Consider the following 144,179-nt stretch of genomic DNA (forward strand, 5'->3'; position numbering starts at 1 on the left):
GGTAACACAATTGCTCCTTTGTAAGAACGCTCTGCATCATCATAGGCTTTTATGGTTATCTTTTTGTTGGGGTCTACTGATTCAACTACATATCCCAATGCTATGACCAACTGTAAGGTACATATATTTAGGCCTTCTCCATTGTCAATCAAGACTCGCTTGATTTTGTGTTGGTTGACAAATCCTTCAATGTGGAGTGAGGCATTATGAGGTTGTTGGAGGGATGTATTGTCGCTTTTAGAAAAAGTGAGACATGGTGATGACCTCAGATTACCAACCACATCTTGAAATTGATCTGTATTAATATTGGCAGGGACTGACGCTTCTTGGAGAGCTTGATCCAAGATTGTTTTATGAGATGGGGATAGGCGTAAGAGCTCTAGTATGGAGATGAGTGCAGGCATTTTGCCCAAATGTTCCACAAGGTTATACTACTTTGGGATGGATGTTGTGCCTTGTGGAGCTGCTTTAATATTGACCTTGCTATAACGCGTAACAACATTGCAGGCAGGGTTTAGATATTTGATGGTGAGGGTTGCAATTTGTTCATTGGCATCATAAAGGTGATTCACAGTGTAACTATAGGCAGGTCGTGTATAATTAGTTGTATCTGTGTTTTGTCTTGAGGTGGAAGGACCCCTTTGATCTTGTGATGGAAGCGGATTCTTGAACATGAGATGATCATTATTTGAGGTTTTTGGGTCGTGTCCTTCGATTTCAATTTCTCCTTAGTCAATAAGATCTTGAACAAGATCTTTTAGTCTATGACAGTTACTTGTTTATGCCCTTTCCCTTGGTGTAATTCACAATGTTCATTATCTCTCCACCATGGAGGTTTGACCCGAGGTTCATAGTTAGATGTCTTTGGTAAGGTTACCAGATTTGAAGAGACCAATTGACGCAATAACGTTTCAATGGGTTTCCCTAAGGGTGTGTATGTATGTTTTGGTTTATAATTTTGTTGTCATTGTCTTGGTTCCTCTTGCGGTGCATTGCAACCTTGATTTTGTGGAGGAGCAATGGTATTGTTTTTAGGAGGGGGATTTTGCACTGCAAATCTGACCACTGGTTGTGCATTTTTTATGGTCCTTGTATCTACAACCACGTCATTGGGGATGTTTTTGTTCTTTTTCCAGAAGTTGGGTTTATCACTGTTAAAATGTGGGCGAGGGCCATCTTTTGGTTCATTGTATATATTTACAAGTCCCTTTTTTATAAGGGCCCATTCATATTTTAATCCCTAAGTGATCATGTCTTCAAAGGACTCTGTGCCCTTCATGTCTAGGTGGAATTCCATTTCATCGTTCAAGTTGGAAATAAATATTTCCACTAGCTCTCGTTTAGGTAGATGAAGAGAACGTCTACTAGAAAGTTGCCTCCACTGTTGTAGGAAAGCTGAAAATAGCTCCCCTGGCTTTTGTTTGGTATTGCATAGATCTTCCATGGTAACATCATGTTCTGTGTTGTGTGAATAATGCGCGATGAACTTTTGGACTAGTTCTTCGAATGTCCTAATGTCATCTAGTAATCGGGAAAACCATTGCATGGTTGTTCCCCCCAAACTATGAGGAAAGAGGCGCATTAGATACGTGTCTTCATATGGTACTTCTAGGCAAGCTGAGTGAAATTCCCTGACATGATCTCTAGGGTCTCCTTTTCCCCGATACTTTTCAAACTTAGGTGTTTCAAACCCTCGCAGAAAAGGTGGCATATGTAGGTTCCTATCAAAGGGATAGGGACAAATATCATTAAGTGAAAATCGGGTAGTCTTCACACCACTGTGGAGTTGTTGGGCGAGATTCTTCACTTGTTGCCTCAACAGGCATGTTTCGTTAGGAGGAGGAGAATGGGGGGTTTCCTTGATTAAGGTCATATCTGAAGTAATCTCTACCTCTTCCACCCTCATTACGACTATTATTTTCTGATGTTTGTCGTATTTGTGCGGTATCAAAATCAGAGGGTAGTTTAGCTCCCTCTTGAGCAAGTCTCAAAAAATGAGCATCTGCATTGTTTTTAAGGATTTCATCGAAGTCGATTGAAGAGGGGGTTGTGTTGTGCTCTTTCTATTTCTTTGGGAGTGGGAGTACTAGGATCTTCATCATTTGTACCTCCTCCAATAGCTTCTTCAAAGTCATTGAGATTTTCGTCCTCCTCTTCTTCGATCTCTATTTGTCTAGTTTTCAATCTTGTGTGAGCCATTTTGTTTGAAAGTTGTTTTTGAAGTTTGGTGAAAGTGATTATGAGTTGGTGATGGAATGAGAGATAAATGTTTTGTGAAGTGTTTAGAAGATGGATCTCTTACATTGAAGGTTTTATGTTACCAAAGTTCTTTTGTGAATTGCTTTTTGTGTTGTCAACAATGTTGATGTGATAAGGTATAGCAAGGTTTGAAATGTGTTACAAACCAAGCTAACTAGCAATGAGAGGATGCACTCATAGAATAGTTTTAACCTGCGTAGAAATGCCTCTTAGGATGAGTTTATCCTAGATGTAGAGACACTCTAAAAAGTGATGTGTTGTTTTTTATTTAAGCAATATCTAAAAAGAACTTAGGACAAGCCCTTTTTATATTTCGAGAGTTGAATGAATGGATGATGTATGAATGTGAAAATGGATAGAATGTGAACCTCAATAAAAACTTTGTGTCACAAAGGGGACAAATTCTTCCTCTTCTATCTCAGGGGTTGGTGGTTCTTTTTGAGCTATGTTATATGTAATGCAGATGTTTGGAAATAAAGCAGGGTTGATTTTGCCTCCTTTATTTTTGTGATAACTCAAAGCTCTATACTGAGTAAAAGCTTTGTTGTTCAAAGGCTCTTTATCAAACTTGTTGGATTTTCTTTGAAGATATAGACGTATATAACGCAAGAAGGCTCTGTGTGAGATAAAAAAATGTCTATTGAGATAGAAAAATTTCCTTCTTTTGATGAAAGCCTTTGAACTCAATGGTCTTCTCTTCAGATTGACATGTTGATGAAGATTCTTTTTTCTCAAGATTTGAAGGATGGTCATATAATTTGATATCTTGTTTTCACTTTATTTGATGTTTGTTTGTTGGTCAAATATTTGATGGAAATTTGTGTTGGATGAATACTTGGTTTGAATTGGTTTTGAAGTTCTTTTGACAAGAAAACAGAGAAAGCACACAAGCACAATAATGTTGCCTCAAAAGGCACAAATAGGTGTGGGTCTAAATCAACCCAATCTTTGAACTTTTTGACCCCTTTTCAATTTTTTTTGTATGTTTTTTCAAAAGCCTAAAGTCGGCTCAATTTACCACTGGTTTGACACAAAACAAAGACACTTCAAACACACTTGATCCCTAAGGTCAAATGGTCAGTTGCGATAATTTCAGCCCACATCTTGATATTTATTCAACTTTGGTACTACATACCTTATGAATTCCAGTGTAGAAGGTAAGGATGTGATATACTAAGTCTTGTGCGAGCATAACAGATAGATGATCCCTATGATGTGGGAGTCACCACTTTTATCAAGCTACAAGTAGCCTTTCAAAAAGCCATGTTTCTACTCAAGGAAATATGTATGTGAGTATCTTGGGAGCAAAACCATCTATGCTTTTGCACTGAACTTCTCACAAATATCCTCAATCAATAGAACGGGTGGGTTTCTATATAAAAATGTGTCTAGTAATGTTCGATGTTTTTGGACATAAGTTCATTTTGCAGTGACACACTTAAGAGCCTTGTAACTTGTGGTGGGGCCCATATGTCCTTATGGCAAGTTACACTGTAGGAACAACTATACCCAAGGCTACAGCTTTCGCTCACATCTGATTTCTATAGCGGCTTAAAGGATTTACTGTGCGAGGTCATTCCCAAGAGTGATGTGTCTCTTGGCAGGCCTCTCTTAAAAAGATAAATTTTTTGAATGTTACTAACACTTTTCTCTTGCACCTATGACCATGAAAGCCAAGGGAGAGGATAGTGTATGTTAGAAGTAGGACCACTCCACAAACTTTGCACAAGTGTGTCAATCACCAAAAACACTTGTTCTTTTTAACCAAGTTATAGCAATGTGATCTAACTATTTGGAGATGTTGCTCCAACAAAAATGGTGTTCTTTTTAAATTCAAGGCAAAATGTTATGTAATCTAGGAACTTGAAATTCTGGTCAACTAAATTTGAAACGCGTTTTTCTTTGAAGTAAATCGCTTTGAAAACAAAACTTTGACAAATTGGGGGTTCTTTTTAACTTGCACAAATGAAGTGTTGATTGTGGATTTTAGTTTGATACAAGAAATATAAGTTGTTTTGTATTGTTTTAAAACCCAAAATGAAATGAATCCTAACTTGCAAAAAAACAAATTTGTTGGGTTTGAGTTTGTGGTTCTTTTTATTTTGACAAGTGAGATTCTTTTTAAACCCAAATTTAAAAGATGTGATTCATTTAAGCGAAAATGAAATGTGAAGTTAATTTTTTTTGAGGCAAAATAGAAAGTGAATTCGTTTTAAACCCAATTTTAAAGACAAAGTTAGCAAAAAAAAACAAATTTACTTCCTAATCTAACTCTTGAAAATCTTGCAAAGGAGGTTAGTCAAAAACCTGCACAAAAAAGTAAACAGTTAGTAAAACAAGAATTTTTGGTGGGCTTCTACAAGCCTAATTTTTTAATTTTATTTTTAGTTACAAAAAAGTTTTTACAACCCTTTGTTACAATAGCGCTACTCTGTGTGAAAACAAAAGCGCTATTTAACACGAAAGTGCTATATTAATGACAGAAGCGCTAAACTAACTACAACCACGCTACAAGAATGACAACCACGCTAAAAGACTTTGTTAAATAGAATAAATTTTGTCAAACAAAGAGCGCTAAAAAAGATACAATAGCGCTATAAGAAGGACAATAGCGCCAATTGGAAGACAATAGCGCTATTATGGTGAACAATAACGCTAAATCACCAACTTTTGAAGGTGCTAGAGCGTGATCCATGTGTAAATTAAAACAAGCAAAAATGTTAGTAGTTTCAAAAATTTGATCAGAAGGTTGCGTTTTTTATTCACGTCGGGTTCACCAAATGATGCTTTGCAAAAAGGATGTTAGAATATGTTTAGGAAGACAAACACAAACACACAAGAAACAATCCAAGTGTTAGTGTTAGAAATCACAAATCAAAGACTATCCTAAGCAAGCATATCAAGAGAGATACCAAACATAAAATAGAAAGCTTAACAAAAATAAAGAATGCAATAAAACATCTCCAAATGCCCTCCACCACGTTTGTAGTTACTCCTCCCTTGTTCCTCTCCTCTCTAAGTGCCAAATGAGTGTAGCTCTCAATAGCTTTTTGCACTATTATGGATGTCTTATGGAGATTCAAGATTGAAATGATTAATTGTGCCAATGCAAATGTAAAAAAAACTAAATATGAGATGTTATTTAATTAACTATTGTTAATTTTAGCCAAAAGACAATATGGATTATGCTAAAATGCTCTCTAAAATTCACTATATCTTAGATGCATACAATATTTCTGGATTTGGATTATGAAGAAATGAGCTCAATTTATAAGTAAAATGGAACAATGGAGTGTTGTGATTGAGTAATCTCAACAAGGGTCAGGATTGATGGGTTTATGATCCATGTAGGGGATTTCAACCCAATCCCAGAATGACAAATGTCATCATGAGATGGGTTGAGAGGAGAGGGAAGAAGCATTAAATGCTTGACATGACTTGAAGGTTAACTTGGGAGGTAAGGTTAATGTTGAGTTGAATGAACAAAGTCATTATCCAATAAATAATGCCTTTATCCAATGGATAAACTCTTGTGCAAGAGTTAGTGAAGATAACCATGGTCAAAGCAATAAATGCTTGAAGAGACCCATGAGTCAAATGAAGGTTGAGTTAGAGGGAAAGTCTCTAACCATGTGGGTGAGTTGAGTTAACCATAAATGATTATGCAAGAGCTATTAGTGGTCATGTAAGAGCCATTAGTGGTTTGGAAGACTTTAGGGGTTAGCTTGTTGAACACATAAAGCATTAAATGCTTTTCAAAGACTTTGAGGCTTTGAGAAGTGAATTCAAGTTGCTTAGGAATGTGACAATATTTAAGAGATGGATTAAGCTAACTAGGAGGGATTAGAAGAATTTAGAAAGTGGTTAGAAGAGTCTAGAAGGGGAATTAGGATTGCAAGTGGGTTTGGTGGGCGAGGGAAAATAGGATTTTAATTAAAATAAAATTAATTTATTTCAATTGTGGTTGCAACTTGCATTTGTAGGAGAATGCAAGTGGGGGAGGGGAGTTTAGAGATTTAAATAAATATTTTATTATTTATTTAAAAGAGGAAAGGGGGTTTAAATTAAATAAATATGATTTATTTATTTAATTGATTTAGAGATGTGGTTTAGTGAATTAATTTAAATAAATTGAATAATTTATTTGATTAATAGGAGAAGGGGTTGAGGATGAATTAATTAACTAATTACTGATGGTTTATTAATCAAAGAAATAGTAAATATTCATTTAATTAAATGGACATGTGACTACGGAGAGTTTGTGTGGACTATAGGGAGCTCAACACTGCTACAAAAAATGATCACTTCCCACTTCCATTCATAGATCAAGTGTTAGATTCTTTAGCAGGCAAGCAATACTTTTCATTCTTGGATGGGTTTAGTGGTTATAATCAGATCAAAATAGCTTCGGAAGATCAGGAAAAGACCACCCTTACCTACCCCTGGGGCACATATGCCTATTCGGTTCTTCTTTTTGGTTTATGTAATGCTTCTGCAACCTTTCAAAGGGTCGTCCTCAATATATTCTCAGATATATCCCACGATTGTATGAAAATTTACATGGATGATTTTACTACTTATGGGGCCACCTTTAAGGAAGCATTACAAAATCTTGCCAAAGTGTTGCAGTGGTGTGAGGATCACAATTTATCCCTAAACAATGAAAAATGTTTTATGATGATGCAAGAAGGAATAGTGTTGGGGCATCGTATTTCTCAATTAGGTATTCAAGTAGATCTAGCCAAAATTGAGGTAATACTTGTTCTTCCTTCTCCTACAAAACAAAAAGATGTAAGAAGTTTTTTAGGCCATGCAGGGTACTATAGGAGATTTATCAAGGACTTTAGTAAAATACCAGGACATTTGTATTCCCTATTAACGAAAGATGTTGAGTTTGAAAGGACAACTATATGTGAAAAGGCATTTTCTAAACTAAAAGGAGTCTTAACTCAGGCCCCTGTGCTTAAAGGACCTTATTGGTCTATTCCTTTTCACATTCATATAGATGCATCCAATTTTGCAATAGGAGCAGTTTTGGGGCAGAAGCAAGGTGTTTTGGAAAATGCAATTTATTATATCAGTAAAAATTTGTAAGGACCAGAGCTGAATTATACTGTCACTGAAAAGGAAATGTTAGCTTCCATCTATGCCCTCAGTAAGTTTAGGCACTATATAACTAGTTATCAAATCTTTGTGCATATTGATCATGTAGCCATCAGGTACCTCATGAACAAAAGTTCCATTACAGGTAGGTTGGCAAGATGGTTGTTCAGATTGATTGAAAAACAGGTTTCAAGGACCCGAAACCATTACAACATAGTTAGAAATAAAGCTGAGAAAATAAGAGTCCATGTACAAAGCGACTGGTCAAAAGACCAGCGAATAGAAAGAACAACTAAACAACAAAAAACAGCAAAGAAACCAAGGAGACACTACATAGTAATTTTCTTTAGCAGATCCTCTACCTTTGTCACCAACTCATCATAGGTCACCCCAACTGCTTTTAGCTCCTCTAGGTCCTTATTCACTTTCTTTTCCTTCCTCTTCCCATGGGTGCGGGTTCTGGGACCTTGGGCTTCCCCTGTTCCTTCAGCATCCAGGTCAATTTCCTGGATTTCCTTTTCGTCATCAAACTTGCTGATGAGGGTATGGGTGTTATTGGTCGAGATTTTCAGAATGTTGAGGCTCTGCTCCGCAATGTTCTTAAGGCACTCCTCTATCTTTTCCACTTTGGCGACTGTGTCCGAGAGCGTTTTTTCACTAGTTTCCGCCAGGGTTTTTCTGTCCTGTATCTCCTTTTCAATTTTCTCAAACCGGGGATTAAAGGCATCTCTGATGTCTTCCGCTTTAGCAATAGTGTTCTTCAGATCCTCGATATAATTGGCCATAGTGTTCCCCTCTCCAATGTTAATGGTCTCCAGGATCAGAACTCTATTGCAGAGTTTTTTGTACTCATCCGCAGTTTTCTTATTCCCATCAATAAGCCATTCTATGGTTTTCATAAAACCATTCAAGGCCTCGGGAGGAGAGCCAGAAGAGGGAGTCTCTTTTCCAAGGGTTATCTGTTCATTTTTAGAGATATGGAGGGCGGAAATAGTGTCGGCGGCCCTGAGAGTCTCCTCCATTGTCTCCATATCCAGGCTGTGCTCAGCTTCCAAGGTCCTTGTTTGCTTGTCATCTTCCGGTTCCTTGCTAGTCTCCTTCGGGTCTTTGCCAGTCTCCTCTTTTTTCTTTTGCTTCTTCCTGGTCTGGGCTTGGTTCTTACTTTTTTTCTTCAGCAACCCCTTAGGGTTCTTCTTCTCTTCAGGGAAATTAGAATACTCTTCTTCCGAAGAGATACTAATCAAGGGTTTGCTTTGAGGTTTTTTGCTCTTAGAAGAAGAGGGTCTTGATTTCCTCTTCTTACTACTCTCATACTCTGAGTCATCAGAGCTTTCCTCATTATCAGTCGAGGAATCATTGTCTGATTCCTCCTCCTCTGAGAAATCAGAATCAGACATTTCTTCTTCTGAGTCCATAGAGAGCTGCATCTGGTTGATTTTACTGGCCTTTAAATGGTCATAGATGAGGACCATAAGTCCCTGGTGCTTGCAGTATCACCCCAGGATTTTCTTTGTAGGCTTTTAGGGAGGCATTCATAGAGCAGAGCAAGAAGTAAGGGAAATTCACCTTATCATTATGCCTAAAATGGTTGGCAAGATGGTTGTTGTTAATGCAAGAATTTGACATTACTATCATAGATAAACCAGGTAAATCAAATGTAGTGGCAGATTTTTTGTCTGGAATTCAAACACCAGACAATCCTGAAGCCATTGATGATTCTTTTCCAGATGAGCATTTGTTTTCAATTAATTTGAACAGTCCATGATATGCTGACATAGCTAACTACTTAGCAGCTAACAAGATACCTCCTCATTTCTCGCCAAAATAAAAAAGATTGTTGGTAGAAAAGAGTTTCAACTTCTCATGGATAGCAGATTGCTTATTTTATATAGGACCGGATCAAGTTATGAGGCGTTGTGTTAGAGAAGATGAGACATATGATATACTTCACGCCTGTCATGATGAGCCTTGTGGAGGTCACTTTGCTGCCAAAAGAACAACTCTCAAGATATTGACTACAGAGTATTATTGGCCAACCTTGCACAAGGATGCAGTCAAATATACCACGAAATGTGACAGATGTCAGAGAATGGGAAGACCAACTTGGTTTGATGAAATTCCTTTACACCCACAGGTGGTTGTTACACCATTTGACAAATGGGCTTAGACTTTGTTGGGCCAATTGATCCATCATCAAATGGTCGGTCATACATTCTTGTTTGTACCGACTATGTCACAAAGTGGGTAGAGGTCAAAGCATTCAAGCATGTTAGGGATAATAAGGTAGCAAATTTTTTATATGAAGAGATCTTCACTCGGTATGGAGTTCCTAGAGAAATTGTAACAGATCAAGGGGCACAATTCACTTCCACTTTGATTACCGCCCTGGTTAATGAATACAATGTAAGACATAGAAAATCCACTCCCTATCATCCTCAGGCTAATGGACAAGCAGAGATCACTAATAGGGACCTTGAATCAATATTGACCAAAACAGTAGCTCTTAACCGCAAGGATTGGTCTAGCAGGTTATTTGGAGTAGTATGGGCTTATAGAACCACTTGGAAAACCACAACACGGTTTACACCCTTTGAAATGGTATATGGGAAAAAATCAATGATGTCTGTAGAATCTGAGCACAAAACCTTGAGAATGATCATTGCCTTAGATATGACTCTTTCTACAACACAAGAGGAAAGGCTCCTGCAACTTAATGCCTTAGATGAGATAAGAAAGTCAGTGTTGCAGCACATCGAATCAGTTCAAAATCAGCACATCAAGTGGCATGATCGCTATATCAAAGATAAATCATTCAAGCCAGGTGATTGTGCCCTTCTCTATGATTCAATGTATAAAGATAACTTGGGAAAATTACAGACACGATGGTTAGGACCTTATGAGATAGTTGAAAAATTCTCTAATGGTGTCGTCTGATTATCCACAATTGATCCTATCAAATTTAAATTGTTAGTCAATGGTCATCGTCTGCGGCTGTAGCAAAAGCCTCTTAGCAAGGACGAATTTCTACAGCAGTTCTCCACGGTTGAAAAATGTCAAGATTCCTACAACAACTGGCAACGACTTTGTCATTACCTCTCCATCCTAAATCTTTGTTGCATGCTCATAATAAATACTTCCTTATCTAGAGGAAGTACATTTTTGCACAATAAATATTCCATTTTGTATTCACTCATTTCTTTCCACTCTCTTCATCCATTTCCACCTCGTTTTCCATGCATGATGGCTCAATGTCTTCAACTGCAGTCATTATCGCGTGATGTTAGATACTCTTGTGTGTATTTATTTTTGTTACATGTATATAATTAAACCATATTAACTATCATTATGATATTTTACATAGTGTCCTTTTTCAATCCTCCTCCACATGTGTGGACACTTGTTAAAATTTAGGTTGGGGGGAAGTACACTAATAATTACTCTAGCAAATAATTCTTATGTCATCCCAGATTGCGTTTTAATTTTTCAATTTTTTTTAGTTTGAGGTGATATTTTGTACTCTGTCCTTCTGTCTGCCTAGAGTTATTTTAGGATTGCAACTGGGTTCCGACCAAGAAAGAGCACATTGAGTATATTTCAGTTGCAGAAATTGGACAAATTTGTGCCATTAGAGAGTAGAAAGTGTTATCACTGCAATGGGTGGTCCATTTGTTCGTCATGAGCTGACAGTTCATGAAGTCCTTCTTCAATACCAAGATTGTGAGCCAATATTCCGCAATAGTGGTTGGCTAGATTGTTTTCTGAAGCTGATTGAGTTTAATGAGGAAATTGCAAGGAAATTTACTCGCACACTTTTAGACGGAGAAGTCCAGTTAAAAGGTTTGAGAGTTGTGGTGATAGAGGAACGGATTGCAAAAGTAACTAGGTTGCCAACAGATGGACAAAAGTACCCAGAATCTAAGGATGCACGTAGTGTAAGAGCAGAGTTTACACGACAGGGAGATCCACCCTTAGTAATAGATAAACAGGGATCTAGGCGAGAATCTCTTCCGCCTGAATGGAGAGCAGTAGCATTATATGTTTTGAAGTATTTAACTTGTGAAGGAAGGTTCTCGTGTCTGCATTCCCATCATTTCAAGCTTTTGAGTCATCTACGCCATGAGAGAAGGATGAATGTTCCAAACATATTGTACAACCTTCTTTCTATAAGCACAACAAAAACCTAGAGAGGTGGGCCTCACTTTGTTTCTCATCATTGCCTAATTAAGCTATTGGTCGAAAGATCTTTAAGAGATGTCTCTCCAATGTCTTGGTATGAATTTGTTGAAACTAGAAGGTTTAGGGTAGAAAATGTGGGTTCAAAGGAACCACTTCCATCTCAAGAAAATAAAATTTAGAAAATCTTGAAAAAACTGGTTCCCCTATTGAACCCTCATCCCCTAGAATATCATTAGAACAAAATGTTCCTACAATAGAGGAACCCTTACAAGAAAAGCTACAATAGGGGTTCCTTCTCAAAGTCTAATAAAAACTAGTGTTGTCGTACGAAAGGAAAAAGACAAAGAAAAACAGGTTGACATAGAAAAGAAGAGAAAAGTAAAAGTGAGAATTTACCCTCTCTTGTGGCCAAGAAAAGGAAATTTATAAAAATAATTTCTCGTATGACCACTGAAGTGGTTGAGGAGTTAGCTACAGGAAGTAGTCCTTCAACTGCTAAAGGGAAATCTCGAAGAAGCAACGGTAGGCTCTAGAAAAAGTCTAAAAATCAAGACCAATCAGCGGAGCCAAATGTCACCATTCTGGTTGATTCTCCAGAACAAGAGCCACACAGTCCACCCCACAATGATGTTCCTCCTTCTCCACCTAGGGAACTCCAAAGGGAACAAGAAAAAGATGAAGAGGAAGAACTGCAGCTGCATGAAGAGGAAGAACTGTAGAACATTGAGCAACCGTAGGGAGAAGTAGGTTTTGATAGGCTCAATAGTTTAGCATCCATTGTAGAAAAAGTTATTGAAGCAGGGAGCAAAGTTAAAAAAATGAAACCTAGGGCAACTATTCATAGACCACCTACTTCCCTTACCGGTCATGTTGTGGCACTTGCCCTTTACTAGGAATGAGAATTGGAAAAGATAGAAATGCAGATGATAATCAACCAGCAGAAGAAGATTATTGAACAAAAAGACAAGGAAATTGCTCAACTTAAAACTAGGGTGGAAACGGTAGCCACTATGGTACCATAGCTAATGCAATGTCAAGCACCTCCTCGTGTTTCCTCTCTGTATTTAAAAGAATAACATATATGTTTCCGGATGATGAGAATTGTCAAGGATTTAAGTCCCTCATTGCAGACACTTGAGGAATTCTACAATATTTATCAGACATCTCCTACAACCATTAAGAATCTACTCCGTGAATTTTATTTACATAACTATGTTGTTCCTGATGATGTCGATTGGAACCCTCTCTTCTACATTGGAGATATCCAATTGAGAGCTCTCATGTCATGGATGCATAATGAAATAGCAAGAGGAGAGCAGTTTCAGGTACATAGAAAGGAAGAACTTACCTTTCACTACAATTAAGGGCTAAATCAAGAGAGCCTATAAGACTTTATTTTGACTGGCAAAAGATTGTATATTAGCCAGATTATGCAAAAGATATTCTACCCTTAAGAGAGGAGGTGTATACAGATTATGAACAAATGGCTACAAGGGAAGGACAAGTAGCAATAGGGCATTTGTTCTAATGTTGGAATAATCTGCCAGATGAGTTGAGCCAATTTGAGCTACACTCCGTACAAAACTACCATGCAACACTAAAGAGAGCACCCAAATATATGCACTTGGGAAAAACAAAGGGAAGACATTGGTGGCGTCTCACTTTTTAGCCTCCAATCCTCCTATGGCCACTAATGGGATGCAGGGATAATGATCCACCATACAGTGAAGCAACAAAACGTACCAGGTGGACGAGATTGGAGAAAATGAAAGGATTCTACTGGAGTTTGTCTACAAAAGGTTCTGGGTAAGTTACTCCTGGCAATTTCAGAATCAATGCCAGAATTCAGAATTTTCCTGTTGTCGGAGGATCAACAAGAAGTTAGGTTAGGGGGAGATGATGAGCCTAAATAATGTCTCTATTTTGAAAGATTTTTGTTATAATAATCCTACCTAGGTCTTATGATTAGATGATATTTGGATCAGGATACTCTCCTAGTTGATACATTTTAAGTATTTTTGAAACTGATTTGACTTATACTTAAGGTTGTCATGTAATGGTTTTTAAATGATTTATCTATGCAAATATCTAAACTCAATCTTAAGTATGGTTTAAATTATATCATGTTAGCATTAGTATATACACATGTTTGTTGTGCATGTTAACATCACGATGCAGGGTCGACAAAGGAGAAGGAAAGACTAAGTGGCGGTTTAAAGAAGCACCAAGTATGTAGCCACAATGGAGACCCAGTCAAAGAAAAGTAGTATTAGGGGAGATCAAAGCCACTAGACCGATTCTTTAGCAGAATGATTTATGAGACATTTATAACTATTCTTAGTGGAGCTTAGATCCAGGAAGCAAGTCATGCTATATTTTCTCAGCTGTAGGACATATGTTGTTCTGTTTTCCTGCGCTAACTTCTTCTTCTTTTGTTTAATGAATCTTGTTCGCTTATTCCGTAGGAATGTGGTTGATCAATTAGGAATTTGTTATAAGTTTCCATATCAATAAAGGGGTCTCTGTCTCCTCTCAGGGATAGAAGAAAATGACATAATATTTGTAATACTCAGTCTTCTGGTATTTATGTATTTTCACAGTCAAAATGGAATAAAGAGATCAATGTGATTTTAAAAGCTTAACAATTTTAATCTAAAATTTTTGGATATGCTCACTCAAGGGGCCCACTTGGTGAGTAATCCTTCGTGTTTACCAGTTAGTTTCCATTTTTCAGTAATAGTTGTTTCAACAATTGTCTGTTCCTGCAACCACTGGAAACAGTTCCTGTGTCTGTTCCTGCAGCCACAGTAGCAGAGTAGTTCCTATTCGCTTGCCAGAACATTATCATTTAGCAGTAGTTGTTTGAGTGATTTCCAGTTTTGAATTCGGATTAAATATTATTTCATTGAGATTTTGCATGTTTACTTCAAATAATTTCTTTTCCTACAGTAATATAGAATGGTTGCAATTTGAACCTGGTGCACATATAGTGTTGGCCCATTTTAAGTTTGCATCCCTGGTCGATAAGTAAATGAGCCTTTGCTACAGGAAAACTAAAGATATCCAATCTTTGAATTGTGTTTTATTACCTAGTTGTCATCCTAGTTGTGAGGACCAACAATTGGTTTGGGCATACTAAAAAAAATCAACTAAGCAACAAATAATGCGCCCAAAATAGAAGTCTTCACTCAAGGGATCAATTTACGTAAAACAAAAGGAATTGATAAAATCAACTTTGAGGGTGACTCTCAAATCACAATAAACACAGTAATAGAAAGGAGATCTCAAATTGGAAACTTAAAGGATGCTTGTAAAGAAGAGGAAGATTGTAAAGAATATGGGAAGATTTGGAGGATTTCAAAGACTTTTTAGTCAAGCATGTATAAAGAGTCAAACAAGGCCGCAAATTTATTAGCAAATATAGGAGTTACTCAAAACATGATAGAAGTATTGGATAGTCAATCAATGCTATGGTTTAGATTAAAGGATTAGATAAATACCGATTAGCCTCCATGAAATATAAATTAATTTAAAATATTTTGAAAAGATAGGATATAATTGTTTCTAATTTTTAAAATATATTAATATAAATATTTAGTTTCTATTTTCTTATACCAATTTAGAAACTTAGTTATTTTAATTTTAAAAATATTTTTAACAATATTGTCTTTGTTAGAGTTATCTTTTATTAGCTAATAATTATTTATTTAATTATTAGTCTATTATACACCATACTTAAGCTTAACTTAGGAATCTTATAATTCTTTAGGGTTTTCACCTTTAGGGTTTCGAGTATCCTTTTATAAGGACACCCTCTTTGTAATTTCACAACAATTACAACTTCATAACAACTGTAATTATTGAATTGCATTCTTGTTGTACAATCGATATGACTCCTCTTTTCTGGATCTCTGAATTCTGGCCTCCATAGTTTTTTTGCTTCTCTCCTTCTGTGACAGGTTTGCATGCAGGTGATCTTTGGGAGTTGTAGAGTTGATTTTTCTTTGAACTTGGTGCACATACAGTGTTGACCCATTTTAAGTTTATGTCCCTGGTCAATAAGTAAATGAGCCTTTGCTACAGGAAAACTATCTATCCAAAGATATCCAATCTTTGAATTGTGTTTTATTACCTAGTTGCCATTCTAGTTGTGAGGACCAACAATTGGTTTGGGCATACTAAAAAAAATCAACTAAGCAACAAATAATGAGGCCAAAATAGAAGTCTTCACTCAAGGGATCAATTTATGTAAAACAAAAGGAATTGATAAAATCGACTTTGAGGGTGACTCTCAAATCATAATAAACACAGTAATAGAAAGGAGATCTCAAATTGGAAACTTAGAGGATGATTGCAAAGAAGAGAATGATTGTAAAGAATATGGGAAGATTTGGAGGATTTTAAAGACATTTTAGTCAAGCATGTATAAAGAGTCAAACAAGGCCGCAAATTTATTAGCAAATATAGGAGTTACTCAAAACATTATATAAGTATTGGGCAGTCAAACAATGCTATGATTTAGATTAAAGGAGTAGATAAATATTGATTAGCCTCCATGAAATATAAATTGATTTAGAATATTTTGAAAAGATAGGATATAATTGTTCTAGTTTTTAAAATATATTAATATAAATATTTAGTTTCTATTTTCTTATACCAATTTAGAAACTTAGTTATTTTAATTTTAAAAATATTTTTAACAATATTGTCTTTGTTAGAGTTATCTTTTATTAGCTAATAATTATTTATTTAATTATTAGTCTATTATACACCATACTTAAACTTAACTTAGGAATCTTATAATTCTTTAGGGTTTTCACCTTTAGGGTTTCGAGTATCCTTTTATAAGGACACCCTCTTTGTAATTTCACAACAATTACAACTTCATAACAACTGTAATTATTGAATTGCATTCTTGTTGTACAATCGATATGACTCCTCTTTTCTGGATCTCTGAATTCTGGCCTCCATAGTTTTTTTGCTTCTCTCCTTCTGTGACAGGTTTGCATGCAGGTGATCTTTGGGAGTTGTAGAGTTGATTTTTCTTTGAACTTGGTGCACATACAGTGCTGACCCATTTTAAGTTTATGTCCCTGGTCAATAAGTAAATGAGCCTTTGCTACAGGAAAACTATCTATCCAAAGATATCCAATCTTTGAATTGTGTTTTATTACCTAGTTGCCATTCTAGTTGTGAGGACCAACAATTGGTTTGGGCATACTAAAAAAAATCAACTAAGCAACAAATAATGAGGCCAAAATAGAAGTTTTCACTCAAGGGATCAATTTATGTAAAACAAAAGGAATTGATAAAATCGACTTTGAGGGTGACTCTCAAATCATAATAAACACAATAATAGAAAGGAGATCTCAAATTGGAAACTTAGAGGATGATTGCAAAGAAGAGAATGATTGTAAAGAATATGGGAAGATTTGGAGGATTTTAAAGACATTTTAGTCAAGCATGTATAAAGAGTCAAACAAGGCTGCAAATTTATTAGCAAATATAGGAGTTACTCAAAACATTATATAAGTATTGGGCAGTCAAACAATGCTATGATTTAGATTAAAGGAGTAGATAAATATTGATTAGCCTCCATGAAATATAAATTGATTTAGAATATTTTGAAAAGATAGGATATAATTGTTCTAGTTTTTAAAATATATTAATATAAATATTTAGTTTCTATTTTCTTATACCAATTTAGAAACTTAGTTATTTTAATTTTAAAAATATTTTTAACAATATTGTCTTTGTTAGAGTTATATTTTATTAGCTAATAATTATTTATTTAATTATCAGTCTATTATACTCCATACTTAAGCTTAACTTAGGAATTTTATAATTCTTTAGGGTTTCAAGTATCCTTTTATAAGGATACTCTCTGTTATCGGAAAATATGTATAGTTTAGGAATGTGAATTGTTGATAGTCAGTTAGCCGACGGGTAGGTAGTTGGAGTCGCGACGGTTGTGTCGTACCCCTTCGACTGTTATATATCGTACCACCTCCGGGTGTTGGAGGACATGTAATGTTGACAACAGATTATAATATGAACATCTTTTGACATTAATGGAAAGCTTATTCTGGTACTTCCTTTGTAATTGCATTGTGCATTGCTGTTCAGTTTCTGTATTCTTCCTGTTTACCCAGTGAGGTAAACATTTGGTGCCGTTGCCGAAATTATTTCGGGAGGGACGGGAATATACTACATGGCACAGGGATAATGGGACAACCATTGCCCGAGGGGACAAGCAGTAACCCTGACGAAGATCACCAAGAACTGTTCGAAGGAGAACGAGCACTCACAAAAGATTTCGCTTGCATCCTTCAGGCAGCCATCGAAACACACGTACGGAGGGAAGCCACCATTGAGGCTGTTCCAGAGGATGCTGTGTGGAGCGCGCTTGGTGTAAGCCCGACGGTGAATCAGTTGATGAGCAATTTGCCTAACCTTCTGGCTCAAGCATTTTTGGCTCTTCAAAACTGCAGAGAAGACACCTACCGTGAGAACCGACGACAACAAATCTTACGAGAATTTCATGAGCGTCAGGATGACGGACGACCGACGAAGGACAAATAATCCTTAAATTGTGAAGGGAGAGAAATAAAGAACACTGTTAGAAGCAGAAGAATTATGTTGATTGTATACAAAAGAATGAATTAATAAAGACGTGTTGTGTTTTGGTTTATGTGTTGTGAAACATGAAATTGTACCACAATTAATGCCCAATTTATTGAATAAAGACAGAAATAAGAAATTAGAAACCAACGAGTGGGAGGCTGCGCAGAAGGCTTTGATTCTGGAACAACGTGTAGAACGTAGACGGAGGCTGAGGCAACTTGCCGAAGGATGACCTGCCGAAGGGTTTCCCGAAGGGAACCAAGGAGGTGTCACGGAAGGTGCAGAAGCCGAGGGGAATTTCTACGCGTTGCCAGACTACTGTAGAGCCAGAAGCCTCGAAGAGTTTCTGGAGGAAACTAGGTTACGGAGAGAACTAGTTGAAGAGACTCGAAATCGGTTCATAGACTTATCTCTCACGCCACAAAGGGAGGATCACCGAAGGGAGCCGAGCACAGGTAATGACAAAGGGGAAGCTAACCGCACGGTAGGTACAAGGCAGAACACCGTACCTTCGGTCACCACCACAGGAGACATCAACGACATTGGAGGGAGCAGCGCCGGAGGGCAGACATAGCCACAACCACCTCCAAGTGGACGACTTCCATCAATGGCGAGCAAACAGAAGTTGCCCAAATTCAACGGGGATAACACAGATGATCCCGCACGACATTGCCGTACATGCGAAACCATCTGGACAGCCAACGAGGTGACTGACCAAGATGAATGGATGAAGCAGTTCCCTGCCACACTGAGAGGAGTGGCTATTGATTGGTATTCAGACTTGGATAAAACCGGGGTAACTACGTGGGATGAACTGAAGAAAGCATTCGAGAAGGAATTTCGGCTTCTTCGAGATGATAATGAGATAGTCTCCGAAATCTATGGAACAAAGCAAGGAAAGAAGGAGATCGTATGGGCGTATGGCCGCCGGCTGAAGGAATTAGTCAAAAAGATGGAAAGCCAACCGGCTGATGGCTTAAAGAAGCGGTGGTTTGTTGAGGGTTTGAACCCTAAGCTACGACGAAAGATGAAAATCGTGCCTCCGACATCCTACGATGATGCATACAACCGGGCCATGGACTTGGAAAGTGAAAATAAGACGGCCAAAAAGAAGAAGAATAGATCTTCGTCATCCTCTGAAGATGATACGTCGGAAGAAGAGAGTAGCAGTGATGAGAAGCCGAAGAAGAAAGTCACGACCCTTCGGAAGGATATGGAACGGATGTTAAAAGAGTTTAAGACAATGAAGGGGACCACAAGCAAGGATGATGAACTGTGGTGCACGGATTGTAAGGAGAGCGGCCACACAAAGGGTGCCTATCCCAAGAAGGCATTCTGTGACATCTGCCAGATCATGGGACATTCTACGAAGGAATGCCCATACAATCTGAAGGCACGTAACCAGCAAGTGCTCTTTGTACATGAGCAGCCCTCCACATCGGATTCAAACAATAATGCATCTTCCGGAGGCTATTGAGGAAACCGACGAGGCGGACGGGGGAATAATAATAATTCCACCAGAAACAGGGTCCAATACAATGCGAAGGGATGCTCGATGATTCAATGTCGGGCTTGCAATCAATGGGGTCATTACGCACGAGAGTGTAATAACAATGACACCGCTCAAAAGCCATGTTGGTGGTGTGGCCCCGGTGACCATGAAGATGCCGATTGTCCGAAGTCTGGCATAGGGGCCAATCTAATTGATATCGAAGGCAACACACGGGGTAAAGAAGCCATCCTTGCTCTTACCTGAGGGCAGGCAAAGGAAGCCCGATACCCCATCCCCGCACGGAGAAGCAGAGAATGACGGAGGCAAGGGAGGAAATAGAAAGGGCCATGAAAGCCCAACGGGGAGAGACACACGAGTCATCTGGACCCTACTGCACAGATGCGGAGAGGAACATTGTACGACAGATGCTCCAAATGGAGGTACCTGTGAAACTGGAAGATCTCCTACACACCATACCGCAATTGGGGACAGTGTTGTTGGGCACAAAGGTTGATAAACCCAAACCGAGAGACATGGACGCTCCCATACTAGGAAGCTCGGCAACAAATCCAGTTGTACTTACCGTCAACAATGGCCGACACCCAGCCGTGGTGGAGATGGGCATCCTGGGCACCATCCTGACGGATACTATAGTAGACGGCGGTTCCGGAGTAAATGTCCTTCCGGAGGACACATGGAAAAAGCTAGGAAAGCCCACTCTGTGGCCACCTACGTTTAATCTGCTAGGTGCATACCAGCACGGGATTAAACCCCTCGGCATGTTGATGGCACAGCAAGTCACCGTGGGTGCACAACCTTTTGTACTCGACTTCGTGGTCATTCCATTGAAACAGAAAGGGTATGACGCCATACTTGGAAGAGGATGGTTGGTGGCAGCGAAAGCAAACCACAACTGGAAACGAAATACACTCTCGATGGAGAGCGGAGGCAAGAAATTCACTATTGATCTCTGGACGCAGTTGGTAAGTGAGGAACTTGCCTCTTCCTCGGGATCTGAATCCGAGAGGGAAAATGACCCACGAGACGAAGGGAGAGAGGGGATGGACCCAGATGCCGAAGGCATATTAAAAATTGGAGGTTGTTGTTCGGAGGATGACACAGATTCACTAAATGGATTGTTCCATTGGCAGCAGGAGGACTATGAGATGTTCTCACCCTCCTGTAACGTATTAAGCGTCGAAGGAGAGAAGCCAGATCAATATCCTCCAGAATACGGGGAGTATAAGGAAGGAGAAGCTACAATGGACACCGTACCCACACATCAATTTAGAAACAAGGAGGCCATGAAGTATGAAGAACCGACGATGAAACCTTTGAATCTAGGTACGGAGACGGATAAGAAAATCATTCTGGTAGGAGATGACTGGAACCCAGTGTTGAAAACGACCGCATTCAAGATTTTCACCAAGTACAAAGGTGTATTCGCATGGACTTATAAGGATTTGAAGGGAGTCCCACCGGAGTTATGTGTTCACCGTATTCTGTTGGTACCACGTGCAGTACCAGTACGACAGCGGCCGTACAGGATGAATAAAAACTATGCTGCAAAAGTACAAAAAGAGATTGAACGAATGTTGGAGGCCAAGATTATCTTTAGGGTGCAGAATAGCGAATGGGTATCCCCCATCGTAATATCTCTGAAAAAGGATGGTAACGAGATCCGGATTTGTGTCTACTTCCAGCGACTCAATGCAGTTACCATCAAAGATCCATTTCCCATACCGTTCACGGACTCTATTCTTGAAGAGGTGGCCGGCCATGAAATCTATTCATTTATGGATGGATTTTCTGGCTATAATCAGATATCAATAGCGGAGGAAGATACGCTGAAGACGACATTTGTGGTGGAGGACGGAGTATATGCTTACAACCGGATGCCCTTCGGTCTCTGCAATGCTCCGGCAACGTTCCAACGAATAATTCTCCACATTTTTGATAAGATGTCCGTGGGTAACTTCAGGGCGTTCCTAGATGATTGGTCCATCTACAGCGGGGAGGAAACGCATCTGAAGGCACTCGGAGAATGTATGGACAGGTGCCGGAGGGCACGACTCGCACTGAACCCTAAGAAATGCAGATTCATGGTACCTTAGGGTAGACTACTTGGACACATAGTGTGTAAAGCGGGACTTAAAACAGACCCGGATAAAGTCCGGGTGATTATGGAGATGGAACCCCCACAGGATGTCTCAGGGGTAAAATTTTATTTGGGACACATCGGATATTACCGAAGGTTTATAAAAAATTTCTCCCAGATATCTTACCCCCTGGATAACCTCACAAGAAAAGGGGAACCATACGTATGGGGAACAACGCAGTCGGAATCCTTCGAGGAATTGAAATCACGACTGTTGGCGGCACCAATATTGGCCTACCCAAACTGGGACAGAGAATTTCATGTGCATGTCGATGCCTCCAACTATGCAATAGGTGCAACATTAGCACAAGTTGGGGATCATGGGTTGGATCACCCGGTCTACTTCGCCAGTAGACTACTCTCGAAAGCTGAGAGGAATTACAGTACAACTGAATGGGAAGCGCTCGGCATGGTTTACGCAGTACAGAAGTTCTGACATTATTTGTTGGCGACACCCTTCACCTTCTATGTAGACCACCAAGCTTTGATGTACTTGGTGAATAAACTTATTATTCAAGGACGGGTGAGTCGGTGGTTGTTATTACTGCAAGAATTCACATTCAACATTATAGTACGGTCAGGGAAGAGCCATGTGATCGCTGACCAACTGTCACGAATCAAGTCGGGAGAACGAGTGGAGGGGGTGAATGATGATTTTCCGGATGCGCACTTATTTCGGATTGCGATTTTACCATCATGGTACACTCGTATTGGCGAGTACCTATCGACGTCCCAGTTCCCTCGGGACATGCCACCAGGGGAACGACGCAAACTGGTTCTGAGGAGCCGAACGTTCCAACTGATCAATGGACTCCTTTACAAAATGGGGACAGATCAAGTACTCCGCCGATGCATGATGGAGGAAGAGATACCGGGGATTTTGAAGGAAGCACACGAAGGACCCGCAGGAGGTCATATGGGGCCGGACACGACGGCCAGGAAAGTACTGTTAGCCGGACTATGGTGGCCGACGCTACACAGCAACACCAGAGAATGGGTCGGAAGCTGTGATACATGCCAGAGGGCTGAAAAACCACTAAAACGAGACTTCATGCCATTAAACCCTTCAGCGGCACAAGAGTTATTCGAACATTGGGGGCTTGATTTTGTGGGGCCTTTAAAAGTTAGCAGACCGCGGCGATGTACATACATTGTGGTAGCTACGGAATACTTGACAAAATGGGTCGAAGCACGGGCCCTACCCGATAACACCGCGGTGAGTACAGCCAGATTTATTTATGAACAAATTATCACGAGATATGGAATTTCGCTTCAAATAACCAGTGACAGAGGAGGCCATTTTGTGAACCATGTGGTGAGACTCCTTACGACGGAGTTCAAAATTTTTCACTCCTCGTCCAGTCCGTATTACCCGAGGGCCAATGGTCAAGCGGAGGCGACCAACAAGATTCTGGTTTCGGTCATCTATAAGTCATGCGGGGTAGAAAAGGCAGATTGGGAGGAGCGACTACCGTCGGTGTTATGGGCATACCGCACCACCTACAAAGTAACGACGGGCCAGACACCATTCCAATTAATGTACGGACAGGAAGCGGTAGTACCGATGGAGTTCATGGTGCCAAGTCTCCGAATTGCTATTGAGAATAAACTTGGCGATATGGAGAGCCCGAGGGAGCGCCTGTATGCCCTAAACAAACTCGATGAACGAAGGCTGATGGCACAATGGGTGACAGATGTGGCCCAGCAACGAAGGAAACATTGGCACGACCAACACATTCGGCGGACGAGGTTCACCTCGGGGCAGTTAGTCTTGAAATATAATGGACGAAACGAGATTAAGCCTGGCAAGTTCAAGGTCAAGTGGTTAGGCCCGTACAGGGTCTGAGAGGTCGTAGCAAACGGGTCCGTCAAACTCTGGACCCTCAACGGACAAGAAATTCTGGAGGTTGTCAATGGCTCAAAACTTAAAGTATATCATCAGAGGCTGGAGGCGAGCAGGCAACTCGACAATTGAAAAAAATAAAAATAAAATAAAATAAAAATAAAATAAAATAAAATAAAAATAAAAAAAATAAAAATAAAAAAATAATAAAAAAAAAACTTTGGGTCCACCGTGCGGGGACCACCACACGGTGGAACCACCGTGCGGTGACCACCACGCGGGGACCACCACGCGGTGGAACCACCACGCAGTGACCACCACGCGGTGGAACCACCGTGCGGTGACCACCACGCGGGGACCACCACGCGGTGGAACCACCACGCAGTGACCACCACGCGGTGGAACCACCGTGCGGTGTCCACCGCACCACCTATAACCCTCACCGAACAACGCGAAAGGAGATTAAAAAAAAGAAAACACTGTGCGGTCAATAAAACACAAAAACGCACCGCACATACCCCACAGACAACAGCGCGAAGCCACGAACAAAGTCTACCGTGCGGTGGGCACGTAGACATAAAACAAGTTCAAAGTGCGGTGGAAAATAACGGATGCGAAAAAGGAACGCACGGGGACAACAGCGACAAGTTTGGGTTGGCTCCTCCCAGTGTTTACCGCACGCCCAACGCACAGGCACATACAAGGGATCACCTCCGCAGTCTTAGCTGCCCGGAGGTAGTTAGCGGCTTTTGCAACGACACGGCTAAAATCAAGAATCAATTAGAGGAGGAAATTAATGGAGTCTGCAGGAAAAAGGAATTGGAAAAAACAGTTGCAGGATAGCAGCCATAGGAATAAGGATACGCGAGTTCTTCCTTCGGGTGTTCGCATAGCCGGTAGCACAATGCACGCCAGGTAGAAGAGAAAGACACCACAGCAACATGCCGCACGAGGGAAGAACGCATTGACCCCACAACATATCACCTTCGAGGGATTGAATGGGTCCGAATGCAGAAAATGGTGGCAAGATGTACCAGATGATGATTTGGTGAAGAAGAGCTTCCGTAAAGCAAGAGTGGAGTGGGCCATCCGAATGCCTGTCTTTGCTATCCGTGAGTATGAGGGAGCATTACAGTTCATGGTAGACACTTTTGATAGCCATTCACGGACGAGTACTTTTGAGTACCTTGGGAAGGATATCACGATATCCTTCAAATCGGCAGATTTCACGAGAGTGTTTGGCATTCCAGGAGTACATGGCAAGAAAGTGGAATTGAAAGCTAAGAAGATGACGCGGGAGGAAAAAGAATATTGGATTAAACGAGTATCCCGAGACTTGACCACAGCAGAATTGGAGAGCATTGTTGATGCCACGAAGAGCCGTGGGATGCGTAGGTCTTTTGTTGCAGAGGGCCATTGGCGGTGCATAATGGACGTCATCAAGAGCAGGTTGACGGGGTCTGGTAGGGCATCGGATATTGCTCTACCGCAGATCATATTGATGAATGAACTTCTGAATGGCGTTGTGTATGATTGGGCTACATTGTTATCAGAGCGGATGTGTGAGTTCTTGAGGATGGAGTAGCGCACGTTTTACATGCCCCACTATGCCATCGGATTGTTTCTAGAGGCCACGCGAGAAGTAGTACCGGAGGCAGAATTGGAGATACAGCCGCAGAGACCATTGGCTGTAGGTGAGCCTCCTATCATGCATTGGAGACACCTTGACATTGGCCATTCTTCGGTGAAACGGAAAAGGATAGTAGAGACCCCCTCGGTAGAACCTGATAGTGGAAGAGAGACTTCCAGCAGCGAAGAGGTTTCGGAGGAGGAGGATTCGACGGAGGATAGTAGCAGTAGGGCGACAGAAGAGGGGAGGATGGAGCCTGTGGGGGAGCGAGTCTTGTTTGCACCACCCTCACTACCACTTGGCACACTTGTGAGGTCATCCGCGGGAGTGGGAGGCACGTCAATTCCAGCTTTTGGGGAGGGCCGCACGCTCGTTGCACTTGGGCCCATGCAGCAGGTGGCATCACCTTCCATCGTACCACCTCCGCAGGCTAGTGCGCCACCCGCGGGACCGCCTCCGGCCATAGAGGCACGTACAGAAGGCATGGCGGAGTCGTGTGGATCACCGCAGCAAGTAGTGGCAGAGGAGGAGCACAGGGAGGTGGTCGATGCAGAGCCTCAGGTGCGGTTGGACGTTGTGGGATCCGAGGCAGTAGCGACTGTGTCTACCTCCTTGTTGGAGGAGCCCATGGATAGACACACTTTAGAGGTGGAGAGAGGTCCGGAGGTGTTGAGTATGGATCCATCGGTGGTGGCTATGGGGAGTTGGCTAACCCGGCGATTTCAGATGACGGTGATGCCACCAGTGGGAGCTGTTGTGATCTCACCTCGGCGAGAGCCTTTGACGGAGGTGGTAGACTTGGAAGATTCATCGGGTGAGACACCGGTACCAGCAGTAGGGCATGAGATAGGAGAAGTCATCCCTGCTATCCAGGAGCAGGCGGGGGTAGAGGAGACACCTTTGTGCCAGCAGGATGCAACAGTTTTGGTCCCACTTGAGCCTTCTGCACCTATATCAGGGTCCCAGCCTTCGGGGCAGGATGGGGAGGACATTGAGGCTTACTTAGCAGACATGGTGACGAGGGGTCGGCGAGTGGTGGCCACGGCTAAGACATGAGCTTTGCAGCAGGTTGTGGAGGAATTAGAACAGGTCCTCAAGTTTATGCGGGTAGGCTGTTCGACAGCTTTTGCTACATGCTTTGAGTCACAGGGGTGGCCAGCTATTCAGACAGATGCGATGCTCGAAGCTTGGAGTGTGCCTCAGCTCGTCGTGGAGAGTAGGGTGACGACTCTCGTCCGACAGATTGCGCAGGTTTACAGGGATGCCTACTATGCATTATGGCAGACGCAGCATGAGTCCGCGGTCCGCGAGGCTGCTCGTGTAGAGATAGAGAGAGATCTCACCAGACAGCAGGCTTCGTGGGTAGCCGAGAGGACACAGTTGTTAGCATAGCTTGAGACAGCCAGTGCAGAGAAGGTTGCGGTTGACATCCGCCTGTCGGAGGAGCAGAGTGCGCGGAGCCTTGTGTAGCAGGAGTTGGATGCTGTTACTGCAGAGCGGGGTTTGTTGCAGACTCAGTTGGTTGGTATGACAGAGTCCGCGGATACCAAGGAGAAGGAGTTGCTGGAAGATGCGCATATGGTGAAGACGACTTTAGAGAAGGTGTTGGTGGTGGAGCGGGATGTGGTAGCACGCACTCAGCAGGTTTATGACCTCCGCGCCCGCCTAGCGGCCCAGACACTGGCATCCCAGCCTTCGACTTCAGGGACGCTTCCTCAGCCCCCTCCTTGACTTTGTTTTGGGTGTATATATGCATTGTCTCCATTTTGTTGTTAGTCGTCGGAGACAACTTCTTTTTTTGGGGGGATGATGTTATCGGAAAATATGTATAGTTTAGGAATGTGAATTGTTGATAGTCAGTTAGCCGATGGGTAGGTAGTTGGAGTCGCGACGGTTGTGTCGCACCCCTTCGGCTGTTATATATCGTACCACCTCCGGGTGTTGGAGGACATGTAATGTTGATGACAGATTATAATATGAACATCTTTTGACATTAATGGAAAGCTTATTCTGGTACTTCCTTTGTAATTACATTGTGCATTGCTGTTCAGTTTCTGTATTCTTCCTGTTTACCCAGTGAGGTAAACACTCTCTTTGTAATTTTATAACAATTGTAATTTCATAACAACTGTAATTATTGAATTGCATTCTTGTTGCACAATCAATATGACTCCTCTTTTCTGGATTTTTGAATTCTGGTCTCCATAGATTTTTTGCTTCTCTCCTTCTGTGACAGGTTTGCATGTAGGTAATCTTAGGGAGCTGTAGAGTTGATTTTTCCTCAACTCTTATATGGTATTAGAGCTCTAGATTTGCATGCCCATGTTCTCTTCATGAGAGATTTTTGGCCTTGTTCTTCATATCTGTGTATTTGGGGGTCTATGCAATTGCTTTTTTCCACTTATAGGGCTAGCTAATTTTTTTGGTACCTTTTTGTGCCAAAAGGACCTCACAGTTGGATTCAAGAGGCCGATTCCACCAATTTTGATATATAATTCGATATATTTTGGTGAAAATGTACTCTGAGGCACAATTTTTTAGGCCTAGGGTCGTACGACCTCAGGCACGCAGATTGAGGCAGATTTTTTTAATGGGGATTCAAATTTTTTTTAAACAAAAATTTGGCTTTGATTTAAAAAAAACGATAAAAGGGCAGGAGGCGACATATTTTTTAAAGAGGGGAGCATATTTTTTTTAAAAAGGGGGGCGATTAATTTAGGGTACTTGCTGGTACCTGCTTACGCAGGCCTGTGGGTCCTGTACCCACCGTGGCAGGCCTTGTCCCCTACCTCACTGACGTTTGCAAACCGGTTGCTGCCCCTCTCGGCTGTCTCTCGCCCACCTTGGTCCCTCCGCCCGACCAATGTAACCTCTACCCAGATCTACCTCAGGATCTACGCTTCGGCCTAGGATTTGCATTCTTTGGCAGCCAGCTTTTGTTTGTGACCACCGCCTCCTTTTTCCAGTTGTCGACTCAATTTCCCGACCGACACCCTTGTTTTCCACATCGATTTTTTTCGCAAGTGACCAGATTATTTTTTTAAGGGATTTTCCTGCGCAAACTATGTTTTTTGGCTGTGATGGCCATACGACCGTCAAATTTAGGCTCATCGACTGCTGACGTCAGCACTGTGTAGGCAGTTTTCAAGCCCCTTCTGGGCCCATTCGGAGCACCTTCAGTCTTTTGGCCATATCTTGGGCACACAGAGGAATTTTTCGACAAACCTTATATCGTCGGAAAGCTCTTTCTGAGCTCTATCCAAATCTAGAGGTTTTAATTTTTAATTTTTCTTTTTTGATGGTGTTTGTTGCTGTCAAAGCTAGAGGTTCATTTTTGCACTTCGGGAGACATAACTTGAGCATCCGAACTCCATTTTTTGAAAACTTTATATCGTTGGAAAGATTGTTCTGTGCACTTTCCAGTCATATGAGTTTTCTTTCTAGATTCTTCTCTAGGTACATTTTATTCAGAGTTTTTCTTTTCAGCACTCTAGTGAATATCTTCGATGTTTCAGGTCATGGGATCTCTTTCTTTTGGTAGGATGTCTTGTCTTTGGCTATTCTTTCTGTGTTTTCAGCCTTATGTTTCTTCTGATCTTTGTAGACATCATTTTGTAAGCATTTCCTTTTTTGCAAACACACTAAAATAAAGTGCCACTATGCATTGTATACTTGGGATCTTGCACATCTTGTGCCTTATTGTACATGCACTACATTATAAAGTGCCATGGGGGGGTTGATGTTTGCCTTTATTTTCCATCTACCTTTTGTCAAGTTAGTGTTCCTTCTACAACATTAACCTCATGATGTGTGTCAAGTGAGTGTTCCTTCCACGACACTATGTACTTTCTCTGCACCTTCGATGTTTCTGGTTCTTCGTCATGCTGTTCTTGTTGGCCATCCTTTTCAGTGTACCTATCCATCACCCTTGTCCTCATTATGGGTGGGTTTCTCCTATTGTTCTAATGTTTCCTTGGTTCATTGGATCAACTCTTCAAGCTTTGGTGTTTTATGCCATCTGTATCTTCGAGTTCAGTTGTTTGCCTTTGTTTTCTATCTGATTCGACTAGTGTTATTTGAGGGCACTCATACAGATTACAGTCTTCTCTACTTGATCATCTTCTATTTCAGAGGAGGTTCTTTAGATCGACAGTGTTTGCAGGTTCTTCACACGTCAGTGATTCTTCTACTCTTCTTTTGTTCCTATCTTTTGGAACATTCTTGTTTGGAGGCTTCTTTAGTCCGTCACTTGCTTTTTCCATCTCTTTTTGGAGTAGAGTTTTTTCCCATGTGGTTTTCTCTTTTTCTCAAGTTCATAAAGATTTGGTTGTGATTGGGTAACTCATCAGGCCTTGTTGCTGGGAGCCAAATTTGCCTTCTTCATGTAGTTGCATTTTGCTTTCATGCATTTAGTTTTTTTAGCTACTCCTTAAGTTCATCTTAAGGGGGGGTGTTAGAGTTATCTTTTATTAGCTCATAATTATTTATTTGATTATTACTCTATTATACTCTATACTTAAGCTTAACTTAGGAATCTTATAATTCTTTAAGGTTTTCACCTTTAGGGTTTCGAGTATCCTTTTATAAGGATACTCTCTTTGTAATTTCATAACAATTGTAACTATTGAATTGCATTCCTGTTGCACAATCAATATGACTCCTCTTTTCTGGATCTCTAAATTCTAGCCTCCATAGTTTTTTTGCTTCTCTCCTTCTGTGACAGGTTTGCATGCATGTGATCTTTGGGTGCTGTAGAGTTGATTTTTCCTCAACTCCAATAGTCTTAAATATGAATTAGAAACTTGTCAAAATAGATAAAATTTAAGATTTTATATTTATCATTAATAATTATTAACTGATTATATAATGTTTATTATTAATATATATTAATTATGAATCTTTTCAAAATAGAATATAATTTTAAACAAGATTATCTTGAACATTTTTTGGTACGAGCTTAAAAAATTAGTAAATTTAAGATTTTTGCATATATTAGTAATTTACCATTTCTATCTACTTTTACATTCTTCTTATTTAATTTGATGTGTTTTTGACAGTTAATTGCATGATGATGAAGATAGAATTGAAAATTAAAGTGAGTGGTAATTGAGGCTAATATAATTAGCATTAAATAATAATTATTTTTTTAATTGAGTGCATGAAAAGAGAAAATAAATAAAATAAAATTAAAAAAAATAATAAAATGTCTTTTTCTTTCTTTTATGTTTCAAGTGTCATTGTGACGTTTGTCAGAGTACCATCACATAGAAGAGTTATTTGAATCATTTTAAGTACTTTGACATAAATGTTGATTTTAATAATTAAAATACTACTTTGGGATAAGGATTGTCTTGATTTCTACATTGAATTATAAGTACATTAATGAGAATATTGGATATACTTGCATTCAAGACACTACTTGTGACTAGTGAAAAATAATATTATTGAGCTATTCACCTTTTAGAAAAGAAATATTCTTATTCTATTAAAAAATATAATTCAATTTCAACACATTCTGTAAAATACATTTATAATTTAAAAAAAAAAATTGTGATACATGATTTTTAAAGCTAACTTATACCTATAAACAATACATGTATAAACTTCCATACAATTTAATACAATGGAAAAAATTGATTAGAGAAAATTCAAATCTAACAAAATTTTGATGTAATATATTTTGTTGTTATGTTGGGGTCCAGCTACTGTTTAAAAAAAGAAACATAACGTTAACATGAAGATTCGAACATAGAAAGAAATGGTCACGTCATTAAAATTGACTGATTGATTGATTGAACAAAGAGAAAAAATCACTCGTTCTACTGTCCGCCTGACGCAGCATTTCGGCGCGAGAACAAAACGCCGTTCCACACTTTTCGCATTCATCATTTCAGATGTGTGAGGAAAGCCAAACTAGGTTTACATGTAAAATTCTACAGGCTCTCTGGTTTTAAGCTGCATAACTGTGCTACTTTACGCTTGAATTGTAGGGCAAATTCCTGAAAATGCGCAGAGGAGGTTACGTTCCATGCCTGGAGTACAAGTCTGCGGACGGTGCCTGGTACGAAGTTTCGCTGAAGCTTGAAAATGATAAGCTCATAATTCACTTTGAAGGAGATTTCGCTGGAGCTCGCGATGAAGAATTTTCTTTGGAAAATGTTAAAGATTTGCAGGAGTTGGAGGCGGCATTTCGGCTGCCTTCGAGACAGCTGATTGACAAGGAATGTGAAAAGGTGACGCCCGGAATGGTGGTGTGCGCGTCTCATACCGGCGTGGATAGGAGGACTTTTGATGCAAGGGTTGAAAAGGCAGGAATTCTCTGTTTGTCTTTCATCCTGTTTCTTAGATGTTATGTTTGAGAAGTAATTTTCAAGGCTTCGAAGACGAGAATTCTTGGAAGTTTTGCTTAGAATTGTTTAATTAATTTCTATTAGTTTTAGTTTGAGGACGGAGAAGATAATAATTTATGGTTTTTAATGTTGTCTGTTGTACTGAAGGGCTTAGAAGACAACAGGTCTCTGGTTTTTCCATGAGTTGCTTGCTTTAAAGTTTTTGAATCTTAACTTTATTTTGAGGCTTGAGAGGCAAGAATTCTTTGCTCTTTTTTTGGTTGCATTTTTGTTCTGACTGTAGAAAGTTTGTTACAGTAAGGACTTCAATTTTGAGGCTTCTTTTTTGGTATTGCAGTGTTTTTCTTAGGTTAATGCTAGTTTTTTAAAGCTTACGTTGAAAATTTGTGAGGTTAATTTGTTGGTATTTGTGATATTTTTCATTAATTTTCGCCTGCACAAGTTTTCTGCATGACATCGTTTGGAGGGTTCCTTTTTGGTTGCTGTAGGTTCTAATAATGTTAGCCTGATTTCGAGGGTTTTCTTTTGACGTTCTCCCGGGGTTAATGCGATTCTTTAGGCCGTGTAAATTTCTGTGGTTAAGTTGTTGGCATTTGGTAGTCCTTAGTTTTTTTCTGTATATGTTTTCCTTCGAAGTTGACAATTTGAGGATTTTGTGTTTCGCTTTTGGATATTCTTCTGGAGTTCGTGTGATGTCATTAACATTTAAATTTTATATTTGAGAGGAATTTCTTTGAAGTTTTTCTGTATAATTCTTCCGTGCAACATGATTTTGAGGGTTGTCTGAGATGTTTTTTTGAGATTACAGTGAACTCTTCAGATTAACATGTACATTTCTGTGGTGTCTGTGAGGTTTTTCTTTGAATTTTTTCTCTATGTATTCTCTATAACATATATTTTCGAGGTTTTTTTTGTAGTGTATGTTGTCCTAAGGTCAGTGCAAAATTGGTTTAGCGAGTATTTGTGATAGTATTACTATTATATTAACATATAATTTTCTGCTTTATAATTTTTAATTCCTATATTATGATCCATATTGAGAATATTTTACTATTTTATATGTTCTCTAGGTTAGTGCTAGGTTATAATTTAAATTTATGGGCTTAATTTCTCAGTACTCGAAAGGGATTTGTTTAGCACTGAAATTTATGGTGTTACATTTCAGCAATTGTAAGGGCTTTGAGTTCAGCATCGAAATTTCTGGGGTTAGTTTGTTAGTATTTCAGTTCTTTTCCTAAATATTGTATGTCTTACCAAGGTATTTTCTGGAGATTTTAGTAATAGCACATAAATTGTTAGGTTTAATTTATTGTGATTGCAGATTTATTTTGTGTTCTATTGGGGTTAGTGTGAATAATTTAATTATAGCACTGAAATCTCCATTGTCATTGGTAAGTATTGTGGTTAATTTCTGGCATTTCGTTTTTCCCCCATTTGCTATTTTAAGGTTGACTTGAATTGTACCACAATTACAAGGTTGCTAAAAAGAAAGCAGGTTTTTTGAGATAGAATTCTCTGAATCACTTGTGTCAATGTCCATACTGATGATGTCTATAGTGCCAAATTGGGTGCTACTAAGGCTGGATGTTTATGTCTTGCAGCGAGAAACTGACAGCTTAAACATGTAGTGGTTGATATTTGATACCCTCTTGAAAATGCCCAGGAGTATAGTTTTTACTATTTATCATGTCCTTGTGGAGATAACAAAGCTACGGACATCCTTGTCAAACCTGCTTTCTCTCTTTAGGTGGATTAGGAGTGGGTAGGCAGTTTGGGACATCTTCTTTACCATGGGATTAGATGCGGGCTTTATCTTAATGACAAGAGATGAATGGAGAAATTAACTTTCACAAGTTGGGGTAGCTGCCCTCTACAGGTCATTTGGATGGTCCTTCATATTATTAATTTTGAGTTATGTTGAGTGGTGGATATTTAGAAGTGCATATGCACTCATGTATTTTTATTTCAAGCCTATTTTATAAATCATTAATGCCACCACATCCTTCTTTGACATAACTTGTATTGTTTGAGGATATGATCAGGTGGTTGTCTGTGCAAACAGAATGTAATTGAATTGTTTAGATCATAGAAGTAGAAACCACCAATAACCCATGGTTAATTGCAGACTAACAGGTTTGGTGTGCTGGTTTGAAGTAGCCTTGTGTTTTTTGTGTTGAACAGACTTTTCAGTCAATGGTTTGTTGGTTATTGAAAAACCTGCGGTTTTTAATTCAATAAACTACACATAAACCACCATTTGTGATGGATTTTTAATAAAGTATCCGCCCTCTTGCATGCATAAACTTGGCCTTTTCATTTTGACATAATTTTTCAAATTACACTCTAGAAAGAGAATTTTGGACACTTACAGGGCAAAGGCAGATAAGTGAATAGAAGAATCAGTGATCAACAAATCAGGGCATGTTTCCAGCTTTGATGGTTTTCAACCTTTCCACATGTTGGGAAAAGGTGTCTCGACCTTGCATTCCTTTTGTTTGTTTTAATGTATTTTGTTTGCATTCACTATTTCATCTTCTAGTGATTTTTTCTTTGTGTTGGAGAGTTGGCATTCCGTTTGGAAGCTTACTAGATTGCATCTTTAGTGGTATTTGTCCTCACATAAGGAAGTATGCATCACACTTTGAGGTGGCATGGTTTGGCCATGTGTTGGTGTCTTGTGGTGTGTGTAAGGTCATCATGACGGGAGTTACATATAATAGATTCTTGAGTCACATATAATAGATTCTTATGACACGTAAGAGCTTGTAAGAGGGAGGTTAATTGTAATATTTACAAGCATTACAATAGGTATGGACGCGTTTCATGGAACATCTTTGCATGGTTGAATGAGGACAAATTTTGGTGCCCATGTTTGGGTGGTCAAATATACAAGTATAGCAATGTAAGAGGTGTAAAAAATATGCCTAAAATAGTCAGGAGGACGAAAACCAGGAGGGGCATTGGAATTCAAACCCATGCATTTGGGTGCCATACCTTTCATGGTTTTGCAAATGGTTTTTAGTTTGCTAATCTTCCAGAAATTGGTGCTTGGAGTTATAGTTTGTACGGTTAGTTTTCAGGAACCTTCATGTTGTCAAAATCTCTCCAAGTTTGTATGTTGGTGATACTCTTGTGAGGGCTTGCTTTACAAGTGTATTGTAATCTATTGATTTACTGAAGATACATTGGGCTGCTTTGGAGTGTGGGGTTTTTCTCCTGTTTCCCTTGTACACTTGTGCTATAATATATTGTTTATTTCATGTTTATATGTGTTTCTACTCTCTACAATTGTAAGGATTGAAAAATTCGCACATTACTATTCTCATTAAATTAGTGTAGGAAGTGTTTTTGCACACCTTGCTTCCTTTCACCTAACTACGAGTTGCAACATGTAAGGACTTCAAATTGCTAGCACACGCTAATAGATCTCAAACATATGCTAATCTCAGGTAGTGTTGAAGATGACCAATCGATTGATTTTGATGTGATAAACCTTGAAACGAGATGGATCATAGTTTATTAGGAGTCCTCATTTGATGAATTTGGCCATCCTGAATGAGGCTTTTGATGATTGTGATCACAGTTGTAGGGAGAAGGACAGGAAAATAGGGGCTTTGGCTTCCACTTCACATTCTGTAGTGTAGGAGCCCCAGATGCTAACTGTGTTTTAAACTTTTGTTTTGTATAAGACTGAAGTTGCAATGGGTACGCTGCACATGATTGTGAATTTGATGCTTTTTGAGAATTTGAGAGTAACTGGCAACATCGAATCTTTATTTATGTCCTATCATTTATGTTTGAATTTTGTTTGTCTCTCTATGCACTGTTTTTAGCATGAAATAAAAATAGCAGTTTTCTCTTTGTTTATATGACCATCTTGGTATTCTTAAATTGGTTGGTTTTTTCCCATGTCTTTCTCATTTTAAACTTGTATGATCGAACTCCATTAACTCTTTATATTTTCCATGTAAATGGAATGCTACTGTGGTTCAGATGAATTTTGAATTTATTATTTTTTCAAATTTGCTTGGCTGTTGGTGGGGTTGGAATCTTGCCTTTTGATGTGGTGACTGCTTGATGGGATCCTTTTGTCAAGTCTGCAAGACTTTAGGTTGGTTTCAATAGCTTTGTTTCTAATTAGTAATTTCTAGTAGAATTTCTTCACAGGCCCCATGAGCTCCAAAAATAGGTAAAACCAAGGCTGGTAAACCTCAAACCAAACATCCCATTTGGAAGCTAGCCAATTCAGGCAGAAAACCTGTTTTGATCTTGATAAATAACAGATATGCCTCTTAGTCTTTGTCTTTTAGGGGCGTAAAAGTTCTTAATAGTGTCAAGGTGCTGGGTTTGGAGCTTTAATCCAAAAGCTTTGCTGCTCTTTACAGTCAATTGACTCTCATCCCCATGTCTCTAGTTCCTATGAATACCAAGGCCACGCACCTTTTCTTCAAGAATGCGAGAACCAGCAACCATTTCAATCATTCTTGGATAACCAGCTCATTAATAGCATTTTGGTTGAATGAAATGTCGTCAACCAAAAAATTTATTAGAAAATTCCGAGTTCTGAAATTTACACAGCAAATGTCACATAAAATGTACTGAAATAACCTCCACACAAATTGCATGACAAAGATTCAACATAGAATTCTAATCATTCTTAAAAAGACATACCTAGAAGAGCAAGGGTCATTTGCAAGTGTATAGGTCACCCATGCCTGCTAGCAACATCTTCACATGGTCGTGTACGTGAAACCATGGCCTCTACATTTGCAACCCTTTGCATTTGTACACAAACCATGTCTCTGAGGGGCCCACATGTGTTGATAGACATTTGAAAATCTTCCTCGGTCTTATTGCATCCACTTGAGGCTATTAATGATGTCTTGGTTTGTGTAGGGAGGTAGGTGAAACCTTATGTTTGAACGGCAAGGGTTTGGGAAAAGGCATGCCTGAAGGGTGGACAGAGTGAAAAGAATACTCCAAATTTTTGAAGTTGGGGTTTGGGAATTCACATGTTAAAGGCTGCATGAGATAAACAAGGGTTTGGGGAGACATGGGGATGCGGGGAGCAAGCAATTTTGCATAAGGTATGTTGGAAATATAAGCTTTGGAGACCTAGAGAAGAAGGCTTGGACAGGAGTGTGAGTAGAGAAGTGGGGGTTGGGGAATTGGGTTGCTAGGTGAATGGGAAGACAAAAGTCCATGGGCCCAAGAAGGTAGAGTGGTGGGATGGTAGGGAATGGGATATCGTTGCTAACAATTTTCACGAGAGTGATTATGGTAGAGAGGAACCTAAAGGTCCAGAAGAGGGAAAGCATGATGGGAGTTGGTAAGCAATGATGCAAGAGAATTTTTTTTTTTGGGAGCTTGTAAACAGTTTGAGCTGTTGTGTGAGGATCGGGACTTGAAGATACCTGACATCATTAGAAGGAGAAGTGGGGATTGGGGGAAGGAATGAAAGGGATGCTAGCAAGGGAAAATCTGAAATCTCAACGAATAATAATAGGTGGGGGTTTGGGGAAAATATACCAAGGCAAGGCAAGGCAAATCTTGTAAACCTGCGTAAAGCAAAGGATTGGGAAAGTAGGGAAGCGAGGGTTGAAGGAAGGCATGATAGCTTGAGAAAGCTCAAAACTCTACCCAAGGCTAGAAAGTGACCCAAACATCCTCATGCTTAGAAATTGGGACATTACATTGAATGCCAGGTTTCATTTAGTTATGAATTAAGCTTGTTGCTAAAGATCTTGCTGTCCTTAAGAACCATATGACCTCCTGTGTCTTCCTCTCTTTTTTAATGCCTCTCCTCAATCATACATAGGTGCAATAGAGTTGTCTGAGCTCAAGCAGATGGTTTATAAGCAGATAGAATAGATCAAGGATCTTTCATCCAAAATTTCTGGCAAAGATATGGATCCTTCTATAGAAAAGCTATGCCCCTTAACCTTGCTGCGGATATCAAGGATTTTAAACAGGATGTTATTATTCTGTGGAGCAAATCTTTTTGCTATGCTTATGATATCAGCAGTCGAGTTCCTCACGGTGTGGAGATGACCCACAACCTTCAATATTGTCATGTCACTAATCCGTCCCTTTAAGGCAAAGTTCAAGATAATGGGCCTCAGGTGGCTGCTGATGTTGGAGAGCAGCCTTTAACCGAGATAGGCATATGCAGTGGTGTCATGGCCAGGCCTTCTGGTCTGAGATCTGTCTGATTTCTCTTGTTTTTATAATATTTCTGAATAATTGTGGTAGAGGGTACGGCAGCACTATGCCTAATGTCAACTGTTGTTTAACTCTGCCTTTTCATTTCTAGATGCAGTAGTGGTAGATGTTACGTTGATCAAATGCTCATGCTAATAGTTTTAGTTTGATGATTTTGGGTGGTTTTTACAGAAGTAATGTCCCTTTGAAGGCTGCTTGGGTTTTAACTTTTTTTTTGCAAACATGTAAGTATTCTTCTTTGTTAGGAGTTGGAAGTCTGCAAGACTGTTAGTTTATGGTAGTTGTATCTATTGTTTCTCTTTAGTTAATATTAAGATTAAAATTCTTCTCTCTCTCTCTCTCTCTCTCTCTCTCTCTCTCTGTATATATATATATATAAGTTTAGAATGTCATATACCAATACACATGCTAAACAAAACCATTACAAATTTCAAAATTTGAAACATAACGTACTAATTTAAATTCAGTTTTCAATTTCAAAAGGATCAAACTTGAATGTCATTATAGATAATCATTGTTTAACATTTAAATAATACAATTAGCAATCAGTTCACTATGTTGATGCAAATAGCATCGGTCAGATAAAATCTAATACAGATCCATTTACATCAAATGAAGAATGGCATTAATGCAGATATATATGTTCGATCTTGGAGATGTATAAATATATATGAATATATATATATGAAGTAATTATTATTACTTCATATGTATATTAATTTATATTGATATATCATTTCTATATGCATGATTTATAATATATTGAACCTCTTCATAATTATCAAATTGCACTTAATAATGATGCCACCGATATATTATCGGATGTTATTAGTAATACCTCGATTAGTTATCGGGTATGTTTTGTTTATTTATTGCCACCGATTGATATAGTTATCAGGCCTGTTTAACTGCCACCGATTGGGAATCGGTTAGGGATATCATAGTTACGGATATATATTATCGGGTTATGCATTGACACTGATAAACATATCGGTTACTATGAAACATGTAATGACACTGATTTATATCGGGTTAATTAGCAATGTGTTGTTTGGGTAATCAAAAGGTGCAATCAAGGGTTATCTTGGGACATAACTGACCAAGGTAACACTTGGTCTCCCCTCATTGCCATATATAACCCGATTCATTTGCTTGGAGAAGGGCATCGAAATCAATTAATGTTCTCTCTCCATCTGCAGCAAAGAAAAATCAGACATATTATACTGTGAATCAAAGAAATAATAAGTACACTACATTATATATATATATATATATATATATATATAACTTGTTCTTCAAATTGAAAATTGCATATACATTTACATGGTATTAGAGCTATAGTAGATCAAACCGAAGGCTATTCGATTTTGTGAATAATTTAAGAGCAAGGTTATACACTACATCACATTTCTCAAATGGCTAGCGATATCAGATTCGAAGACAGACTTAGAGGTAGCGATGATTTTTCAGCTTGGAAGTTTCGAATCAAGATGATCTTAAAGGAGAACAAAGTGGATTCATTTGTTCAAACTGAAAATGCACAACCTGAAAATGAACCCGACAAAGCAGCATGGATTGAGGGAAATGAAAAGGCCATTAAAATAATAGTTGATGGGGTGAGAAACAACATAATGCCCATCATAAGGAAACATCCGATGGCCTATAAAATGTTCAAAGCACTTGAAAGCACATTTGAGATATCAAATGCAAGTCGAACTCTGGCATTAAAACGAGAGATAAATCATATCACCATGAACAAAGGGGAGACAATCAACGCTTACTTTATGCGGATATCAACCCTAAGAGATGAACTAGCAACTCTTGATTACGAGATCCAAAGCAAAGAGTTAACACTCATTGTTCTAGATGGGTTGCCTAGTGGATGGAGTACATTCGTCCAAGGCATCAGTGCAAGGTCCAAATATCCTAAGTTTGAAAGATTAAGAGATGATTGTCTCCAAGAAGAATCAAGATTGAACAAGATGGGAATAAAACAAAGAACATGGATGAAGGCCTTCAAGTCCTAAATACTAACACAAATAAGAAAACCAAGAAGAAGCAATTTAGGAAGAGGAAAGGTCATCAAGGCAAGAACACTTCAAAGAAAGACCTATCACATATTCAATGCTATAGGTGTGACAAATTCGGGCACTATGTTGCAAAATGTCCGAAGAGAGCCAAACATCAAGCCACATTTGCCAAAGCAGGAAAATCCAAAAGAGAAGATGACTCCGAGAACTATGTCCTCTACTCAACACTTACAAGCCATGCATCAAACAAGTCTAACTCCTGGGTGATCGACAGTGGCTCATCCAGACACATTACAGGGTTTAGAGAAGTGCTAGACTCCATGATAGAGGAGAATGATGAGGAAGTGACTATCGGAGATGATTCCTCACATCCAGTCAGAGGAATTGGATCTTGCACCATCAAACTGAAGACAGGCATATCATTGCAACTTGAAGGAGTACTATATGTCCCCGACATCAAGAGAAATCTAGTCTCCATATCAGCACTAGAAGATAATGGATACAGAGTAACCTTCATGGAAAACAAGGTGTTGGCTTGGCCAAGGAATTCTTCCATCAAGAAAGCTAAAGTCATTGGTCAAAGACGAGGCTATTTGTATGAGCTATGCACAGAGCCCAACCTAGGCCTAATTCATGAAGCGACAAATGCAAATGAAGTTTGGCATAGAAGACTAGGCCACCTGAATTATAGAGCTTTATCATCTATGGGAACCTTGTCACAGGTCTACCTAAGTTGAAGCAATATCATTCAGAGGCATGCAAGGGATGTGCCCTAGGTAAAAATACCAAGGGTGCCTTCCAAAATAGTACTAGGAAGACAAGCAAAGTTTTAGAGTTAGTTCATTCTGATGTATGTGGACCTATGTCCGTACGCTCTCTAGGGGGATTTTTGTATTATGTAATATTTGTTGATGACTACTCTAGGAAAACTTGGATCTACTTTCTAAAGTGTAAAGAATCAGAAGAGATCTTCAATAGGTTTAAAGAGTTTAAATCACTAACAAAGAACTAGTAAGGAAATAAAATTAAAACCCTAAGAACTGATAATGGGGGGGAATACACATCAGAATTATTTAAAGATTTTTGTAAAAATTCAAGGATTAAGAGGGAGTTAACAATACTTTATAATCCTCAACAAAATGGGGTAGTTGAGAGGAAAAATAGGACAATTGTAGAAGCTACCAAAGCCATGATTCTTGATTAGAATCTAAATATCAATCTTTGGGCAGAAGCAACTAGCACTGCTGTGTATATACAAAACATATGTCCTCACTCCCATCTTGAAGATAAAACTCCTGAGGAAGTCTTTACCAAAATAAAGCCAAATATTAGCCACCTTAGGATATTTGGGTGTCCTGTTTATATACATGTACCTAAAGAGAAAAGACTGAAACTAGAACCTTCTGGAAAAAGGGGAATACTTGTAGGATATAGTGAAACATCCAAGGCCTATAAAATCTATATACAAGGTCAAAGAAATATTGAACTTAGTAGGGATGTAATCTTTGAAGAAGACTTAGCCTTCAAAAGAGCCCAAAGTACAATAGAGCCTGAAATCTATATCCCTACTCCTAACATAGAAGAAGATCCTACTCCTGAGCTTCAGAGGGAGAATCTTGAGGAAACTATAGGTGAAACTCAAAACCCACCTAGAGAAAACCTCAAGAAAAGACCACTATGAGCCACCAAGACTGTAGTAGAAGCTCAGAAGTTTGCTGCTCCTTCAGGAACCTTCAGGGAAAACAAAAGACCTAATAAATTCACTAGCTATGTTGCCCTTATGAATGATCTCTCTAAAGCTAAACCAAACAATGTATCGGATGCACTTAAACATCAAGTATGGAAGGATGCCATGTCTGAAGAGTATCAGTCCATTATGGAGAATGATGTTTGGGAGATTGTTCCTAGGCCTACTAAGAAATCTGTTGTTTCATCTAAATGGCTTTTCAAGATCAAACATGCTGCAGATGGCAATATTGAAAAACACAAGGCCAGATTTGTAGCTAGAGGGTTCTCTCAAAGGGAAGGGATAGATTATGAAGAAACCTTTGCACCTGTAGCCAGATATACCTCAATAAGAGCAGTACTAGCCTTTGCAGCAGCAAAAGGGTGGAAGGTGCACCAGATGGATGTTAAGACAACATTTCTTAATGGTGAGATCTCAGAAGAAGTCTACCTAGAGCAACTTGAAGGATTTGAAATTCATGATGCAAAGTCTCATGTGTGTAGGCTCAAGAAAGCTCTCTATGGGCTTAAACAGGCTCCCAGAGCCTGGTATGAAAGAATTGACACGTATCTCCCAGAACTAGGCTTCTCTAAAAATGATGCAGATCCTAATCTCTACTACAAACAAAATAAAGGTGATATGCTAATATTGATTCTATATGCTGATGACTTATTAATCACAGGAGAAGATCACCTTATAGATCAATGCAAGAAAGATCTATCTAAACAATTTGATATGAAGAACTTGGGACTCCTTCATTACTTCCTAGGTTTGGAAATATGGCAAAATTCTGATAACATTATACTAAACCAAGGTAAGTATACCTTGGACATTTTGAAGAGATTCAGAATGCTAAACTGCAGACCTATAACCTCTCCCATGGAGACAAATTTACATAAACTTAAGGAAGCAGCAACAGAGTCACAATCCACTGATCCTACTCAATACAGGCAGATGATTGGGTCCCTGATGTACCTGGTAAATACAAGGCCAAATATTTGTTATGCAGTCAATGCCTTAAGTCAGTTTATGTGTGAGAAACACATTATGAGATACTTACAAGGTACTCTAAACCTTGGTCTCAAATATGAGAAAGTTGATCTAGACCTACACGGATTTACAAACTTAGATTGGGCTGGAAGTGTGACTGACAGGAAAAGCACTTCAGGGTGTTGCTTCAGTTTAGGTTCAGCCATGATATCTTGGATCAGCAGAAAACAGTCTTTTGTAGCTCAGAGTTCCACCGAGGCCGAGTACATTGCAGCTTCCATGGCTGCCCGAGAGGCAGCGTGGCTTAGGAAGTTGCTTGTGGGATTTTTTGGTGAACCTATGAAACCCACTGTCATCCATTGTGACAACCAGAGTTGCATAAACCTTTCTGTAAATCCAGTATTCCATGACAAATCCAAGCATATTGAGATTCCATACCATTATGTGCGAGACATGGTAGACAAAAATGTGATCAAATTGGAATATGTTAGTACAGGAGATCAGACTGCAGATATTCTGACCAAACCACTTTCCGGAGTGAAGGTTGATCACTTCAGAAAAGGTTTAGGTATGATAGAAAGGTAATTTGCTTTATAATCTGTACTTGCATATCAATAAGATGTTTAATGTGTAAACTTCTTTGTCATGTTAGGACTTTTATGGGTTTAACCCCCTGTGTTCATGTCCAAGAGGTGACGATCTCTCAGATAATGAACACTTGTATGTAGACATTGTAAGGTGACAATCTTATGATGTTCAAACCAGTTATCATGTTGGATCTTTGGTATGTCATGGATGTGCCATGATTGTGTTGTGGTATAACATTTGAATAAAATGTTAGTGCACATACCACAACTTGGATAAGTTGAAGATTTAACTATTTTCATATGTTTATCCTTAAGTATTGCGTGTTTAGGCAATACTGATATCATGCGGTTAGGTGATATCATGTCATCACAAGATGATGAACTTCTTGTATCACGTGTTTAGGTGATACTTCATGTTTGTATGGTATGATCCTATGTAGAGTGAGATTATGAGACTCCATAAGGAATCCTGACCATCATGAGAAATGAGATGCTAGATATGATGACTTTATCTTCCCTAGCTAAGACGGTGTGTTGATGCAATTAGCATCGGTCAAATAAAATCTAATACAGATCCATTTACATCAAATGAAAAATGGCATTAATGCAGATATATATGTTCGATCTTGGAGATGTATATATATATATATATATATATATATATGAAGTAATTATTATTACTTAATATGTATATTAATATATATTGATATATCATTTCTATATGCATGATTTATAATATATATTAATATACATATGAAGTAATAATAATTACTTCATATATATATATTCATATATATTTATACATCTCCAAGATCGAACATATATATCTGCATTAATGCCATTTTTCATTTGATGTAAATGGATCTGTATTAGATTTTATTTGACTGATGCTAATTGCATCAACACACCCTCTTAGCTAGGGAAGATAAAGTCATCATGTCTAGCATCTCATTTCTCATGATGGTCAGGATTCCTTATGGAGTCTCATAATCTCACTCTACATAGGATCATACCATACAAACATGAAGTATCACCTAAACACGTGATACAAGAAGTTCATCATCTTGTGATGACATGATATCACCTAACCGCGTGATATCAGTACTGCCTAAACACGCAATACTTAAGGATAAACATATGAAAATAGTTATATCGAACCCCTTCATAATTATCAAATTGCACTTAATAATGATGCCACCGATATATTATCAGATGTTATTAGTAATACCCCGATTAGTTATCGGGTATGTTTTGTTTATTTATTGCCACCGATTGATATAGTTATCGGGCTTGTTTAACTGCCACCGATTGGGAATCGGTTAAGGATATCATAGTTACCAATATATATTATTGGGTTATGCATTGACACCGATACACATATCGGTTAATATGAAACATGTAATGGCATTGATTTATATCGGGTTAGGGTTATCTTGATCGGTAATGTCCAAAGGACATAACCGACCAAGGTAACACTTGGTCTCCCCTCATTGCCATATATAACCCGATTCATTTGCTTGGAGAAGGGCATCGAAATCAATTAATGTTCTCTCTCCATCTGCAGCAAAGAAAAATCAGACATATTATATTGTGAATCAAAGAAATAATAAGTACACTACATTATATATATAACTTGTTCTTCAAATTGAAAATTGCATATACATTTACACACTATTCAGCATCAAATAGGTCATCATCAACACCAAGATTGTCATCAACATTAACATTAGATGAAGCAATCCCATTGACACTTGCACTAAAAGTATGTTGGCTACTTGACTCCTCAATAACTGAAGATTGTGCAACAAAAGAAAGATCCAAGTCAGTATGCTTCGGTTGCTCATCCCACAACTTTGTTGCCCCTTACTTGTATTCATCATTTTTTTGAGTAAGAAGGCACAAGTTGGAATACATGTAAACTAGCTCCTCTACTTTGCTTGATGCTATTCGATTGCGCTTCATTGAGTGGATGAAGGAGTTTGTACTCCAATTCTGTCCAGCTAAAGAAGAACTAGCAACCTATTGAAACAAAGGGAGCTCCCATTAGAGTTTTTAAACTAACAAATTTTTAAATCAAACTTCAATTTTGAAAATAGTAATTTTTAAATGACAACCAATTTAAGAGAGTGGGTATAAGCTCATAAACTTGTGATAAAATTTTGTTATAATTTTAACCTATCATAAGCAAAGTTGTAACAATTGGGGTTTGGATGTGGAGGCACAGGTAAGAAGATATCAGATTTGGATGAAAGGCGTGAGGTCATGTAGATATGACTTATTTTAGGGAAAGCTTTCTTGAAGAACTTAAATTATATATATGACTCGAACCTCGAACTAGAAAGAACAGGGTACTAAAAAAGGGAATTGAAATCAATCAAGAGTTTTATGATGACTAGTTGGAGTTGTTTGGGGTTGCCCTAATTTCTGTGAGGTGCGTACCAAGACTAGAGTTAGGTGCAAATTTGTTGAGCTAACTTTGGCTTGTAAGAAGAATGAATAGCTATGATTTAGAATGCTAGTTTGGACCTTTTCGACCTACTATAGAGGTAGTTCTCTTTCCTTCATGGTGGGCTTTGGAGAGATCCAAAATATTTAATCCTGGTCTCTTATAACTACTTAATGTCACAAAAAACACAAATGTATATGCATAAAGGCATGGAATCATAGAAACATTTAAGATTGAAATAATCAGTACCAAAGCACATTACCCTTCTATTCTTTAAATAGTTGTAGGTATTTAATAATGCATTAAATATACCAAATCTATAGAAAATAGAGAGATGCAATAGTGTCTATATGAAAATAAAAGATAACATTAGGACAAATCATCCACCTCACTGGAATCACACCACACCCTCATGGTAAGATCTATATTACATCTTCATCGGCTAAAATTTTATCCTCCATTTGATTGTAATCATAATCTTCTTCTTTATACATGACGAAGTGCCATCCCATATTTGCATATCCATTTAATCTTGGTAAACTATTTTTCCACCTTTCTCTATGGAATTTGGCCTAAGGAAGTCATAAGTGGAGTTGGTTCAAGAAGCAAGGGGGGTCAAAATCTTATCTTGCTCCATTCTTGCTATCATTCTTGGATTAGTGTAATGCGTTGTTTGGCTTTGGGAAGGCTGCATTGCAGGTTAATGGGAGAGATAGGTTCCCACTATTATAGATGTTTGGGTAAACCTTCTCATCTATTGAAACAAGCCCTAATGACAGTTGGAGGAAGGTATCCCTCATGATCTTGAAGTGCAGCAATGTTGGATTGAAGATTTTGTAGATATTGGTCCCTGATTTGATTGATATGCTTGTGTCCTGTAGCTTTTGGAAAACCAAGTAGTCTTGGGATATTCATGGTGCATCGAGAGGCCAACAATGGCTTGAAAAGTGTGGTCCTCTATTGTGTGATTCTATCATTCCATTTGATGGCGGAGGAGTGAATCAAGTCCTTGCAGTTGGACTTCTCCTACATATGAGTTTAGCATTGAAGTGTGGTGATTCCCCATAATGAACCCATGTTGGAAGAATTTAGACAACATATCATTTTATTCCATGGTGCTTCGAAAATAATTTTCTAGGAAGTCTATCATTCTCAAAATCAAATGAATGATTGCAAGAAATTGTCAAAAGATTCCAATGTAGAAATTGTTCTCATAGAAAAAGAGCATACACACTCGATGTCTGGCACTGAGCCAAAAGCGTTTCCTTGGTCTCATAGGCTTGAGCCACTTGTGCCTTAGCTGAATGTTTGTCTTGCTGGAGTGACTCTAGAGCCCTTTAGAGTTGAGTGGTTTCTTCCCTTGGTGAAGTCATAGCGAATGAGATTGCCATGATGATGGTGGAAAAGAACCTAGAACACTTTTATCATGTAGTAGGCTGAGGCAATTAGGAGAGATTGACAATGTGGGTATCCCTAGCAACAACGTTAGTTTTTTCTTGCTCAAGGGGTTGTTGAAGGTTTGAGTTCAATTTATTTTGCTCCTCTTGTCTTCTGTAGATTATTGCTGAATTTCTTCTAATTTTTTCGTTTTATCAGGTTGAAGTTCTTGTGTTTGTCCAATTTGTCATTTACACCCTTGAAGGTCATGCTTATTTTTTGATAGACTGAGGGCTTGTAGAGTCCACTCTTCTTCATTTCCAATTGGTTAGTGAGGGGTTGTTTGCCCTCTCGTCAAAAAACTCTAGAGGGCTATATTCTAAATTTTTGGTTTTCATTAGTGAAAGGGGTTAGAATGTAGTCAATCCTACAATAATTAGTTAGCTTGCAAGTATCCCTAAGGTAGGTGAAGACATTTCACAGTCCAAAATTTCTTATGAACAACTAATATAGAACTTTCATATTGCTTTGGAGCCCCTACCCTAGTACACACTCAATAAAGGAGCCACAAAGGGATTGATAGAAATAGTCTTTTGCAGCCTTGATCAACTATTGTGCTTTGGGCAATGAAGTTCTTCACTTGTGATATACAGTATGGTACAGTTTTGGGATTGGGAATGTGCATGATAAATCATCTTTTTCATGGGACTAGTTTGTTGGAATGCCTTATCAATCTAATTGATTTTCTTCATAATTGTTTCCAAGTGAGGATCAATAAATTCAAATGAGCCATCGAGCAAATAAATCACCAACTCATCCACTTGATCATCAAACATCATTTCATGCAACAAGATGAAGATTATAGACAATGGGAGGAATTCTTTCAAAGCAAGCCACAAAAAAACAATGAAAAAGAGGACTTAATTTGCTCGTCTCCATTTGTGTTGTGCGTACTCCTCCATTCGGCTTTGGAAAGCCTTTGCACAACTGGTCATTGGAGTTGAAGAGGGTGAAACAACTGCCTTTGCCTCAAGCCCAAAAAAGCTAGGTTGAAGGCTTGCCATGCAAAAGGATGATGACGAGGAAGTGAAAGAAGCAGAAGCTGTTGAGATTTAGGAAGCACGTCCTCAGCTCATTCAACACCTAAGGAATAACTCCCTAGAATCCTTTGAAGAGAGGGCAGGTAGCTCCTAATTGAATTGATTGTAGATGAAGAAGAAGCGTAGAGTCCGTGAGCTCTTGCTTTTCAAAAACAAATCATGAGCTTTGAGAGTGTAAATGACAAACTGGAGAAATGCAATAACTTTTTCTTGATAAAACCAAAGAAATAAAAGAAGTTTATCAAAAGTATGCATAAGATAGGGAGGATCACAATAAATTGGTTTGACCTTCAGCAAGCCCTTGAGCAAGAAAAAGCTAATTCTATTGCTTGAGGTACATTGCCATTCTCTCGATAATCGCCTCAACCTACTGGTGTACATTATAAAGGTGTTTAGGTTTCTTTTCCACCGCCCCCATGGCCTATCTTACTTGCTATGAATTGACTTAGGGAAGAGAAAGCTTAGTTCTAAAGGGCTTTGGAGTGCCTCTAGCAAGACAAAATCTGATCCGAGGACTGAGCCGCTCAAGCTTGTGAGACTGGGGAGGTGCTTTTGGCTCAGCACCAACCATTAGGTGTGCATGCCCTTTTTCTATGAGAGCAATTTCTGTTGTCATGTCTCTGCCAAATAATAAGACCACAACCTTGTAATCCACCACACATCATTAATGAGGGGTAGGTGATGATTGTAGCTATTAGTGGAGGGTTGTTCGCATATTTTCTACTCTCATTTGTTGAAGATCTGGTGTCTTGTTTGCAGCACCGATCTGTCACAAGAATTGTAAGCATCTGTGTGCTGATCACAACAATGTAACACAAAGTTGATACCAACCAACTGGGTGAAGTATTTGTTACACAATGCCTTAAACAAGCTACAACAAGTTTACAATGAAGGGGCACTAATAATAGGAAGTAGCATTGGCACATTAGTTAACTAAAAATAAAATATTATTCATCAAAACGCAACGATGAGGGTTGTAACTCTTTTATGGGCAATAGTGGTGATGAAAAGGCGACTCCCTCAAACTTTTTTTTTAATTGGTAAATATTGTATATTTTATTAATAGTTAATAGCAGAGAAACGAGAATCGTCCAAAATCGCCAAGTTTGGGCGATTTCCGAGTCAAGTCATGCTCGCCGAGTCTAGTGGGCTCGAACTTGGACTCGGACAAGTCTGGTTCAAAAAATCGCACTCACCCAAAATCGTCGAGTTTGGTGAGTCCCGACTCCCAAACTCTGTCGGCGGCATGTAACTTTAAGTTTAAAAAAACACAACTAATATGTTTTGAATTGATTTTTTTTGGTTTATATTATGCTTTGAGCCTAAAAGTGAACTTCATTTCATTCATTTGGCAAAATAGGAGGGGAGAAAGGTGAGTTGTGAGGAGAAACAATAGAAAAATAACACCCGACGCTTGTATAAAATAATAAAAGTCTTTTGGCCTCGTGGGGTGCTGCCCCTCGATCCTGCCCTGTATCGCGACGGGGAGCGTGCCAGGGGCGTTGCCCCTTGACGCCAACATGGGGGCACTGCCCCCAAACCCCTGTCGTAAAATTAGGGGGAAATTGCGTCGATAAAAGTAGGGAAATTTTAACCTTCGAGTCTGATTAGGCTCCAATTCCATATAACAACATATACTTTCTTTTGGTGCATCAAGAGTTGGAAAGGAAGAGTTTGCATCTCATTTGATCATATGACGACATGGATTTTTTATTCCATGAGTTTTGTAATATTGTATACATTTGACAATATATATATATATATATATATATATATATATATATATATATCTATGTATATATCTATGTTTGTTATTTCCTTCAGCTACAATTTGCGTTTATGCTTATGTGATTGATGTATACTTGTGTATGTAATCAAATTAGCTTCTATTTGATGATGTTATTGTGTCTTTAAGGTGTATTTAATAAAGGGTGCATGAAACAAGCTTTAAATCTTTAAAAATCTCTAAATTTCTTGAGTTTTTCACTTTGCCGAGTCCAGCCAAGTCTGAGCCGAGTTTTGACTCCTGAGTCCGAGTCTCGAGTCGAGTTGGCCTCGTCAAGTCCGAGTCCTGTTTCTATGGTTAATAGTGTCAAAAAATTACATCCTTATATCGATTGTACGGGTCAAAAAAATTGATCCCAAATATCAACAATGAAGCACATATTGGGAATCGAAAAAAATCCTATCAGCAACAACCCTATCCACCCTTTCCCATCTGTCATGACCCCTCCTTGATTGTTATATATAGCATACATGGAACAATTATTATTATTAATTAATATAATAATTTTCAACGAATAATTATTTGAAATTTATTTATTTATTAATATTATTATTTAATTAATATTAATTAATATATTAATATTATATTATAAACATAATTTACAAAACAAAAAAAAATAATAATATTGAAATTATGGTGCTGAGGAGGAAGAACAGAAAATTTTTACAATCATATCAAAGACAACGATATCCATATTGCAGATTACTATAATAATTATAATTCCTTGGATTCATATAGGACTACAATATATCAGAACAGATCAAATGCTTATTGCAAATCAAAACGAAAGTGTTCGACACTTAGGAAGATATTAAAAAGATGGAAGACTGCAACTTTGTAATATGGAATCGACTGGTTTGAATAATAGAAGTGGCTCATTATTGGATGATAGAAGTTTTGTATTGTTAGAAGTGACTACCTTAATAATACAGTTGACTTCTTTAAGGAGCAGCGATTCAATATGTGGAATTAAAGGGTTTATACTGATAACACATACTATGGACAAACAAAGAATGAATGTTTGGTCAAAGAGATACAAACCAAAGATTGTGATTAAAATAAAGAATTGACTAATCAAATGAGTAGTCGTCAAAGATAGAGATTTGGAGATGCATACAAAATTAAATCGAAGTATATACATAAAAAATTAAATCGAAGATAAAGAATTGACTAATCAAATGAGTAGTTGTAAAAGATAGAGATTTGGAGATACATACAAAATTAAATCGAAGTATATACTCAGTGACCATAATCCGTAAGGGAAGGCAATGCTTAAAAAGGAGATTAATTAAGTCGAATTAGCGACATGAATAGAAATAATAATAACACCGTTTTAAGGGAATAGAATAATCATCAGCACATTGAAGAGATACGATTTGTGTGGAGAGACATGGTTAGGAAAGACGCATCTTTTACATAGTCAAGAGATGCAACCATTCAGTTTACAAGATATATGTTATGGATCAAATGGGAACACTTAGGAGGAGGATAAAATATATGGTTTTCTGTACTCCAGTTTGGAAGAGCTTGAAGGGAATCAAACAGCTCAGAACAGAACTATTATTAAGTGACAGGCAGTATCCTTTTTCTTGGTAGCATGCACGGTGATGTGCTCATTATGATGATTAAGATTTGAAGCCCGATAGTGATTGTATGCAGAATTTAAGAATAATATAAACATGGATATTAATATGATGGTTATAAATATAGATATTTATTTATTTTTTATTTTTTTGATCGGTAATAGGCCGAAGCTGATAAGATGTACATACCCTACCCCCTATGGGATTTGAACTTGTGACCTCTCTTTCAAGAGCACAAGTTCTCCACCACTAGGCCAACTCAGGCTGTACAAGTTATAAATATAGATATTGATATAATAATAGATATTAATACAATAATTATAATTAATATAATATTTTTAGAAACTGCTCTGCAGTAATATATAATAATTCATTTAACCAATAATTAATAAATATGGAAATGATTTATAGTAAATCAGAGTAAGGATAACAGATGTAATATCAATAAGATTATACATATACATGTACATATATATATATATATATATATATATATATAGAAATTGTAATTTGAAAGAAAAAGTAAAGCTGAGATTATAAATCAGATTGGATTATCAATTCAATATCAAAAGAAGATCATGTTATCACTGATTAGATTCATGTCAGGATAGTTTTGTCTCCTAATCAACTTAGTTTAAGTCATAAATATGTTGAGATGGATTAATTATGATTGAATCAGGCCAAAACTCAGTAGGGGATATTACACCATCCCTCAGATATACAAAATTTACAAAAATTACAGTCTTCCATGATAAGCAACAAGTCAGCTACATCAATGAACAAAATTCATAAATAAATAATAAAGAATCTGTAGATTCCACCATGCAGAGCCCACTCACACAGGAACAAAACGTGGCCACCCATAACCATCCCTTGCTGGATGTCGCCCTCAGATCAGCTGCAACCTCCTGCTGCCCTCGGTCCGATGTCTCCCCAACTGTCACCTCTGTCCTAGGCCTCTTGGAGTTCTTAGACTTCTGTGGACATCCACGTTTGTGCTTCAGCTCCTTCTTCCTACCCTTGTTCTGCAACTCAAGCTCCATCTCCCCACGATGAGCTCTAGCTTTCCTCGCTTTGAGAAAGCCTTTGATTCTGCTTAGTCCAATTTGGGCTGCAGTTGGATGCATTTCCTTGTCATCCTTGACAACCCAAAGGAAGAATAGCTAAAGGGGGGGAATGAACTCTCCCACATGAAGCCAATCACTATCCAATATTCATCCTCCAAGGGTGAAGTAAAGTTCATGAAGGGATTTAAGGACAAAAACTCTTATCTCTCTTATCAAATTTGGACAAAAACCCAAATCATGATCTTGAAGGACGAAAAACTTCCAAGGTGAACTGAAGAGTTTTAAGGACGAAAACCCTTAAATGTTCTTGGCAAGTTAAGGACTCTTAATCTTGTCACTGCTGAGTTAGGGACAATAACCTCTGATTCAATAGATTTGAAAGCATTTCTAAGGAATTCAAGATTTTATTTATTTAAGAATTATGTTATGACTGATTGATTTGAATATTATAATAAACTCATAATTTTTGACAAAGCCATTATCATCTTGAGTAAGGATTATTATTTTAAAGCAAAAATCAGGAATATTTTAAAAAAGGGACATTACTTCTACATTGAAAGCTTTTGAGAATTTCTTGCAATCTTCTATTGATTTTGAAAACGACCGAGGTTTCCTAGAAAGTTATTTTGGAAGCACCATGAAACAAAATGATATGTTGTGTGAATTCTTCCAATATGGGTTCCTTACGGGACATCGCCACACTTCAATGCTAAACTTATATGTGGGAGAAGTTTAATCGCAAGTATTCGTTTTTCTCCTCTGCCATCAAATGGAATGAGAGAAATACACACTAAGTACCACACTTCTTGGTCCATTGTTGGCCTTTCAATGCACCACGAATGTCCCAAGACTACTTGGTTTTCCAAAGCCTACATGAACTCATAGTTTTGCCATTTAATATGATCTACACTTCTTCAGCCACCTCTCTAGTCACAAGAACTTATGTATACTATGAATGTTTGCACTATTATATGGGTTACTTCGGCCCTGGATTTCAGGTGTGATCCTAGTTGGATTACTCTTCCTAGTCCTCGACACTCCTTGATGAGCATTATCAAATTTTGTATTGGCCACTTCATAGTGATAAATGATGACACCAATGACGTCATTGTTTCTAGTGTAGATTGGCTTAATGTTCTTCAATTTTCCTTTGTGGGTGCTCTTTGCTCGGTTCTTGCTCATCTTTCCTAGTTATTAATATCCATTTCTTGACTGCTTGTTTTGGTGGTTCCCTGTTGTGTTGTATCTTTTATCGTTGTTCTTCGTGGTGGGAATTTTAACTCTATTGTATACTATTGTTCTTGAGTCCATAAATCTACTTTTGGCAATATCTGGACATTAATTTAATTTCGTTCTTTCTTTCTATTTCTCAAAAGCAAGTGGTTTCTTTTGGTTGATTACTCTTTGGGTTAAGCTAACTTAAATGTGGTGTGGCGTTAGCCTGGAATGATTATTTTTTAAACACAAGTCATGCTTACATACAGCACATAATTGTGTCACCTGTAGTAGCAAAATTATTCTTGGGGATAAATTGATAAATCAAAAGATATATTTTTTTCTATTAATGGGTATAGGGTAAAATCAAAGATTTAGGTTAAGTTTGGGGTTAGGGTAAAATCAAAGAAAATAATAAAAATCATAAAAAATAAGGAAAAAGGTCAGAAAAATCATGGTTTTTAGGAGAAAAGTTATCATGATTTTTAGAGAGTCATGATAAACTGCGATTTTCCCAAATGATTGAGATAAAAGGTCAAACCCTAAAAAGTTAAAAATCTCGATTTTAAAAAAATTTGTCAAAGAATGAGTGCTAGCAAATCATTTAAGACACAATAGCAACTTAGGATATCTACAAAGATAATGCAACATGTATTCCAAATCACATAGTAACTCATCTGAGACGTGGAGCTAAAATGTTTCAAAAAATGCTTAGCATTGGACCGTAACAAATTCTTTTGTGCTATTTATTGCTTAATATGTTGTATAGAAATGCATCTTATTTAATATACACCTTCATAGGCCTTTTGTCTTTAGGAATACATGTACATGTACGTAAGAGAAGATGCATTGTCCAATAGTTTTCAAACTGAGTACTCTCAACTTTTTTCCTGGCTGTGTTTTTGCAAGGCAAATTCATGACTCATCCCAGCAGAGTTTTTGGCGAATTTCAGTGAAAGTTCAGAACTTGTGTGTGAGTACTCAGTGAGTCCAATGCTGAAACTTGCCATACATGGACTGGAAACCAGAACATGGAAAAATGTGGGTTTTATGCATAAAAATCACTGACGTGTGGAGTTTTAGTTGAGCATGCTAGACGAAGCATTGGTTTTACACAATGTGTAATTTCATTAGAAGGGCACCTAGGTATGGGGGTGAATGGAGAGGCTCATCTGCAGGAAGCAATGGCCTTTAAGGTTGTGGGAAGACTACAAGGAACATGCAAAGTTCTTAAGGACTTACCAAGTAGCTGGTGCTTGAGCTTGGGCACAAGCAGTGTGCAAGATCCACAAATGTGCTTTTAAACATATGAAACAATCAAAAAGAGTAATTTTAAACCTTTTTTAATTACTTTTTGTAATCTGCTGTGTCTAATTGAGTGCTTGGTCACACGAGCTAGGCCCCAAGTGCTTAAGTTTTCTGCCCTTGATTGCATAATTTTTTTTCTTTTTTTCTTTTTTTCTTTTTTTTAATAAAAGCTGCTAAGTTGAAAGTTTTTGATCTGCTGAGTCCAAATCTGCTAACTATGTACTAACCATTTTCTTATAGTATTTTGTAGACGCATTTATTGCTGTGTAATTTTACAATATGTATCCCATGGTTAATAAATTCGGCAAAAAATCATGATTTATCACTTATACTTTTTTTTAAATGCAAATTTTATTTTCTAGGGTTTGACCATGTCATCAATTGATATTTTTGGGGGAAATTTTGGAACTTATTGCGACCTTCCAGAAATTGTAATTTTCTACCAAAAATCTGAGGTTTTTTCATATTTTCATCAGTTTGGAACGGAGTTGGGTCAACAACAACATTTGTAGGGGGAGCTTATAGGAGTCACTTGTTAAAGGAAATCCCTTTGTCTCCCTTCGTTCTCTCACTTTCTGCATCAATTTTTCTGATTTTTAGCTTAATCGTAATTTTATTTTCTGCCAATTAATTGAACAGATGTCTTTTGGTTTGCTGATTTATTCTTGAGAAGGTTTTTTGCTATAATGAACTAAACAGACTATTGTTTCTTTGATAGAGAAAGCGAAACAAGCATATTAATTACTCTTAATGTATTTATGTTTGAAGACAGTCTATAGTATGTTCAAAATGCATTAAATAATGGAAGATTTCAAAGCTGTAACATTTTTCCAAGCAATATGATAGACATTTAGAGGTTTAGAACATGGCAAAAGTAAATCTTAATTTCAAACAATATAATAGGTGTTCAGAGGTTTAGAACTTACAAAATTAACTTTAAATATTTCTGGAAGATTGGGTTTGTTGTCTGTATTCAATTCAATGATATCCTTGGACAAAGGCATTACAAAGTTTTGCTCAAATTTATTAAGAGTGTTGATAACATATAATGGATAGCTTTTGTGTAATTAGCTGGATGTAGTTGTTCGGTTGATTTTGGGAGCTCTTTGATTTATGTCTGTCTATCATTTGAAGGAATAGCTGTCACTCTTATTTACTTTAAATAAAAATTTAATAAACTTTTTTTCTTTGTCCAAGATAGGCTGGAACCCAGCTGTTTCTAATAATATTTTTTCCTTATACATGGGAGAAAAATAACTGCTATATATTTTTTTCCTGTCATGAGCTCTTAGCTCTAAGCAGAATAACTTATATGAAAGAAATAACTTAGTGCTGCTTAGTTTTTTGCCTTGGGGATGCTGAAATTCTCTTGTAACCACCATTCAAACCATGTTACTTTCTCGCATTTTAGTGATTAAAGATTCACCACCATCTTGCTAAATTAAAATTGAAATTTAAAATTTAGAGTGTTTCCTAGAGAATTATTGTTCACATGGCATGTCCCAGCACATCTTTTTCTTTTTCTGTGCCAGAATGGAAGCAGTAAGAATTGACTATCAATTATTGACGGTTAACAAAAGGCAGCTGGTTGCAGGTCACTGGGTCGAAAGTCAAACATATCTCTGTGGATGGAGAGGAGCAATGTAACTGTATCTATGAAGTTTTATGGCTTGCTGGTCCATATGAAAGGGAAAGGACGTCCATATATTGTGAGAATATCTATTTATTACAGTCTAAGAAAATTCAAAGTCACCCTGTAATTAAGGGTGTTGTAATATATTTAGAAAATAGAAAGGATTATAAGTCACAAGTAGCTGTTGAAAATTCTTCACAAACAAATACAGAAAAAATAGGCGACACCATTAGTAGGCCTTTGAACTCTCAAGTAACAATACTGTCTGAAAATACAGTGAGGATTATGAATAGCTGTTGGCCTGTTGGAGCTAGACAGGTGATAGACATTGAAGAAGAGTCAGGAGAATTGAAGTCGACACCAACAAATTTGAAGGAAACGGAAGATCTTGAGGAAGGTTTCAACCATAAATTGAATATTAAAAGCAATATTCTCCAGAAACTATTTTCCAATGATGATAAACCTGAATGCCTTGTTCAGCATATGATATATGGCATACCAGGAAACTGTGTTTTGAATGGAGAAGACACAGATAGTAACTTGTGTTCTCCAAAACAGGAAAACAGCCGCACTGTAGCTGCAGTGTGTAAATCAGAAGGCGATTTTTCTGAAAGGGATTTGAGTGCATGTATGCATTCTCTTATGGGAGATGCCAAGGGTGGGTCTGGAGGCTGGATTGATGATGACTCTCCCAGTCTGGGGAAGAATTGTGATGGCAATGTAGTAGGTAATAGTGATAGTGACTGTCCCCATTTCTCTACGACTGGGGATGCGGATCTTGTGAACAGAAATAAAGAATTCTCAGAAGATTGGTCAGCAAGATTAGGTAATTGTAATAAAAGTCCATCTCATGTGATAATTGAAGATGAGAGTGCAGACATGCAAAAAACTGATATTGTAATCGTGTGTCCTTCAAACATGAAAGTACAGAGAAATTTGGATTTAGCCAAGAATGAGGGGGTCATGAATGCTTGCACTGTTTTCTCTGAGGGTAGAAGTGAAGAACCCAAGTTCACAAGCAAGTTTGCTAACAATAGTTCTATTCAAAACTGTGGTAGAAACACTGGATGTGAACCATGCTTGACACTTAAAAAGAGGAAGGATCCCTTTTCATCAGACTTTTATGCCTGTGAAGATATTAAGAATGACAAAGTGAAGAAATCTGGCATGGACGTAGATGTTTGCATTTCAGATTCTATGGGGAAGCCCCAAAGAAAACAACCCAGAGATGACAACAGCAATTCAGTCAAGAATAAGATAAAAGAGAATATTTCTTGTGAAAAGGAGCCAGGAGACATGGTTAAAAACAGTGACGCTCTTGTCAAAGCAGAACTGCAATGTAAATATGTACATCATTCTCCTACAGGATTACATGGTTTTCACGCAGATCTTTCGCATGATGGTTATAAACACCATTGTTATTTTAAGAATTGTTGCCCATGCTGTACCCATTTTCATTTGAGCCATGAGTACTGTGCAGAATGTGTCAGATATATTTGCGGTGTGGTTGGTAAAGCTCCTCATTATTCTAGTCAAGTGGTATGTACTGGATGCTGCCCATTTAGCTTGAAGCAGGCTGTGGAACAGATTTCTATGAATTTTTGTCAACCTAGAAGAGAAGAAGAGTTTCAGGACCAGCACAATTTATTTTCTTCCTCACATGTTATCTTGTTAGAGAATTTGGACAAAGATGTGAACCCATCAGATGTATTAAGTATCATTCAACAGGCAGGTGTGGATTTTGTAAAGGTGTATGTCTCACCACCTCAAGGTTTCCAAAATTTTACGAGAGGCATTGTTTGCTTTGAAGATCAGGAAAACTTCCAAAGGGTGTCTGCATATTTGCAGAATGAAAATATTATAGTCACGTCTTCAAATGGAAGGTAACAACATGTCCAACCTTTATTGATCAATTACCGAATATGAAATGGTATTTGATCGCATTTTATTATTTTTTTAACAACCTCAATTTAAATTTTGCATCTTTGATTTGAATAGCTTGGCGAATTTCTATTTTTTCATTAATTATATGAAGCCCTTTGTATTTGGCTTTCTGACTGAAGAAAATTGAATGCCTTGGCATTATACAAATTACAATTAAATACTCTTAATGGAGATATTATGATATTATGGAAGGTTCAAAATCTTATTTCTTTAGCTCAAGCCTTTAGAATGTGCATATATTTATGTGTGTGCATGTGCCCGTTGGATTGAAAAGAGTACTTTTCATTTCCATCTTATTCTATGGTTCCGTTATTCTCTAGCATAACACAGTTAACACATTGCTGGAGGACATGCACTTGAAAATATTAAAGGTTTAGTGCTTGCCTTGAATAGTTGCAGACAACCAAATTTGGAAGAGACCGATTGGCATTCACAAGACCAAGCAAATTAATCACTGCCCAATACAGGAGGAATATTTTTTAAATTATTGATTGGAAAATTTATGAAAATCTGGGGTGAAAAATCTTCAGATGGAATTTGAAGATATACTCATTCTTATTTGCAGTGATATATTATGGCAGGTTAATGTTGGGAACACATTATTTGCTGTATCCAATAATTCGCTAGAACACTTGTGCCACTGAGTCGTTGAGTTCTAACTTCTAACGTTAACATATATAGTACTAATGCATTCATATTGATTTGTGCCACTAAGTTGTTGAGTTTTAACATTAACTTATGTAGTACTAATGCATTCATGCCGCTAATGCAATCGTAGGCTAGCTTTGCATGCACCTGAAGCCTAATTGAGATATAGCAACATGAAATGCTACTAACAAAATTGATATCACGATTTTGTTGTGCAATGTTCATGAGCTGGCCTGTTAAATACATTGTTTACCCATTGGAGACTAATGCTTAGTATCTCTTCTCAAATAAATGTAGGCCTCTTTGTAAATTTTCACTGAGCGTGTAGTTGAACAAGATACCCAGATTTTTGACATCTCTTTTAATTAATAGTTACTTTCTACTATACTAGGTTGATATGTTATATCACTAGACAACTTTATCCTCACTGTGTGACACATCCCTTGTCGTGGAGCACATGAATAGTTTTATCTTCTCTACCTACAGGCAGATTCCATGCTGTTTCTCAGAGACTAAGGGCTCATTGATTATGCCTATCCATCATTACTATTCATCGGTCAGTATTTCATATAGTTCCATTTAGTTTCACAAGAGATAGTCTATGAATACATTGGACTTCATGTATCATTGTTGCAAAAAGAAAGAAAAAACAAAGACAATAAACGTGTATGATGGTGGATTCTTATTTCATCAAACAACTATTGTTTGTGGCCTTATCCTGCAGCCTTATCTTATTCATGCATCACAATAATTGTACATAATAGTCTCTATTTCATCACAAGTCATTGCTCCCATTATAACAATCCAAATGGAGCATACCGTGTCATCATATGATAAATAGAAGTGTGGACAAAAATAACAGGAAAGAGATAGACGAGATATCAAAAAACAAATGGTACTAGTCAGATCCACCTTCCTTTTTAACATGAAGTCTTCAGAAATGTATAAATGTTGCCTGCTGGTCCTAATTTCTCTATGATTGAAATATCTGGTTGCTCTTAACAGGTGTTGTAATGCCCTACACCTCACAACGAGGACATTAACCAAGCATTTTTTTTTTATGAAAGAACAACACACGAATGACTATAGCAAACAAGATATGGCATTGACATGTATCATTACACACTAATGTGCACATGACTGTCATTTCAAGCACAACGACACACAAGACAATGGCAACATTAAAGACATCACCATTGCTACAAGAAAGGTGGCATAATCTTCTGACTTACAAATAGTGTGACAAAGTCACCATGATGAACCTATGAGAATGGAGCTACACCATCATGATGATTTTGCCCTAAGTTCTAACCAATGATCATTTTCTCTTGTGAACACAAGGGTAGGATGAGAGAATCATTTACGTTGAACCCACTCCCTAAACACACTCAACAACACTCACAACACTAAGAGAATCCCATACAAGAGGTGGGACAACTAGGAGATCTATACTTTGACTAGTTGGAACAACCATTGGTTTCTTCACTGCATGACACACTTACCAATGCAAAGGTGGGTATATCTCATAGTCATGGCCACCCAAACATAGGAACGAACCTTCTTTACAAGAGGTTACTTAATTGGGAGGTACAAGCCCTCCACCAACTAGAAAGACAATTGGTCGCTTTCGTGCTAAGGCATGCTTCCTAATGCCAAAGATAATAACTTCTAGGTTATGACACTTGTTGACAAAGTGATGACATGTGAGGAATCACAAGACCAAGGGGAACAACTTTTGTATACAAAGTTTCCCTCATGAATGGCTAGAAACGCTCGCTATCCAAGGATCTAGAGGACACATTAGAGGACTACAATGTTGAGAAATGACACTAGCACCCAGACAAGACACTTTTGCCTAGGAAGGACACCTAGCACCCAACTTAGGTGTCTACTTTTAGCATTGCAGTCCATATCAAGCGTTGGAGTCTTAGTTTAGTGTTGTAGCCCTTTTCCAGCACTATAGTCTTGACCAAAGATTGAAGGGATGACTATCTCTAGGTCTCATACTTTGGGACAATGCCTCAAAGTTAGAAAAACGAGATTTAACTTAGGACAAACCGTAGAAACACCTATAGACGATTGGAAGACTTAGGGTGTGGGATTAAGAGATTTAGTAACCCTACAAGGAAATGTTGTTCCAAATTTGTAATTTTTCTGATTTTTAGCTTATTGGCATTTTGGCAAACATTTTGCATACAACCAAATATGAAGAATTCATGAATACTAACAGTCATAATAGCTGGAAGACTATTTCTAGGTCTCATACTTCAGGACAATGCCTATAGTCTTGACCAAAGATTGAAGGGATGACTATTTCTAGGTCTCATACTTCAGGACAATGCCTCAGAGTTAGAAAAACGAGATTCGACTTAGGAAAACCGTAGAAATACCTATAGATGATTGGAAGACTTAGGGTGTGGGATTAGGAGATGTAGTAACCCTACAAGGAAATATTGTTCCAAATTTTCAATTTTTCTGATTTTTAGCTTATTGGCATTTTGGCAAACATTTTGCATACAACCAAATATGAAGGATTCATGAATACTAACAGTCATAATAGCTGGAATTAAGAATCAGAATCATATGTTCATCATTAAACGATGCCCATGTTCAGTGATTTCACAGAGACATTTTGTCAAACAGATTGCAAGCTTTCGATATAGCTGGAAATGACTACAAGAGTAATACAACTTTTTGTCCTTGAAAATTAGAATCACAAAGATGCAGAATGCTTTATCTTCTAACCTCAAAAGATGCCAAGTGCAAGATGATGTAGCAATGTGAAGTTGAACAACATTGGGAATGGTAGATAAGAGCCTGCTGATTACTGAAATTTGACTAAATCTGAAAAATCATAAGTTCCTCCAAAACTAGAATCTGTAATGCAACTCCTAGAGATCTCAAACCATTCTCAAACATCTTGAAACTATATACATAAATTTTTATTTCATCTGCAACTTTGAATGATATGACCAACAAATAAGCACGATTGCAATGGGTACATGTACAAGTGATGTCCTTATTCCAAATCAGTTTTCTGCATGCAAGAAGCTGCTCCAATGTCCCATTAGACCCACAAGGCCTCATGTCCCATATAAGGTTGTTGTGAATCCCTCAGTATACTCATGCATCCCCCCTCCTCTCCTCGTGGAATGATGGCAGCTAGTATAGGGGCTTAGAATGCCCATATCTACTCAATAAGCAATGTCTGATCTCCAAGACGTAAAATGATCAGCAAGGTGTATACAGAAATTGCTACAACTCATTGTCTATGCATGGAATAACTTAACACCTGACAATGTTTAATGTTTTTCCTTAACAAACATCTATATATGACGTCCCATAATCAACACTTAATACTTCTTGTGGATGGCGCTTAGGAATATATAAAAGTGGATATATTCTCCACTTGTAAATCATATAACCAATAATTTATTGTTTTTCTACAAATCTCCAATAAATTACTTCAACCATTCCACCCAACTATGAATCCACCTTTGAATCCTTTTTGCACACATTGTGATTAAGTGAATCGTGCAATAGTGGCTAGGGAGGAATCTTTCACCATTAAAACCAATCTTAGCTTAGGGTTTCGTCTATGGCGAGGGAGATGAACATCGCTCAGCCTCATAGAGAAAATAGAGTAAAATGAAATGTTTAGAAGTTGCTTTTCTTCCAGATTCACTTTTATAAGCACTTTTGGACCTTTCTGGATAAAATCACCTAATAATAATCTTTCAGCTCCATAAAAGTGACTTTTTTTATTATTTTCTTTGTCAAGCACATAAGTCACTTAAAACTCACCTTTATAAATAATTAATATCAGTTTTCTTTTAATTCACCCTTTGACAACTTAAATATTAATTATTTTTTTCCACATCTGCCCACAGTTGCGGAAAAAATCAAAATAGCCCGAAAGGCAAAATTTTATTTCGCCAACATATTTTGAAGCTCATTGAAGATCCAACTTAATCAAAATTGATACCTTCCAAAAATAGAATGCTTCTCTGAGAAGTGTGAAAAGCACCAATAATGCCAAAACTACACTCGAAAAGAACCAACGGATTCAACTTAATTTCTTGAACACAGTGCCACTATCTGAAATCCATTCCAAAAAGGTTGGTACTATCCAAGAAAGTTGGAGTTTCCAAGTTTGTTGGAAAAACTATAAAAAGGGGACATTATAGGAGAGCACATCCAATCTTTAAAATGTGAGCACATGGAAGAGACACTTCCCAAGGGTTGGGAGGTCTACAAAGGACTCTCAAATGAATCCAAGGATTTGAGGGATGAAGGAGAGTGTTCCAACACACCCTTGTCACTCCTTTCACAAGAACCAAAACGACATGACGAGACCACACAATGGCAGGTTTGCATACACAAATTCAAGGATAGAGGAATGTATCAAACCTTCGATTAAAATCATAATTGAATATTTGTTAATAAATTATGTTCATTTTATGTTCAAACCAAAGATGCTCTAAATCAATTTTACCAACATATCTAGAATGATGAAAAGCATGAGAAATTGCATGCATGTTTGATGCCAACGTCAAGATACTATAACAATAATTGTAGCTCAACCACCACTTATGTGTGTGGATTACAATCTATCCAATAGGAAGTTCCAATATAAATAAAAAAAATTACATATGAGGGCTCACATGTCTTGTATTATATATTTTACAACATTCTTGCAAATGAAATAACAATGGAGAAATCAAACCTTTTCCAACTTGCATGTGATCATGAGCCACTCCAATGCATTCGCTAGTCCCCAACAGTGGTTCCACGCTACCCAACTATGTGGTACCCGTAGGCTCACCCCACCGTGCTAGGAGATAGTCACTTGGGCACAAGCACATACACATGCATAACAAGGGGACTATGGTTTATTCACGCCAAACATTATGAATAGCTATTATAGCATAAACATGCCCAAATGGGAAGCATCATGAACAAATAGGCATAAGAGATAAACCACATTACATGGCATGCACATGTCATGTAATGTCCCTTCTCACAAGCTAAGCTAAAAAAGGGAAAATTAAATTAATTACTTAATATTTTTCCTTAAAATGAAAATTAAAGGAAATATTGAATAATTAATTAATAAGTGATTTAGGCTTAAATAAATTAAAGTCACTTTTAAATAATTACTATGCCGGAATTGTCTCCAACGGAAAATAGTAATATTAATAGAGCAGTCTTTGGATTGGAGAAAAAATTGAATATTTTAACATTAGTATTGATTTGAGGATTTCTCAAACTTGCATTCTCGGGATTGGAGCCGAGAAAATCATTTGTCGTTAGTGCCAGATTTGACCTAAACGAAATTGGAAGAATTAGATAGGCTCTCTAGTTGGGCTAAATACGAAGTTATGGAGATCTAAAGGCAAATTACAGGGATTAAGGATTCAATATTCAGAATAAGACACTAGGTTTCAGGCAAGGTTATATTATTTTATATAAAGTTGCTCATTGTAGCCTTGAAGTGTGTGGTTATGGAAGATTCTTACCATCTCATTATATGCATTGATGGCTGAAATGATAACTGACATATTACAAAGGAGTGAAAGACTCCTTAAATAAGAGATTAAAAACATGCTTGTGGAAGACTTGATTTTTGGCAAGCTTTAGCACCCCTTGGTGCTCACAAAACAAGGGTGAAGCCCTTGCTTGAGACTTTTTCATGTTAGAAAGCATCCTTTGAAGCCATACTGCCTCACATTTTGCTTTGATAGTTCCTCAGTACTTTGCTTCTTTCGAGGAAAGAGCTACTGTCTACTACTTCTTACTGGTCCATGTAACTACACTCGTACCAAGACTGAAAACATATCCAAAAGTAGACTTCCTGTCTGTTGTGTGTTCTGCACAAACACCCCGACCTTGATGGGGCCCCCCATGTTTGTTTGCCCTTGTAGGAGAAAAAGAGCAATGAGAAGGGGGAAAGAGAAACAAGTCACACTTTTTCGGCCAAACATCCGAATTCACAGGGTGCAAGGTCGAAATGGGATAGTAAAATCGCGCATTCTAAACCAAAACCCGAAGTCGCTTGCTAACTCCAAAATCGTACAAAACCTCTAAAACGGCCGAAGTTCGTTGAATGCAAGTAAGGCAAGGTTTCAAGCCCAAACAAAATCGCACAATACCTTCAGTATACCCGAGATTTTACCAAGGGCGGGAGTAAGAAACTCGACGTATTCATCAATCTTGCAAAAGAAACCAAGTTTAGAAAATCTCTCATTCTTAGTTAAAATCCCGAGTCAAACCCTAAGTCGCGTGGGGAGGGTGAGTAGTGTAGTTGCGTGTTTCTTGTAAGAAAGCCAAGTTTGCAAATCGAACAGTGAAAATTGCGAATCAACCAAATCGCTCGGAATAGGTAAAATGCGCGAATTTTGTGCAAGACATTGTGCGTAACCAAAATCGCGCATTGTGGGTAAGACAACCGAAATTCATTCAGAATCAAGCATTCAAAATCAAACAGTAAAATCACACTCATTTATTCAAATGGCCAAATTTTGGCAAAGTCCTAAGTCACACAGAGAACCAAAATCGCGCAATGGATGAGAAATGTGCAAATTTCATAGGGTGAAAAAGCAACAAAGTCAAAATCGCACAGTTCGTGAAAAAACCCTGAATTTCACAGTGCGAGGGGAGAGAGAAGTCAAAAATAAAAGTTTGCACATTTTTCTTAAAAATGTCGAATTCTCTCAAAGGTAAAGTCGCACTTTCTCCTTAAGGCCCAAGTTTTGCAAAAAAGAGGGGGGCATTTTTTTTAAATTTCACATTTCATGGTTCGATAAGAAGTGCATTTTCATTCACAAGTCTGAATTTCTTTGGCAAAATGGCGTATCAAGCAAGGATTGGCGATATTGAATATTTTACAAGAAATAAACAACGAAGTCGCGCAATATCTCTAAGAAATCCCGAATTTCATTTTTGGTCTTAGGGCCCGAGCCAAAGGAGGGGGGCATGATAAAGTTAGTTGATTTAGTTTGCAAACCAAAAATTTGGCCTTTGTTAAAATAAAGTGGGAAATGAAACAAAAAATCGCACATTTTAATAAAATGACCGAGTTTTGTAGGGGGCAATTTTAAGTTAAGTCTAAAGACAAGACAAAGAAAAGAGAGGCCTTTCAAAATCATTTCACACATTTTGATCGAAATCGCCTAAAAAATCCCCTTGCAAGGCGAAATGACAAATTGGAATAAGGGGGACGTTTTAAAATTTGGCTAATTTATTAAAATTGTAAAGCGAAATGTAAGTCTTTCTTTCTTCTCCAAGGACTCGAATTGGACGTATAAAGAAAAGCCCGACATTGCCTAAATTTAGTATTTGTTAAAGATGATTGATCCAAGTCGAAGTTAATTGTTTGTAGGTCGACGACGTCGCTGAAAGGCTAAGGTGACAACCTGAGGCGAGAATGCAGGAACGCATGATCAAAATTACAAAGCATGGGGAAGCGCGCCACCAATGAGTCAACAAGATTGAAGACAATAGAGCACATATAATGCTACGAATATGCATTCTTAGAAAGATACACAATTGGAATTAATTCCAGAAAATCAGTTGCAAAACCGAATTGTGTAATGTACATGACTACCTGTGGGCCCCGTCTAATGAATTTAAAGTGAGGGGACACAGGTCAATTATTTCCAACTACGAGATTGACTTTAATTGATGCCAAATAGTTGTAGGTAGTTGAGAAAGTGGTTGGGGGGGATAACTAAGGATTAACTAGGCATGGGTCAAAGCTGCCAAGTTCTAGAAGGCAAATCGGGACTGTTGGATGCAATCAATCCTGGCCTCTGGTTCAATTTGTAAAATCTATAAAAGGCAGGATGCCTCTCATTGTGAAGGGTTAGAACAGGTTAGATTTTTAGACTCTTAGAGGTTAGAGTTAGTTAGATTTTTAGGAGTTAGAAGTAGTTGCAGTTTCAGATTATTAGAAGTAGCATAGAAATGCTGCAAAAATTGTTGTACTGGTAGCTGAAGCAAATATATGAACATTGAAATATGGTGTTTGTGGCCTTTGTTTTCTTCTGTTTGCATGGTTTCCCTTCAGTTGGTTAGTTAGAGTTCAATGGTTGTAATGGCAAAATGTGGGGGGTATTTGATGCATTTCAGGTTCATACCATTGGGGGCCTGCTGATTGTAGGTCACCGTGCATGGTTAGTCTGAACCTTACCCGTGCTTAGTTCAATCGTATGTATTTGTTTTAGGTTACGCCAGAGTTGGGTGCCTAGATGAGTACCTCTGGTCTGAAAATCCTTCATCCCCTTGGAGATTGCACTATTCTTGTAGAGTTGTGAGGGTATCTCTGGCGAAACAAGAATCAGTTTATGGAAATCTGTCTATCCGCAACACTAGTCATTCCTATCATTGCACTTAGGATCCCTAAATCCTTCTCTTTTGTCTTTATTTTTCGTAGTTTGAGAATAGCAGCATCGTTGGATGCAGACCAACTTTTTGTAAACGTAAGGCCCCTTGTGTTACCAGCAAAACACATCAAATCACTGAGTTATCCTGCAGTCATGACCTAACATTTGGAACCTTGAGGTTGTCCCCTTTGATCAACTAAAACAACATTAGGGATTTCCTTACGCAAGAGAGGATAAAACACTCAGCCAAAACATTCTATTCTGCGTTGGTCAAATGGAGTTTGTAATCCGACTTTAGCCACGTCAACACGGTCATCAACAAAACTTGCCCAATTTGAATCTATGAAACCAATCAGTCAAGGATCTTTGCTTTTGCTATACAAAATGCCAAAGTCAAATGTCCCTTTCACATATTTTAGTATTGCCTTCGCTGCAACACAATGTTCTACCTTGGGGGCTGTCATGAAATGAGAAATGTAACTCACAACATAACTTGAATCAGGTCTAGTAGTTGTAAGATAGATGAGGCTGCCTACTAGTTGCTTGAAAGCTGACTCATTGACCACTAGTGAGTCTAATTTGGCTAAAAGTTTCAGCCCTTTCTCCATAGGTGTAGACAAGATTTTGCAACATTTTGAACTTGTCTAGCAAACTGTTGGCATATTTAGATTGAGAAATGAAAGTAGTACCACCTGTCTGCCAAACTTCTATGCTTAGACAATAGTGCAAAAAGCCTAAATTTGTCATATCAAATACCCGACACAAATTCAATTTGATTTGCTCAAGCAAATGTGCCCCACTACTGGTAATGATAATATCATCCACATAGATGACAAGAAGAATGATATCTCTACTAGTGCTTTTGACATATAAATTGGGATCTGAAGGACTTCGTTGAAAGCCCTGTGCATCCAAATACTTGTCAATCTTTATGTACCATACCCTGGGGGCCTGCTTTAGGCCATTAAGAGCCTTCACTAGTATGCATACTTGGTGCTCTTTTCGTGCAACCTAAAAACCTCGAGGCTGCGTCATGTATACTTCTTCCTCCAAATCTCCATTGAGAAGGTACTCTTCACGTCCATTTGATGGACTTTCCAATCGAATTGTGCTGCAATGGCTAGAGCAAGATGGATGGTGATCATAGTCTATGCCTTCTCTCTGCAAGAATCTTTTAGCCACCAACTGCGTTTTGTATTTTTCAAGTGTTCCATCAGCTTTGTACTTTACTTTGTACATGTATTTATAGCCAATTGGTTTCTTCCTCGGTGGAAAATACGAAAGAACCTTAGTATTATTCTTCAAAAGACTATGATGTTTAGATTCCATAGCCTTTTCCCATTTAGGTTTAGCTTTCGCCTCTGAGTAATCTTGAGGTTCACAAGCATTCCAAATGTTGCCCATAAGAGAAAACTTTACTGTACTCTGCTTCCTCTCGCCTCAGGATGATCCACCCTCAACCAGTTCATTATCTTGAACATCACCAATGAGCTTTTCCCACCACTTAGGCTGTAGGGTAGATGCATCTTTTTCAAAATTTGTATGATCACCATGACTTGTGTTGCCTGGAATGAAATCATTTGGATGCTGATCCAGGTTGTCTTGAGGAAAATCCGTTGGTATGGGAACTTGCCTAGGAGATTCCACAAGGTCGGAATCGTCAAAATCCCCCCCTTCAGGTAGAGCTAATGGAAGGCAAACACCCAAGTCTTTAGCTTGCAAAGGCTGATCTTTTGGACTCTCAATGTTAGAAGAGAGCTGAAAAGGCCCACCTTCTTCATCAAATACAACATCCTTGCTCAATGTTAGACGATTAGTGTCCACATCAATTAGTCAATAGGCCTTATGATTGCCACTGTATAGTGTATACTGTAAACATTAACTTTTGACTTTTGGAATCTAGTTTGGTTCACTTAGCTTCTAGAATCCAAACATATGTAGTGGAACCAAAAACATTAAGATGGGTGATTCTTGGTTTCCTCCCAGACCAAGCTTTCTCCGAGGTCATCTTGTTGACAACTTTTGTGGGAGACTTGTTTTGATGTCAAGTGCAAGTTAGCAAAAAGAAATCTATGAGAAGGCGGGATGAACAAGGAAAGTAAAAAAGAGTACGAAAGATTGCTAAGGTGTAAAAAAGAAAAATATGTGAATATAAGAAGGGTGGAACTGATCACTCTTGGAAAACAAAACCCCAAAAGGTTCTGGAAAGAGCTGCAACAAAAGAGAAAACAAATAAAGAACAGTATCACAGGATGCCAATGGCTTGAATATGCAAAGTTGTTATATGAGCGTGACCAAGATAAACAGGAACCCCCCAGTAATCAATGTCAATTCTGAACTTTTTAGCATTGAAGATATCAAACAGGGCATAAGAAGGCTTGCAGGAGGAAAGGCACAAGACATAGATGGGCTCCAAGCAAAATACCTAAAGTGGGGCATTGAAGCCCTTGCACCTCATATCAAACACATCTTCAACAATGTAACTCAAGAGGGTTTCCTAGAAAATTGGACAACCGGCGTTGTGATCCCTCTTCACAAAAACGGTGATCGAAACAATCCATTAAATTACCGCACTATTATGATCAACCCACTTTTTGGGAAGTTGTTTGGAGCATGATTGAACATAGGATTAGCAGCTGGGCAGAAATTAGAGGGAAAAGAGCCAAGGGTCAGGCGGGTTTCAGATCAAAACACTCTACTATAGACCATGGTGTTACACTTAGGTTTTTGGTTGAAAAAAATTGGAATACTCTAGGAGGTGAGGCTTTTTGCTGCTTTGTAGACTTTAGAAAAGCCTTTGATACAGTTCCACGGGATAAACTTTGGCGTAGGATGGAGGAATTGGGAGTTCCAATTGGGCTTAGGGCTGCTGTCCATAGGCTTTATGAGCAGGTCAAGGCTAAAATCAGAACCTTAGAGGGAATGTCAGAGTGTTTTGGCAGTGATATTGGTGTCAAACAAGGTTGCCCTCTTTCTCCAAACACTGTTTGGGTTATATATTGATAAGCTGGAAGAGTGGCTAAACAAGAATATCAGCGAAGGAGTCTAGTTGCCTAATTATGTAATAAAGCTACTATATGCGGATGATCTCATCTTAATAGCTAAATCTGCAAAGGGTTTGAGAGAACACTTGAAGACGCTTGAAGTCTTTTGTGAGGAAGTCAGGATGCAAGTGAATATTAGCAAGACCAAAGTTATGATCTTCTCTTTGAGAAGAAATAAAAAGATACAAGACGATTTTCTTTTTGAAGGCAGCCCGCTGGAAGTAGTGAACAAGTACAAATACCTTGGGCTCGATTTTCACAACAAGCTTAATTGGGAAACTTGTAGAGCAAAAAGAATTCAAGGTGGATGGAAGGCATTGTACGCGCTACAAAATAGATGTAGAAATGTTGAACTTTGGGATTGGAAAAGCAAGAGAATGCTTTTTGGTTTGCTGGTCACTCCAGTGATTCTATATGGATGTGAAATTTGGGGCAGCAGTATGTCAGATCAGAAATGGAGACAATTGGAAAGAATCCAAAAACACCTAATCATAAGTACTTTCAAAATTAAAACTGCTGTCCCATATGAGATTCTTTTAGCTAAAGCTGGTACCTATCCCCTGGAAGCTTTAGCGATGGTTTGTTTAGTAAACTATCTAAAGAAGATTCAAAATATGGAAAATCATCATTGGCCTAAGCTGATTATGGGGGAAAGACTAGATAGAAGGAAGAACACATGGATGAGACAAAATGACAATTGGATGAGCAAATAGGGCATTAGTATACAAGAATGTCCAAACACCAATGAAGAAATAAAAAAAATTGTGAAGGAAAAGTTCAGGGACAGTTTATGGACAAAACAAGTTGGACGTAAAAAAGCCTATTATATCACATAATTCAACCCCATAGGAGATCACGAAGAAAAAGCTTACATAGGAGCAAATATTAAATGGAAAACAAAAATGCTAATGGCTCAATTAAGAACCAGCTCTCATCACTTGAGGTGTGAAACAGGTAGATGGATGATGCCTAAAGAAGAGTGGGAAAAGAGGATATGCTTATTTTGCAACACAGGAGCAGTAGAGATAGAGCGACATTTTGTTCTGGAATGCTCGGCTTATAGGGACATCTGGGTCATTTATGAAGACATTTTGAAAACAGACAATTTAAACACTTTGTTTGAAGAGACAAAACTTGAAAAAACAACTACTGTTGATAAAAATTCACTGCAAAAGAGCAGTTCTTGAAAAGAGGTTGCAGGCAGATTTGGATCGTGGTGCCTTGACTTTGTGGGGTGTGTGCTGTCCGTGGGTCCCATAGGCTGCTTTGGCCTCGTGGATGTTATTAAAATCCGTCATTTCATTTCATTTCAAGAAGGTATACTACAGTGTAGACTGCCTTAGCCCAAAACTTGTTTGGACCATTCTTGTGCTCCAACATACATCGGGCCATTTTTTGTAATAGTACAGTTTCTCCTCTCAACAACACCATTTTGTTGAGGGGTATAGGGTGTGGAAAGTTGACGTTTGATATTGTGTTTAGAATATAACTAATGAATTCGTTGGAACAAAACTCACCCCCATTATTTGACCTAAGAGTGATGATTGGACATCTTGACTCTTTTTCAACTAAGGCTTTAAACTTCTAAAATCCATTAAAAACATTTGATTTTGCTTTGAGAAAAAACACCCACATTTTCTATTGAAATCATCAACAAACAAGAGAAAATACTCGACACCAGTGACAGATGTAGTATTCATTGGTCCACAAATATTTGCTTGAACCAATTGAAGGACCTTTGATGCTCTCCAAGTTTGTCTTTTTGGAAAAGGTGTTCGATGTTGCTTCCTTGCTTGACAAGCTCTGTATGCATCGTGTCTACTTTTGACTCTCAGGTAAACCTTCTACCAGATCCTCTCGAGCCAATTGAGAGAGATAAGATAGGTTGAGATGCCCATAATGCTGATGCCAAAGAGTATTGATAGATGAAATCTTTGTAGCCATTGCATTTTCCTGAGGCTCTCCAGTATCAACTAGTTGATATAACTCGTGATCTTCGATTCTGACTACAATTTTTTTCTTGGACTCCTTGTCAACAATATGACACTTATGTGCATTGAAGATGATGTCCAACTTAGGACAGTGGCACATAATCTGATTCACTGAGAGCAAATTGAGCTCCATGCTCTGAACATAGTATACATTGAGAAAAATGAGATTTCTCTCGTCAGTTTTAATTTGAACATTGCCTTTGTCGACAATAGTATACTTTTCACCACCACTGAATAGACGGATTCTAAGCAAGCCTTATACTTCGTGAACCAATCTCTCCTGTGTAAAATGTCAAGATACTCTAGAATCAATATACCATGTAGAAGACTTTGCATGATCTGCTGGTTGTTTGGCCATGAACGCATATAAGGTAGACTCCTTCTGCTTTGAATGCTTTGCAACATGAGCCTTTTGCTGAGACCCTACCTAGTTGGATTTTTGATCAGTCAACTGCTTTCTGTAGTGCTTCTTCATATGTGCAAGTTTACCACAATAATGACATGTGATATTCTTTAGATTCTTGGAAGTATCATCAGATTTGCCTTGTCCTGTCTGTTGAGAGGTTTTGCCTTTGCCTTTGTCCTTGGCTGTAAGGGCCTGTTCTACACTTGAGGAATCACTGCTGGCTGCTGCTACCAAATTGTTTCTTCCATCTGTCTTGTTGCAAGAGTTTGTTGCACAACTCTTCAAAGTTCATGTCTACATTTGTAGAGGTGATGTTCTGTGTCTCTATGAAATGCTCATATGATCGTGGTAATCTTTTTAGCGTTATGATGACCATATCTTCTTCCATCTTGTGACCATTGGACTCCAATTGATTGCAAATGTCTTTAATTTTTATCAAGTGATCTTTCAAAGACATTTTCTCATCCATCATTATTGAAAACAACATATTTTTAAGAAAGAAGGCTCTGCCTTTATTTGTTGTTTCGTGTAGAGATTTCAGATGAGTCCATATTTTTGCAAGTCTTGCCAGGTGACACTTTTGGAAGCATCTCATCTGTGACAAATAACTTGAGGAGCATAACTGCTTCATGATTACGCTCATCAAACTTTTCCTGGTCTTTACCCGCAACTGTGGGACGAGTGTACGAATTAGGAACAATCTAGTCAAGGCACCGATACTAGAATATTGTTGGCATCCGCTATTTGCAGGTGTTATAATTTTTGCTGTTGAACCTCTAGCTGCCTTCCAACATGATGCTGGGCAATGAAGCCATCCCTCCCGCTATCCGAAGTCATAGAAAGCGAGGTAAACTTTGCAGTTTTGCTAGAACATTGAATTTTTTAGGAAAAAAATTGAAAAACCCAAATAGCAAGAAATAACTTTGATTTCTTATGGATAAAAAATTGTAAAAACTATTGATGCAGAAAACCCATGATTTTTTTTCTTATCGAGAAAAAATCTGCAAAAAAGAAGAGTCCTAGGTCTGAAACCCTAGGATTCCTAGTCAAAAACCACCTACAAACAAGAAAAAATAGCCCTGTGCGTTTTTGAAACCATAGTCGAAGCTTCTCAAGCAGAAAAAACACCAGGCGCAAGCAGAAGAAGATACCAAGCGCAACAGGAAAACACTCGGTGCCTCAAAGCAAGTAGAAAGGTGCAATTAAACCCACAGTTTTTAAAAATAATTGTGCAAAAAATATAGAGAAAAGTTGTCGCGATTTTGTCTAAGAAGAAGCTCGCATTTTTATCAAAAACGATCCCCAAGATTTTGAGAGGAAAAAACAATGTGATTTTGAGGGAGCAATTCGCACAACTCTGCAAATAAACACCCACGATTTTAAATAAAAAAATTGACCAGATTTTTTTAGAAGAGAAACCCTTGATTTCTAAATTTAAGAAAACCACAGTTTTTAGCAATAAAAGACCTCTATCAATTTGCCACTAAAACACTCCACAATTTTTATATAAAACAAAAATTGTTCAAAAAACTTGTAAAAATTTTCCACTAAATTTTCATGTAAAGAGACCACAAATTTTAAATTTTTTGCCAAAAAGTACCTTTGTTGTGTGGCATTTAGTCCCATGTGTCCTCCAGCGAGGCCTTATTGTGCTTCCTTCAGCACTCTTGGTATCTCCTCCTGCATGACACATCGTCACAAAACTTGGTTAGATCCCATTTTATAGAATAGTCCATTTATGAGTCGGAAAGTTTTTGTTTTCATAGCTATTTTCCTCCTTTCTCTTGGTGGCATCTCCTTCAAAAAGATAGATTTGGATAGGTATTCTTCGATGCTCTCTTACCATGGAGGTAGTGTTGCAATTTGAAACAAGTGAGCATTTGGGAGATCCTTGTTCACTCCCTTAGGTTTCTCTCTCGATCATTGTAGATTGATCCATCATCCAAAAATGCTTGAAAATTCCCCTCACATTTTTCGTTGAAGATGTGTAGGATGATTCTCTATAAGGTTGTCAGAGTGTTGCATGGATTGAATGACATCCAGTTGTACGCATATACTCCATCATTGACTACGAATGTTGTCTTCAATTTATCTTCTTTGGCGATGCTTATCTGATTGTACCTTGAGAATCCATCTATGAACGAGTGACCAACAATTTCTTCTAAGATCATGTCGGTGAATGGGTCCTTGATAGTTTCCACTTTCCACATTCAGGCTTTTAAAGTCCACACACATTCTGATTTGTTCCGACTCCTTTAGAGAGATCACAATCAAAGAGACCCATTTGCTTGTCTCCACTTCAAAGATTATGCCTACTTCTAGCATATTTTCTCTTTCTTCTTGTACTTTGGCAACATAGTTTTTATTCATCCTACAGGGTCTTTTCCTTACTGGTTGTGCTTTTGGTACTAGAGGGATTCTATGCACACACATTTTTGGTGTTATACCTTTAAGATCTTTGTATGTCCAGGCTAAAGTGCCTTTTTACTCCATGAAAATGTTAAATGCTGTTGCCTTCAGCATTGGGTCGCAATCATTGCTGACCGCGATCATTCTTGGGTTGTTTTCGTCACCTAAGTTCACCTTCTTCATTGTTGGCTCCTCATACTTTCCTATTTTATCTTGCTCAAAGTTGTGAGCTGGTGTGTCATCAATTCTTGCAACTCCTTTGTATTCTTTGTACTCTTTTAGCACTTCGTGGTATGGGGATGAGCTACAGAGACATCTTTCTCTGTTTTCACTGACAAAAGGCTTTGATTGAAGAGGCCACACAGTTGAGAGACTGAGTCCTTTGACAGGCTGAGACTTCTTGTGCAGAATTGACCAATCATATCTGAAGTCTCGGGAAAGATGGCTCAGATTACGACAACAAAGCATGCATGGTGACAACCCTAGAGGAGACTGAGTGAGACAAGCAGTTGGCTGAGAGAGACAGACAACTAGTTGAGAGGGACACACAGTTAGCAGAAAGGGACACACATCTAGCAGAATGAGACATACATATAGTTGCAGGAGGAACAGGAGTTGCAGAAGATGAATTGCAAGTTTCAGGAGTAGGAGTTAGAGAAGACAAAGAACCACTTGATGGAGGCTGCTCACATCGTGAAGGCAGCCCAAGAGTGACTTGGTGGCCAACCAACGTCTTCAGTGACTTCACCAAACAACCCTCTCCAACATTTGCACCTATGTCCTTAGTACATCCGGAGACATCTTTTCTTCCTCTCTCCTCTAAGTGATCATTATTTCAGTTTTCAGTTTTTTTGTTTACAGCTCCAATTTTCTTTGTTGTTTGGAAGAGGACTTTCTTTTTGCGGGGGCTGATGTAGTGGACAAAGAATAAAGTAAATATGTCATAATCAGCTATGTAATAAATAATTATGTTTTGTATTTATGTGTGTTATTCCCGATCAGTTGTTAGTTGTCAGTTAGGACTTACCGACGGTTGGTAGCCTTAACCAATATCGGTCTACTATATATGTGCATTTGTTGTTCATAGTTGGAGATCACTCTGATGTTATTCTGTACTTATTGCATATCTGAGAATTGATAATAAAGCTATATCTTTCTGAAATTTTGCAAGTTATTTATATTCCTATGTTTTGTAACTCTATAATTTTGTTTACTCCTTAATCTTGTTAAAGTAGAATAGGCAAGTAAACACACACACACACACATATTAAAAGATCATATCGTTTTATTTGATCCATATGATAATATAATTGTCCCTTAAACATGATATTATTGGCAGCAGGATGATGCTATTACTATCCAATAACTATATCTATATGTTGCTACATATTAACATGATAATATTGCTAAGTCACCTCTTAGTATAAACAATTGTATGAGCTTAAATTATTCGAGAATCTAAGTGATATATTAGTCAAGACTAGTATTACTTTTATCTTCTCCTTATCTTGAAAAAGGAGCATAAAATGGATTTGGCAGACCCAAGGGAATGGTCAATTAGTTTACTCTATGGTGATTCTTGCGTGAGATTTTTTCACAAAGGATTTGACTAAAATCATAAACCTTGATATGTGGTATCATTTCAATCAGTTTTTCTCTATAGGTCCTTGAATGGGAGACATTTGATTTAAAAATGAGTTAGTTAGGACAAACATTCATTTTTCCTATTACCAAGTCGATCTCAACAATGGTTAAACCCTCAATAAAGGATGAATTACAAGATAGCTGGTAGTATCAAGATGGGATCTTGTTACACGGCCTTTTGAATATGACAAATAAGACCAAATAATGTAGACCATATGTTTCATGAATATCTCTTTTTATAATTTTATTGTATGTGACAAGATATGTTGATTTAGCTGCATTGACCATTATGTAATGTCCCCTTATGTTACTATTTTCGAAATAGGGAACAGTTAACTCTATTAATCAATTGCAAGAGACTTCTTTCCTTAAAGTCTCAAATAATACTTAAAATAATAATGATTGGAGTTACTTGATTGCAAGGATAATAGTTTATGATAACACTTTATAAATGATTGTCCTTATGAACTGCAATTGATACCACTTATATCTAGATATTATATGATATATGTAAACAAATATCACTGCTATCTCTGATATGGCACTTAAATATATGCAAGGTGATATATATATATGATCTGCAACTATAATCTGATTGGATGCAGCTGTCCCTGATTTAACTTGAATTTATAGTGATAAGGCTATAAAGCTGCATCTGACCAGGCAACGGTATTATGCTGATAATAATCTTCAATCACTAATAGTGATGAAGTACAATTGCTGTCTCTGATTGGTACTTGATATGCTTGCAACAATGGTTGTGCTCTCTCTGATATTGATTTTGAAGTATATACAACCGGTTCTTGACACTAGGCCAAATACTCAAGTTGAGGGATCCAAATAGGATATATAATAAAGAGATAAAAGATTTGATGATGTTCTGGGAGGAGGAGTTCGATGTCCATCTTATATTTTGCATGGTGGGAAAGGTTGTATTCAAAGAGATATGTCTTTTCTTAATTATGTCTCCTCATAATTAGATCACCCCTCTTCATAACATAGTAGATCAATTCACTTAATGCATTGAAGATATCAGTTTTCTACAATCCATTATGCTTCTTGCTGTTCTTTCTGGATTCAATTGTGTTTGTATTTTTGCATCAATGTTTTGGATCCCACTCTGTGATCCATCATCAGGATGTTAGAGAGCTCAAGGATTGGAATGTTGATCGCTTAATGCAATTGCACCCCTTTCTCTAATTAATGATCATGTTGATTGCTGGTAATTTAATTATCCTTAATCATACCATTTTCATGCTTTGTCTGATTGCTATCAAGTATCAAGTGTTTATAATCCTCTTAATCGCTGCGGTTTAGTTATGGTTTGTAATTGCCAATCTTTTATTATGCACATAGACTAATCGTTACTAATTAGTCTCTTTACTTTATCCTATTCATTCCTTCTTATGCCACGATCATGTGTCTTGCTTTAATCGACTCCCTTATCGATTACACACATCCTTGTTTCACGTATGATTGATCTGTAATACTTGCTGTTCTTGATGAGATTTCTGGTATGATAATGATATTGATATGTCCCATCTCTTGGCATACTTCCATAATCTGATAATTTCTCTTTATTGGATGTCAATGAGAATTGAGTTTCTTATATGATTATCTGTCTTTTAACTATGAAGGATAATCGATATGGCTCTGCTGACTATCGATATCAAGTCTATTTGATCTATAGTTATCATGCTGACCGATGAATAGTGATTGTCGATCGCTTGTATCTTCTCCATATAAGATTGATCATTATTTGTTTATCGATAACTTGCTGATCTAATTCTGCTTTCATGATGATGCTCTTCTTACTTGGTATAATAGAGGTATCGTAGGGGACTTGTCCTTATGATCGATGCTATGAGCATGTTACTTACTGTCTTCATTTTCTCATCATGGTATGATGATTGGTGTCGATGTATTATGATGGTCTGTACCTTCATTTAGTATCATGCTTCTCCCTTCCTTAAGATTGTCTTTCTTGATAACTTGTGAGCTTGGTGGTGTTTGATGAAGATATCTGCCATCGTGGATCTTGGCTCCTTATATCATATGCTAACTAGGAAAATCGTCATATTTATAAGACTCACGATTTTCTTGATACACTTGATGCTTACTAACTCAAACTATCTAGTTGCACTTTTACTGGCTATGTACAATTAACTACTAATTGTCTTCAAATTATTTGGAGGTGTTCAAGGTTGCCACCCCTTGATCACATATGTTTTATTGCTATTATATTATTAGGTCATAGATGGGGACAACACACATCATCAATGAATAGGCTTATGATGTTAATATACAGTTCCATGCAGCTACAAATATATAGATCAACATTCAATATGGATATATGGATATATGTAGATGTATTATCATGTAGCCATAAATCTCTCAAATATTGGGATATGGATGTATTATTGATAGTCATGAGATCAACTTAGGGTAAGGGTACTAGGAGATTGGAGAATATTGATTATGCTATAAACTTGTATTGATGATCATATTGTGTATTGAATGCAAATGAGTGTCGCAAGGTGTGCGCCCTTGGTTTCCTTGTGCTGTGTAGCACAACGCTGGGGTTTGTGACATGGCTTAACCGCCTCCTGTGGATTCTATAAGTCTAGTGGTTGTATCGGGCATTAACAGGTCAAACTTTTGGTGCAACGACAACTACACTTGTAACAAGTGGTATCAGAGCTTGGTCACAGGTTCAAACCCCTCGCTTGCGTTGGGGGGGATTGTTGCAAGGTGCATGCCCTTGGTCTCCTTGTGTTGTGCAGCGCATCGCTCGGGTTTGTGACATGGCTTAACCGCCTCCTGTGGTTTCTATAAGTCTAGTGGTTGTATCGGGCATTAACAGGTCGATCTTTTGGTGCAACGACAACCACACTTGTAACAATGAGACCATCTGAAGATAGGGAATATTGGGAGATAGGGAATTCGACGATTAAAATTTTATGCCGATCTACTCTTATGGTAATTTGTCTAATTGAGTAGAGTTTAGTAAGACCAACGCAGGATAGGGTCTGTGGGGAGTTTGGTAATTGAAGGATAATTTATATTTTGATTTATGCTTAGTATTTCACTAGTTGATTAGTCATTATGAAGGGTTGAGTATGAATATATGACTTGGATTAATGTGATTGATAACTGAACACTTTGGCTAAAGTGTTGTTATAGCTGTATACATTTTCAATGAAGTGTACCACAAGGTCCATAGTTGGATATCATGTTAGCTGGAGGGGATCTGAGATTTTCATGATAGGTGCCTATGACAAGTGCGTACATTTTTATATTTGCACTGATTCTTTGGTTTGGTTCTACTATAGATGTCTCTCTCTATCACCCTTGTTGAAGGGTAGGGCCGCTTCTACTAGCAGGGGATTTCTTGGTTTGGGGTTGTAGGTAAAGCACTTGGATGATGCTCTCCCTCCTACAACTAGACAACTATGATTGGTTGTACTTAAACAAGATGACTATGGATGATGATCTGTTTCTTGGATTTGGTTCTACTGTAGATGTCTCTCTATCACCCTTGTTGAAGGGTAGGGCCACTTCTATTGGGAAGATGAGCATGGGATTGCTTGGTTTGTGGTTGTAGGTAAAGCACTTGGATGATGCTCTCCCTCCTACAGCTAGACAGCCATGATTGATTGTACTTAGACGAGATGACGTTGGATGATGATCTGTTTCTGATGGTTAAAATATTTGTAATGGAAACTCAGGATATGTATTTTGATGTATTATGTGGATTGGTAGGACAATAGTCCTAATCTGAATTTATATCTTAATCTTTTAATTTTAAACATGTATAATGGAAATCTATGTGATGATATAATGTTGGCATCTCAAAATCATCTTTATTTTGAGATGCGAATCTATAGATTTATTGATTTATGTTTTGAGAAAGCAATTCAAAAAAAAAAAGTTATGGCATTTTGGTGTTATTTAATTTCAATTTTTTTCTTCTAATTATATTCTTAATTTGGGTGGCTGGTTTCATCATATACATCATATGATCATCTCATCCAAAATATCACAATATCAATGCACATCATCAAAACATGGAAATGCGATAACCAACAATCATCTAGAATACCAACACATTAATAATAACATTCATCTATACAAACATATACATATTTACAAAGGTAAAACACAAGATGTCGAGATCATTATAATTATTACATCTATATAATCTAGATATATAGAAAGATAGTAATGGAATAAAACACTGTGATAATCCAATCATAGAAAACATAACATATGCGTCACAAAATATACAACATAGTCCAGATGCCATTCATGACATTTCTGCTTAAGGCTGTCACACCTCAGTGCATACAAACAACACATAAAGAATACAGCAACTCCTCATTAGGATCTTGTCACCGTACACACATGCTAGCACCGGCAACACACCAACAACTGACATATAGAGGACATGTAGAGGACCATCATCTCTAAACATGTAGGTATTCTAAACAAATGCCATAAAATGCATACAATATCTCAAGCAAGTCAAAAGATATACAGAATATTAATCCCAGAAGAAGACCCAAGCAAAAGTAAACATAATCCACAATTACGATAATATTTGCTAATGCGAATGGTGAAGCTGAAACACTAATAAACACTTAAGAGTGAAATACACCAGCACAACCAATGCATCTCATGATAAATAGTTGGAAATGCAATGCCAATAACAGACATCACAAGGCATACAACAGTGTGGGCATTACGGCTGCAGTCTGCACCGAAAATAGGCTGGCAAGTACCCAATGCAAGTTTGCCCCTTTCTTTGGAAGCCGTTTCTTTAAAATGGCCTGAATTATGAATTGATTCAGAATTGAGCACCGTTTCTTGTGTTGGAAAGTGTTTTCTGATGTCTCTTTTTGGTAAGTAATATTCCATGTTTTAGATAATTCTCAAGAGTTATGGGCTATCAATGTGGCTATTTTAGATCTGCCCTATTTGTAGCATAAAGCAGTCCATCTTCCTTAATAAATCATATTTGTTTTTAACAAAAACTCCTTTTATCTGATAATAGTAAAATGTATCAGAGAATAAGTGTTGATAAGGCTGTAGCACCTTTCTTGAAGTAACTGAAATGGTCCAGAAGATTCTTCACGTAAGTAACTCAAGGAAGCTGTACCTTAAGGTGACATTTTGCAATGAAACATGTCTAGTTCTATGCTGTTATGCTATTAGTGAGGCACTCTTAAGAGGAGAATGTACAAAATGTGTTCTTATAGGGGACAGGTTGTCAACATGACTTCAATTTGTTTGTCAAATCCACCCAAGAACCTAAAATGATTGCTAGGTCAGCTATCCATTGCAATTATGAACTATCCAATCACATTCTTCTTGTATCCCTGATGCCATATTTAAATGTCTTGAAAGCTCTTTGATCAACATCTTCTCTCTTTTTTGGGGGCTTCCTCACAAAATACTGTGCATTTTTGCGGCGTTGTAGACTGTTTCTAATTATATTATCAAAAGCTGTTTGGGCAAATATATAGATCCACATTTAATTGCCTTTTTGGAGAGGTAATATATTGTTTGAAATTTGTGCTCTACTTGGGTTTAAAGCTACTATATTTTGCATCGGCGCTATCTTACACAAATGTGGATTCAAAGTGTTTTCTAGTCAATATTTGTGATACCTATACCATTCTTCAGTGCTGCTGTTTTCTTTCTTATCGTTTACAACTTGTAAATCATTTTTTTTGAGGCATGAGAAAAGAAGTAATGTATTTCTGTAATATCCTGGACCAAGGCCTTAAAAACATTTAGAATAGTTTGAATTCTGTTTTGGTGTAATTTGGACATGGGGATTCATAGAATTATTTGGTATCGTGATTCTTATTTTGAATGTTTAGTTAGAAATTAATTGAAATTTAATTATTAATTTTTGTATTATGATGTGTGGAAAGAAAATATTATGAACCATTGTTTTATGTGGATAATGTGATTATGATCATGTACCTCTATTGTCATGTCTCCATGTGTGATGACAGGCATATGGGCTAAAGGTAGTAAAGTAGACACAATTGTGAATTAAGCAAACTCATAACCCTGCCTATACAGATTCATAGACTTCTAATTTTATTATGTTCCACTTTATGTATTCCTCTATCCGTGGAATACATTCAATGTACAGAAATGGCTGTAACAGAGTTTTTGCTGTTCATATTAACAGCTACTCTAGGAGGAATGTTTTTATGTGGTGCTAATGATTTAACAACTATCTTCGTATCTTTAGAATGTTTAAGTCTATGTTCTTATCTATTATCTGGATATACCAAAAGAGATGTACGGTCTAATGAGTCTAGTATGAAATATTTAATTATGGGTGGAACAAGTTCTTCCATTCATATTGGATTTTATGTTTGTATGCATAGCGTGATTGTGAATGTTGTGGACATTAGAGTGGTCATGCTCAGACTTTGTTGTGCTAACCCATTATGTTTATTTTATTAGTTAGGGCAAAAGTTATTGAAATGGAATCAAGAAATTTATTACAATTGGACAATTAAATCAAGCATGCAATAAAATTGAATTAAGGGGCTTAATTATTGTAAGAATTAAATAGAATTAATTTTTGGTAATAAATCTAATGAATTAAAGAAATCTATGTGGATAGATAAAGGAGATATAATTAGAATTGAAAAGAAATGGAAATTTCTGAAAAATCAAATGAATTGTTTAAGAAGATGAATATATATTTTAAAGGAAATGAAGGAATTAGTCTTTTTGGAAAGAGAAGTGATAGACACACATTTTTGGAAGAGCAGATTATGGAAATTTGCAGTTTCAGGGACAAGAAAGGATCATAAAAGAACATAGACAGGAAAAGAAGGATACTTTTAAATTTTGGAGAGGATGATCATTCATAGTATTGGGAAAAATGAAGAAAGTAGAAGACAGAGGCAGAGGAGTCTGCTTGGTTGAGGTTGGGGATTCTTTTTGTTGTTTGTAAATTTGTTGGTGAGTTAAGATTGGTAGAATAATTAATCCGTATAGTAAAATGAATGGGTTGCTTAATGTTATTGAGGCTTTCATTTTTAAAGTGTTAAAGCTTTTTTTCAAGATTTTGGGAAAAGGAAGAAAGTAGAAGACAGTGGCAGAGGAATTTTCTTGGTTAATGTCAGGGATTCTTTTTGTTGTTTTTAACTTTTTTGGTGAGTTAGGATTGATAGAATAATCAATCCATATGATCAATCCATATAGTAAAAGGAATAAGTTGCCTAATGTTATTGAGGGTTTCATTTTAAAAGAGTTAAAAGGTATTTTTTCTAAGAGTTTGTCTTTAGGAAGATGCAGATAGATGATATATAGTTTTTTTTTTCAAATTTTTTCTGTAATTCAGGGTTGGTAGCCATAGAATAATTAATCCGTATGGTAAAAGGAATGGGTTGCCTACTGTTATTGGGGATTTCATTGTGAAAGGAGTGAATGGTTTGTTTCTTGATTTTGTGGTAGGAAGATTAAATAGATGACATTTTTTATTGGAACTATTCATGTTTTACTTGGAATTATTTAAAACCATGGTTGCAAAATGTGGAAATAAAATTAGTTTAAAGTTAAACTATGGTTGTAAAACCTGAAAATTAGTTTAAACCATGGTCACAAAACCTGAAAATGAAATTAGTTTAAACTATGGTTGTAAAATTTGGAAATGAATTAGTATAAGCAATGATTGCAAAAAATTGTAGTTGGAAATAACCTTAGTAACGGTTATAGAAATATGGAAATGGGGATTTCTGTAATTTATAATTCTGGGAAGATATATGGGGTTGGTGAGTCTAGGGTAAGAGCAACGCTGTCCAGGATACTTGTCTTATTCTCAGTGCATTTACTTGTAGGAAAAGTCAGTTTCTTTTCTTCTATTGTATTTTTCATTTCAGTATAATTTTGTTTAGAATGTAAGGATTTAGAAATATTTAGAATTTTGTGTAACCTAGTACTTAGATTGCTACTGTACTAGAATGGACACTACTAATCCCATTAGGACTCCTGCATCTGTTAGGACGTCACCACACCATAAAGATGATACTGCACAGAATAAAATGCAAACATTGTTTACATTTTTGACCTGGTTTTTGTGATTCTGTTCTTTGTCAAAAAGTAATGCTTTAGGTCTGTTGGATCGTCAATTCTATGCTAATTTGTCCTGTTTGCTATTATGCTATCAAATCTGAGCTAGTGGTAGTTATTAAACTGGTAATCCCTTTCTTGATTACAATGGTTAATTGAGTTCAACAAGCTGTCTAATAAATAAACCTGATAAGATAGCAGTGAACATATGTTAAGAACATGAATTCTAATTTATTCTTAGGATCTTGGCTAGGCATGGTCAGAGTTATTGTAGGGTAGCTACAGGTTTGTCAATTGACTGAAAATGTAGTTTATCATAGTGTTGTTAGGACCATTTACTTGAGTTAGATGAAGCCCATAGCTTCATGATTGAATTATGCTAAGAGATTGAAAGGATGAAGCCCATAGAAGGGAGCCATGTGAATCACTTAGGTTAACTTGGGCATGAGACTGAATTCATTTAGGAACCGTAACCTTCCCAGAATTCCGTGAATGTTTATGATAAGTTGATAACACTATATCTGATTACATGTATCGGGGAATTTTAGTTAGACAAAGAAATTGTCTAATTACCTAAAAAACATAATAGTAATAGTAAAGCATCTGTTGAGAAAGTGAATCCAAATGACCCTTATGGTCCTGGCTAGACAAGATTGGGATTCCAGCAGGTAACCACCATCCTGTCTACTGACTATATGGATGGTTGTCCATATGTAGTTTTTAGTAACAAATGTCGTAGAAAAATGAAACTATATATCCATGATTGGACTATCCTAAGTTTAGGGAAGTGTCAGCCTGTAATAGGAGCCAAACAACACTCAAGTCAAGGTTGGAAGACAATGATTTACTGGGAAACTAGAAACCTGCCGGATAGCAACCTAGCACTGGGGCACTTGGCATAGTCCATGTGACCCTGGAGCTCACTGCATCATGGGATAATTGTAAGGAGTAGAGAGGGCATATACTAGGATTGTGATCTCAATAGGTACATCCTCTTTCCTTATCCCGGGTGTTCACTTTATATTATAAGGCCTATGACCCAACTAGACTGGCATGCGTACTAGGAACCACACTGGCAGTAGGTGCTGTGGGAAGGATGCTCTGTGGTTTGTATTAAAACTGTTAGTTGCAATGGCAGTGTAAACCTGGCTTCGCAAGTGTTGGAATTTTACCAGCCTTAAATACCAAATTGTTGATGGTGCTGACGAGGCAATCCACCATGTAGCTGTTAGGGTAAATACATTAGTTATGGATCATTCAAGCCTGGTGGCCAGCTGTACCTAAAGAAACAGATGGAATTTAAGAATTTAATCATACTATATGAAATTAATGAACTATATGGAAACCTTTATTGTATTGAATAATATAGTCAAGATCAGAGTTGAATTAAAGATAAAAATAATCTAAATAACCCTCAGAAAATCAGTTAGGCAACTTTAACAGGGTATTCCACCATTTTGTTGATGGTAATGACAAGGGAGCTTACTGTGCAGCTGATCTGTAGGAAGAGATTGCTGTAGCTAGGTGAAGCAATCAAGCCTAACCCGTTGTTCTGTCATAGTGAAAAGTCAGCTGAAGGCAAATAACTGGTGATTAATAAGATAAATCAATGTAAAGCTTAGCTATGCATCATCGGGATTTTGGCACAACAATAGCTATAAGATTTAGGCTAGGGGGCCATATGTAGAACACTGAAGAATGCATAATAGAATTAAGGAAGGATGATGGAATTGGACCAGAGGAACTTGTGAATTTTTGTTTTTATTGTATCTGAAAATGATACCGAACCTATTGAATAAAACCAGAAGTTGAAAATGAAAGAAGTATTATGATTGGTAAAACAACATGGTGGCCAATGGGACACAAACCTTGGGTAAATGTAGGAGCTATGGATCTTTTGGGTCTGGTGGCCAATGGCACCCAAACCTTGGGTAAGTGTAGGAGCTATGGATCTTTTGGGTCTGGTGGCCAAGCTGTGAACCTTGATGAAGGGTTAAAGAACCAAATGAAACTAATGAAACTGATGAACAAGTGAACTGAACGAGTCTTCTGAAAGTTTGAAACATAAGGAATTTGATAAATTCTATTGACACTGAATGGATTGATTGTGTTATATTACATGATGCGAAATTGTAGTTTGTTACAGCTGGTGCTTTGTGGTCTATGAGCTATTTGTTTCAGCTATTCGAGCCTTGCATATGGATGGGGTGCATATGAGTTCTGTGGATGTTTGGCCTCACTTAAACATTGGAAGTTGTCAAAGACTTCATCTTGTAATTGTAAATGAAGCAGATTTATGTATTTGTATATAATAACTAGCTTAAAGCCAAATGGTATAACCTTGTGGAAAAGAAAACTGAAACTATGTTGATTGATTTTCTTTTGATGCGGACCATTTCTCTAATATTTATATGTACAAGAAAAAAAATGGGTATCATTTTTGCGGGTATGTTAATTCTCACCATGTTCTATTGCATTTGCAGACCATGGGTGGTTATAGATGCAGGGAATGGGTTATCTGAAGGTTCCTTTGGAGGGTTCACTACAGGGCCCAAGGTTAGTTCTCTTGCATGAGCTTAAGCCCTTAAAGCATACGGGGTGTCTCAAATTCAATTAGTATATAGAAACCAATGCTAAATAATATTGAACATTCATTCCCTGTTTGATAGAGTATGTGCTGGTTGGCAGACAAAATGAAAACACATTAGTTTTATGCATGATGCTTGAAGCAGATAAGTGTTCATCATATTGGTTATTCTTATTGATTCAGTTCTACAGAATCACTGATTATAATCAAAATTGAGTGTCTGACAAGCTTGACATACTCAAATATAATGGTTCTGAGTAATTGGCTTGTTGAGGATGCTAGTAGTTTTGAATCCTATTTTTTTGGGGTTTGCATGCGTGCTTAGAGCCAACGAACATATTAATTCAAAAAGAGTATTACTATGTGTTAAAATAATTTGAAACCCAATTTTCAAGGCATTCACAAAAAAGAGTTTTAAATCTAAAGAAATAAGGTTGGTCTATAAAGCACACCTATTTGTCATGGTATATCAATATTTTTTGACATGATTGCTAGCTTTTTGTTCAAGTTCTAACTTTGGAAATCACATAATGTGGCCTGTGGCTACTCAAGCATTATAACAGCAAACCATTCGAGTGTTGACTTTTCTCTGTATTTTTCTTTTAAAAGCAGCTCTCCTACAGTAACTTAGGACATGCCTCTGAAGCCTGGGTATGTTTAAGCTTAATAATTTAACTCTGGAGTCCAACACATTCAAGAATGACAACTGCTCTTTCAAACTTTTTCAATTTCCTCCTATGTGATCTTTTTGGGCTTAGTTTTGTTGTATGCAGACTGGTCTAGTTTGGTCTTTAGCTCATCAGTGTCTATAGCTTCAACCCCACTCTTCAATTCCTGGCAGTGGAGACAACCATGAGTCACAAGTACATTTTAAGTACACTACCAGAAGTATGAAAATTGATTTAAATAAACTGTCATTTTTTAGCTATAATACTACGATCTTGTTTAGCCTTGCTGATATGGGACCCACTTCTATCCATCGCTACTGGAGCATGTATCTTTACCATTTTAGCTCTGCTCAAGTCCTCTTGCACTAAAATTCAGTCTTAATTAAGATTTTTCTGCCTTGAGGTGAAATGTTCCAGAGTAACTTTTATCTCTTAGAAGCCCAATTTCAAGTTTGAGGTAGTCTAATGAAATAAATCAGTATTGATAAGCACTATTTTCTTTAGTAAAATTTCCCAAAGATGAGAATAATTTAAAAAAGGTTTTGTTAGTTCTCGCCTTTATCTATATTTTGACCATGTTTGATGTTCTTCAATTCAGGTCCTGTTGTTATATCAGTCAACATATGAATCATTTTATGTTGATGTTTGTGTTTGTCTGATTTCTTTTTGGACATTTTTAGACTACCCAGCTGCATGAAAGACTTGGAACTCTCACTTCTAGGCATATCTTGCATATGCTGCACAACTCACTGTAGCTTTTATTGCTGAAACCCTTATTTTGTCGATCCAACTTTTGTCCAGTTCTGCAGCCATTCCACAATTTGAAATCATTTAGATGAAAACTTTAGATGACATCCGTTTGGCAGGTAATAGTCACTTAGTTTCTGTAACCATGTGGATTGTTGTTAGTCTACAGCATGCAGATCTGTACTGTCCAGTTCTGCAGCCATTCCGCGATTTGAAATCATTTATATGAAAACTTTAGATGACATCCGTTTGGCAGGTAATAGTCACTAGTTTCTGCAACCATGTGGAGTTTTGTTAGTCTACAGCATGCAGATTTGTACATGCTACAATATGTGGTCAATGATATTATGCATTTCATTCTATTTTTCCAAAATTTGAGCAGTTACCCTACCATCTGTTTCTTTTGAATATATTTACACTTAGATTTGATTCTCATGAATGTCATATGGTGACTATCAATCTTTACATTGCTGATCAATGTGGGGAACTTAAACCTTACAATTGTTGTATCTGGCTGTGTGACAGTGCTATGAAGTTTCATCTAACAAGGTCCAGATTTGTCGGAGAGGTACCCCTGAGTATGAGAGTGCAAAGAAGTTAAGAGACAAGTTTTTGGAGTGGTGGGAACATGTAAAGCTATTACACCAAGCATTAGCTAACAAGGAAACTGCACTATGATCATTAATAATCCATATGAAGAGAGGCTTCCGATCACAGCACAACTTGAGAGGATCCTGGTTTTTATATTGTAATAGTATTCTGTTCTAGCAGAGATTGAATGGAGTTGGTCAATCGCTATGGATATTTTGGATGCAAAACAAATTGGAAGTGTATCATTCATCGTCAATTCTTATTAGATGCAAGCAACTTTCTCAAATTTTTGAAGTGATATTGGCTGGTCAGTTTGTTACAAAGCAGAACTAACTTCCAGAAAATCTATGCTCAAGGCTGAGTCTAAGGTTTCATTTTTGAAAGACACCGATACCTTCATTTTTTTGTATACATGATTCAGTCAATGTAAAGTGATTTCTTTCTATGGATTTTTAAGTGAGATTGACTGGGCATTTGCCTGTAAAGTAGAATTCAGATGCCAAGTATATTTAATTCAAAAGGATGTACTAAGAGTCTAATCACTAACATGAACGTTGTATTTTTGTATTGAAGTATATAATTGAAGTTTATATGTAAATATTTCATTGTAAGCCAGTGGCATTTTGAAGTATTTTTGCACTTGAATTCGAATATTTTAAAGCTTGCATAGCTATGTCCTTAATTTCTAGCTGCATACTTGGAATGGTTTTGAAATTTACAGTGAATGCAAAAAGATCCTGCAAATGTTATCCAGATGATTCCAGTTTATAATTTAAGAATTTTATCAAATTGTTCAAAAATATACTATCATTCACTAAAAATATTGTATGATTAGTTTATGCTATTCCTATTATATCATATATGTAACATAATATAGTGTCTAGAAGAACATATATGATATGTAGCAATCAATTTTTTTGCAAGATCGTCAGCAATATACAACAAATAATTGTTAAAATTACGATATCATTGACCTGATGGTGAAAGGTCACATAGGTAGGTTCAGACCAGGAGGGAAGTCGTAAGCATTGCATTACTGTAGCACATATGATGCCCCCTAACCATACAAGTATGTGTGCAGGTAGTATGGGGTAGGTCTATGCAAATCCTGGGCTTTAAAATTTATGTTGATTTAAGCAAAAAAAATTGAGAAATCACTTGTAAACTGAAGGGTTCAGAGGAGTTATTAGAAAATGATGGAAAAATGTTCTCTGATTGTTTTCGAACACATCAAATAGTGAAAGATGAAGCAGGCACATCAAGATAGTTGATGATAATGAAGAGAAGACGAGAATACTCAGGAGTGTTTTCTTCTAGCTTTTTTCGTATGTGCAGGCACAAATCATATTTGAAGTGACGAGTATAGAAGCTTTCTAGGAATGAATCATTGCAGTTTTGGTTGATTCAAAAGCAAGGACACGTGTATAAGGGACTCCTCTTAATAATGTTGCTGCTGCTAAGATCCATTACAATATTCATTATCACTTTCTATTACTGAATTATTTTATTTCCTTTATGAAATGACATATTGATGTGAATGAGATGTTGATTTTTATTCTCAAGTAAATATACAATATCTTAAAATTGATGTTTAATCTATATATTGAAAACCATTAGAATAAAGCTATCTAAAATGCAAACAAGTTTTACTAAATGCTGGCATAATATTGCTTATAATTTAATTTAACTGGCCTGAAAATGATATTCATGTCAGGTGTTGTGAATAATCCATGCTTAGTTTTTATCTGCTTTGACGTGCAGAGGGGATACTTGCATTAATGTTCTTATGCATTTTAAGTTATACACCTTCGGAGGTGATTCAATAGTCCACTGTAAATTGAGGCTTGGATGGCAACTTGGTCCACCATTGATCTCAAATAAGCACTTTGCACTGAGTTATATTTTATATTTTATATTTGGATCAATAGAGCAATCTTTCAAGAAAAGCATTGCTCAAATCTTCAAGGAAGAAGTTTTGTAAAAGCTCCATGATCATCTTGGGGTAAACTATTAAGGTTACTACCAAAACTAGGTTACAGTTCTACAAGGATAACTGTCATATTCTCAACCAAACTGTATTATTGACCAAACTGTATTATTGATGAAGTTTTTAAACCTTCTTATTGCCCAATTAAGAAATAAGGAGATCTCCGGGATTTGAGTTGTAGGTTCACTGTTCTTGGCTATGTGCCGTCTATGATAGAATGCATTGGCCCCATAGTGTATTTATAAGTGTTTGACTTATAAATACCCTATGGAGCTGGTACATTCTATCGGCCCCATAGCCAAAACTTTGGCTGCGGCTAAACTAACTCCAAAACGGCACAGTAAGGATCAGCAACCTTTGTGTCATTGATTTTTGCGAAAATTACAGATCGTTGATTGTGATCAACAGAATCAGCTGCGACTTTGATTTTTCGAAATTTTTTCAAAAAATCAATAATACGAGTTTTAACATGCAGTTTTGGAGCCAGTTTAGCCGTGTCTCAAAACCTCTTAGCTAATGATTCTTCTTGAGGTGAATCTATTTTGAAGAAGTTTATTGAAATGTGTGATGAGGTAACATTTAATGATACTTCTCCGGTGTCGTGCTTTTTTGAAATGTTGATTCCAATTTTCAAGGTCACTTGGAAGAAATAAGAAATAAGAAGAATATTTTTTTCTCCGACTCAAATTTTCAGTAAAAGAAATTGTTTCGAGCATGTTGATTGAGCTCTATATGAATCATACAAAAAGGTATTAGGTTCTACAATGATTTTATCTGTATGATCGGAGAATTCAGAGCTAAAGGTGGTATATATAAACAATTATTTAGTAAAAAAGAAAAATTCTAAGCTTGGCTTGGTAAGGGGCATGTGTGGGATAATTCACATAAGTTATAATTGAATTGGGAAATTCGCATGGGGATCGTTGCTATATCAATTTTGGCAGAACAAATAATTGGATATTCCTGCAATGTAAAGATTGAGGAGGCCACATGTTGCAATGAGAATCTATGTGGTGAGCCCAAGCTTTCAACATGATTTGTGTTAGATATGCTCAATCGGGTGGGGATGATGGCTTGTGTAATTTGCCACCCCCCTTTATAAAATCCTGGTCTGTTTATAGTTTGATTGTTTTTTTTGGTGATGGGTCATAATGGTAAGCCCATGAAAAACTTTTTTAAGCATGACAATGATGTGTTTCAGTTGGAAGAATTTAAAAACTAGACTATAGTTATTAATAGATTTTTAAATTTTTTTTTATAAATATAGTGATTTTTATGTTATTATAGTTTTAATTTTATGTTATATTTATTTGTAAAAAATAAAATAATTTTTTTAAGATTTATTGTTCTTGAAGTTTTCTAATTACTAGAATTAGTCTTTTATACCTGTTTTTATGAAGAAGATTGATCTATGGTCTGTGTTGGCAGAAGACATTTTTCACAAATTTAAAGAATTATTGAATTTTAGGTCATGATAAATATGTTATTTAATTTTTTTTTTTTTTTTTCCTCATATCAAATGTGGTATAGTTTAGGAGGAATACACTGTGTGTTAGGATTGAGGTGCCATTCACCTCGTAAATCTTTTGTAAATTATTTCATTGTATTCCAACATTTTTGAAAGTGTTTATAAAATATAAGGTGTTAAGAAAATAATTAATTATTTTTCTCTCAAAATTATTATAAATATTCTTATCATGAAAAGTGAATTTAATAGACAATTGTAAATTAAATAAATATTATATAAATTGAAAGTTTTGGAGAGGAAAGAATAATCAAGTGATTATTGAAAGTCCAAACATTACGATTCCACAAAGTAGGGTGGGGCGTTGGATTTTTAGAGGGAGAGTTTTGGAAGTTCGAAGGGACAAGTGAAGAGTGGGGCGTTGGATTTTTAGAGGGAGAGTTTTGGAAGGTCGAAGGGACAAGTTACTCTTCACGACGTCCAAGTTAGAGAGCTGTAAATATGTGTGCTGGGGAAAAGAATGCTCATGATTGAAAGAGTATCTTACAAGTCTGAGGAGCCATTTGTGATTAGTTCATTCTCTTTTCTACATTTGATATTCTACAAAATTAAGAATTCTAATGTGGATTGTTTTGTATCTGTATACAATTTAATTTTCAAATCTATATGATATAATACCAAATTTCATTGAAATGGATTTGATCTCATAATACCAATTGTTAAAAAAGTAAAATAGATATATATCATCAAACAGCAAGTAAAAACAGAAATATATTAAAACACAGATAACAAATTACATTATTCACCAGTTTGATTACATCCACTAAAAAATAGAATATTAGAATATTCATCTTTTTATTAATCACAACAATTGCAATTTTTTTTTCATCAATCATACAGATGTTTCAATCCCCCCAAAATATATATGAATAAACAAAGATTCCAAAGCAGGGGAGATGAAAAGATTAATTTACTTCACGTTTGATGGCATGACGGTTGGACTTCACAAATCCGAACACTGTGCACTTAAGTTCCATTTATTTATTGGCCTTGCAAGATCCTTCGGCATTTGCAATGTTCAAGACATCACCTACCACTATTTTCCGCTTAAATTATTAAATACTATAATTTTTAAAAATTGTTTATTGCCCACGCGAACCATAGACTCCATTCCAAGTGTGCCAACATCAAAGCAAGAAGAAACAAGAACACTGGATATTTGAATGAGATAATGAGACTTAATATGACAAGATATATATATATATATTCCTAAAGTTTTCAGAGCAATTCCAGAGTATAAAAATTCTAGTTAGCATCGGCTAAGAATTAACAGTTTCATGGTTTGAAATTGCAACTCCAAATCTTTGCATCATACCCAATTAACTAAAGTTAATTGAAATGAATTGAAATGGATAATTCACATGGGGATCGTTGCTATATCAATATTGGCAGAACATATAATTGGATATTCCTGCGACTTGAAATCATTGGAAATCAAATCCAGCATACATTGTGATGAAATTAGAAGGAAATTATAAGTCCATATTAGACATTGGGTTCTGTTGAAGAATGAAGAGGAAACAGAGGAAGCAACTCTGGTATTCTTTTCAAACTATTTGGTGAAGCCTTTGTAAACTCCTCTTCCAAATATGAGGATTGATTACAGGAAGTCGGAGTAGAAGAACACTGATAATAACTTGAAGAAGTAAATGGCTCAGCAATCCCTAGAGGAGTGATTGGACTGGAAACCAGTGCTGGGAGAGTCATGGGTGATGACATCTCAGTATCACCTGCCAATCTAATTGTACTACGAGAATCAGTCCGATCCAACTTAATCTCTAATTTTCTTTTAAAATGTCTTCTTATGTGGAGGTTGAGGGCTGATTTCTGAGGACCCATTTCAATCCCATTCTTCACCACTGCAAAACAATCCCCATCTGATTTGGTTGCTGCTACTGTACATCCTTTATTTGAACTTCTTGCAGCCATGGTCACAGGGAGCTTTTGTCCTTCATAATCCTCTGAGAAACCTGTGAGTTTCTGCACAAGCTCCTTGAAGCTATGACTATCAATCTCAACAAAAGTATGGGCTGGTGAACTCTGCTTGAATAATCCTCTACATTCAGAATTCACAGAACCCCACTGTTTGGGAGTTGCAGGTATGGCTTGGGACTTTGTCATGATCTCCTCTTTTTGATAGTTTTAAGCCCAAGAGTCACTGCAAAGTGAAAAATCCTTGCCAATCAAAACAGTTGTATCAATGGCTACAACTGCTTACAGAATCCTTGTAATACCTTTCAGTCTCAGTTCAGAAGTTTATATGGAAGCAATGGAATGCAACTTGTGGAGCACGCCTCACAACACAATGACAACATATTCCATGAAAGAATGATAAGTCAAATGTTTAGTCTTTACTCAACTGTAACAACTCCAACACTAGTCAATGTATTGAAGGCTATAGAGACAATTTTCACGTTTATTTACATTCTTCTGACATTTTTTTCTGGGGAACAACTTTATGTAAAGCAGGAAAATTGTCAAATGTGATGACTTTTACTTGTTAGGATGCAAAAGAAGCTTCTTGTTCAGTGTCTTCTCCATAATAAAAGGGACATGTGGAATAAAAGTTCAAATACAATCTACTTACCACAGGATGGAAGTATCCAAGAAGCATCTATTTGAGTGTTTGATGAAAATTCTGAGTTATTGATGTGGAAATCCAATACCATAATAGTGACGGTGACAAACAATGGTATACAAAGACAATAATACTTTGTTCCGTGACTTCAGTGGCAAGTTAGACTTTCACAGTTGGCCAAGGCCAAAAGCCCTTCTTTTTAAAGGAAAAATAGAGAATAATTTGTCATTGTTGTGACGTTTTGGGTTGTTTTCAAAGCAAAGTTGGCAGCTTAGTGGGTCCTGTGTGAATCATACATTTTGACCTTGTTAGGACATAATGATATAATACAGTAAAGAGATGGGAAATCATATCTGATCTAGGCAGGTTTAGTGATAGGATTCAAAAACATATATAATTGCTTGCTCTGAAAGATTTGTTGACACGCGTTTTGGTTTAACATTAACACCCAGCATTTATTCATGAACATGTGCAAACACAGATGGTGTCATGGGTAGAGAGATAATTGAAGATTCTAAGTGTAATGTGAGATCCGAACAAAGCATAATGTTAAAAATTTGTACTTGAAGATTCGCCCTCTTAGTTCAGACAGTTATTATCACATTTTATGTTGCGCATGTGTAACAAGTGGAAATATTGTGGAAGGCTTTCACACTTGAAATAGATATTTAGTTTATTTATTTAAAATAATGTAATCAATTAGTAAATAAAAAATTAGATATAAGAGTGTAACATATAATTATATTTAAATTAGAAAAATTAAACGAATGGATATATATATCAATGCAAGTAGATTTTCACAATTCATGAGACTGGATGTGTGCTGCTTTTGGATTTGATTGTGTGAGCCTTTTTGCATCAACGTTTCAGATCACACTCTATGATCTGTCATCAGGATGAGATAGAGATCATAAAGAGAATAAAGTCTATCCCTCTTGGATAGATATATTTAGTTTTAGGATTGATGATGAAGATTTTAGTGTTAAATTATGTTTTGGATCAACTCGTAATTTTGGAAGATTGATATATCCTTGAAATTATATTGTTGAAGAACTTGATGTCAATCCATTTTGTGCCCTAAGCAATTGATCCCAACTTCCATGACCTTGATATGATGTGATTAATTATTTTAGGTTGTGTAAGAATGCTCATAAAAATGCGCTCGATAATTTATTTGCATTCACTTTTGAGATGATTGAATCTATCAAGGTGGTGTTGAGAGACACCTTTGAGGAGTTTGTTGGCTCAATATGTGAATGAGTTCTTCTAGGTCAAATTCTGTTGGTGGCCCAGACTAACAATGATGAGAAAGATTGAAGATAACATTCACAAACATGCTTATAGTCTATATGATGAATGATGTGGATTCAATTCCTTTATTGCCCTATAAAATTAAAGTTTGTTATAATGATTTGCCTTATCAATCCCTCTTGCATGTGCTTAAGTACACAACAAATGCCTTTAAATACCATTACATAAGAAGATGTTGTATGAAATGTGTGCAAGGCTAACCCAAAATGACTCTTGAAAAGGGTAAAGGAAAGATGAAATTTAAATTTAATGCTTTTGATTTTAGAGTTCGTCTCTACACTTGTTGATTTGGATTAATCTTGTACACTACAAAATGATGTTATAAGATAAAGTGCATGAAAATTAATGTAAATATGGGTGAAATAGGAATGTATAGGAATACCAAATGTTTTCCACTTGTCTATATGTTATTACAATAAGACATTCATATCAAGGTGGGCACACAACTGAATAGTAATCAACATGGACATGGTAGTTTAACCATTATGATTATATACATTTAGAAATAAATCACATATATTTGGTCATATTATTTATTAATTTTTTATAAGAAAAACACCCCAAATATTCACAACTTGTTGGCATTAGGTACTTTGGACACACATATAATCAATCTCCTTCAACTTAGTGTCAAGGACTAATGAGTAATGGTAATGATGACTCTAAAAATAATAAAAATATCAAACTATTTATAATAAATAATAACATCTAATCAAGCTAATTAATACATAATATTTAGTGTTATTATAAGGGATGGACTTGCATACTAATTGAGCCTTTCCATAAACCTATCATCTAGATCTACTTTATATATCACCTTAGAAAAAGATTAGTCTATTTCCCTAGGTTTTTCCTTCCCTAGACTAGGTTGCATCCATGGCCTTCTCCATTGAAATGGACAAATACCCATAACCTATTCATCCTAATTCAAATTTTAAATCTTTGGCCTCTCAAGTTAACTTTAGTAAAATATAGCCATTGGATATCATCTTTCATGTCAAAGAATTCAAAATTTAAGTATTTAAGGACAATCCTAAGCATTCAAGGATCATCAATTAATCATCAATTGTTATGATAGAGCATCCACATGAGCACCTAGTCATAGTCACATTAGTCTCAATCTTAATACGAACTATATTAGTTGCATCAACATTTGCATTTGTATTTGATACGTTCTTAATTTGTATACATTATATTGAAAGGGTAGAGAAAACACAAACAAAAACAAATCACACCATTTCTCACAACAATATTAAAACTATAAAATAAGATATTGATTTTTGGATGATGTTTTATATTAAATATATAGGCCTTCATCAAAACCATAATATTGTTCAACTACCTAAACTTCTCGACTACTAACTTTTATTTTATTTACTAACAAGTAACTAACTTATTGTTTATTCATAAATTAACAATTATATAATTTATTTTATTAAATTATTATTATCTAAATTAACTTATATGCTTGTCTAATGATGTAATAAATCCAACATCCTCCCCTTGTTACATCAATCCAAACAAAGGACAAACCACTACACATATTGAACACAATAGACCTTATGAGTATGTTGATGAAGCATCTCCATCAATTCTCCCCACTCACCTAGGAAACACCAAACTAAACCCATTAGTGGATATCCTGACTATCAAACTTGCAAAATACTTGTGAATCAAGACATTATTAATTATTCACAAGTATACCTTTCTTGTGAATTGAGAAAAACTTCATTCCATAAGAAAAATACCAAAATAGTAACAAAACCACAAATAACTTGTGAATAAAGATTAACTCAATTCTCCACAATGACACTCCTCCATTTGTGGATCAATACTAATATATCCACAAATAAACGCATGCAAAAATATAGATTGAGACAAATTCAATTATCCATGTAGAAACCACTTACTAAGATTGAAGATCTAGACAAACTTAATTATCCACAAACCAAAAACAACTACCTTGCCCCCTTGCACTAAAAAGGAACTCAAGATGAAATTGTTTGATTATGTAGTGTAACAACTCTGATTGAGAATCTAATTCAAGATGATAATACACCTCCTATCTCTATTACCTCCAACCTCCAATATTTACTTGCTTTACACTCTAGCCAATAGACATGTGAGTTTCCAAAGATTACAAGCATAAGGTGACATGATAAAATCTTTATTTCAAAGTGTTGGAATTAGTTGATAATACACCTTTTACAATGTGTTCTAACAATATATCATGATAAACCTTATGTTTGTTAATTACAATTGATTCAAAACTAAGAAAACCCCACAAATATTTAAACTTGTGATCTATTATTTTCAATCATTGCAAATAATTATCAAGTGTCTTCCCTCCTTAAAGCTCCATTCATACCTTATGTATTCATGTACTTCAAATAGAAAATAATAATATACTTATCACCGCCATATAAATCCTACCAATGGAAAATCTCCATGTCAAATTTAACATCAAAGAAAATCATTAGCCATATCAATCATATACCAAAAGGCTAATCACTTGTAGTCTTCTTTTGTTAACCAAATTCAATTGTCAACATACTTTCTTTTGTGAATGTACATCATATGAAATCTTGTGTCCAACAAAAGAAATACTCAAAACAATCTTCAACACTTTTGTTTGAAGAAGTCTTCAATTTTATGCATCATGCACAATAAGACAATAAAAATGAAAGAAAATTTTCACATACAACGTTCTGCTTCAAACTATATAAATACTAATAACATCTTCAAACAATTTCTGGGTTTTATTCTACTCTTCATTATCTTTCCAAAGCATTAAAAAAAAAAAATATCATAGTTTTATTGATACCACATTAGATTAAAATTAAAACAATCTACTAATAAAAAGATAATGCTGCACTACTCACATGTATAGGAAGATACCATATTGAAATGGTAGAGCAAACACAAACAAAATCATATCACACCATTGCTCACATCAATATCAATAACACAAAAGATTGATTTTTGGGTAATTTTTTACATTACATATAATAAAATTCATTAAAGCTAAGATATTTTTCAACCATCCTAGAAGTTGACAACTTTTATTTTATTCACTAACAATTAACTAACATATATTTATTTATAAATTAAAATCTATATGTTAATTTTTTTTTTGTTATTATTACCTAAACTAACTTATATACCTATCTAATGATGTAATAAATCCTACACATTAGCCACTGGAATTTTTTTGATATTGAGGAAGTTAACGGTCTTCTTTCTCTCTAGAGAAGACATCGAAACATTTCTTTTAACATCAATACACTTCAAGCATAGTTACATATGCAAGGTAAAAATCAAAGATCACATTTGTAGAGGATAGATCTACATGGAACAAATTCCCAAGGATAGAATCATGAGCATGATTTAGTTCTATGCAACAAAAAATGTTGAACATTTTTATCATAGTCTCAACATATAAATGTTAGTTTTAGATATTTTTTATGGAGATTATAGGTTGGAGATTACAATAAAACACTTAAATTCATGATCAAATTTAATTTAATATGTCACAGTAAATCAATAAGCACCAATAAGAGAAACAAAAAATAATTAGGATAACCATGAGATCATACAGAAAATAAAGACCTTCAACATCATGTAAAAAATATTTCAAACAAAAAATCCACCACCAAAGATAGAAGATTGTATTAATCTTTGATAAAAAAAAGAAGATTGTATTAATCTTAAATAAAAGAATACATAACACACTCCACTTCTTTCAATAGATACATCCTCCTACCTATAACACAAACTTTCTTTAAACCATGATGTGAAACTACTATACTATGCCCTTATTTTACAACAAAATGGGCATTTGCAAAACCACTAAGATAGTACACCAACCAACCAAAACCATCAAGGAGATGTCTTGAAACGTGTCTAGGAGTTACACACATATTTTATAAGGTTCTTAACTTTTCTCACCAACCTCGCCATCCAACTTTTCTAGATGACATACACAACCTACTAGAGGAAAAAATATCAACTATTTGGGTCAATATTAGATAGTCAACTTCTTAGATATTGTCATATATGTTTTCCTGCACTTCATAACATATTATAATTGCTTCTTACACAACTTACAATGTTATAGATTGTCATATGTTCTCTTCCTTTTTATGTCATTACTAATGTAAACCCATATACAATGCTCCTGACAATCAATATTACAAAGTGTTTGAAATGATATTTCACTCTATCTATGCCTCCAACTCCTACATAGGCACTTTAGTAGGTACATTCCATTAACTTTACAATTACATATGGGTAAAGGTACAAAGCCATGTCACACTTTCAACCAACTTATCAACATAAGTGAATTTAAGCATTTCTAATTAGAAATCAATTTGGGTTAAACATATTGTTTATTTACATTCATTCTAACTAAGTTAGATATGGGTCAAAACTTTTCTAGTTGGAAGTACTCATTAAATGGATTATTTATATCACTTTTGGGCCAATTTATCAAAAAAAACTTATTTGAGAACTTGGCATTTCAACAACTTCTACTCTTATAAATAATTTTTTTTTAAAATAATAAAAACACCCTCTTGTAGATCTATAAGTGTAGTTTTCTAAAATATAAGTTTTAATAGTTTAATTCCTTTTTATATTTATTTTTTCAATTTTTAATAATAGTAGGTCACTAATACTAAAACATAAGGTTGATTATATTTTCAAGGAAAATATTAAAATTTATTTAAAAAAAATAAAAATGATTCACTAGAGACAAGATTGTATCTCAAGGTGATATATTTTCTTCTATTTTGAAGAAATAATTAAAATAAAAGGTGACCACTCATGGAAAGCATTATGTTTTAGTGCACATAAGTTTTAAGATCTCTCTCACACACACCTCCACACCTCTGTGTGTGTGCATGTGTATATATATGTATATATAGATATATGTGTGTGTGAATAAAATATATGCATGAACTAAAGATTTAAGCTATAAATTCACATAAAAAAGTTAAAGCAAAAAAGATAAAATTTGTTATATTGTGGCATTGCATGAAACTTCATTTTTCAGCATTTTATTAAGAATGTTAGTAAATTTCTAGAATCCATGAGACTATCTATTTTATGGGAAAAAATATTTAAATAATTTTTTATTTTTTAAATTACAAACATAAAATGTTGGGAAATGAGGTGTTGTACACCTTGCATAATAATGTTTATAATTGTAATAATTTATTTAATCTGTAAGTTGCACATGGACGTGTAACATGTAGAGATTCTTTTTGAATATTCTTAGGGCCACTATGATGTTGTATTGTAACATTGTAATATTATATTGTTATTATTTAATAATGGGGAAATATAATATTGTGTAAAATTAGTACCCAATATTAAATGTGGGGTCAATGGCTAGATAGCCCATGGTTTTAGTCACATGGGTTTACTTTACCACTCATTATAATTGTGTGAGCATGTGTTTATAAAAGCAAGCACATGTTTAGTGGTTAATGTTGTTTAGTGGTTTGGGTTATCATTGTATTGAGTCCTTTGGAGGATTACATTTGTGGAGCATGGCATGGGATGTGTGAATTCATGCTTGCACACATTGGAATACATTGGAGGGTTTGATGGTTTCAAAGTATTCATTGCAACTCTATAAGTGTTTTGTATTACTCTATAGCTGATTAATACAATAGAGTATGGATTCTTTTGGAGGTTGGATTTTTCCCTCACGAGGGTTTTCCTAGGGTATATCTTGTGTTATCTTGTGTCTTGTCTATTTGATATTTGCATTATGGTAATTTTGTAAGCTTGTACACATGTTTTTCTCTCATGGGTTATGTAGAAAATGATTTAAATGATTGTAGGTTTAAAGCATTATTTTCTAACAAGTGGTATCAGAGCTTTCATGGTTGATTTGGAGTGATAATCCTAGCTTGAGTGGAGAAGCTGCAAAGTGGAAGCCATGGCTTTCATGGTTATGATGGGTTGTTTGTAGATTTGGGGTTTGGAAAATAATAGGTCAAATGGGTTTTTTTTGGATATGCATTTAAATGAGGGTTTTGGAGAGAGTTTGCATAAATGACCTCTTGGGCAAAAACATGCCTAACCATTAGATCCGGGTTGACCGAGTGATGAATTTTGATATAAAATTTGATCTCTTTGGCAAAGTTGAAAAAATGCAATTTTTTGTTTTTGTTTTGATGAGCCAATGACCATCAAATTTGGTCTACATAAAGTTGTTTAAAAAACAAATTGTCTTGTCTAATTTTTTTTTTCATACCTGCAAAGTTAAAAAAAAGGATATTAAAAATTGAGGGGGAAAAATGTTTTTGTTTGAATGAAAAAAAAAATTGTTTGGGAGGGGGGGTCCATAGACCTGCCCCCTCCCGTAACCCTGCATTTTGATAGTTGTGGGTATGTTGTTGGTACCCACTATCGGTATCACTGTCAATACCTACAATTGGTAGCCGCTAATACCAATAGTGGGTGCCGATAGCGACACCCACATCGCTTGTCGGTGGGAGTTAATACCATTGACAATGAGTATATAAACCCTAACCTCACCACTAATAAAACTGCCTAGCTTGGTCTACGATAAAAATAAAATTAAAATCACTACTCCAAATAAATTTTGTTAATGTTATTTTGTGGCATAAAAAAATATTAAATGCAAGTGGTAAATATAATCAAATCCCCCAGTTAAAATTAAATTAATTGCCAGATTTCTAAGTTTAAATAAAATATTTAGTTTTGTGGGTGGGTCCGGATTCATCTGACCCCCCACATTATTTATTTTATTTTTAAAATTTAGAAATAAAAATGTAGTCCAATTGGATAAAGATTTGAAATCCACAAATGTTGCAAATCTAGCGAAATTAGATGTTTTCTTCCAAATGGCATAACTTTCACCCAAGACGTTGAATTTTGGACTTCTTAGTCATTGGAAAGTTGGTTTCGAGCATTATGTAGTGGTACAAGTTTGGTTCCCTGATTTTGCTATTTTGACATCTTTTTGGAGGTTGGAAGCTAGATATTCTTTGTTACACAATTTTGGTAATAACTTTTGCATACAAAATCAATTTTTTGATTTTGAATAGGCGTTGGAAAATATATTCACTCTACTACACAATGGTGCTGTTATTTTATTAGTTTGATGAGTATAGATAGTTGTGTACTTGTTTGATCACTTGTAGGTGCCTCAGACTCGAGGTGTGAATATGTGAGCATTTGGATGTCAAGAGGTGAAACCTTGAGCAATACATGTTTTTATGAGATATTTATGATGCTACAAATGACTATTAGATTTGGTGCTCCTTGGTACAAGTTTACATATGTTTTTTAGAGTTGGACTTTGATCGTGACAAGTACATAGGTTGTCTTCGGTTTGAGGAGATGGTTGGACATGGTTTGAGACTTGGAGTCTTGCATGGGTGATAGTTGAGTGCAAGTACAACATTGGTGATGATTATACTGTCATGATATGTAGCTAAACCTTTTGCATTGATACAACATAGTCATGTTTGTGGTGATTTGGTTTGATGTTAGGAGGTTGTTATTTATCTCCTAGATGCTTATTTAGCTCCTTAACTACCGTACTTGGTTGTGGACATGTTTGGAAAAAAAGATCAAATGTTGATTTGGTGTTTGAGTCATTTGGTCTATATGATTATTCTCTTTCATATCTCCATTTGTGGGTTACTAATGTGATTACGAGTTTGCATGTTTTATTGATTAGATCTTCAAGTTATGCAGGTTGTGGATTATCTACCCATTCACTTGCAGTGGGATGACTCGTTGTGGGTTGTCTATATCTATGTGATTGATTCATTGTTGGTGTAGACTTTGTTAGTTGACCTTGTCTATGGTCATTAGTGCATTGATATGTTTTCTTTGAGACGAGAGGATGGATATGTTTATAGTGCCTAGATAGTTGGTGTTAGGACTCGTAGCATGTGTTTTATTATAATGTCATGATATCTTGGTTATTCATTGGTTGCACTTTTAGTGGAAGCTATTGTCACAAAAGTTGAACCCGCTTGATGAACAACCTTGTGCAATGTGGAAACAACCTCTCAAGTGTGGGACCTTGCGCTGTTGAGGTCGAATCTTTGGAGAAGGCCAACTTCTTTTCCAATTCGAGTGCAGGTGTTGGACCAACCCAACACATGTAAATCCTAATCTACTAATTTGACAAGGAAAAGGGAGAAAGAGGGGATTCTTGAAAGAGGGGAAAAAGGGTTTACACCTAGACTGAAGAGTGATCTTCCTGCCTATAACTGCACAAAACATCAATGAAAATCAACCAAGAATATGCATAAAATTTTATTCTAATCAGTCACCTAATTGTGAGTGAAGGTTGGAATTCTATGAGAGTAGGAGAGGATCTCAACTTAGTTCACAATCAACATCAACAGAGGGATCAACACAATCACCTACAACTAAGGAAAACAAACAAGAATGCATTCAAATAGGAAGGTAAAAATTTAAACAATCTGTTCAAACTCAATAAAGGCAACCAGGTTAATTTTATTTAGGTAAGGGAAAAGAAAAATTTACAAGTGCAGAGAGACATAAGTTTTCTATAGAGGAAAAGAAAGAAGATCCCCAAACAGGGTTACAAAATTGCCTTTAAAGCTTAGGCATAACTTAGATTGAGCTAGAGTTTAGAAACCCTAACCCTATCTAGGGTTAGGTTACAAAATCTTAGAGCAAAGGAAAATCAAATCGAATGATTTGATAACATGTTGAAACAACCCCTGAAGGTATTCCTCTACAACATGGGCAAAAGAAAAATCTCTAGATGAGGGGAACGCTTCGCACATGAAGCGTGGCCAAGTACACTGGTAGAGAGAAAATTATTTGATCCGTAATGAATGAGCATGGATTGCGTCCAAAACCAGCCACAAGGTCATGTCCTGAGTAATGGCGAAGCCCTTGAGAATGGGTGAGTGAATTAGATCGGATTCAACTGCCGACTGAAAAAAATATGGGTCTCGACCGCTTGGTCACCAACTACCTTGCAAAAGGGATGTAAAATTTTTACCTACCCATGGGTTTGAATTTTGGCCCCTCGATCCTGGAGGGTGCACGAAGATGGACGAGCGTGATTGAGCCACATAGCTCCCTAATAGAGCTCAATATAAGTTTAAAACATGGTCGTCGGATCTAGTCATTATGAAGATTCAATGACTGTTGATATCTGATGTGGAACCCCAGGTCCATGTTTCCTTCATTGAAAACGTTGAGTCACCCCGCATGATCCCACCACTTCTCTAAAATTCCTCGCGGGATGGTGGGGACAACCATCCACTCTTGATCTCCTATCCCACACATATTGTGTGGGACCCACTTTCCCTTGTAGGATGGTGGGGAAAGCCTTTGCATTACTTTAAATTATCCCGCGAGGGCCCGTTGAAATCCTTATTTTGCCTATGGGATGGTGGGGAAGCTATCTTCCATCCATTGTATACTTACCTCGCAAGAACCCTTGGCACATTGAAAATGCCTGCGGTGTGGTGGGGAACATCATTCGCCTTCGTCCTTTTGTTCCCTGCAACACTTCTTCCTTGACATCCTTTGCCTTGTAGGGTGGCGGGGACCATCACCTACACTATGTGTTTCTTACCCCATAAGCCACTCAAATGTGCTTTCTCTTAGTGCGAGGTGGTGGGGGGAGGAAAATTATCCTTGCATGTGTTGCCCTGCAACACACCCTCTTTAGCACTTTATGCTTTGTAGGATAGCGGGAACATTGCACACTCTTCACTTTCTCTTATCACACAAGCATCAATTTATTTGATCTATGCCTGTGCGAGGGAAGAAAAAAACTAACTTCTATGCATTCCCCGCCATCCCACACGGGTAAAACTTGAGTCTGCCAAACCCTTAGCTCTTTGGGACTTGCTGCGATGAATAACACACTGTGACTGACACAAGGCGGTGAATAACACAATGTATTATTTGCATGAGATGTTGGTGTAACTATAAGGCGCAGATCAATAACCTTCCTGTTATGCACCTCTCAAAAAATAAAGAAGCAGCCAACTTTTCTGAGTACGATAACATGGTGTGTTAGTCGCACTAACTCACATGACGTGTTAGTCACAGTGAAATCCTGGATCTGATATCTACTAAGGTTGGCACAAAAATTGCCAATAGAAGCTTTTGACAATGATGTATTGGCGGTGTAGGATTAATTACTATTTGGTGGTTTGTTGGTGGTTGTATGTATCCTCTTGGCTTGGACATCATGGTTGCACTTGATGTTATTGAATTTTTAGTTGTTTGTTGTAGACCTAGATGGTCTTCATTTAGGAGATGGTTGTCATGATGCCATGTTGGATTCAATATCATAGTTTAGTAGGAGTTGTTGGCAGTGATGTGGTTTTACCATTGAATGCTGAGTCATCTTCTTAGTGTGTAGATGTTGGAGGAGTCCTTAGATATTGTTGTTGTAGAAGGTTCTTTCACATTTGTAGCTACACTAGTAGGAGATGATTATCTTCATATGATTAGATATGTTGACAGGTGTGTTGGTATTTTGATGATGTTTAGTTGTGGTTGTCATTGATGGACACACACTTTTTTAATGTATGAGTTAATCTCCACTGGTAATATGTGTTGTATTGTTCACACCGATATTATATGCCATTGAATGAATAGTTTTTGTTTGTATAAGACTATTGGTGTTTTGTAGAAAATGCTTTTTGGTCAAAGCATGTATGAAGACCTCAAGTGGAACAAGGACTCCTAGCAAAAGTCAATCTTTTTGATCAAAACACTATGTTCCAGTTTACCAGTCTTTGTTTATCGATATATTGTGCTTAACCAGTAAAATTGTAGCGTGTGATGAGTTACTATCCACCGACACTTTGGCGGTGATTCTGTGCCGTGTTACCAAATGTGTCTAGATACTTTGAACCTAGGAAATTGTAATCCAATCTCATTGGACTGACATGAAATCAACTTCCTATTTAAGGACATCATGTCTAGGGTTTTACAGTAATGAATGTATGTGTGTATGTATGTTGAAGAAGTGGAGTTGTTATAGAAGCATCGTGTGATAGAGATTGAACATGAAAAAGGATAGAAGACCAAAGTAATGATGCAACGCATTAACAGAGAGTTGTCAAGGATCTAATCAAGCATTCTGTGCTATTGTCTAGATCATTCACTTGTTGATTACTAATCTCTTCGACAAGTCTGAAATCCTTAACCAGGTAGGTCCAGTCAAGCCTTTTGTAAATCCTCTAACAAGGTGGTTCACAGTTGTGAATTTGAAATCCTTTAACAGGGTAGTCTTTAACAAGACTTATCTCCTAACAGAGATCTGGATTCCTAACAGGATCTGTTCTGGTGAAGAACATTGTAAGGCCTTAACCGGTCTGGTTACTATTCTTCATATAGTTAACTTTTGAGTTTTCTCACCATGGTTTTTCCCATTTGGGTTTCGACGTCAAAATATCTTGTGTTATGGTGATTGTGCTTCTATGGGTGAATGCTCTATTTGCTATTTGGCTTGTTTGTGTTTTAACCAGTTTGTTGTTTAAACTACTATATCGGTTTGCAACAAAATTACTTAAGAGTTTGGTTACAAGTTTGGGCATACTAATTCACCTCCCCTCTTAGTATTCATCAAGGCGATGTTTGATTTAGAGTATGTTTGTTATTATGTCATGGTTTACTCTTTATTACCAGTTTAGAGTTTGGCCAGATACATTTCTCTTGAGACCATGCTTTTTTCACTTGGAGTTTGTGATCTTTGAGGAGGATATGGTTAGATCATGTTGTCATGTTTATAGTCCCAATTCCTAGGTTGGAGCATTGACATTGATCTTGGTGGTTCTCTTTATAATGAGTGTATGATCATTTCCTTGATTACTTCATGATAGTGCTGTGTTGCATTTGGATTTTGGCATGTATTGATTGGTTATAAGTGCTCATGGATACATGGAGACGTAGGTGATGTTGGTATTCTCTTGTGATTAGAGACATGTGTTGATACAGTTGATTGTTTCAAGAAGAAGATCGAGGAACATTCACCTAGTATATACTTGAGAGGAGATTGTTCTTAGAGTGAGTCATGATCAATTGGATATATTGATGAGCATTCTCATTCCCCACTCTTGGTCTACTCAGTGGTTTACTACTTGAGAGGTATTTCCCATTGTTCCTTTTAGGTGCATTATGTTTAGGCTTATCTATCATAGATATGGATCTTGAGGTATGCAAATTATTAGTTCTAGAGGATTCATTTGAGAGATGTTTGTCACTGGTTACCTCCTTGTGCATATGTTGTTATTATGATATCATTATGAGGATATTAGGAGAAGGTTTAGTGGGCCAATTTTCTTCATTAAGAATGGTTACTTTGAGTTTGATCTTCCTGGTTATAAGAGGATTACATCCATGTTGGCATTATATGATACATATGTTTGTTTGGTCTAAGAGTTTGAATGTTGGTTTGGGTTTTGTTATGGCTTTTCATTTGGGGTGCTTTGTAGGAGATCATACTTGACACAACGTTTCTTATTTGAGGTTTTGGTAGAAGGAAAAGTTATGGTTTATAGGTTGTCTCTATTCATTCTATATTTTCTCTCATGTTTTGGGAGGATGGTGACATATTTTTCAACAATATGCAACACTTGAGTTGCATGTGTGCATAATTGCGATTGTTATTGTCAGTAAATTATTTTGTTCTTATCACACCTTGACATGAGCATGGATTAGTAGATTTGATTTGCTTTAAGCTTCATTTCAGATTTGTATTACACATGTAGTCAGAGTTCTTGGATATGTATGTAATTCATTGATAGTTTTTGATATAGGGACCTTGATTGCGGTTTATGGGTTAATATGATGTTGGTATGAGTTTACTGATGATCCTTATACCTAGGAGGTATGGATGGTTGGATGTATTGATATGTCTTGTGGATGCCACTTTTGATCATGTGGTTTTTTTCTTTATGAGAATAACTTGGAGCCTTTGTTATCACCTTAGATTTGATGCTCGTGTCCTTGAATGGGTGCATCTTCACCTTGGCTTGTTTCTTTTCTTCCACAAGTGGCATGTTGGAGGATGCAAGGTGCTCTTGCTTGAGATGGTGGTCACTTGATTTTATTGTAGATATCTTGATGGAGCACGAGAGCATGGTGGAGATTCATGTGGTTACATGTATGAATATGATGACATATTTCATTGATTGACCCTTGTTCGATGAATACAAATGGGAGAATGTTTGTAAATAAGGTGTTGTACACCTTGCATTTTTTTTAATAATTGTAATATTTTATTTATGTAGAGATTCTTTTGGAATATTCTTGGGGCCACTGTGATGTTGTATTGTAAAGTGGTGATAATGTATTTTAATTATTTTATATTGGGGAAAGATAATTAATATTGTATAAAATTAGTACCCAATATTAAATGTGGGGTCAATGGTTAGGTAGCACATGGTTTTAGTCACATGGTTTTGTGGCACATGGTTTTACTTTACCAGTAGCTATAATTGTGTGAGCTTGTGTCTATAATAACAAGCACATGTTTAGTGGTTAAGGTTGGTTGGTGGTTTGGATTGTCCTTGTATGGAGTCCTTTGGAGGATTGCATTTGTGGAGCATGACATGGGATGGATGGATTCATGTTTGGAGACATGGGAATGCATTGGAGGGCTTGATGGTTCAAGAGAATCCATTGTAAATCTTAAAAGCTTTGTATTACTTTTTGACTGATTAATACAATAGTTTATGGATTCTTTTGGAGGTTGGGTTTTTCCCTCATAAGGGTTTTCGTAGGGTATATTTTGTGTTATCTTGTGGCTTGTTTATTTGATCTTTGCATTATAGTGATTTTGTAAGCTTGTATGGATCCTTTTATCTCATGGATTAGTAGGAAATAGATTAAATGACTATGGGTTTAGAGCATTATTTCCTAACATCAAATCTAATAAAAACATACATTTCATTAGTTTACATCATTTCAAAATTCAAAACGTATATGTCACTTTCTAAGGATTCAAGTTAAAAAGTTAGATCAACATTGGCTATTTCCTTTATAAAAATGTGACACAAATTTGTACTTTTACCCATATATAAACTAATATTTATAATTATTTAATCTTAGATAGCATTTAGAATATAACAATGTTTATAGGGAATTGTAAAGTGTGTGAACAAACTTAGTCCTAACAGTTTTTGACTTGATAAAAAATATAAAATAGATAGTGCTAGGGAGGGAAAGGCCCATAGCCTACTTGCACAAAAAAAGTACTCACAAGGTTAGTAGGTGAATTGACAACATTCACCAAAGTGTGAACCTTCTCTATGTTAACCTTTTTTATCCTTTACCATCTCTAAAAAATGATACTACACATCAATATGTTTGGTATTAATGTTATATATATATATATATATATATATATATTTCAAACAAATAACACTCTAAATATCAAAATTGTTATAAAATTGGTGTCTCAACCTCAAAATTATGTAAGGTTACTATTTATAGTAGGTTTACATTTGAGCACAGATTGGTCCAATTTTTTTTACCAAAGTTATGAATAAGATAAATAAGCATGCCGATAAATTTTCATTGCAAGATCATGTCTGGATTTGAATATATTAAAGTTTTAAAGTCAACTTTATGTTCTTAGAGGCATTTTTTGGGCCCCAAAATGGTGGTATTTGATGAAGCCAAATTTTATCTTGATAGAGCACTTCGTAAACTTTTTGACGCTTGAAATGATTTGTCAATCAAACTTCTAGATCAAAAGTTATGGATTCTTAAAGTTGGGTCTCTTAAAATAGAAAATATTAAAATGTGTTGGATACATAAATGATAAGTAAAGCGAGTTACATGTGTTGGTGTGTGTTTTGACATGTCATAAGGCATATTAGATTGGAGATAAGTTGGGCACCACTTTTTGGGTGGTTTCTTGTCATGGTTTTGTAATACCATTTGATAGTTTCATGTATTGTGTCTCATATATATTAGGTGCATGAGATGGAGGTTGTGTGCAAGAGTCTTATAGTATATTGTTAGTAATAATCCTATGAAAAGCTTTCTCTACAAGTATATTGTATTTTGTTGTTGATTTTTGAATAATATAATGAACAAATTTTTGAGTTGTTGTTTTTCTTCTAAGAGGGTTTTTCCTATGTAAATCATCGTGTTATGGTATGAATGTTTTTTTTTTTTTTTCGGCAAGGTGGCAATGCCACTTGATATATTTTATTAATAATATATAATTTTTACAATATGGATGTTATTTGTGTTATTTCTATTTTATTTTTATAACTATTGTAAAGATCAAAAAAGTTTTTCATAGCCCTCCTCTCAAGATTAGTGTAGGCATTTGTTTCACAACTTTAACTTCCTTTGAAGTGGAATTAGAGCTTGATCACCTTTGGTTTTAGTTATGGGTTGTTAGGTTTTTTGAACTAATACAAATTTTAGTGGGAGCTTGTGCAGAAGATACTTTGTGATCTTGTTGTAGGAATCTTCAGATGACAATTTCATCGAGGAGGATAGAGGTGGAGAAATGTTATAAAAATAATTTTGATATGTGGAAGCGAAAGATCGAGGATATGTTGATAGATTGAGATTTATGGGATTCTATTGATGAGAATGTCTTCAAACCTATAGATCCTACTTTGGCTACTTAATATAATGTTATGGACCATAAAGCCAAGAGCCTAACTAGATTGTGCTTGGAATACTCTATTTTAATCAATGTCCATGAAGAGTCCTTTGTGAAGAAGTTATGGAAGAAACTTGTTGATATGAATCAAGCCAAATATTTAGTGAACAAGATATTCTTGATGAAGAAATTGTATTCCTTGAGATTGGAAGAAGGTGAACGAATTAAAAACCAGACGTAAGCATTCAATATGTTGGTAGCTCAATTGGAATCTGTTAGTCTCAAATTCTGATTTCCCTCTTATCCCCTTTAAGAAAATGAATAACTTTGTCTACATATGAAGAGATCAAGGAATAAGGAACCTTAGAGTAACATATAACAAGGTTTTGAGAACATTCTACACTTTGAACTTATCCAAAGTTCAGGTGGGTATACCTTCTGTGAATATCTTCACACCTTAAAACTGATATCCATAGTAAACCAGTGCTAAAAAACCTGTGGACTTCATCACCTAAATGAAACTGAAACACTAAAGGAAAAACTTGCGTTCATTTTCAGTATTGATCATCAAGAAAAGATAGAAAGAGATCCTACAATCCGATACCAGTGCCTTATCTGGGCTACAGAGTCACCTAAATCAAACAATAATTCTCAAAATAGAACACTCATATACATCTCATCATTTTGGCTTTTATGAATCCCATACATGCCTAACACATATATAGATCCTCTCCCATTCAACTAAAACAATTCATCAGATTCATAACAACAAACAATAGACTTGCTGACATAATTCTTTCATGCACATTTAATCCCTCTCCTGAAGAGAAAAGCCAAAAATAACATCTACAAGATTGCCTTACAATCCATGTTCATTCAAACAACCCTAGATTATCCAAATAAATCCAGCAAACTAAAGAATGCACACCTGAAGACAAAGGACTTTTAGGCCTAAAACTTTGATCTATATATTCATATTCATTCCTGAAAAATATTACATAACTCAGAGCAATCTCCTTAAAACCAGAAAAAGGTCCTAAATATATTTTGCCGGAGTCTTGAGGCAAATTGGAGGTGTACAAGAGGCTGGTGTTTTAATCCTCCCTGAATGGGATATAGCTGATGCTCTGGTCCTTGAAGTAGTAAGGAAGGAAACAAAACCCATGGAAGGAAGCAAGGAAAGAAACAAAATAGGGGTATTCAACCCTTTCTTGCTTTACCTCTTCTTCCACCTGAGTTACATCCCTATGAGGCTGTTCACTCTTCCTTTGCTCACATATATGGCTTTGAATTGTTCCATATTTTTCTTCCACACAAATTTCATGAAAGCCCTTGTTGTAACAAAATTATTGTCATCTAGGAATTCCTCACTAGCTTGCTTAACAGTAAGGTCTAACTCTTGGCCTTTTAGCTCACCATCAGTCAAGTTCATTTCATCACTAGGTGGCTCTTCTGGCATCCATTCTTGGGTCTCCTCATATGCGTAGGCAATCTCCCCGAGACTCCCTAACTATAACAACTGCTTGGCCACCACCTACTCATCTCCTATGTGGATAGGGGACTGAGATGGAGAATACAAAGGCTCATTGGTTTGCACTTCCTTCCCCACTCTTTGCCTTTTAGGGGAATCTTGGATGTCAATGACATCTTCAACAACTCTTTTCCCTCTTGAAGTGGAAGGCTCACCTGTCACTAGCATCATCACACTGTACTTTGATTTCCTATGGATCACATAATCACCAGGTGGGATAACCTTAGCAAAGACAGGATTAGCTAAGACCAATTTAACCCTGTCAGGATCATTTTGCATTATAGCCTCCTTTTTTTCTTTCAAGGTTTGCATGAGGTCTTAAAAATAAAGAACCAAGAATTTGATTTTCTCCTCAAAGGGATTGAAACTAGAGAGAGGGTCATAACTGCTATCAAATTGATGAATGAAATCAAGAGCCCTCTTATATGCAACCCACTTCTCTTTTCTCAGTTCTTGCTCATCCAAACTGAATTCATTTCTAATTAAATCTTCAAGGAATTGAAATTGGTGAGGCCTACCTTTACACACCGCCCTCTTTCTAAACATGCCGTTGAAAAAATCCTCAGGGTTTGCACATCTTGAAACTACAATTGACAACCTATATGGCTTAAAGAATTCTTCAAAATATTTCCAGCCACCTTTAGTGATTACAAAATGATGGGCAATAGTAATGGTTGGGAAAATGGTCCCTTTACCCCTATTTGTTAGCTCTACCTCTTGTACACCTCCAATTTGCCTCAAGACTTCTGCAATCCCTATCTTCAATGGGACCTGATAGGGCAATAGATAAGGAGTACCTTTGAAACCATACACTTTGAAAATGATGGAAACAGGGTACAAATACATATCTCCCCAATTGTGAATAATCTTAATACCCTCAGCAAACTCTTTAGGCCTGAGGAATTTCAAGAGAGCCTTAGGAATCCTAGGGTTCTCTGTGCACAAAAGAAATCTAATCTTAGATGCAAAGCATCTATCAAACTTTAAATAGCTAGCATCCTCTCTATCCCAGGAAAAAACAGTGCTCCAAAGTTGAACATGCATCTCTTCCTTATCTTTTACCTTAACCAAATCCATTTCCTTTGCAAAATAATCAGCACCTTTGAACAAAAACATGTGCATCAGAAGGGAATACCATCCAAACAGTTTGTCCACCTTACCATTTTTTATCCCTACTAACCCTGCATGAATTGCATTAGTAAGGTATGGCGCATAATCACATTTTATTGCTAGGGAGGGGTTTAGAATTTGTGCAATCATCATCATGTAATGGGTTGGCATGTTTTTCTCAGCATCTTCTCCAAAAATCTGACACAGTGCCCAATACATACCCTTAGCTCTTAAAGTAAACAGATTCAGGGAGAACGGTTCCACTGTACTGGGGCCTACAACTGTTAACCCTCTTATCTTAACAAAGAACTCTTTCAATGGGCCACTCCTAAGATGATCCCTTTATGCATTATAGACCTGGGCTAATGACTCAAAATCAATAGGTTCTAACAGATTTGAAGCTTCACTGAGCTTAAATACATTTATGAATTCATCATCATTTATTTCAATCAGGGTTGATCCCTTCACATTCTTGATACATCTAGCTATAGGGTCATAATTTTATGCAATCAGAGTCAACAAATCTACATCCATGAATACACCAGGGACCACAAGCTTCCCCACATCCAATTCCCATATGCTATTTAAAGGGGCAAGGGAATGTCTTTGACCAAAACCAACTTTGAGCAATCCTAAACCTGACAGCCCTATTTGAGGATCCCTTAACCAATTACCTTTATCATATAGGCCATTCCCATTTCTCAGACGAGGGTTCTTTGGTACCAATTCTTTGGCCTTGGCCCCGATATTGGTAGACATGGTTAACTGTTCCAAAATATCATCACAAATGTTCCTTTCCTGGTAATTCACTTTTCGTGTCAACTCCCTTCTTGGTGCCATCTTGATAATGCAACTATATCAATTGAGACTTGCACAAACCTCTAATGAAACAATTTACACAACAATCACCAAATTCAGACCAGAATTAGCAAGAAAAAGCACAAAAACTTGTTATTCGCCTGAAGAAAAACCGCTCTGCACCAATTGCTCTGCAACATATTTCATTGAAATGATGCCAACATTCAAGTTGAGGTGGACTCTCATACGACAAGTTGGCATTGAATTTTAGAAATTAATCTCGCATGCTTCGGCCATCACCTCAGAATTGAATTCACAAATCGAATTAAAAAATGGGCTCCAACAGATCATAAATTCTCTGAGTATTTCCTCTGTTTCATTGTTTCGCTATTTTACAAAGCTTAAAACCTCCGCACCTTTCTTTCATGAAACAATGACAACCGTTGGATCATGGGACCTTGCACTGCTTTTACTCTGTCCGGTCTTTCTGTGTTAGTGACAGGCCCTACCTTCTTTTCGCTACTTCGCGGGCCTTAAAACTTGTGCAATTTTCCTTCGCGAAACAATGCTGACCATTAGATCATGATCTACCTGCCCGATCTTTATCTCCAACAACAACCATCAATCTTACTAACTAACTGCACATTACCTTGACGGCTAGTGGTTTTTGCCATTTCATAGAGACTAAGTTGCAGGCATCTTCGGGCCACGAAACAACGACAACCGTTGGATTGAACAGGAGATGAACACCTTTTAACATGTTTTAGACCCTTCAAGTGGGCCCTTTATCTTGGAGATCACTTGCTTTATCTCATCACTGGTTAACAAACACCAAGTGGCAGTTGGCCATTTGCTCAGGAAGTTCCATCGGGTTCCATTCTGAAACCGCCACGTGTTTTACTTCACTATTCTCCACATAACTACCGGTTGACCCAAGGTGGTCCCTTATTGTACCCTTCAGAGCCACACGCATTTGACAGGTCACCCTTACACTCCACAGAACAAGCCATCTGTCCTGCCATGTCATGCTGTCGTGTCCGCCACCTCAGCAGTCTGGTCTCAGTCTTTCGGTGGAATTTCTTCCTCGGTGAGCGGTCTATAGGTCTCATCAAACAGGCACTTTCATCGAAACCATCGGGCCCACCATCGGACCCGCCACTTGAGCGCCAATGGACTCGCCACCTGTCTTTTGCTATTTCGTGATCACTAATCTCCGCTTTACTTTAGGCCACAAATCCACGACAACCATCTAATTAAATCATACTTAATCGATCTTTAACTTTATGACCTACCTGTCCTTCAGGCCCACCGACCTCTTTTGCCATTTCACAAAGCTTAAAACTCAGGTTACTTATCTTCGCGAAGCAGCAGTATCTGTTGGATCTCAGGGACTTGCTCGTCGGTTACCCTTGCTACGACCACCTTGCCCAGGCCCACCACCTTTTCGCTACTTTGTGAAAGGTAAAACATGTGCATCTTTTGGCCGCAAATCAACACGAGCCATTGATCTTTTCTAAACCGATCATCCTTTAACCAAAGAATCCGCTCACCTCTGGGACCCACCAAGTCTTTCGCTGTTTCATAGAACTTATTTCACGTACATCTCAGGCTAGCGAATCAACGACAACTGTAGGATTAACAATGAGTTGCATACTAATTAAGGGCCCCGACAAACAATAAAATATGATAAAGGTAAAGGCGCACAAATTTAAAATATTAAGGGACCGGCTAGGGAAATAACTAATGGGGGGACACTTTTCACGATAGACTAACCCTTCCTTAAGTGGTAAAAGTAACACAGAAATAGAACACAAGGGTTATTTGCAAACATAGGAAGGGTTAAAACTTGAAAACCTTAAACCCTCTTCTAACCCAAGAAAATCAGAGGCAACAAGGCCATACTAGACACATTTTTTTTTGTAGACTTGTAGCCAATTATGGAACAAGAATATCCAATTTTAAACAGTGATAACATTGGCTCTGACTAGGGATGGTTGATTGCAAGATCAACACAAGAATTCAGAAACTCTTTGGAGAACAGACCAAACACAAGCCCAAAAAACAACAACAAAAGCAAACCTAAATATGTACAAACTAAGACCTACTGTGCATGGAAATTAAGAGAAGTAATGTTTCAGGAATTGTCCATGCACTGGAAATTCCTGTACCTCATCATTTATATTCTGCAAAAAATATGAATCCTTTCCATTAAGATCATAAACCACAGAGGGGCCTATCCATAGTGACTCAAATTTTTTGTGTTTTCCCTTATCTTGTCCTTTCACATTCCATTGAAGAACCACATCACCAATTTGAAACTTTCTCAACGAGGACTTTTTGTCAAATAGATATTTTGACTGCAATTGGATCTTCAAATTCCTCTTGTGAGCCAAAGTTCTAATTTATTCTATCTCCACCATCTGAATCATCCGGTCTTCCATAGGTTTAGATAACTCCATGTCTTCAGCTTGTAGGAACTTATACACTGGGAGAAGATTATTGACTAGCACCCTAGATTGCATACCATAGACCAGCTCAAAAGGTGAGACACCAATTGCTCTCTTAACAGTAACCCTATCTACCCAAAGGGCTAATTTCAACTTTTGGTCCCAAAACCTTTTATTTTCCTCCAAGATTTTCTTAATAATGTTCAAGAGGATCTTATTACTTGATTCAACTTGCCCATTACCCTGAGGATGAGAAGATGAAGAGTAGGACATAACTATTCCATGGCTGGTACAAAATTCAACAAACTCTTCTGACCTGAAGCTCATGGCATTGTCCATCACTAGTTTTATAGGGACTTTGAATCTAGTTATGACATTATCCATCAGGAAGTCAATAACAACCTTACTTGTGGCTCTCCTAGTGGGTATAGCTTCAATCCATTTGGTAAAATAATCAGTAGCTACTATAATCCACCTATGACCTCTTCCTGATTTCTCAACAATTTCTCCAATAAAATCAATGCCCCATTGGACAAAAGGGGCTTCCACTGTCACTGGGTTGAGGGGTAAAGCTCCCTCATACTTCAATTTTGATGAAAACTTCTGGCATGGGTCACATCTCTGGACATGTTCATGGGCATCTTTAAACAAATTAGGCTAATAATACCCAACCCAAACTATCTTACCAACAGTTGTCTTGGCAGAGTAATGACCTCCACACACTCCATCATGCATTTCAATTAACACTCTCTTAGCCAGGGATTTATCCAAACACATTAGCAATGCCCCATCTCTATTCCACCAAAATAGATCATCCCGAATGAGGACATATTTCTGTGACTTCAACTTCAGAGTTCTTCTCTGGTTATGGGTCATTCCTTCTGAAAATGTTGCATCTCTTAAGAAATGTACTATTTTTGAGTACCAGGGTTGTGTCTCAATACTGGTGACTAGGATGTTCTCAACTTCAACATTATTCACTTCAACATCAAGAAGGTTTGATCTAGCCATAAGCTTAGCAAGGCCTAAACCTCTCACCAATTTAGTGATCTTAATTTCTAAATCAAATTTCTGGATTTTGCTTATCCATCTATATCTTTTACCTGTGACCTCAGATTGTGATCGAATATCTTTGACAGCCGCATGTGGGACATAAGCAATTACTCGTGCATTTACAAGATATGGCCTAAAAGCTTTAATAGCCTTGACCAAAGCATATGCTTGCTTCTCCATAATTTCATAATTTAACTCTGCAACCTATAAAGATTTGCTATAAAAAGCTATAGGATGTTCATATCCTTCATTATCCTTTTGTAAAAGAACTGCAACCACTGTGTGATATGAAGCAAAAGAAAACAAAGAGAAAGGCTTACTATAGTCAGGGGACTTCAACACTGGTGCCTCCTAATCAGCCCTTTTGATTTCATCAAAAGCCTTTGGAGCTTCTTGATCCCACCATAACTTTGTAACCCTTTTAAGCAGTTTAATAATGGGCTTGACTATCTCTGCAAAATTTGCAATAAATCTTCTAACAAAATTTACTTTGCCCAAGAAAGATTGGATACCTTTAACATTCTACAGCTCAGGCACATTGTTTATAGCCTCAATTCTTTTAGATTCTATTCTTACCCCTTCTTTGGAGACAATATGCCCTAGCAACTTCCCCTTAGTAACAACAAAATGGCACTTTTTAGGATTTAAGGATACTCCAAATTCCAGAGCTTTATTGAAAACTTGTTCTAAGTGTCCACAATGGTCATCCACCCTTTTGGAGAAACATGTCAAATCATCTTGATATACTACCATGATAATATTGATGAATTCCTTGAAAGGTACATCCATTGCCCTCTGAAAAGTAGCTCCAACATTCTTCAAACCAAAAGGCATTCTGTCATATATGTATGTTCCCCAAGGGGTGGTGAAAGCAGTTTTGAATTGTTCAGATTCTTTTACTAACACCTGGTTATACCCTGAGAACCCATCCATCATAGACAATAGGTCACAACCAGTTACTCTTTGCAACATCACCTCCATATTAGGAGAAGAGTAATTATCTTTCAAGGAAGCAACATTTAGGTTCCTAAAGTCCACACAGAGTCTAATGTCCCCATTCTTCTTTCTAACCGGGACCAAATTTGAGACCCATGATGAATGCCTTATAGGCTTAATAATTCCCCCTTCCCTTAACTTGGTCAATTCTTGCTACATTTTAGATTCCAATAGGGGGTTGATAGGTCTTTGTTTTTGTCTAAAAGGCTTAGCATCTAGAAGTAGAGGGACTTCATGCTGAAATAGATCCTGTCTATACACCTTCAGATCTTCATAAGACCAAGCAAAGACATGCTTATATTTCTTTAATAAATTAATAAGATTTATTCTGACACGAGGAGGCAAATTTTTGCCAATATACACCAACTTAGGGGATGATTCTGTCCCCAAGTTTACTTCCTCTAGTTCCTCTAACTTAGTGGTTGATTGCTGGTGCAGATGACTGTCACTGTAACTGAACATACCTTCCAGTTATACCAACTCTTTAGGTATTTCATTAGTTTCTAACTGAATTAGGTCGTTTCCAAACATAGTTTCTCTATTTTCAACCACTTCCACCAAGGCATTGCAATCAATTTTTTGTCCATCATAGTCATCAATGCATTGTATAACCTTGAGAATATCTTCATCATCAGCAAATAGTTGCCAATTATATACATTATCAGGAATGGCAGGCCTAGCTTTTACCTCAACTATGGATATACCAGTTAGTGTTGCATCATCATTCTTTAATGCGACATTTGCTAAGAAATCCACCATGATATTCTTAGATCTTTCTATCCAATTTATAGAGAATGAACTAAAATGCTCAATCACATCCCATATTGCATGCTTGTATCTTTTCAATCTATCATTCTTAGATGCATACTTAGCTCTAACTTGAGAAACAACCAATTCTGAATTTCCTAACACTTTTAAAAACTGGATGCCATGCCTTTTTGCAACTTCAAGTCCCAATAACAAGGCTTCAAATTCAGCAGTGTTATTTGTACACTGAAAGGCTAACAGAAAGGAATATTTGAAGGTTATACCTGAAGGGGACACAAAAAAAACTCCTGCTCTAGATCCTTCTTTAGAGCAAGCTCCATGAAAATACATGTGCCACAAACTATGCTGTTGAGATTCCAATTCAGTCACAATAAAGTCAGTATTCTTCAATTGAGGTAAAATTGGCTATAATCTAAAATTGTCAAGATCCACATCAATCATACAGTTGAGCATATTAGGATCTACTTCCTCAATTACCCTAGGAGCACATGGTTCTCTATACAATTTGACTTGGTTTCCATTAATTGGGATAGTAGCATATGACAGATCCAACTGAACATTTCCACCTACTGCTGCAGCCCACTGTTTAGATAACAACATGCCATAGTGAGGTTTGGTGTCAGTTACAATGATATCCATCTTGTATGTTGCCTCAGGGAATGCTGCTATTTTTACTTCAACATCTTTCATTGTACCTATCACAAACACTTCATTTTTATCCATAGCATAACATTTCCCATACACTGTACTCACTGACAATCCTAATTCTTTCATGACACCATAAGGCATTACATTTGCAGCTGCACCAGAATCTATCATACAATTTTTAATTAACTGGTTATTTACTAACAAAGTAACATAGAAAGGATCAACCTTTGAGGGTTCTTGTGTAATAGTTGTTCCAACATATACCTCTGGGGTTTGCAACTCCTAATCCTTTCCATCCTTAGTTGAACCGGAAGGTAAAGTTGTGTTACTGTCAGATATCTTAGAAAACAAAGATAGAGTAGCTTCTCTATGTTCCTTTATTTTCAATAATTCTATCAATGGGACAGTGACCTTCATTTGGGTAAGAGCCTGAGTCATATCAAATGTGGAATTATTAATCAACTCAGTATTAGCCTTAACTTTCTCTGTCTTAGGTTGACTTGCCTTCTTCATTGTGGCAGTTCCTTGTATATCACTAGTAGCTTTATCATCCATAGTTTTAGTTGTATCCTTTAATTTGTCATTCCCCTTTTGACTATCTTGAGGCAGGGTGGTATTACTTGCTACTTTCTTCTGGGATACTTCTTTTATAAACATCGAGCCAGGTTCACCTTGATCGCCATCCTTCTTAGTACTTCTCAAATTGTAGTTGTGCTTGGCTTTGGCTATGGTAGCCTTAGTGAGATTTCTTACTTCTTCATCATTGGGTCTTCTGAGATGAACTTCTTCATCTTCAATTGTTACCACATTCAAAGTGGGATGCCAATCAAGTGACAATTGTCCTTGGTAAGACCTTTTACTATTCAGCACATCACATTCACTAAGTTCACTTTGTAATGACTCATCATCACTTTCTATGATAGTTTCAAACATATTTATGTCAGGCTCAACCTCTTGTCTCATGGATTCTTCAAGGGCTTGAGCTACAATGCATTGATGAGGAGAATGTGGTCCATCACAAGCCATGCACTAAGGAGTATTCTCCATGTTATGAACATTTCCTCCTTTTAAAGGATCTGGGGTATCTTGGTTTTGAGTATTCTTTGGCTTCTCATTTTGAGGCTTGCCATCCTTCCAAGTAGTGTTGTAAGGCATGTCGTGCAACCTGGGAGGCCTGTCTTGCCAATTGTAATGAGGCTTATCATTTTTACTCACCTTGGTAGTAAGATCCTTCACAATAGTCACTAATTTCTCTATTCTGTCTTCTTCTTTAGCAACTTTATTAGGTTGTTGTTTTGATTCGTGCCACAACCTACCATCAGTTCTTCTCCCTATTTTCCCAGATGCTTTTCTATTGCTCTCTACATTGATGGCAATTCTAAACGCATCTCTCAGACTATGTGGATTTTAATCCCTCAGAATATAAGCCATTTTGGAATCAAAGGCATTGTAATAAGTATTCAGGTACATATTGTCATCTAACCTCATTACCTGGTATAGCCTATGCATTGCTTTCTGAAATCTGGCATTAAAATCTGTGACAATTTCATTGTCAAAATTTCTGATATTGTTGAACTTATTGGGCATGAAGCTCACATTAGTCTTGTCACCATATTGTTCTTGAAAGAAATTTTTAAAATCTTCCCAAGACCCAATGCTGTTCATAGGGAGACCTCTGTACCAGTCCCTTGCATCATCTACTAAAGACTGTACAAATAATTTCATGACGACATCTTCATCTATAATTTTATAATCATTGATCAAGTCACCAAAAGATTTTAAGTGCTCTTCTGCACTGATTGCATTATTCCTAGCAAATTTGTGAAGTCTATCCCTCAATTCTGTAGGAACATGGTTAGGGTACCCTAAGATTCCATCAAAAAAGAGTTTCCTATATAGTTCTAGATTAATAGGTCTTCTCTGGAATTGGTTAGCAACAAGGTTATTTCCCATGTTCATTCTTACATTGGGGCTTTGAGTCAGAGAGATTTGGTTACCTTGGTTAGTAACAGGGGCTTGATTTGCTGTGGCAATGCTAATAGGCAAGGTTGGCTGAATTTTAACTGGGGGGAGTGAAGCTTGCTGAGGAACAGGTTTATTTAGGTCTACTAAGGGAAACATGATAGGAGAAGCCTTTAGATAGCTAATCTTTCTCTTAACTTCTTGGTTGGATGCTTCTAATTCAGCTTTCTCTAACTCCATTTGTAAATCTTCTTTCTCTTTCCTCATCCTTTCCATCTCTCTTTCATGTGCTGATAACATGTGAGAGATCTCCACTGTAGTCTTAGATCCAGACCCACCTTCCATGCATTTCTACTTTCCTTTGTCAATATTATCTCTAATAGGTTGTGGGTCACTAAGGACTTCCCTATTTGGTTGCACTACTAACTTATATGCAGGTTTGGTCTTGGGAACTAAGATTTCTCTGATCACTGGACCTTCGTCCTCACTCTTGGCTTTTTCTTGGGTAAATAGATCAAGGTCAGCAATTTGTCTTAGAAGCCTGTCTCTCTCCATCAATTTTGCTTTTACGTCTCTCTCTTTATCTGCTTCCTTTTGTGTTCTTAAGGAAATTAAATGATGGACTCTTCTATTCAGGACTTCAATTTCTTGGGATACCTTATCATCCTTAGAGAAGATTTCTTTAGAGTTTGACATATTGACTTGGTCAATATCAATTAAACTGATGTTTCCATCAATTGTCCTAGGTACATGATCTCTCTTAATGTTTGAACTACTTCTGTCTTTCCTAGAAAAACTAGCATGGGAGATCCCCTGATTTGAAACTTGGACATCTTCAATATTCCCAAACAAACTAGAATGGAAACCTATAATATCATGCTCTGATTCGCGGGAAGAAGAATTTGAATTTGCATAGACATGTCTCTCAAATGCCTTACCCGTATTGATGCTCTTCTGTACCCAAGCAACATTAGATGGCTCATGTACAATTGATCTTTTCTGGCCTCTCCGTGACTGTTTAGGTAGTCCCTCTTGAAATGTCTCATGAGGATGCTTCTTCATGAAAGACCTGGTGTTCCTTCCTCTCTGCATTATGCTTATTTTCTTAAAATAATTTCACTTATTTAAAAGGATTGGTTATACTTGTCAAAGTTGCCACCCATAGAGACTGTGGGAAATAAGAAAACAAGCTTTAGACAAAAACTTGCCAATTTTTTAAAACAAAAATCATGAAGATTTTCAAAGAGACAGATAACACAAATCAGAGATAAAGCAATTTTCCACAACATAGATATCCGAACAACTTCTGAACTAATTCAGGCACCAATCTGCAACATAGATACACAATATGACTCTCCCCAGTAGAGTTGCCACTTTTGTTAGTCTCAAATTCTAATTTCCCTCTTATCCCTTGTATGAAAATGAATAACTCTGTCTGTATACAAAGAGATCAAGGAAAAAGGAACCTTAGAGTAACATATAACAAGGTTTTGAGAACCTTCTACACTTTGAACTTATCCAAAGTTTTGGTGGGTATACCTTTTGGGAATATGTTCACACTTTAAAACTGAGATCCATAGTAAACCAATGCTAAAAAACCCGTGGACTTCATCACCTAAATGAAACTGAAACACTAAAGGAAAAACTTGCGTTCATTTTCAGTATTGATCATCAAGAAAAGATAGAAAGAGATCCTACAATCTGATACCAGTGCCTTATCTAGGCTATAGAGTCACCTAAATCAAACAATAATTCTCAAAACAGAACACTCATATACATCTCATCATTTAAGCTTTTATGAATCCCATACATGCCTAACATATATATAGATCCTCTCCCATTCAACTAAAACAATTCATCAGATTCATAGCAACAAACAATAGACTTGCTGACAGAAGTATTTCATGCACATTTAATCCCTCTCCTGAAGAGAAAAGCCAAAAATAACATCTACAAGATTGCCTTGCAATCGATGTTCATTCAAACAACCTAGATTATCCAAATAAAACCAACAAACTAAAGAATGCACACCATAAGACAAATGAATTTTAGGCCTAAAACTTTGATCTATATATTCATATTCATTCCTGAAAATATTACATAACTCAGAGCAATCTCCTTAAAACCAGAAAAAGGTCCTAAATATATTTTGCCAGAGTTTCTTTACAAAATTCTTGTGATCCCTCTTTACACTAGTCCTGGTATCCATTTATAACATTATGGATGAATACAAGCTTCAGAAATTCCTAAAAAAGTTTGTTACAAACTGCAATACTCTCTAAGAAACAGTTACAAGTCTTTTACAATATCAACGACCTCTTCCATTTGTTGTTCTGCTGCAACCTTTTCTATCTGCTCTGGAGTATCTTCTTGTGGTCTGATATATTTATCCTTCCACTCGTGGAACACGTCATCACTTGGCCAAGAAAAGCTAATAATCTTCTGTTTCACCCCTTCTAGCCTTTTTCAAGTGACCCTTAACTGCCCTATTTCTGTTTCTATGAAACCATAATGTGATTTCACCTTTTCAATCTCTTCAATTGTTTGGACAAAAAAGGATGTGTCATTAGTGTTAATGATTTCATTAACCCTTTGGGACAATTTGTGGTCCAGCTCTTCTAGCCATACCTTCTCCTCTTTAAACTGAATTGGACCGACAAAACCACCTGGAAACAATTCATATTTGTGATCTGAATATTCTTTTCTATATAGTTGGGCTTTTCTTTTTACACCTGCCCTTTCCTCTGAGAGTATATTCATTTCTTTTATAAACTCACTAGTGGACCTAAGATTGTCATTTTCCTCTGCATCTGCATGGGATGAGCACATAAGATCTAACTCCTTACCTCTAGGCATCCACTTATTAAGGGTTGGTTCCAAGGTGGTTTCATCCTCTCTTAATTCAATTAGGATATTCAGGGTCCTTTTCATAGAAATGTGTACAATAGAGGCCTTAACTGAATCAACAAACTTCAAAATTGTGGCTTTTACCTTTTCTTCATACTTGCTTGCAAACAAGACTTGAGCTTGTTTCAACTTTTCCAACTCATGTTGGATAGTTTCAATTGACTGGAAACTAGAAGGCATAGGAGAAGGGGTATATTCTATAATGGGACTGGTAGGTGGAGGTCTTGCTGGAGAGGAGGCTATTAGGAGAGTAGAGGATTCACCTAGATGGTGCTGACTTGCCAATTGACTCTGAAGTCTAGCAATAATACTATCTCTGTTGGCTAATCCTTCTTTGGCCTCATTGTAAGCCTTTAAGATGGTTTCTGTTAGGCCCAATATGGAAAGCTAATGTACTGAGAGGGGAGGGGTGAATCAGTACCCCAAAACTTTTCTTGAATAATAATTTTACTGATATGCATAAACAGAATAGTGCAGTAACATAAAATAAAGTTAAAACAAATAGATAACCATCATACATGATTCACTCCATAACACATATATTTTGGTTACGCAGAAACTCTTGGTTAGAGAGAAAAACTGCAGTGGGGATGGCACCCACAACTTCACTACTGCAATAATAAAGAATGCTCAGTTAGAGCTACATTTTAGCTATTTCTAATAGCATACCCTGTTAAGAGTAACAAGATCTATTAGATCTACCTTGCTAAAGGATTTTACAACATTTATTTTGAATGCTGCACCTGGTTAGAGGCTTTACAATTTATAGACTTGATTAGAGTCTTTTACCTTGTTAAAGGTTTCTCTTTCAACTTCACAATATTACAATAAAATCATTACAAATATCTGCAACTTTACATCTGAAATGTTATAGCAGATTCCATGTGCTCAGAATAGATTACCTTGCTTATAGCATACCTTAGTAACCCATAGAGTAACTCGGTAAACCCTTCCGTTTACTCTGTTCTTCGACTGTTCTCTAAAAACCTTCTCGGTGACCACTGTGTCTCTGTAACAGTCTTCTTTTCCATGCATACATACACTTCACTCATGCTATATAAATATATTTCTTAAAATGGTGATCCAATTCATTACATCGATCTTACAAACAAGATTCCTCGAATGAATAACTAAACAAAATAGTTCATTGGTTAGATTGTCCTTGTAATCATACACAATCTTCTGGTGCAATTTCCAATGTAATAACGGTTAGATGTGCCTTGATCTTGTAACATGTTTTCATATGCATGTCCAGGTTCAATGTATTTGGTACCACGTTTCACTTGGTGTATGTCAACTCGGTGTGTCATCTTTATTGCTTGGTAGCCTCAAAAAGATACTCGGTAGACAACTCGGTGTATACTGCGTTCTATGACCGCTTTCCTCTGTAATCGACTAGACCGTGCATACCAACTTCTCTATGTGTACTGACTGCATGATTCGGTAGTGCTAACCGACTAGAATATATAGTATGACTTTGAATATAAAAACTAATGGCAACTTGATAAGTAGTTACAATCTCCCCTTTTGACATTAGTTGAGATGTTGACAAAAACTACTTTCAAAGTCATAACTCAAAAATCTATATACTTTGCAAAATTCCTATACTTTAATAGTAAATACAATAGTCAATGAAATAGTTCTGTGTTTGTGTCCTATGCTTACTATCCTTGGATATTCTGCATACTCTGCTCGGTATACTCCCCCTATATACAATACTCCGAATACTGTATCAAAATTGTAATACACAACTGTATTACCAAAACTGTATTACTCCCCAAATATAGTATCACTCCCCCTTTTTGACAAACATCAAAAACTTAATTTCCATTTGGGGGTGGTAACTGATCAAAAATAGATTTATACTTCTTCTGGGCGTCGGTGAGAGTGATAAAGAGTGCATCCTTTACAATTTCCATTAAAGAATTTTGTGCTTGAATATTAGCTAATAGGGATATTAAGCCATCAAGAGTGCTTCCCTCTTGTGTGGTAGATAGGTGTGTAGCTCGGTTAATCTATTCTTGAACTAATGAAAGATGAGGAAGAAATAATGTTTGGAGTGTCATTATATCCATCCTGATCTTATGTTCTTCATTTCTTAGTTTTGACTATTGAGCCATGAGCTGTTGAAGCTTGGTATAAAATTTTTGAACTGAATTGGGCTCTGTGGTCAACTTATTTGAGAGATCGGTGATCTCTTTCTCAATTACATCAGTTTTATTCTTGATATCTTTAATGAATATGAAAAATGTGCAAAGTTTCTGAAATAAATAAAGAATATGCTTGAGTTGAGGGGACAACTCAGCAATGAATTTGACAAGCTTGACTTTTCCAATAGCTAGAGCTTTTTGTACCTCTTCTATCATTTTTGCCATAAGCTCCTTGTCTTTTAGCTTGCTCAAGTACTTAGATGCATCACCTCCAGATGTTTCTATTTGATTAAGGAGTTCATCCAGTTGAATGTGGATGGCTGCATCGGTTGACACTGTAGCTAAAGGTAGCATATCTGTTAGCAGTGTCTTTACCTTCTGAAGTACTTTATTCTTCTTTTGAATGTCCATTTGTTTTTCTTGTTCGGCCTTTGCTTTGCATAGTTCACCAAAATCAATAAGTGCTTGCCCCTTTAATTTTGAGATATCCACATTGGGCAACACTATTGTTTTAGATAAATCAACTTTAAAACTATGCTTTTTCACCTTCTTCTCTTTACCTTTGGTTGGGTGAACTAAGACAATAGCTTGAGAGGCTTGTTGACCCTTGGTAGGTTGCTCGGTAGAGGCAACACTTTGGTCGGTTCCTGTAGTTGCTGTGGTGTCTTTTGGTGTCTCAGTACTGGGTGTCTCAGCTGCTACATTTTTGGTGCTCAAGGGTGCTTGAGAGGTCTGGTCTTGAGTAGTCTCTTCTCCTCTTGCAGACTTGTGACCTTCGGTGCCTTGTACTGTATCCCGAGGAGCTTCGGTAGAGACAGGTTGAGTGATCGACGGATAAGGCTGAACTTGTACTAACACGGATTCACTAGATACAAGTTTTGCATATGTAGTGCCTTCTATCATCTCCTCCTCCTGTTCCTCTGTATCCATGACATCTTCATCAATTTGAATAGTGTCAGCTAGGTCTTGCTCGGAAGCATCAGGACCGTGCTTAGTGACATTAGGATCTTGCTCGGTGACATCAAGATCTTGCTCGGTGACATCAACAATTTCAACTTTAGATTGTTCATCGACATCTTTTATTTTGAAGATTTCCTGCCATTTTGCTTTTGTCTCATTTTCTACATCATTGTATAGCCCATTCATCAATTTTAAGGCTCTCTGTTTGACAAGAAATTTAGAATTGTAGGTTGTCAAGTGTTCTTTAATTTCTGCTACAGACATATCAGGAAATAGATGGACTAGACTTCTTTCTCTGATTTGTTTTTCTGAGTCCATTGCATATTTCCACCTGTTATCAATATGCAAGTAAAGTTCATTTGGAAGTGACTTTACTAGTTCCAATGGAGCTAGCCAAAACTTTAGAAGTGTACAGATGACAGCTTCTTCAATTTGTTGCTTCTCATCATTATTTCTTGTTTCATACTTGACATATCTAAAGGAACCAAATCCACCATATTCTTTTAGATTGGCACAAAAGTTTTCAACACTATGTATATTTACCTTCTTGCTTTTGACAATTTGGAATTTGTTGGCATCCTCAGATTCTGTATCACTAGACTCTTTTGCCAAGATGAGTTTCTGAGTAGATTTCTTGTAGGTCTTGGTTACCTTGGGAGCAGTAACACTCTTTTGTTTCTTACTCGGTGATGTAGCTAATGCTCTTGTATTAGGTCTCTTTGTTGGAGGAGTCGGTAGGGCCTTTGGAATGTCCTGTTTCTTTCTTTTCAATACTTTACCCTTAGGCAGTTCAGTGCTCAATGTTATTGCTGCCTCTTGAGCTTTTGATTCCTCTTCGGTGATGGCAAGAGTACCTTTGATAGGTGTGGAGGAAGATTCTTCTCCGAATTTCTCAGATAATGTTTTAATCATCTTTGTAGCCTTTCTTGTAGCTTTAGGTACTACAATGCTCATTTTTACCTTTTCCTTAACTTCTTCATAAGTTCCATATCTCAGTTCGGTAGCATGCCTTGCTAGTGTAAGAAATGCATCAATTTGCTGTTGTGTGATATCATAGTCAATCTCATAACCCATTGGTGGCAAAGATTGAGTCCTTGATTCCACAACATTCATATAATAGTAATCGGTGTCTACCTCAAAGAATATATCATCTTTATATTTCTCTACCAGTTGGGGTGGAATCCGGTACCTATTGTGCATCTTCTCTTGAAATTTGCTGAAGTAGTCATCCATGATATCATTGAAATTATCTCCCAATTTCTTAATAAAGTCATTAATTTGATGGGTGATTGGTCGGTGTAGCTCCCAAACTACTTTACCGACTGATGGAAAGAATTTCTCAAAGTAGAAAAACATGCATACAAGAAGTGAGCCAAACTTCAGTGTATTTGCCAAGTTGTTCTTCTTCAGCTTCCTTATTGTGTTCAGGTTCTCAAACAAGTTTTTCAATAACACTTCACATAAGTCAACTTTCATTCCCTTTTTCACTATTTTATAAGCTAAGTCAACTACTGCACAGGGTACACTATTTTCCCTTGCTGATTGGAAGAAACAGTAACCAATTACTCTAATGGTAAACTTAAGTTTTGCATCAGTGATATTGTTCAGTTTCAGTCCTCGATAATCAGATTCTGCTCCAATTAAACTAATTAACTCCTTCTGTGATATCATCTTCTGTGCTTGTGCATGATCATAGATAGGATAACCAGTGATCACATGAATGATTTCCTTAGTGATTTTGAATGGTTTCTCCTCTAGCCACATGAAATCATCATGGACTCTGCTCAAAACAATCTTAACCCACTAGGGTTTGAACACACGGGGATAGGTTAGGGCTTCAGTTAATACCTTGATTTTGATATGCTCGTACTTGCTATCCATTTTTCCATCGATACATAGCTCATCATATGTGTCACTTATCTCAACATGACCAAGTTCTTCAACATGACATTTGGTGAAGAATCTAACATCTTCGACTAACAAGACTCGATCTGGGATGAGTGAAAAGGCAGTTTTGTCATCCAGTTCAGAGGCAACTTTAGGAGTCAAAGTGTATTTCAGTGAGGGCTTCTCTACATTCTTGACAACTATGGGATCTTGGATCTTGGGTGCCATTTGTAAATTTCAGATAAAACTTAGCAAACTATCCTTAGGGTTTGACGGTTTACAAACAACAGACACTTCACACTCAGCAGATAATAGCAATTTGACAAGATCGGTAAACTAGCTTAACAGTGTGATGAGATTTATGTAAATACCTTGGGTTCGCTTTGAATGAGGTTTGATCACCTTGATTCGCTCTGCTCTACTCTCTTGAAAACTTGGTGAATGAAAATGACCGTGAAAATACTTTTAAGTACACAAAATACCTTATCGGGCTCCGTGCGGGTTAGGTGAAAAACATTAAATGCACTCGGTTCACCTTTTACCGATTTACTCTCTTTTTTCGTTTTAACTGAGTAACCAAATTTCCTTCATTTACCGACTTGACAGACTTCCTATAAAGTACTTTTGATAGAATTTCAAACTTACTAATGCATCTTAACTATGCAGATTTTGAATTTAGTACATAATAGAATAGGAATTGTTATGATTTTAACCTTCAGAGAATGCAGTCCCTTCATACCTTTTTTGATTAATTTGGAATAGGTGCACCTAACTCGGTAGGTAAGGTTCTTTCTTCATTTGACATGATTTCCTTCTTTTTCCAAATCATCTTTAATTTTTCTTTTATCTCTTCAGTGTCTCCTCTAGGTTGATCTCTGCAATCTCCAGCCAAATGTCCAACTTTGTGACAATGAAAACATGCCATAATAGGATTTCTCCATGATCTTCGGTTGTTCATTCCAAACCTTATAAAATAGTTGGCACTTATATGTCCATATCTTCCACAACATTCACACCATATCTTTGTATTGTAATCCCATAGTACTGCTGCATATTGTCGGTAAGGATTTGTGTGAGTTCGGTAACCTCTAGTGTTTGCTCGGTGTGCATACCACATGTAGTTCTTTTGCTTAAGCCAACACTTCTCAGTACTATGTCCATATCTATTGCAATTTCTACAAAACCCTTTGAATTTTGCCTTCTGATAGTTGTTAACAAACTTTGTCCTACATTGATTAGATGTGTGACCATATTTATTGCGATTTTTACAATAACCATTGGACTTAGTGATATTCGGTTGCTTACCTTTTCTGATTTGGCATATGTTGGCAGTGTGACCTTGATTTCCATAGTAGTAGCAAATAGGCTTCTTTCTTTTTATGTTATTCCTATTTCCAACTTGCTTTGATGATTCTCCTCTCTCGGTAGTATGAATTCCTTTCTTGGTAGATTCTTTTCCTTTGTAACCGAGTCCTGCATCTTTGTTGGGTCTTCTTGTATTTAGTTTCTCATCCAACATCTTTGATGCTTCATAACTTTTCTTCAATGTTTCTTTGGATTTCTTCTCTGTTTCAAGTTTATTGGTCAACCTTGATACTTCAAGTTTTAATGCTTGATTTTCATCATTCTTTAGAATTGCTTCATGATGTGCATAACCTAGTTGATTTGTCATATTTTGTTGAATCCCAGTTAACAGTGTGATTTCATCATTCTTATCAGATACTAAGACTTCAAGTTGTTGTTTCTCTCTTTCTAGATGTCTTGCTTTATCCTCTGCTGTCCTCAATGCATCTAGATTTTCAGTCATTTGTGTGCTGAAATGTTCATGTTCTCTTTTCATTGCTTTTAGTTGATCAACCAATGCTTTGTTCTTTTCCTTTAATACTCCATTCATTTCTTCAGTTTCTTCAGATATACTATTCTCAGATGATGTCTCAATTTGTTCCACTAACTCTTGAGAATCCCGCAAGTCATCAGATAATCTTCTTCTTACTTTTAGAGATTTTTGCATTTGCCTTTGCATGTCTGCAATCACTTGATTTGCATGATCCAGCTCTTCTTGCAGATACATAATCCTCTGAGATTGTTTATAGCCTTCCATTGATAAGATCTTTCTCTTTAGGTAGTTAAACCCTTTTCCAAGATTCAAGCTCTGATACCAATTGTTAGGCCCAATATGGAAAGCTAATGTACTGAGAGGGGAGGGGTGAATCAGTACTCCAAAACTTTTCTTGAATAATAATTTTACTGATATGCATAAACAGAATAGTGCAGTAACATAAAATAAAGTTAAAACAAATAGATAACCATCATACATGATTCACTCCATAACACATAAATTTTGGTTACGCAGAAACTCTTGGTTAGAGAGAAAAACTGCGGCGGGGATGGCACCCACAACTTCACTACTGCAATAATAAAGAATGCTCAGTTAGAGCTACATTTTAGCTATTTCTAATAGCATACCCTATTAGGAGTAACAAGATCTGTTAGATCTACCTTGCTAAAGGATTTTACAACATTTATTCTGAATGCTGCACCTAGTTAGAGGCTTTACAATTTATAGACTTGATTAGAGTCTTTTACCCTGTTAAAGGTTTCTCTTTCAACTTCACAATATTACAATAAAATCATTACAAATATCTGCAACTTTACATCTGAAATGTTATAGCAGATTCTATGTGCTCATAATAGATTACCTTGCTTATAGCATACCTCGGTAACCCATAGAGTAACTCGGTAAACCCTTCTGTTTACTCTGTTCTTTGACTGTTCTCTAAAAACCTTCTCGGTGACCACTGTGTCTCTGTAACAGTCTTCTTTTCCATGCATACATATACTTCACTCATGCTGTATAAATAGATTTCTTTAAACGGTGATCCAATTCATTGCATCGATCTTACAAATAAGATTCCTCAAATGACTAACTAAACAAAATATTTCATTGGTTAAATTGTCCTTGTAATCATACACAATCTTCTGGTGCAATTTCCAATGTAATAATGGTTAGATGTTCCTTGATCTTGTAACATGTTTTCATATGCATTTCCAAGTTCAATGTATCTGGTAACACGTTTTACTTGGTGTATGTCAACTCGGTGTGTCATCTTTATTGCTCGGTAGCCTCAAAAAGATACTCGATAGATAGCTCGATGTATACTGTATTCTGTGACTGCTTTCCTCTGTAACCGACTAGACTATGCATACCGACTTCTCTATGTGTACCGACTGCATGATTCGGTAGTGCTAACCGACTAGAATATATAGTATGACTTTCAATATAAAAAATAATGGCAACTTGATAAGTAGTAACAGTTTCCAATTTTAATTGGAGATTAGACTTCTCTTTTGCCTCCTTTTCTACTACTGCCACACTGAACTTTGTAGTTTCTAAGGCCATGCTTGTAGCTTCCACCACCCCTGTATCTTGGACTCTTCTTACAATCATGCCTCCTAGGAGACTAGAATCTGATACACCTTTACTCATTTTATTCTCATCTTTCTTCAGTGACCACATGACTAGAGCAACATTATCCTTGCTAAAGGTCACTCCTTCCACGGGTTTTGTTTCCTTCCTTACTACTTCAAGGACCAGAGTATCAGCTATATCCCATTTAGGGAGTATTAAAACACCAGCCTTAGACAACATCTCTCTTCCCTTCTCAGGAGTAATAGTTTTAAACTCCTCAATCATTTCTTGCTTTACCTCTTCTTCCACCTGAGTTACATCCCTGTGAGGCTGTTCACTCTTCCTTTGCTCACATCTAGCTTTGAATTGTTCCATATTTTGCTTCCACACAAATTGCATGAAAGCCCCTGTTGTAAAAAAATTACTGTCAGCCAGGAATTCCTCACTGGCTTGCTTAACAGTAAGGTCTAACTCTTGGCGTTTTAGCTCACCATCAGTCAAGTTCATTTCTGCACTAGGTGGCTCTTCTGGCATCCCTTCTTGGGTCTCCTCATATGTGTAGGCAATCTCCCTGAGACTTCCTAACTATAACAACTGCTTGGCCACCGCCTGCTCATCTCCTATGTGGATAGGGGACTGAGATGGAGAATACAAAGGCTCAATTGTTTGCACTTCCTTCCCCACTCTTTGCCTTCTAGGGGAATCTTGGATGTCAATGACATTTTCAACTACTCTTTTCCCTCTTAAAGTAGAAGGCTCACCTGTCACTGGCATCATCACACTGTACTTTGATTTCCTATGCATCACATAATCACCAGGTGGGATAGCCTTAGCAAAGGCAGGATTAGCTAAGACTAATTTAACCTTGTCAGGATCATTTTTCATTATAGCCTCCCTTTTTTATTTCAAGGTTTGCATGAGGACTTCAAAATAAAGAACCAAGAATTTGATTTTCTCCTCAAAGGGATTGAAACTAGAGAGAGGGTCATAACTATTATCAAATTGATGAATGAAATCAAGAGCCCTCTTATATGCAACCCACTTCTCTTTTCTCAGTTCTTGCTCATCCAAACTGAATTCATTTCTAATTAAATCTTCAGGGGACTGAAATTGGTGAGGCCTACCTTTACACACTGCCCTCTTTCGAAACATGCTGTTGAAAAAATCCTCAGGGTCTGTACATCTTGAAACTGTAGTTGACAACCTATATGGCTTAAATAATTCTTCAAAATATTTCCATCCACTTTTAGTGATTACAAAATGATGGGCAATAGTAATGGTTGGGAAAATGGTCCCTTTACCCCTATTTGTTAGCTTTGCCTCTTGGACACCTCCAATTTGCCTCAAGACTTCTGCACGATGGGACTTGATAGGGCAATAGATAAGGAGTACCTCTGAAACCATACACTCTAAAAATGGTGGAAACAGGGTACAAATACATATCTCCCCTAGTGTGAACAATCTTAATACCCTCAACAAACTCTTTAGGCCTGCAGAATTCCAAGAGAGACTTAGGAATGCTATGGTTCTCTATGCACAAAATAAATCTAATCTTAGATGCAAAGCATCTATCAAACTTTAAATAGCTAGCATCCTCTCTATCCCAGGATAAAATAGTGCTCCAAAGTTGAGTAGGCATCTCTTCCTTATCTTTTACCTTAACCAAATCCATTTCCTTTGCAAAATAATCAGCACCTTTGAACAAAAACATGTGCATTAGAAGGGACCACCATCCAAAGGGTTTGTCCAGCTTACCATTTTTTATCCCTACTAGCCCTACATGAATTGCATCAGTAATGTATGGCGCATAATGAAATGTTATTACCATGGAGGGGTTTAGAATTTGTGCAATCATCAGCATGTAATGGGTTGGCATGTTTTTCTCAACATCTTCTCCAAAAATCTGACACAATGCCCAATACATACCCTTAGCTCTTAAAGTAAATAGATTCAGAGAGAAAGGTTCCATTGTACTGGGGCCTACAACTGTTAACCCTCCTATCTTAACAAAGAACTCTTTCATTGGGCCACTGCTAAGATGATCCCTTTGTGCATTATAGACCTGGGCTAATGACTCAAAATTAATAGGTTCTAACAGATTTGAAGCTTCACTGAGCTTAAATACATTTCTAATTTCATCATTATTTATTTCAATCAGGGCTGATCCCTTCACATTCCTGATACATCTAGCTATAGGGTCATAATTTTATGCAATCAGAGTCAACAAATCTACATCCATGAATACACCAGGGACCACAAGCTTCCCCACATCCAATTCCCATATGCTATTTAAAGGGGCAAGGGAATGTCTTTGACCAAAACCAACTTTGAACAATCCTAAACTTGACAACCCTATTTGAGGATCCCTTAACCAATTACCTTTATCATATAGGCCATCCCCAATTCTCAGACGAGGGTTCTTTGGTACCAATTCTTTGGCCTTGGCCCCGACATTGGTAGACATGGTTAACTATTCCAAAAAATCATCACAGATGTTCCTTTCCTGGTAATTCACTTTTCTTGTCAACTCCCTTCTTGGTGCCATCTTGATAATGCACTATATCAATTGAGACTTGCACAAACCTCTAATGAAACAATTCACACAACAATCACTGAATTCAGACCAGAATTAGCAAGAAAAAGCACAAAACCTGTTATTCACCTGAAGAAAAACCACTCCGCACCAATTGCTCTGCAATAGACTTCATTGAAATGATGCCAACATTTAAGTTGATGTGGACTCTAATATGAGAATTTGACATTGAATTTTAGAAATTAATCCCGCATGCTTGGACCATCACCTCATAATTGAATTCACGAATCGAATTCAAAAATGGGCTCCAACGGATCATAAATTCGCTGAGTATTTCCTCTATTTTGTTGTTCGCTATTTCACAAAGCTTAAAACCTCTGCACCTTTCTTTCACGAAACAATGACAATCGTTGTATCATGGGAACTTGTGCTGCTTTTATTCCGTCCGGTCTTTCTGTGTTAGTGACGGTCCCTACCTTCTTTTCGCTACTTCGTGGGCCTTAAAACTTGTGCAATTTTCCTTCGCAAAGCAACGCTGGCCATTAGATCATGATCTACCTACCCAGTCTTTATCTCCAACAACAACTGCCAGTCTTACTAACTAACCGCATATTACCTTGACGACTAGCGATTTTTACCATTTCGCACAGACTAAGCTGCAGACATTTTCGGGCCATGAAACAATGACAACCGTTGGATTGACCACGAGATGAACACCTTTTAAAATGTTTTATACCCTTCAAGTGGGCCCTTTATCTCGGAGATCACTTGCTTTATCTTGTCATCGGTTAACAAACACCACGTGGCAGTCGACCATTTGCTCAGGAAGTTCCATCGGGTTCCATTCTGAAACTGCCACGTGTTTTACTTCACTATTCTCCACATAACTACTGGTTGACCCAAGGTGGGCCCTCATTGTACCCTTCAGATCCACACGCACTTGATAGGTCACCCTTACACTCCACAGAACAAGCCGTCTATCCTGCCATGTCATGCCGTCATGTCCACCACCTGAGCAGTTTGGTTTCAATCTTTCAGTGGAATTTCTTCTTCGGCGAGCGGTCTATAGGTCTTATCGAACATGCACTTTCATCGAAACCATCGGGCCCACCATCGGACCCGCCACCTGAGCGCCATTGGACCCACCACGTATCTTTCACCATTTCACGATCACTAATCTCCGCTTTACTTTAGGCCTTGAATCCATGACAATTGTCTGATTAAATCATACTTAATCGGTCTTTAACTTTATGACCTACTTGTCCTTCGGGCCCACCGGCCCCTTTCGCCATTTTGCAAAGCTTAAAACTTAGGTTACTTATCTTCATGAAGTAGCGGTATCCGTTGGATCTCAGGAACTTGCTCATCGGTTAGCCTTGCTACGAGCACCTCACCTAGGCCCACCACCTTTTTGCTACTTCGCGATTGGTAAAACATGTGCATTTTTTGTCCACGAATCAACGCGAGCCGTTGATCTTTTCTAAACTGATCATCCTTTAACCAAAGAAGTCGCTCACCTCTGGGACCCACCAAGTCTTTCACTATTTCATAGAACTTATTTCATGTGCATCTTGGGTTAGCGAATCAACGACAACCGTAGGCTTAGCAATGAGTTGCATACTAATTAAGGGCCCCGACAAACATTAAAACATGATAAAGGTAAAGGCAGACAAATTTAAAATATTAAGGGACTGCCTAGGGAAATAACTAATGGGGGGACACTTTTCACGATAGACCAACGCTTCCTTAAGTGGTAAAAGCAATGCAGAAATAGAACATAAGGGTTATTTGCAAACATAGGAAGGGTTAAAACTCGAAAATCTTAAACCCTCTTTTGACCCAAGAAAATCAGAGGCAACAAGGCCATACTAGACACATTATTTTTTGCAGACTTCTAGCCAATTATGGAACAAGAATATCCAATTTTAAACAGTGATAATAAAATCTATTGCCATTTGACAGGCTTTAATAGTAGATAACACGGAGGGAACAATGAATGCAATTGGAAATTTGAAATTGGGAAATGGAGGGAACATCGAGGCTAGATCCTCTAGTTCTGAATCCACTGCAACTCAAGGACAAGCAATGGATGATGAGGATGGAAGACAGGATGGGGACCCATGGCTGTGGGACCCTCCTCTTGACTGCCAAAAGATGAAAGATTCCCAAGAATCGAGCCCCGAGGCAGTGAAAATTGACTCTGAAAACAACAAGGAGGGACAAGTATCTGAACCCTGGAGTAGTTTTTTTGCAAGGAAAGCATTTGGAAAACTGATTGGTAAATCGTCTTTCCCCTTTGTGAAAGATATATCAGATATTAAAATGGGTAAACTTGCTATTGAGATTCCTGATTTAGTTATCGATCATAGTATTTCTTTAATGGCTTTTTCTCTGGTGGGGAAGTTTGTTGGACCTCGACCTAATATTAAGAATGTTAGGTCTTTTGTTAAGAGAAAATGGAGAATGAAAGGTCAGGTTGATGTCTCTGCTTTATCTAGAGGTTTTTTTGTATTCTCTTTCTCTTGTGGGGAAGATATGGAAGCTGCATTAAGTGGTGGCCCTTGGATGTTTGGTAAATCTTCTTTATCTGTTAGAAAATGGTCTCCTAACATGGAACACCATGACTCTTTCTTTGAATCTGCTCTGGTTTGGGTAAGGCTACTAGGGTTGCCATTGGAATACTGGGTGGAGGATGTTTTCACAGGAATCACTAACTCCTTTGGGGAGCTTGTTGCGATAGGTCAAATAACAACAACTTGCAAGAGATTGGTTTATGCGTGAATCTGTGTCAACATTTCGCAGAATATGGACCTTCCTAGCACTATTGATATAAGCTCCAAACTTGGATTATGGGAAAAGTTAATAGAGTTTGAATCACTCCCCTTTGTGTGCTTTTCTTGCAAAAAAGCTGGTCACTGGGCTAAGGCTTGCCCCAGTAACCCTAAAAAACCTGTGATGACAAACATCCACAAACAGGTTTGGAAAGAAAAGAATAATAACAAAGAAGGTAATAAGTTAGAAGGAAAAAGCAGAAGCTCTATCAATATATCATAACCATCAGAAGGAGATAGAAATGACCTTCCTAAGAATTCCCCTATGAAGGAGAACAAAAAGAATGAAATTAGGGAGTTTGAGATCAAAACAGCCAATACCATTGAGGCTCTACAGACATAGGAGAAGGAAAATGAAATCAATGAAGAGACACTTGAAGAGGGTGAGATTGAGAATATCACTGATTCTCATCATGAGGTCTCTCAAGATTCTATATGCAGAATAGATGAACAATGCCTAGATGAATTTGAAGAACATGAAATTAAATTTGGAAGGAGTAACAAGTTTGGATCACCTCAGGTAAATTTAAATGCTTTGTTCCAGAATATTGGAGTGGATACGCCTACATCATCCCAGAAAAGAGGAGAACTATGGAGTAATATGCAAGATGAGCCTAGTAAGGAACAAGAAGAAAACATAACAGGAAATAGAAAGAAAATAAAAACCAAGAAGGTAGGAGGCCTTAATGGGGTGAAAACCAGAACCAAGTCCAAGGCTAATTTTGGTGCTTCAAAATCCCCACTGGGATGTAAAACTATGAAATGTCATAGGGAGCAGGAGAGCAAGAAAAACATAGCTGATGGAAGGCACCGAACTATAAAGGAATCCTACCCTCAAGCTTCCAAATGAAGGTAATAGCTTGGAATATTAGAGGCCTAAATAGTCTCAATAAACAGGATATATTACGGAATCTCACTCGAGATCAAAATCTGGATATTATCCTGGTACAGGAAACAAAAATGAGTAAAGAGAAAGTAGAGAAATTAAACTTCTTTAAAAATGGAGGAGTTTGTGGCAGTAGCTCGAATGGAGCATCTAGAGGGGTAGCAATTTTCTGGAACAAGAAAACCATCTCTAGAGAAATGATTGATGAAGATGGCAATATTTTATCCCTGAAAGCTAAAAGCATCTATGATGGAAAGGAATGTGTCATTACTAATATCTATGCCCCTAACTCCAAATCTGCTAGAAGCAAATTCTGGGATAAAATCTATCAAAAAAGAAATTCTTTCCCTTCGAACAGCTGGGTTGTGATGGAAGATTTCAATACTCCTCTGCAAGACATTGATAAATATGGGGGTACTCAAGCTCAACCAGACAACATATCTAACTTGATGGACTTTATTAATCACAATGCTCTCATTGATATGGATCTCAATGGGGCATCCTACACTTGGTCTAACCGAAGGGATGGTGAAGATCTCATTCAGGTAAGGCTTGATAGATCCCTTGTCACTAATGATTGGATTCTTTCTCATAGATGCTCCCTTTCTGTTATTAATAGAATTGGTTCAGACCATTATCCCCTCTCTTTTGTTCCTGAGAATTTTAAGAATAATCAGAGCTTCCCTTTTTGGTTTGAAAAGATGTGGATATCCCACCCTAATCTTGAAAAGTCTATTGCCAACTGGTGGAATATTGATGTAAATGGAACTGCCATGTATAAAGTGGCCAAAAAACTTAAAAATATCAAAGTCAACATTAAGATATGGAACAAGAAGGTCTTTGGTGATATTTTTGATGAAAAGAAAAAGCTAAAGGAGGATCTGGTTTAGATCCAAAATTCTATATAGAAAGATGGCTATAAAAAATACTCCAAAGCCATGGAAGACGATGTTTTAGTCAAACTTCACAACATTATTTCTAGGGAAGAAATCTATTGGAGGCAGAGATCCAGGGTGATTTGGCTGGAGGCTGGGGACAGAAACACTAAATTTTTCCACATGACATCTTTAAAACATAAAGCTGTGAATAGAATTTCAAGACTCATTGTCGAGGACAAAACTCTTCTCAATAAGGATGAAATCAAGGATGAAGTTGTCAGCTTCTTCAATCAGCTCCTCACTAGTAACAAGGACATTGATCATACCCATCAACACAATTTGGTTAATATCATTCCCAAGATCATTAATCCTTTTCAGAATAAGGCCCTATCTGTTATCTCGTCTGCTGGAGAAATTAAAAAAAGCTGTCTTTTTGTTTCAAGGGGATAAAGCTCCGAGTCCTGATGGCTTCCCTATGTTTTTCTTCTAGGAATTTTGGCATATTGTGGAAGAAGACATGGTTAATGTGGTCAAATAATTTTTTGGATCTAGAAGAATTCTTAAGGAACTCAATTCCACGTTTATTTCCCTAATCCCTAAAGTTGCTGGGGCGGATTCTATGGGAAAATTTAGACCAATAAGTCTATGTAACTCTTTCTATAAGATCATATCCAAAGTTTTGACCACTAGAATTCTGGCTGTTCTCCCCTTCATCATCTCTGAGGAGTAGAAAGGTTTTGTTCCTGGCAAGCAGATATTGGACTCTAAAATTCTTGTGCATGAGAATATTCATTCACTCAATGCTGCTAAAAAAGAAGGATTCCTGATAAAATTGGATCTGGCAAAGGCTTGTGATAGAGTGGATTGGTATGTTCTTTTTAGAATCATGGAGGCTTTTGGATTTGATGAAAAGATAATAAAAATTATCAGAGAGCTGATCACCACTCCTATGTTTTCTATTCTGATTAATGGATCTTCTAAATTTTTTTCAAATTGTCAAGGGGGCTCAGACAAGGAGAACCCATATCTCCTATTCTTTTCATCATTTTGGCTAAGAGCATGAGCAGATTGATTTACAAACTGAAATTGAATAAAACCATCAAAGGCCTTCAACCTTCCTCTGCTAAAGTCTTTTGCTCTCATCAACAGTTTGTTGATGACACTATCCTCATGGGATATTCCTCTGTTGGGGAGGCTAAGGCCTTCAAAACTGCTCTTAATTCCCATGCTTTGGCTACTGGTCATCAAGTCAATTGGGACAAATCAGCTATATATTTCATAAATACTCCGATCATAAGACAACAAAAGATTGCTAAAATTATCAGGTGCAAGGTGGAAATGCTCCCTTCCACCTATCTGGGTCTTCCCTTGGGTTTAACTCCCCTTGATTCCTTTTGGAACATGCTTACTGATAAATTCAACCAAAAATTAGCTGGGTGGAAAGGTTCCATGTTATCTCAGGCTGGGAAATTGCAGCTCCTTCAAGCTACACTCCTGAACCTCCTTGTTTATGCCCTCAACTTATTTGGCA

The 144,179-nt window shown here is 36.9% G+C and overlaps 2 protein-coding genes across 4 annotated transcripts; one reads left to right on the forward strand and one right to left on the reverse strand.

Moving 5' to 3' along the window:
- Positions 1-31,058: 31,058 nt before the first annotated feature.
- LOC131066363 (uncharacterized) lies at positions 31,059-90,463 on the forward strand. 3 transcript variants are annotated; one of them, XM_058001107.2, is made up of 5 exons: positions 31,060-31,593; positions 56,667-56,781; positions 56,983-58,588; positions 87,762-87,834; positions 89,806-90,463. In XM_058001107.2, exons 1-5 carry the CDS (start codon positions 31,291-31,293, stop codon positions 89,956-89,958), a joined length of 2,250 nt encoding a protein of 749 aa, XP_057857090.2. In that variant the 5' UTR covers positions 31,060-31,290; the 3' UTR covers positions 89,959-90,463. The 3 variants fall into 3 exon arrangements, with proteins under 3 accessions (XP_057857089.2, XP_057857090.2, XP_057857088.2); XM_058001105.2 differs by having other exon boundaries at positions 56,667-58,588; XM_058001106.2 differs by lacking the exon at positions 87,762-87,834 and having other exon boundaries at positions 31,059-31,593; positions 56,667-58,588; positions 89,806-90,022.
- A 4,092-nt stretch (positions 90,464-94,555) lies between these two features.
- On the reverse strand, positions 94,556-95,715 carry LOC131066353 (VQ motif-containing protein 4). The gene has a single exon (XM_058001094.2). The coding sequence runs from the start codon at positions 95,502-95,504 to the stop codon at positions 94,869-94,871; it is 636 nt and encodes a 211-aa protein (XP_057857077.1). The 5' UTR covers positions 95,505-95,715; the 3' UTR covers positions 94,556-94,868.
- Positions 95,716-144,179: the final 48,464 nt, after the last annotated feature.

This window comes from Cryptomeria japonica, chromosome 3 (genome assembly GCF_030272615.1).
Source record: "Cryptomeria japonica chromosome 3, Sugi_1.0, whole genome shotgun sequence".
NCBI classification, from domain to species: domain Eukaryota; kingdom Viridiplantae; phylum Streptophyta; class Pinopsida; order Cupressales; family Cupressaceae; genus Cryptomeria; species Cryptomeria japonica.

Coding starts and splice junctions, on each gene's coding strand:
- LOC131066363 (XM_058001105.2), top strand. CDS start 31,291: ATGCGCAGAGGAGGTTACGTTCCATGCCTGGAGTACAAGTCTGCGGAC. Junction 31,594..56,666: donor TTGATGCAAGGGTTGAAAAG/GCAGGAATTCTC, acceptor AGCTGGTTGCAG/GTCACTGGGTCGAAAGTCAA. Junction 87,835..89,805: donor GGTTCACTACAGGGCCCAAG/GTTAGTTCTCTT, acceptor GCTGTGTGACAG/TGCTATGAAGTTTCATCTAA.
- LOC131066353 (XM_058001094.2), bottom strand. CDS start 95,504: ATGACAAAGTCCCAAGCCATACCTGCAACTCCCAAACAGTGGGGTTCT.